Below are 121,326 nucleotides of genomic sequence, written 5' to 3'. Positions count from 1 at the left end.
TGGACCTTCCTAAGGGGTTGCCTGAGGCTCCTCACATCCTCTTAGATCTCAAGTGACTGTAGCAACACTGCACCTGAGAATCCTCACCCCCAATTTAGAGTGCATTGACTACTAAAAAATCAAGGAATGGGGAGGGCCCTGGGGAATGTACACTGCCGGGCACAGCGCTGTCCAGTCTCCAGGGGGCCATTTCCCAGCTGCTGCTGCCCTTCTATTCAGCACCCAGCCTGGGAGCAGAAAGGCACCTGACATTGCAGTGGTTGTCATATAGGAACGCTGGCCCCTCATCCTGGCTCAGAGCCCAGGAATGTTTACTGAGCATATCCTTAAAAGGCCTCTTCCCAGAAGCAGCAGGGCAGGGCCTGGAACGTGCAATGCTTAGCAACTTTGCAGCCCCAACAGGAGGACTTCTGCTCCTTTTCTCTAGCTGAGCACAGACCTTGTGACAGTTGGTGGAGCCTTTCATGAAAGTGTGGATTGCTGGCTTCAGCACTGAGATGGTACTGGGCTCCTCCTGTAACTATAGTGACAGAGTCAGCTGTGACTCCCTTGACCTTTGTGGGAGGCCACTAGGAGCCTGGTGAGATCAGGGCAGGCGAGGCAATGAGTGAGTGGCCCAAGGTGCAGTGAATCCAGCACTTGCCAGCCAGGAAGGCTGATGGTATTTTTTCTAGGAGAGTTTGAGGAATCAGTACTAGGATTGCAGGTGTGAACTTTGCAAGCCACCCACTCAGGTGTGCAAAAGATCACTTTACTTTCCTAAAACTAAAATTAATTGCTAGCCTGAGACCTGACACTTCAAAGTAACCTCAGCCCAGTATGATGATTTCTGAGTTGCCTTGGGTTTGTGACTCAGTCACATTTGGGGTTTTGCCCTCGCCTGTCCTGCCTGAGACTGGCTCTGAGTGCCGAGGATGTTCAATGGCACAGCATCCGTGGGGCAGAGTTGGTCACTCAGTGGCATCCTCTGGGTCATGTATTTGTCCGGCCGTGGTTTTGTCTCTGGCCTCGTGTGTTTACTATGGTACCTCCTGTCCCTGTTGGATCACCTACGACTTGCCTTAGCCAATTGCTGCCTCGTTACTGTGCACACAGGAAGGTGTGGCTGCTGTCTCAAAGCTCTGTCCTCATTAACATCTCCAGTGGCTGCAGCCACCCCCCCACCACCCACCCAGGACTCGGTACTCCTGGTTTACAGAACAGTGACTTCTGGTACACCAGGGAATGAGGGAGGCCCGAGGCAGCGCACTGGGGAACAGGACTCTAGGGCAATGCCCCTGTCCCTTTGTCCTGCACTCAAGTCCAGGTGTAGGAAGGGACCAAACAAAAGAGATGCATCCGATTCTCACGCTGCCCCTGATGTCTGCTCTCCCTGCTCTCCACCCCTTCTGTGGTGTGGCTCTTCTGTAAGCCCACGGTCCCCAGAGTTCCAGATGGGGCCTTTGGCAACCCCACCTTCAGATTCATGAACATATGGGGAGATTCTAGCCTTGCCTCCTGTCTTGACCCAAGGATGGGGGAGGGCACAGGTACCCCCACAGCTGTTCTTTGAACCCTCCTGCCCACCTGTAGTTGGGGGAATTTTCTCAAATTCTGTGGGAGGTGGGTGAGAGGAGAGCCTGGAATGAGTTCTGCCAAACTTGTTTGTCTCACACCTGGATGTAGATGAAGCTTTTGAACCTAAAATCTAAGAATTTGATGGGAGAGAAAATGGATCCCCAATGGCTCCTGTGAGTAGATTCCAGAGATAAGGATATTGCCCTCTGGCCCCTGCTCCTTCATCATCAAAGCCAGAAGCGTCTTCCGCTGGACAATTTGCAAATCCCCACCCAGCCCTTCCTGTTTCATTTCTTCTTTCCTTTCTCTCCTCTTGCCCCTATCTTCTGCTTTGTTTTTCCCCACTGCCAGAGCTTCTCATCTTTTAACACGTGCTATTTTTTTCTTGTTTCTTTTCATTCCTTTCTCCCCTTCCATCAGCCTCCTTTGATCATTTTCCATGGTTTTATTACCTTTGAGGGGTGGGAAGATGGTGGCTCTGTTTCTCTCTAGGTGGGAGGAGCTGTTTCTGTGAGTCCCCAAAACGCACTGGTGGGCCACACCTTAGCTCTCCTGAGCAGATTCACAGGATGTGAGCCTCAGAGCGCTGGTGACTTCCTCTCCTGGATCGAGTCACCAACTGTCCCCGCTCTGGGCACCTGGGACTGCCTCTGTGGCTGGAGAAGGCCATCTGTGTTTTCCCTGTTTACTGTCAGAGACATTGTGAGGACACAAACAGGAAGACTTGTGTTTTAGCAAGGTCATTAAAAATGGATAAACCAGTTTTCTGAGTCCCTGGGATCCATGCAGACAGCTAGGTTAGTGGCCTTTAACACTAAGAGCAGAAAATTTTAAAAGAATGGCAGAGAAACCAATCTGTGGCTTAAATAAAAAGACCACAAGTTCCTTCTGGTGTCTTGGGAGGCAGCGGTGTGAAAACACCACGCAAGGGTCTGGAGGAGGCAGGAGATGGGGAGAGATGAAAAAGGAGAGGCCCGCAGTATGGATCCCTCCGGCTACTCTGCTGATGCTCTGTGGGCGAGGAAAGCCTGTCCTGGCCAGTCCACCCCAGTCTGATTCTGTCCCAGTTTCCAGCATGCCCCTAGTTACTCCCGCTGCAGCAGGCACCCTGCCGCGGCAGTGGCCCACGGGCCAAATCCAGGCCCTATTTTTGTAGGTTCATGAACTAAAAGCTATAATGACCTATTTAATGGTTGAAAACAAAAAGAATAACATTTTGTGACAAGAAAAGTCCAAGAAATTCACGTAGTGTTGACAAAGTGTAATTGGAACACAGCCATGCCCATTGTTGACCTGTTCCCTATGGCGGCTTGCCCCTACGAAGGCAGAGTTGAGTAGTTTCAACAGAGAGTTTTTCCCACAAAGCAGAAAACGTTTACCCTCTGTCCTTTTACAGAAAAAAATTGTGGACGCCTACTGTAACCCACAGATGTGAAACTCAGACTGCCACTATGTTTCAACTTTGAATTAGCTGCAAATTAAAAAGAAATCAGGATATGTCATTCTGAATTTCCCACCAAATAAGGACTGCCCTCTTTGAAGGGCGCACACACACTTAATGGTTCCCCACCAGCCCTCCTAAATTCCTGTCCCCTTCCCATAGCTAAGGTCGAGAGTTGGTGGCTTACACCAGTGGTTTTTCAACGGGAGTGATTTTGACCCCCAGCCTCCAAACCTCAGACATTTAGTGATGCCTGGAGATATTTTTGATTGTCACGACTGGGAAGGTGCTACTGGCATCTAGTGGGTAGAGGCCCGCAATGCTGGAAATTATCTTACAATGTGCAGAAGAGCCCTCACAACAAAGAATTATCTGGCAGAAAATGTCAGCAGTGCTGAGGCTGAGAAGTCGTGGCCTGAAATACCCTCTGCCTTCTAGATCCACACACAGCGTTCACATGGGTGAGACTCACCACCTCTAGGTGTCCCCTCTTTTTTCTAATTTAAAATTTGTTTTAGGCCGGGCGCAGTGGCTCAAGCCTGTAATCCCAGCACTTTGGGAGGCCGAGACGGGCGGATCACGAGGTCAGGAGATCGAGACCATCCTGGCTAACACGGTGAAACCCCGTCTCTACTAAAAATACAAAAAAAATTAGCCGGGCGTGGTGGCGGGCGCCTTTATTCCCAGCTACGCGGGAGGCTGAGGCAGGAGAATGGCATGAACCCGGGAGGCGGAGCTTGCAGTGAGCCGAGATCTCGCTACTGCACTCCAGCCTGGGCGACAGAGCGAGACTCCATCTCAAAAAAAAAAAAAAAAAAAAATTTGTTTTAAATTCAGCTTTACAACAGTAATCCCAAGAGTTTTAAATAGCAATTATTTGTCATGCTTAATTAACTCCTAACGTGATCTGTGTGCACCTGTACACATTTTTCAGCTAATTGCAAATCATACTGAATACATTATGTTCTCCCTTTACTTTCGATTATTTCATATATAAAAATTCATGCATGAGCAAAGCATGAATTGAACATCCATGAAGAACCCCATGGCGTGCCTGCATGGTGTGGTTTGCTAAGGCATCCCTTGGTTGATAGGATTCGTTTAAAGGTCCTCCTAGTATAGAGTGCAATGCAATAAACATTTTTCTTACCTGTCCTGTCTCTTTGGGGCTGTTTTCAAAAGTGGAATTGCTGGGTCAGAATTTTACGGTTGTCACATTTTGCGTGACTGTGTCCCATCAAAGGTTATGCTGATTTACAGTATCACCAGACATGTCTGAGGGATCCTTTGTCCTTTTCCACTGAGAATCAGCTGTCTACCACTGTGAGCTTGATTTTGTCAATTTATCGGGAATAGTTAATGAAACTTTATAGTTATTTGTGTTGGTTTAATCCTTGTGAAGCTAAACTTTTCTTTTTTTATTGTTGCCATGTCCCTGTGTTGACATTATAGAATGTTCTCTGCCTCCATGCTCCTGGGGACATTGAGAGACCAGCTGAGTTGCTAGAAATAAGAGGGACTTAGTAGGCCCTTAGCACAGCAGGTGGACTTTGCCATTTGGTTGACTATTTAAAATACTTGTTTTTGTAGGGCATTTGAAAAAGAAATTTCACACTGGTGTATTTTGTTAATTGTTTTTACGTAAATGTTGATTATTGACAAGCCTACTTATAATCAAAATGTGTAGTGTGGTCAGTGTCTTGCACTCTGGAGGGGGGTTCCTGAAGAGTGGAGTGTGACTAAGGATGACAGCAGTCCTCATTCCCTTTGGACACTGGGGTCAGTGGCGAGAGAGTTTGCTCTGAAGCACAAACAGCTCCAATCCATGCTGGAAGAGTCCCCAGGCCACAATAGCCCTCGACACAGAGCTCTATGCAGGGCTGTCCTGCCCAAGACGCTTGCCGTGTGCTGATGAAAAGGGCTGGGGAGAGGCGAGGGGCAGGGGAGGGGCAGAACTCCACAAGAGGGCAAAACCTGCTGTCAGCAATGCTTTTGTGGCTGTTCAGGGGAAGTGAGATACTTGTACTATGCATTTCATTTTTAGGAATAGAATTCTCTCTTCCTACCCAACTTCAATGTAAGTGTGGACTAAAATTCGAGAAAGGTGTCCTGTGGTCTATGCAAATTAGAAAGGACATGCAGAGTTTTCCGACTAGGAAGACTGAATCTGTGGCCCCAAGAGAACCATCTCTGAAGACTGGGTATGTGGTCTTTTCCACACATGGACCACCTACGGATGCAATCTGTGATGCATGTGCATGAGAAGTCTGTTATTGAGTATGAAAACATGGTTATGGTAATAGGAACAGCTTTTAAAATGCTTTTGTATTTGGGCCTTTCATACAAAAAAGCCATAATACCATTTTCATGTAATGCTATACTTCTGTACTATTTTCATGTAATACTATACTTCTATATTAAAGTTTTACCTACTCAGCCAGGTGCAGTGACTCACGCCTTTAATCCCAGCACTTTGGGAGGCCGAGGTGAGCAGATCACTTGAGGTCAGGAGTTTGAGACCAGCCTGTGCAACATGGTGAAACCCTGTCTCTACAAAAAATACAAAAATTAGCCAGGCATGGTGGTGCGTGCCTGTAATCTCAGCTACTTGGGAGGCTGAGGCAGGAGAATCACTTGAACCCGGGAGGCAGAGATTGCAGTGAGCCAAGATCGTGCCTCTGCACTCCAGCCTGGGCAACAGAGTAAGACCCTGTCTTAAAGTTTTACCTACTCAGGCCAGGTGCGGTGGCTCACGCTTGTAATCCCAGCACTTTGGGAGGCCGAGGCGGGCGGATCACGAGGTCAGGAGATTGAGACCACGGTGAAACCCCGTCTCTACTAAAAATACAAAAAATTAGCTGGGCGTGGTGGCGGGCGCCTGTAGTCCCAGCTACTCGGAAAGGCTGAGGCAGGAGAATGGCGTGAACCCGGGAGGCGGAGCTTGCAGTGAGCCGAGATTGCGCCACTGACCTCCAGCCTGGGTGACAGAGCAAGACTCCTTCTCAAAAAAAAAAAAAAAAAAAAAAAGTTTTACCTACTCAGCTCTCTAAACTGAGGCTCCACAATGTAAATATGTGAGCGATCAGGGGAGCCTGGTGGCTGTGGGAAAGGGCTCCAGTTGACCAGGACTCGGCAGCTCATTACACTCTTTGCTGCAGGAAATGACTCCTGCCTGCATTTCCTGTGGAGGATCCGAGGCCCACGCCCGGGCTCTCATTGTCTTCCTATTCCAGACTGCTTCCCGCTCCTGGAGCTGCCTCCGGGTCTCAGCTCTCTGCTCTGAGGCTACGCCACAGCTACAGCTCCCTGACCTGTTCCTGTTCAGGCTCCCAGGAAATCTCGGAGTGGCAGGTGCCTGCTGTTTCCTCTGTCTCCCGCCCACCCCACCATGGCCTCTCCTGTACTTTCAATTTGTTTTTCTTTAGCCATTCCCTCCCTTCAGCTTCTAAACACACTTGGGTCACTTCCATTAAAGAAAGAAAGAGCCCCCTGGATCTTCCTCTCCCTCTGGCTGCCCACAGACTCTTGTCACAGCGCAGGGCATGGTTTAAAGGGAACGTGGTCTACAGCCCGTCTGGCAGCTTCTCCAGGCAGCTGAACTTGTTTCCGTTTTTGGTAGGGAAAGAATTGCACCGCTAGAACTTTCTAGAGGTGTAGAAAGCAGGGAGTCACTCTGAACCCATTCTGGTTCGGGGGACTGCCAGATTTTAAAAAAAAGGGTGTAGAAAGCAAGCCCTTGAGACCAATTTTGGGACAAGGAATACGGACACCAGAATAGACTGGTAAGTACCTAAGTATATGACAAACATCCACCATGGGTCTAGGAGAAGCCCTGGGGCAGGGCGAGATCCACCCGCAGAGACCCCTGTTCATCACTAAGCTTATGAAGAACCATTTACTGGCATTTAACGCCTGGTGCTGTGCTCAAGGTGTGGCACGCAGTACCCAGTAAGCCTCACAACCGCATTGTGAGTAGGTAGCTCTGGCCAGTGGCAGATGAGGAGGCTGTGCTCAGAGAGGCTAGATGACTTGACGGAGGCTCTCTGAGGCTCTAAGCAGGAAGTGGGGGGGTTGGAGCCCAGCCCTTTGAATTTCCTTGTGCTTTTCTACCTCTGGTGAGTAAGATGACCAAGGGATTGGGGAGATCAAGAGGAGTGGAGATTCCAAGGGGACTTCTTTTTGGTGAGACATGTAGACCATTGCCCTCTCCCCTGGGTGCCTGCAGAGCTCTTGAGACTGGTTTTAGAGCCAGTGAGGTCTAAGAGAGATGCTGACGGCAGGTGCAGGGATGGGGAGGGGCACCATGTCCATGTTCACAGCCCTGGTGACAAGAAGACAGAAGCCCCCAGGGACGCTGAGCTTCAGAAGGGTTTACGATGGCTACAGAAGCAGGAAGTCCCATGACAGTGTAGCATCCTGAGGACCTGGGCAGGGCAAAAGCAGGTCTGCTGGAAGAGTGGATGTCCCATGACTGCTGCAATAAGGTACTACGTGGGTGCCTCCTCCCACCCCTCCTTCTCCCTCCCCCACCCCCACCCGCCCTCAGGGCAAAGCGAGACTCGTATCAAAATAAAAATAAGTTATTGGCTCATGAGTTACACTTTCAAAGAGTCCACAGACTTAGCAAGGATTCGTGTCCTCTTGCCGCTGTAACACATTTCCGTAAGCTCAATGCCTTAAACAACAGGAATTGATGATTTCACAGTTCTGCAGGTTGGAAGTCACACTGGGCTACAGTCCAGGTGCTGGCAGGGCTGTGGTCCTCTCTGGAGGCCATAGGGAAGAGTCTTCCTTGCCTCCTCCAGCTCCTAGGCGGTGCCTTTATTCCTTGGCTTGCGGTTCCTTCCTCCATCTGTGGAGCCAGCGGTGTTGCGTCTCTCAGTTCTGCAGTCACACTCGCTGTGTGCAAGGCCTGGGCTGCACAGCATGAAGGCCCTAACTAAAGCCTCCGTCTCCGTGTGGGGACTTTCTCCTGAGATGCCAGGTTTGTCCTCTTAGGAGTTCCTGGCCCATAGAGGACTGTGGTCATATAGTCTTATGTGAGATCAGAACCCAATGGGAGCTTGATGGAAACTGAGCCCAGAAACCCATCAAAATCTCATCTTATTGTTGTCAAAGCTATAAGGCCAAAGGATCTAGGGCCCAGAAAACCTAGCCCTAGATCCATGGCCCAGAGGGCTCACCAACAGTGCCCCTAGAATTCGACACCCCAGGTCCCTGGCCCAGCTGGATTCCCACAGGCCCTGCTCTGCAGGGACAAGATCCTGAGGGAGCAGGAGGGGCAGGCTCTGGGGGTAGAACCGGGGGCTGTCCTGGCCTCGGCCCATCAGAACCACAAGCGCAGGCCCGTGGAAGGGTGAATAAGGGGAAGTCCGATAATAATAAGGTCCAAGTGAACTTCCATCTGAATTCAGAATTCTTAAGGATTAGCAAGTGCTGGAGTTTGTGCAGGGCTCAGGGGTCCAGGAAGGTACGTACACCCCAGTTAGTGAAAAGCCTAGGGTGCTGGTTTAGTCAAAACCACGACTGCATATATGCACCTCACACATCTCCCAGGGGCTTGATTTCAAACCTTCCTTCATAGGAAACAAGCCACAGGACACAAAACACTTCCAGTTGGCCTTTTGAAAGAAATAATATGTATTTACTTAGAAACAAAATTGCACTTTTCCCTGTAAGTCAACAAATGCTAAGGATTCTGGACGTCAAATACCTCCCAAGACGTTTTATCAGCCAGACTTTGTTGTCCTTCAGGAAAAAATATGAGTTCCAGGAAAAATGACAGGCATGCAGGATGCTGATTTCCTTCCTGATGGTAAGACAGCAGCCTCCTAAACTGACGATTTCATGACTTCTCAGGGGCTGGTTCCAGAGAACACCTTAAACAAAGGGAGAATGCTCTGTCCAAAGGCATCTTCTCTTGAACCCAAAGCAATGTTTTCCCATCATATATCAGAATTTTCACTCTTTTCTAGATCCTTATCCCCTCACTACCCCTTCCCCACCAAAAATATAAAACAAGAAATTTTTTTAAAAATCTTTTTTTCTTAGAAACATGGTCTAACTTTGTTGCCCAGGTCGGAGTGCAGTGGTGGGATCATGGCTCACTGTAGCCTCCATCTCCTGGGCTCAAGGAATCCTCCCACTTCAGCCTCTCACATAGCTGGGATTGTGCCACCATACCCGGCTGATTGTTGTTTTTTTGTAGAGATGGGGGTCTTGCTTTGTTCCTCAGACCAGACTGGTCTTGAACTCCTGGCCTCAAGCAATCCTGCTGCTTCAGCCTCCCCAAGTGCTGAAATTACAGGCATGAGCCACTGTGCCTGGCACAAAATCTTCCAAAAAACAAAACAAAATGAAAACCCCAGGAGTCCTGAATATCATCCTTCGAGTCCTCCTGACCTCCTTGCCTGGGAGAGCCCTGAGTGAAGGAGCTCAGGATGGTACCCCTGAGGCCTGCACTCCAGCCTAGGTGACTGAGCATGGGTGACCCATGCTCACTGTGCTGCTGACAGCAGAGTGGACTGACAGGGCTTCCAGATGGACACCGTCCCTGTAAGAGCATCTTAATGCCTCAGGCTAAGTCCCATGTCAGAGTCAGGGCTTAGCTAATTTAACAGGCGGGAAGTTAACTTAACTCACGGCATGTTTACGAGTGTGATAACATTTATAAATTCTAAAATAATAAAGCTAATTGTATTAGTCTGTTCTCACACTTCTAATAAAGACATACTCGAGACTGGGTAATTAATAAAGGAAAGAGGTTAATGGACTCACAGTTCCATATGGCTGGGGAAGCTTCACAATCATGGTGGAAGGCAAAAGGTATGTCTTACATGGCACAGGCCAGAGAGAAGGAGAAGCAAGTGAAAGGGGAAACCCCTCATAAAACCATCAGATCGGCCAGGTATGGTGGCTCCTGCCTGTAATCCCAGCACTTTGGGAGGCCGAGGCGGGTGAATCACCTGAGGTCGGGAGTTCAAGACCAACCTGATCAACATGGAGAAACCCCGTCTCTACTAAAAATACAAAATTAGCCTGGCGTGGTGGCACATGCCTGTAATCCCACCTACTCAGGAGGCTGAGGCAGGAGAATCACTTGAACCTGGGAGGTGGAGGTTGCGGTGAGCTGAGATCACGCCATTGCATTCCAGCCTGGGCAACAAGAGTGAAACTCCGTCGCGAAAAAACAAACAAAAACAAAAACAAAAAAAACACCATCAGATCTTGTGAGACTTATTCATTACCACGAGAACAGTTTGGGGGAATTGCCCCCATGATTCAATTATCTCCCACTAAGTCCCTCCCACAACACGTGGGAATTATGAGAATATAATTCAAGATGAGGTTTGGGTGGGGACACAGCCAAATCATATCACTAATGAACCCACTTAATTAAATATTCTTCAATTTTGTCATTTTCTTTTCTTGGTTATTTGCCGTCAATTGTTTTCTTCAGGTCAAGCATATTTTTGCAGGTCCCAAAAAACTCACTGGCCTGGGAGCCTGCCTCTCTGTTGCCAGGTGGATAGAATATCTGCCTGAGTGTTGTAATACAAATGCCCCGCTGGCGTCTAATTGGAGACCACTGTGGAGGCCACTCAGGGAACTGCTACTTACTTGGAAGCAGGGTGGACCCAGGTGGAGGGCATGGGGTTGGGGTCAGCTTGGGCTGTGGGTGGAGAGGCAGGAAGTCACCTGCAGGCTGACAGGACCCAGCCATGGTTTCCCCTCCTCCATATTTCCCAGTAGAGCTGGTCCCAGACTGGGTGTTAAATGTGAAGCATTAACAGGTAATCCTGATGGGCCTTTCTGGAGTTTGCTAAACTGAGGTCTGGTGAGTGAGTCTGACGCTTTGGGTGGTTCTGTGTCCAACCATCACCTGGACCCTCCTGTGAACACTGTCACCGCAGATACTGGACCACGCCCAAAGTGTCCCAATTCTTAATGCTGTATTTGTACAGGGATGGGGTTAGGAATGGAATCTTCAGTTAAGTCCCCCCAAAGCAAAGCCTGAGACAAACATCCAGGTGTAACTAATTCATCCAGGGCACATTCCCAAGAGAAACTGGTGAGCGAGTGAGGGAGGCTTGAGAGGAGGGGAAGACGCCAGGGCAGGGTGGGATTTCAGGCAGGACCCTGCAGGGCAGCGCCAGTCGCATCCCCAGATGATGCTGGAGGTAAGTGACTCTGTCCTCAGCGCGTGTCCTCCCCAGGCAAGGGGACTGGGCTGTCACACTCCTAAGCAGATCAGTCTACTAACAGCCGTCCCCACAGGGTATGAAACCTCCAGGCACATTTGACTGTGTGCTTGGAGGCCAGGAGTCAGGCTCCGGTAGCCTGAGGGAAGCTGTGGAAAGATCACTGCAGGTGCCCGCAGTGGAAAGCAAAGCCCAGGGAAGCTGGTGGAGATGGGGGCAGATCCTGTTGCCAGATTTGGCATCACAAAATGCAGAGCACGTATTTACATAACACGCACCAGGTACTGTCCTGTGTGTTTTTCAAAGACTATCTTGTTTAATCCCAGCCTGGCCGGCTCTGGAGTGGGTGCTCCCCTAGTTGTTTTTTTTGTTTGTTTGTTTGTTTTTGAGACAGAGTTTTGCTCTTGTTGCCCAGGCTGGAGTGCAGTGGCACAATCTCAGCTCACCACAACATCCGCCTCCCAGGTTCAAGTGATTCTCCTGCTTCAGCCTCCCGAGTAGCTGGGATTACAGGCATGTGCCACCAGGCCTGGCTCATTTTGTATTTTTAGTAGAGACTGGGTTTTTCCATGTTGGTCAGGCTGGTCTCAAACTCCTGACCTCAGGTGATCTGCCCGCCTCAGCCTCCCAAAGTGCTGGGATTACAGGCATGAGCCACCGCACCCAGCCCAGTGCGCCCCTATTTTGAAGGTAGAATGTAGTCGTTTGAAGCAGGAGCACTGAGGTCAGACCAAATTTTAAACCCCAGCTTTGCTCCCTGCTCCTTTGTTGCCTTCTACGAGTTCCTCAACCTCTCTAAGCCTCAGTTGCTTTATCTGTAAAATGGGTGAAATAGTATCACCACAACAACTGGGGCAGTGAAATGAAGCAATGATTCTACCACTTCGTTCTACCACTGTTTGCTGTGCATAGTGCTTGGCACATAGTTAGTGCGGGGTAACAGCGGGGCTTGTTGTCGTCATTACAGATGAGGTAACTGAGGTGAGAAAAGCCCAGGCTGTTTCTGAAGGGTGGCTTTGCGTGGGTTTTCATTTCTGTGTGGGGCCAGGGGAGGGGTGGACTCTGGGGAGGTATGAACCTGGCTGTGAGTGCATAGGGCAAGAGGCCCCTATTTTCCAGTCCCTTCTCAGGGTCTCCTTCCTGAGACTGTCCACAAACAAGAAGGGGTCTGCCCAGGCTGAAGGACCCCAGAACCTCACGGCAGGGGCCAGGCGGCGATGCTGAAATAAAGGAGGAGGCAAGGTGGAGAAGCCGGGCAGGGGATTGTCTAGAATTGTCCAGAAAGAGGAAACGAGCTATTTCTCAGCTCTTTGCCTTTAGTGCTTGCCTGGAGATGCCACTGTTAGGGTCCCAGGCCAGTCCCACAATCTAGAAACCCTCCCTCCCCACCTTTCATAGACACAGCCACAGTCGTGGCATGGACACTGCGTGAACCCCTGCAAGCAACGCACAGGCCTCCTCCGGAGGGGAGGTGCCACCTGGTTTCTGAAGCCTCAGGCCTCCCTCACCCTCCGCAGGACGCTTCTCCTTGGACATGGTGTTCCCAGGCTTGGAAGCAGCCACCCTTCCTTCACCTCACAGGCTCGGTGCCCCTCTCTTTCCTTGGAGCCTCCAGCTAACCAGTTGCCACGTCTGGCCGCGCTGCTCCCGAGCTGGCTCTGCTGTCCTATTTTCCTCCCGGCCTCAGCCCCCTTCAGACTTCACCTCGATGAGGAAAGTGCCCCTGAGTAGTGTCCTGTCTCAGGCTTACCCTCTCTTGTCCATTCCTCAAGTAGGTGCTACAGTCATCTCAAAGACAAGACATTTCAGAACTAGAATAGTCGCCATCTCATGGGATGAATGGCGGAAAGCCCAGCTCCCCAGCTGGCGACACCATCACCAAGCAGGGCCTGGACTGGGGCGAGTCTAGGGCTCACAACAGAAGGAGGTGCTCACTTTTGGGGTCAGGCAAGGGCACCAAGTGCCTCCCATGACTGTGTGCCCTGGGTACCTCTCTTATCTCACCCACTGTGTTTCTTACTCTTCTCTCTGCTACGGGAGGCCCTTTGACATCACCAGATTGTGACCTTTCGTTTACCATGGAATCAGTAGAAAATCTGACACCTGCAAAATTATCTGCACAAAGAAAGCCTCCTTGTTTGGAAATGGGGCTGGCTTACGTTCACACCTGACTCTTGGAGAAGACAGAAACCTGTTTGATGTTGCCTTAAATGTAGTGAAAATGTTGTGGTTGGACTGGCACAGTGGATCTCAACTGTAATCTCAGCACTTTGGGAGGCCAAGGCAGGAGCATCACTTGAGGCCAGGATGTTGAGGCTAGCCTGGGCAACATAGTGAGACTCCGTCTCTACAAAATTTTTTTAAAAAATTAGCCAGGTCTGGTGGCACACATCTGTAGTCCCAGTTGCTTGGGGGACTGAGGCAGGAGGATTGATTGCTTCAGCCCACGAATTCGAGGTTGCAGTTACCTAAGAGCGCACTCCAGCCTGGGCCACAGCCTGAGACTGTGTCTCAAAAACAAGGTGGTGATTAGACATCTCTTTTGAACCTGCCTGAATTAAGGTCAGAGGTGTATGATTAGGTGCCACCTTGGGCATTCATTTCTGTCCTGGGAGCAGAAAAAGTGTAAGATTACCTCCCCATGAGCACTTGAGCATGGGTTGTAGATAAATCCATCTGTGTCCCTGCTGGGGCTGATGGAGATATGAGGACTGAGGGGTCCTCCTTACTTGAAATCACACCTTTGGCAAAGGGCTGGAAAGAGAGCAGGGAATATCTGGATGTTGCTCAGAGGGGTCAACAAAAATTCTTCTAGCCAGTCCTGAAATATAAGTCTCATTGTAACAATAAGAATTATAGTTTAGTCTGACCCAGAGAACTGAGGTAACATTGATTTGAAAACAGTTTATGCACACTGCTGGCTCTCCTCGTCACCAGCTCATGCCTGCATGACAAAATTCTACAGAAGATGCTTTTCTTCTAGGAAGGCATCCCGATGAGCACAGCTTTTTGCCTGAACAGAAAATGTTTTCTGAAAAATCTTTCCCCAAAAAAGAGGGAGTGCTTTAGTAAAGTACTTACAAAGTTTCTCATATGACAGTTTCTCTCTTCTTATTTATTATTTTTCTGAGACAGATTCTCACTCTGTCACCCAGGCCAGAGTGCAGTGGCATGATCTTGGCTCACTGCAGCCTCCGCCTCCTGGGTTCAAGCGATTCTCCTGCCTCAGGCACCCGAGTAGCTGGGATTACAGGTGCCGCACCACCACGCCAGGCTAATTCTTGTATTTTTAGTAGAGACGGGGTTTCACCGTGTTGGCCAGGCTGGTCTCAAATTCCTGACCTCAAGTGATCTGCCCACCTCGGCCTCCGAAAGTGCTGGGATTACAGGCGTAAGCCTCTGTGCCTGGCCTCTCCTCGTTATTTAAACACAAAAGTTCTGTTTGCGAAGGACCCATTCACCAAAATGACCTCATCCAATGTTAATTTTTAATTTTGAGAGTCACATGGAGATTACAAGAAGGAGACAAGGTCATAGAACAGGGATTTAGTCATTATTCCTGGGATATGATCTCAATATTAACTAGGTTAGAGTTCAGTATAAAGTTTTTTAAAGACCATTTTAAAAAGCAAAATGGTAACAGGTTACATTATTGGGATGGGGGGAAAATATCTTAAGATAAAAGTGGGTACTTAAGGCTTGAATCCTGTTTTCCATGACAGCATTGTCTGCTGTCTCTCACACAACTAGATGGAAATGTTAGGAACCAGCTCCCAAAACCTGTGCCAATGATTCACAGAGGGGATCTGGTAATGACGAGGAAGGACCTCAGTGTCCAGTTGCAGGTGAAGAGTTGCATGGAGCACCAGGCGCGGTGGCTCACGCCTGTAATCCCAGCACTTTGGGAGGCTGAGGCGGGCGGATCACGAGGTCAGGAGATCAAGACCACGATGAAACCCCGTCTCTACTAAAAATACAAAAAATTAACTGGGCGCGGTGGCAGACGCCTGTAGTCCCAGCTACTCGGGAGGCTGAGGCAGGAGAATGGCGTGAACCCGGGAGGCGGAGCTTGCAGTGAGCCGAGATCACGCCACTGCACTCCAGCCTGGGGGACAGGGCGAGACTCTGTCTCAAAAAAAAAAAAAAAAAAAAAAAGAGTTGCATGGAACTATCTTCATAAAGTATGAGTGAAAAAAATCAATTCTCTATTTCTGCATTGTTCCACATCATCTTATTTAAAATATGGATCATAGGCAGACATCTGACTATTTAATCAACATCTGTAAAGCTTACACAGTTAAGTTGTCCAAAAACTTTTCTTAGGATCTTCTCATTGAGGAATTGGGGGATTGTTTTATATTGGGAGCTGCCTGGTGTTTGGCCAGGGGTTAGTCGTAGCCTGGTTTGGATGGCCTGAGCCTACTTGCACTTTCTGATGTGTTCTTAAGGCGGAGCCTGATCCTGGTTCACTCCGTCTTCCTCGCTAGACAGTAACTTCCCAAAGGGCAGGGCTGTCCTTTTATAACCCACAAACCCAGCGTTTTCTCCTGTGCTGTTGGAAAGTTTGCTGGCCCCTCTTCTCTGGACCTCATTTTCCTTGTCCAGGATGAGGAGTTTGGACAAAATGATTAGTAAGGATCCATCCGACTTTAATTTTCTCTAAATTTTTGCTTTTGGATTGAGTATATATTTTGCTTCAAATGAAAGCTCTTGCCGAGGCACGGTGGCTCAGAGCTGTAATCACAGCACTTTGGAAGCCAAGGATGGAAGATGGCTTGAAGCCAGGCATTCAAGACCAGCCTGGGCAACAAAGTGAGCCCCTGTGTCTACAAAAAAGAAAAAAGAAAAATTAGCCGGGCATGGCAGTGCTGCCTGTAGTCTGAGCTACTTGAGAGGCTGAGGTGGGAGGATTGCTTGAGCCTGGGCAACAGAGCAAGACCCTCTCTCTCGGTGGGGGGAAGCTCTTGCCTGTAGCCAGGGTGGGATGGGAATCAGGAAATGATCCCAGGTTTGAGGTGCAAAGGAGGCAGATTCCTGACTGCCCATGGCACTGTGCAACTCTGGATTAGATGAAACCTAAGACACATTTTAAACATTTTTTTTTAAATTAAAAATAACCTGTTTATTCACCCACTTACCTGTTCATATAAGCAAGCTCTGCCAAACACCAAGCACTATGCTGGGCCAGGAGAGGACTGAGCCAGAGGCCCAGCAGTAGGTGCCAGGATATAGAAGGCCCTTAACTCAGGGGGAAGGAGAGAGAAGAATGGAAGATTTCCCTGAAGAGGGTATCTATTTGAGTTGATTTTTGGTGAACCAGTAAGAATTTCCCAGCTTAACAGGGACTGGGGACTGGAGAACATTCTAGGAGAGGAAATCATGGGCATGGGCTAGGTTAGAAGAAACTCAGTATGTTCTGGAAACTATAAAGTGTGGAGGTGGAAGGGGGTTGGAAAGGTCCAGCGAGGCCCCAGAAGGACAGAAAGCAAATGTGGGGAATGAGGTCAGCACAGCGGGGCAGCAGCAGGCGGCCCCTCCGGGAGTGGCAGGAGATGGAGAGGAGCGGCTGGCGGCACCGTGAAGGCGAGGTAGGCTGGAACGGGTGCTCGTGCTAGGCAGCGGGCCCAGGGAAGTCTGTGGACAGAACCACCTGGGGCAGGACCATGGTCTGAGCACCCAGGAAAAGCCCCTGCTGGAGATCCTCCTGTCACTAGTTGCCATGGGCTAGATTCCACCATTAGAGGAGTCTTTCTTTGGCCAAAAGAATGAGACTCTAGGGGTTGTGTGAGGGTGCGTTCTCAGGAAAGTGGGACACATCGACCTCTTTTGTAGGGGTTGCTCTATAGGGTCAGAGCAAATGTATGTGCTAGTAGGGGTGGGGAGCCAGCCTCGGAGTAAACCTTGAGGGCATAAGGAGAAACACTGCTCTGGGCTCGAGGCTCAGTTAGGACACTTCAAGGTAGGCAACGGCAGGGGGCTGCTTGAGGGCATGAGGTGCCCCATATTCACAAACAAGGGTGGTGGGGAGGGAGCCGAGGGGAAGAGAAACTCCTAAGAGTTTGAAGGGCCTGGGAAGCAGGTGTGCATTCTCCTTAAGCTAGCCTGGGCATGACATCATCAAGGATTTTGCTTAAGTGACTGGGTACAATTGGTGTACACATCAAAGAATGCGGACTTTGGATCAGGTTGGAGTTGGAACTCCACTGTTTGTCAACCACATGACCCTGGGCAAGTTATTCAACCTCTTGGGGCTTGCGTTTGTAAATGGTGCTGGTATTTACCTCCTAAGTTTCTAGGATTTCATAACCCACAGTAAACACTTCATAGATGGCATGTATTTGCTCACCTTTGGACACCCTGCTCCGGCATGTGGCCCCCAGCAGGTGATCAGAAAGGTCCGCCGGTTCATTTGAAGAGGAGCGGCCCCTCTCCCCCAGCAGCAATGTCTAGTGTCGATTCTGACCATGGCAGTTAAGAGTTTCTTGGAGGTCCTTTCCTAGGCACTGATGCTGGCTGGGTAGCCCTGGTGTTCGTATGTCTGGATTGAACAACTGGCAAAATCCACACTGACTTTGACCTGAAGAGTGGCTGACTTTTCATTCTCGGAACGCTTATGCAGAATTATGGTTTCTATTGTCAGAATCTCAGTGCCTTTTTATTTAAATATTCCCCTTCATGCCATTCCTTTAAAAGCATTATCCCTCTCATCAAGCTTACAGAGCCTATTTCCGAGAATTTTCTCTAAATTCATTTAAAAGCTATCATTAGTCAACAGGCTGCTTCTGACTACAGGCAAGACTGCAGGGAAAACCCTTTCCTACAGGGACGGGACCCAGATGTATACCTAATAGTTCTGTCTTGGACCTGCTACTAAGTGAAGATTGTTCTAGGAAAGTAGGCCTGGACTGAGGTATTAGGTTTCTAGTCAACAGGCCGGTCTCATTCAGAGTTTGAACCAGCACTCTGGGGGAGAAACCACTTGTGGCTGTTGAATTACTCTGGCTAGCCTGTCACAGCCAGGGCTAATGAAACAGTTGAAGAGAGAGAAATACTTTACCTAAGGGTTTTTTTTTTTTGTTTCCTGGGGCGGGGGGGGGAGAGGCTTTTATTTTTGTGTGTGTGGATTACCACCATATATCTCACCATGTTATCCCAGAAGACTACAATTTCATACAGAATGCACAGATGTTTAAATAAAAAGCCATTTAAGTGAGGGGATAATTCTCACTAAAAAAAACCTCAAAAATAAGAAATGACAATTCTAGATAAACTTTTTTGACATGTAAAATGACATAACCATAGTCACAGGGAATAAAAGAATCAGGTTTGAATGTCCACAGGTTTCTAAAACTAAGCTCTGGCTTCATATCTGTTGAAAATCTTTAGCAGTTGGGGAAAATAGCTATATTTAAAAATAAATATTGAATTTTGAGTTGAAAGGTACATTTTCCTCCCTCGATGGAGACAGAACTTTTCAGCTATGGAGAACCCAAGCAGCCATGATCTTACTAAGTTGTCCAAGAGCCAACCCCAATCAGCAGCAACAGGACTCGAGCTGTTCACCCTGATTCCGAGTTGGCTGAGCTTCCTGCTGCTTTCACACACTCTTGTTTTTCTACCTCAGTTCCTCTTTGCTCGTATTCTGTTCACTCCATTAACTTGCCCAAGCACTGGACTTAAGTATGGAAGAGCCTATACGTAGTTGTAATGTGTTTCATATTTTGAAAGTGTAGAAGTTTGTATTAATTTAAAAAGAAAAAGCTTAAATGGAAAGTTAAGCAATCCTGAACAAGGAAACTGTTCACTGCCTTTGGGCTAGGGAAAGAGAATGCTCTCAAGGAGTTACATAATCTTTTCCAAAGCAGGATGGACTGTATCTATCATACAAATTAGGATAAGATGAGCCACGCCTTAAAGAAATCAGGCTTGAGCCTACACAAGCCATAACCAAATAGATTTTAAACAAAGAAGCACATAGCCCAAAGCTGACATGTTATTTCTATAAACTCTGGTATATATGTGAAGGACTTACTGTTGGCTGGCTTGTGGGTTTTCTGACTCACTACATTTTTTTAGACAAAATCAAAATGTGAAGGCACATTAATAGTTGAGATTTTCTTTTCCTTCCAGGTGGACTTGCTGACTTATTAGTTTCATATACTACTTAGTAACCTCAAGAAGTAGCAGGAGGATGCCATTTATCAATCTCCTTCAAGTCTCACTGCGACAAGGATGGAGACTCCAGCGGAGTGTGGGGTGGGCACAGACAGGCCACAAGATGGCGCAGCACCTCCATACCTGGGCTCTTGACAACCAAGTAGGTTTTGTTTTTTTTTTAAATGTCCACTAGGAAGTAGGATGCTGCGATTTCAGACCTCAGCTATTAAATAGTAAATCTGGAAAACTAGTGGATAAATCTGCCATCTCCATTCTATGTTATTAAGGCCAAGATAGTGTACTGGTTTTCTTTTAAATCACATTCCATTATGTCAAACATTTAAAATGTCACAAAACCCACATGAAGCATCTCATTTACACTAAGATGCTTATTTACCTAACACCACTAATGATAAATGCTGTTACAAATATCCAGTCAGATGATAGTCACCACATACAGAAAAATTTTGAACAAGAATTTATTTCTTAAAATTTACTTAAGGGATTAGAGCTAATATATAATAGAACATTTAATATAACATTTGGAGTTATGTCAACATAAAAATAGCTGTAGTTACAATTAGCACATGCAATTCACTGCAAAGGTAAAAATACATGCTATACTCTAGACAAGCCTTCCAAATGAAGTTAGAGTAGATGGGGTAAAACAGCAAGTGAACATGAAAGGATTGCACTTAGAAGAAAGTGGGACAGAGCTAGGATATAAAAGAGACATACCTAATGCTAGTCACTGCATTGTCCTACTAGCAAATTGCACATTTAGAGTATATTCAATACACATATACATTGAGACTAGAGAATTTTCAAATATCTACCTTTGAAATATCCCTTTGTTTCTAACACATCACATTATGGTATTAATGTAACAGCACTTAAAACCTGTAGTTATCATTCAAAGCTTGTGTTCAAGAGATAAAAGAACATCATTCAGACAAAGCTTGTGTTCAAGAAATAAAAAAACATCCATCACTATCGGCCTTAAATGCATCTCATTACACGATCCATCAACTTTAATGAAATGGGCAATGAAATTAAACTAACCAGTTTGTACAAACTACTGACTGAGGAAAAGCCCTTAAAAATTTAGGAACAAATGAGCAACGGAAGAGCTCACCCTGAGCTGCCTTTTAATTTTTAATGCAACGTACATGAGAATATCATGCTAATGCACATACTAGTAGCATGTATGATGGAAAAAAAATAGGTTAATGCAAAAGATAATACGCTTGGCTTTGTAAAGTTTTGTTTTGACTTACATCTGTCTGAATTCTGTTTATTGAGTCTGAAAAGGAACTGCTGCCAAGGACCAGTGCAAAGAATTAGGCTGTAAGACTGCTAGTTCATACCTTCTTTGAAATTGATGACAATGTCCAGTTTTAGGCTAATCCTAAAACACTTGCCATTTTATGACTCCATATTCTTTTAATTTACAGAAAAGTACAAACTTTTTAAAAAGTAATCTTATCAGCGCAATATAATCTAACAATACCTATAATAGAAAGCTATCCCAGTAAATTTTTTTGAACAGTTGAACTTTTGTCTTATGTAGCTTATAACTTTGTTATTCATCTCAACAAAATAAAACTTTATTGAAACAAAAGTGTATGGTTTAGGAATGTGCTCTTAATAACAACTGAGCAAAATTAGAATGATGTGGACTATAACAGAATGCAGGAAGATCTCTCCTGCTTGATGTACTTGGTCAATATGTTAGTAAACAGAAATATTTTAGGGAATTCTATGCTCATTCTACTTTTACATTTACATGTCATGGTTTTAACTAGTTAAATGGGTAGGAAAAAGACATCTTTAATAATTGATTTCTATTTCTCAAACTAGATGCTCTACTTTAAATATGAGCTTTAATAAATGTTTTGTAACATTTTAAAGTTGTAACATTTCTAAGTATACTCCACTAACTTCACAATAAGAGCTAGGGTCATTGGATGACTTCATGTGGTAAAATCCCTTATTAAGGAATAAGGCTGAAATTTAAATGAACAATTAGGTAGAGAAGAGGTATGAACACAGAACACGTGAATGAAATTTGCTTGTTTTCCTTGCTGCTCTGTTCCCGAGTGCCGACTGATCCATAGTAAAAAAGGACAGGATTAAAATTTTAGGTTTTAATGGTACAAAGTATTCAGTATTATCCCTTTCAGAGATGAGGGTAGGATACCACAGACATCAGTAACTGACAAGTTAGTTATAATATCAACACATGTAACATTTGGGTCCTTTTTTTATAACCCTAAAGGGAGCAACTGCAGGTGCAGAAGCAGTGAGTGAACTAGTTTTGTCCAGACAAGGTTTTCTGATGTGCTATTACTTTAAACACCACTTTTAGACACTAAAGATTTAAAGTGATAAAGCCAGTAACTTTATTAGACTAGTTTTTACATAAATAACCAGATTTGTTTCTTTGCCTAACTAAAATACAATTTACATGCATCAACACGTAGATTATTCTAAGACATGCTCGGGAAAGTAATTTTGAATGTAAAAAGTTTTATAATTTGTTTTCTCCTTAGGGCAGAAGATGTACATTACATATTAGTGCTCAAATATATGTTCATTTCCAGAATGAATTTTTGCACAGTAATCATATATCCATTTAATACGTATAAAGTGTTCTTGGGGATGGGGGTCTATTCACTCACTGTACCATGTTTTATACAGGCTTCAACATGCAAATTTGTTTATATTGTGGCCTTCAATGATCCTCCATTCTCATTCCTGTAGATCAAGAGTTCACATTGTATATCTGACCGTGAAATGTACAAAAACTTCACACTACAACATTCTTCATGACACTATTTGTTATGAGGAAAGTTGCAGCTAAACATTACAGTCATGTGACTTATTTTGAAAAAAATGGAAAATGTATAAATTTCCTGACACATATAGCGAGACAAACCCAGCCCAGCCTTTGATGATCAACTTAAAAGCTGGTGATGTCATTATCTTGTTGTGTAAATTTGGGTCTATCCTACCTTTACTTCTCTGTGCCTGATTTTCCTCATCTACTTTGAATTCGTCATTCTATTAATCTACTTTTGCCTAAAGTGGGAAACTGAATATATCAGAATAAAGCATCTACTTTTTCTCATAAAGATCATATAATATGTGAAAGAACTTTGAAAGGATCAGGCATTATATAAATGCAAGAATATAAAAGATAAACAGGAAGTCTAATGTGAACAATATTGAGAGTAAAAAGTGTAATTATATTTCAATTGTAAATGCATAACAAGTTTTCTTAGCTTTCTATTCTCCAATAACCTCTAGAAACTATTCTAAGCATGCCTGGTTTCTGTAACTTAAATATGGCATGAAAACCTGTTTCCTTTGAATTCACTTGATAGCAGTAGTCAATCACTAATAACGCTTGCTAATTTCCTCTTACTTTCTTAAGAAAGCCCCTATATTTAGCATCTGCCTCCATTATCGCATGTGGTGATTAGGGGACAGCATAAGTACACTAGTGGCTTTAGCACTAAACTCGAGGCCTGGGTCACTTCTCCCTTGAAGAAAAAAGGTTTTAAAAATTCCTAAATCACAATGTAGAACTAAGTTCCACCCTACCTCAGAACTGCAGATATTAAAATGCCATCTCTTTATTAAGTAAGTAAGTGTCTCTGCAATAACGATATTTGCTAAGATCAAGATGTACATTTTTTGGGGTTCTGTTTTGTTTTGGTAAATATTGCCCAAGTCGTCTTAGTTTGCTTCAAACATTTACTAAAAAAAAATTTAAATCTTTGCCTACTTAAAAATTAAAAAAAATACTCGAAACAAATTTAAGCTGAAGATATATACTGTATAAAGTGTTCATCTACCCAATACTCTGAAGTCTTAAGAAAAGTCAATGATACGTGTATATATGTGTGTGTATATATATAAACATTAGCAATTTAAGCCTTTTAAAATGCCAATTTTTTAGATGCTTTATGGTTTTTTTTTTTTCCCCTTTACTACTACTTCCTTTTTCCCCTTTACTACTACAATTTAAGCCTTTAAAAATGGCAATTTTTTAGATGCTTGAGATAGTTTGGGGGATCCCTAGCTCTTATCATGGCACTCTGTTGAGTTTGTGAAATGGATCTTCAAAGAGGTTGTCAATAATATGAAAATTTTTGAAAACTAGTGAGATTACTAATTATTGATGAATAAAAAATGAGTACTTTTAATCTGCCAAGTTAAAGCTCTAGAATTCCTTTTCTCCAGTAATAACTCACAGCATCACTACCAATGGAAGGGACCTAAGGAATACTGTGTACACTGATATACATGAGGCTGCTCATTTTTTTGTCAGATTACAAAAGCTGGGCTCATATAGTTATGGCCTATGGACCTCTTTTTAAGTTATTTTAGCGGAAGTAGATGGTCTACACCTTGCTCCTCTAATCTTTTATATTAACTGTCCCTAAGCCACTTTGATGACTATTCTAATCAAAATCAGTATAGCTGTGCTCACTAACCATATCACTGCTTATTAAATACCTTCTGTTTTCTATGTAGCAAAACAAAAAGTTTTATAAATTTCAGATAAGCTTTCTGTTTTTCTTCAGTGCAAACATCCTGAAACAGCACAAAATCTTTCAGCTAGTCTGAGGATAAAGTCAGTTTATGTAGTGCTTAAAGTAGAATCCCAGATATTCTGGAATGGAAATAGCTCATGTGAAACTTCAGTTCATTTTTGTCCTTAAGGGCAAATGATCATCTTCAGAGAGTGAAGACTTTTTAAAATCTGAATTCACAGATAAAATAATTTTAGCTTTACTTTATAGGTACTGCTGAAGTTGTAGCAGGAACTATAGTCCTTCACTGAGGCATGTAGCCGCCTTGCCGTACAGTCTGTGGTAAGTAACTTTTAGGCATTCCTTCATCAATCGCAGCCTCCATGCCAACTGTTTCAAATCTTTCTACTTGTCCCTCAGTACCTGGACCAAAAGCATTTGCTGCAGAAACTTCCTGAAACATTTTCATTTGCCCAGATCCACAGGATTGTGAAATATGATCTGAAATCTGTTGTTTAAGTCTAACAAAATCTTCCTCATTGACTGATGAAACTTGCTTTGACCTTTCAAAATGTGAAATATCTGGACTGGATTCATGCTGACTGCAGTTCTGTTTGAAGTACTGTTGCCTGGGCAGAATGCCATCACCGCCATCTACATGATCTACTAGTTGTAGATCTTCTGGCCGCTCCTCTGAATCTAACAAGGGCTGGGTAGACTCGGATCTTGAGAAGACTTGGACTGACGGAACTTGGTGTCTGTAGCCACTGTGTACCACGGTAGAATACTGGACAGTGCTCGAAGTGTTTTGTGAAGATTCATTTTCATCACTGCTAGAAATGCTTGGCCTAGAAGATGACATGCATGAAGACCCCCCAATACCACTGCTGTGTCCTTCAGTATTAATTTTTTCCTTTTTGAACAGGTCCAGTGATTTCAGATCTTCTGGAAAAGGCTTTTTGTCATTTGCTTCTATTTCCACAACACTTACATCAGTGAAATTGCCATCTGAATACATTTGATCTTTTGAATTAAAATTGTGCTAAGGAAGAGAGAAAATTGTATATGGCAAGTATTAGTTAAAGCCACAGAGCTAATGCATCTCTGAAACTTCCCAGTAACTCTCAGTGGTACAGAAATAACCTGTATTATGTCACTAAGTCACTGTCAACTACCCAAAATGCAGATACTATAAAATGAGTCTAAGTAGCCTAAATCAATATCGCTGGTGTTACATTTTGATAAGCTAATGGTCTATAAGTAGTATTTAATATTTCATGCCTAGACTAGGCAGCCTAGGATTAACTGGAAAGAAAACTAGAAAACATTAAGGAAAATCAAACCTGAATGATGGAGATTTTGTAGAATATAAAAATACATAATACATTTTAATCTGTTAATATAAAATTTAAGGACTACTGGAGGATAATAAATATAAATGAGTTCCCCTTTGGGGCATATTTAAAATTCAGAGTTTAGGTTCCCAGAGATCATTCCATCAGTGCTAAAATGATGGATAGACTGTTGAACTTGGCTTTAATGCTCAATCCAAAATGCTTGAGGTAGTTACCATCACACAGCAGTTTCAGCACCTCAAGTTTTCAGTTTGCAAGTTCAACCAAACATCTGTAATGTGTACTAAACAATTTAAAATATCGGAACAAATACACTATGATGGTGATAAACCCCTAAAATGTGTCATACATATTAAATTTTGATTAAAATTTTCATTTATGTACTATTTTATTTTCATTTACTTTTTGATTCAGCTTGAATATCTTATCTTTTGGTAAATTTGTAGATACTCAATATACCTACTAACATGTCTGTATATTATAAACAACTCAGCAGCATTTTCTCTTACCCTTGGAGGAGTGTGAGGTGACCACTGGGCAATATGACTCTTTGAAGGATCTGGAACATTAGGCCAGATGTGTTTTTTAATTCTGAAGAGAAAAGAAAAATAGCCTATGTAAAACCACACATAATAAACAATGAATAGTCCCTATTTCTAAACATGTTCAAAGACTCTTACAAACCAAACCAATTACCTAAATGAACAAAAAATACCTACTCTACCCCAAACAAAAATTATTTTTCTTATAACCAATAGAAAAAAATGTTGAAAATGCATAAGGATTATAATGTATTCATAATGAATTGACAAAGCTAAATCTAATCAGTGTTCAAATTTTTTTTAAACTCTCAAAATTCTGCAATTAAAACCATTTAAAATCTTTATCCAGGCCACATGTTGTGGTATTCCAATTAAAAGAATCCAGATAACAAATTAATATTCCCACTGATATCAAAAAAGTTCAAATATAAAAATCAAATTTAAAAAAGTGACTACTGAGAATGGTGCTTCAAAGAGTGAGAGCCTACCAGACTGACTCTCCTGCAGGAAATACCTATAACAAACATTTGGAAGTAATATAAAAAGTAGTAAAGCTGACAACCTAGACAAACCAATGAATGAATCCTTGAAAGACACAAATTACCAAAACAGATTGAAGAAAAAGCTATATTTATAAAGAAATTGAATTTTTAATTAAAAACCTTCCCCCAAAACTCTGGGCAAAAGGAAACAATTGTATTAATACTATACAAACTCTTCCAGAAAAACAGAGGAGGTAACATGTTCCCATTCATTTTATGAGGCCAGTATTATCCCGATTTTAAAACCAGACAGATATGGCACATAAAGACAGACTAACTTCACTCATGAACACAGACGCAAACAGTATTAAACTGAATGCAGCAAAATCCAAGGAACGCAAGGATGATATATGAAAATCAATAAAATGCACCATATATTCATGGAAGGAAGGAGAAAAACCATATGATCATCTCAATAGATTCAGAAAAAGCATTTGACCAAATCGTGACACCCATTCATGATAAAAATTGATAGCAAAGCAAAACAGAAATAAGAACCTCCCCCTGCAAGTAGTAGTAAAGGGGGGAAAAAAACCCACAAAGCGGCCGGGCGCGGTGGCTCACACCTGTAATCCCAGCACTTTGGGAGGCTGAGGTGGGTGGATTACCTGAGGTCAGGAGTTTGAGACCAGCCTGGCCAACACGGTGAAACCCCGTCTCTACTAAAATAAAAATACAAAAGAATTAGCCAGGCATGGTGGTGCATGCCTGTAATCCCAGCTACTCGGGAGGCTGAGGCAGGAGAATTGCTTGAACCCAGAAGGTGGAGGTTGCAGTGAGCCAAGACTGTACACCACTGCACTCCAGCCTGGGCAACAAGAGTAGAACTCAGTCTCAAAACAAAAAAACCCCACAAAGCAAAAACTTCAACCTACAGCTAACATCACATGTGATGGTGAAAGACTAAATACTTTTACCTCTAAAATTAGGAACAATGTAATGCTCTTATATGGTCTAGATGTACTATATGTACTAGAGGTCTTAGCCAGTGCATTAAGACAAGAAAAAGCATAAAGATTAGAACAACTATAATTACTCCCAAGAAGCATGATTGTGTATGTAGAAAATCCTAAGGAATCCAAAAAGCTACTAATAAATGAATTTATCAAAGTCTCAGTATACATGATGAATATATTTTAAAAAATCAATTGCATTTCTATATACTAAGAATTAGAAAATATTTTTAAACATTCCATTTGTAATAACAAAAAATATTTTTGTCATGAATTCAAAAAAAGTTATGCAAGGCCTGTCTACTGAAAACTACAAAACACTGTGAAAGTAAATTAAACAAAACCCAAATAAATAAAGAAATAAACCAGGTTCATGGATTGAAAGACTCAATAAAGATTGCAGTTCTCTCCTATAGATTCAATTAAATCTGACCTATAGATTCAATAAAATCCCAATCAAAACTATAGTTTTTAAAAAAATGACAAGCTGAATTAAAACGTATATGAAAAGGCAAAGAACCTAGCCAAAATAACTTCTTTAAAAAAAGAACATACTGGAAGAATTCTACCTGTTTTCAAAATTTACTATAGGGCTATACTCATTAAGGCAATGTGGTATTGGCATAAGAACGGACATATATACATTTATGAAACAGAAGTGAGAGTATGGAAATAGGTACAGACTTATAAAGACAATTGCTTTTGGCAAAGATACCAAAGCAATTCCAAAGCAATTCAATGGGGAAGTCAGTCTTTTCAAAATAAATGACAATGGAATTAGACATCTGAAGGAACAAAATGAACCTTGACCCTGACCTCACACCATGCACAAAAGTAACCTGAAATGGATCATAGACTAAGAGCTGAAACTATTGAACTTGTGGAAGAAAACATGAGAAAATATTTTGATACTGTGTTTGGCAGGACACAAAACTCAAGAACCACAGAAAAGAGCTGATAAAATGAACTTCATCAAAATAAAAAACTTCTGCTTTTCTTTTTCTTTTTCTTTTTTTTTTTAGATGGAGTCTTGCTCTGTCACCCAGGTTGGAGTGCAGTGACGTGATCTTGGCTCACTGCAACCTATGCCTCCTGGGTTCAAGCAATTCTTCTGCCTTAGCCTCCCGAGCAGCTGGGACTACTGGCGTGTGCCACCATGCCCGGCTAAGTTTTTGTATTTTTAGTAGAGATGGGGTTTCACTGTGTTAGCCAGGATGGCTTCAATCTCCTGACCTTGTGAGCCGCCCGCCTTGACCTCCCAAAGTGGTGGGATTACAGGCATAAAACTTCTGCTTTTCTAAAGCCACAGTTAAGACAAAAAAACAAAGCACAGACTGGGACAAAAGTTTGCAAAATGTATTTAACAATGTTGTAACTGGAACATACAAAGCACTCTTATAGCTCAATTATAAACAAAATAACCCAATTTGAAAATGGGTAAAAGATTTCAATAGACACATCACAAAAGAAAATATATAAGTGACACATAAAAAGATCCATTACTAGTCATCGGAGAAATGAAAATTAAAATGATATAGTACTACACACCCACTAGAATGAAAGAAGTCTGACAGCACTAAGTGTTGGTGATAATATGGAACACTGCTGGCAGCAATCCAAGATGGTGTAGCCACTCTGAAAAAGTTTGGCAGTTTCTTATAAAGTTGAACATATACTTACCATATGACCCAGTACTCTCACTCCTATTATTTGTTTAAGATAAAGGAAAACATATACTCACACAGTTTTGTATGTGAATATTCATAGCAACATTATTTGTAATAGCTAAAAATTAGAAACAACCTAATCTTCCATAACAGATGAGTCTAAGTTTTGATATATCCATACTACAGAATACTATTCAGCAATAAAAAGGAAAAAGGTAGGCCAGGTGTGGTGACTCATGTCTGTAATCCCAGCACTTTTGGGAAGCCAAGGTGGGTGGATCACTTGAGGTCAGGAGTTCGAGACCAGGCTGGCCAACATGGTGAAACTCCATCTCAACTGTAAACAGAAAAATTAGCTGGGCATGGTGGCAAGTGCCTGTAATCCCAGTTACTCAAGAGGCTGAGGCAGGAGAATCACCTGAACTCAGGAGATGGAGGTTGCAGTGAGCCAAGATCATGCCACTGTACTCCAGCATGGGTAACAGAGTGAGACTCCATCTCACAAAAAAAAAGGGAGAAGTATATGCGACAACATGGATGAATCTCAAAAATATTATGTGAAAGACATACGCAAAAGACTACATGCTATTTGATTCTATTTATATAAAATTCTTGGCCGTGGCTCACATCTGTATTCCCAGCACTTTGGGAGGCTGATGAGGGTGGATCACCTGAGGTCAGGAGTTCGAGACCAGCCTGGCCAACATGGTGATACCCCATCTCTACTAAAAATATAAAAAATTAGCTGGGTGTGGTGGTGGGCGCCTGTAATCCCAGCTACTTAGGAGGCTGAGGCAGGAGTCTGAACCAGGGAGGCAGAGGTTGTAGTGAACTGAGATCACACCATTGCACTCCATCCTGGGCAACAAGAGTGAAACTCTGTCTCAAAATAGATAAATAAAAATTCTAGAAAAAGCTGTGGGCGGCATGCCACCCAGGCGCCGAGGCAAGAGACTGAGGACATAAGCTGTTCCAGTATAAATATAAAACATTTACTGTTCCAGTAAAAATACAAAACAGGAATAGTCATACCAGATATAGATCTTAGATATGATTATATATGAATATCATTAATCATTAGTTGGTAGTAATTACTTTTTATCCTAATATCATAATAATCCCTGCTCTATAATCATAACCTAGGAAAAACTAGGCCATAGAGAGATAGGAGCTGAGGGGACATAGTGAGGTGTGACCAGAAGACAGGAGTGAGAGCCTTCTGTTATGCCTGGACAGGGCCACCAGAGGGCTCCTTGGTCTAGCGGTGACACCAGCATCTGGGAAGATGCCCGTTACCAGGTGGACCATGGTCTAGCGGTAGCAAAAGGTGTCAAGCAACAACACCCGCTACTTAGCAGACGGGGAAAGGGAGTCACCCTTTCCCTGGGGGAGTTTAGAGAAGACTCTGCTCCTCCACCTCTTGTGGAGGGCCTGACACCAGTCAGGCTTTCCCGCAGTTATCCGGAGGCCTAACCATCTCCCTGTGATGCTGTGCTTCAGTGGTCACGCTCTTAGTCCACCTTCATGTTCCATCCTGTACACCTGGCTCTGCCTTCTAGATAGCAGTAGTAAATTAGCGAAAGTACTAAAAGTCTCTGATACGTAGAAATAATGGCGTAAGCTGTCTTTCTCTTTGTCTTCTCTCTCTCTGCCTCGGCTGCCAGGCAGGAAAGGGCCCCCTGTCCAGTGGACACGTGACCCACGTGACCTTACCTATCACTGGAGAAGACTCACATTCTTTAACCTGCCCCTTTTGCTTTGTATACAATAAATAACAGCGAAGCCAGACATTCGGGGCCACCACCGGTCTCCGCGCATTGGTGGTAGTGGTCCCCCAGGCCCAGCTGCCTTTTCTTTTATCTCTTTGTCTTGTGTCTTTATTTCTACACTCTCTCGTCGCCGCACACAGGGAGAGACCCACCGACCCTGTGGGGCTGGTCCCTACAAAAGGCAAAACTACAGTTACAGAAAAGCAGATCAATGACGGCCTGGGGTTGGGTTGAGGAGAGGACAGATTACAAAGGAGAACAAAGAAGCTTTATAAAAGTGATGAAAATGTTCTATATTGTGATTGGGGTGGTAGTTATACATCTGTACGTAATTACAAAAATTCATCAAACTGTACACTTAAAATGGATAAATTTTACTGCATGTAAATTACAGCTCAATAAAGCTGGGGGAAAATGCAAAAATATGAATAACGTTACTTACAGGTCTCGCTTATTAAAGCAGAACAGCACTCCCAGAAGAGTTGTCAATAGGAATGCTAAGCAAACAGGCACGACTATGGCTTCAATTTCTCCTTGAGCTTAAAAAAAAAAAAAGAAAGAGGTGTGATGGGAAATAATTGTTGACATATGAACTAAGGAGATATAATACAACTTCCCAACCAGACTTACTGTTGAAAAGATAAAATACAATCCTAATTATTTTTCAAGGTCTCTTCAGACTTGATGTTTTTTTACCCTCTTCTCTCTTTGGTAAATCACATCCCAACCATTTATGTCTTATACATTAACCTGGCCGCATAGCATAAAATGTATGTTGGTTGGGGGATAAAAACGATCGGTGTTTCGGGTAATCTACTGGGTTAGAGCTTTCAAACATAACCATTTGTAACATTTATGATCTGCATTTGGTAGAATCTTAGTAAAAGTTTTTCTCTGAGTTCTAATACTGTATAACAGAGAAATTATGTCAGAACAAATATAAATACTGGGTAAAATGGAAAAGCCATAAAAACATAGTTGAACTACATATTTAACCTTCTAAAAAATAAAAATGCAACTCTCAGAAGTTTTAAGAGTTATTTACCATTTTTCAAAAAGATGATATATCTGATACAGGGCTAAGAACTTTAGGAGCTGCTCAATGGGCATGAGGAGTGGCACAAGTAGGAATAAACTAAAAAGTAAACAAGCCTAAGATCCCTAATTACTACACAAATCCTCATCTGCATTTAAAAGAGGACTTGTTCATCAAATTAATCACTAATTGGGATAATATTGAAGATTTTTTAAATGACTTTCCTGATTAATTTTGAATTTTAGTCTTTTACAGTAAAAATGTATGAAAGTAATATTGCAGCCATATACTATTCACTTAATTTTATCCTTCCACCACACATATCCCTTTGTAAGTAACTACCATCCTATGATGCTCAGCAGAAATCAAGAAATCAGATAAATGCTTGAGAATAAACTATGGGTTGGCAAATATTAACTCTTAAATGCTAAGCATCATATATATATATGGGTGTATGTATATTTATGTGTGTATATATATTGATATATGTGTGTATATATATTGACGTGTATGTATGTATGTATGTGTGTGTATATATATAAAATGCCAAATCTAATTTAGGCAGAAACTTTGCTTTATTAAACATCTGCTTTTATGTTTTCCAGCCTGTGCCTTTGCTCATGCTGCTCTCTAAGATGCCACGTTCTTCCTATTTGTCCACATATTAACTCAAGGCGCAAGTATTTTCTTCTCCATAAAACCTTTGAAGGTAAAATTATCCGCTACTGGTATATTTAAATTCCTACTCTATTTACTGTCTACATAGTCCACGGGTTCTCCTTTTTCTGATTTACTTATGCAAAATTTCTTCAACTAAGCTGTAAGGTCCTCATTGGCAAGACTCATGCCATCTGAAGAAGCCATAATGGATCCATGAGACTATAGATAGAGAATTGAAAAAAAGGTTATAAAATAATACTAAGTATAATTTAATTTTAAGGAAAAAAATATATACAGAGAAGAGACTAAAAGGATATACAAATATGTTATTTTGGGGCAAGGGACTAGGACTAATTTTTCTTCCTCTCTACATTTTACTGTACAGTCTAAATTCCCTATAATGAACACTTATGTAATAAAAAAAATTTTAGGCTGAGCATGGTGGCTCATGCCTGTAATCCGGCACTCTGGGAGGCTAAGGCAGGAGGACTGAGGCCAGGAGTTCAAAACCAGCCGCCAGGCATGGTGGTGCCTACCAGCAGTCTTAGTTACTTGGGAGGCTGAGGCAGGAGGATTGCTTGAGCCCAGGAATTTGAGGTTGCAGTGAGCTATGACTGCACCACTGCACTCCAGCCTGGGAGACAGAGCAAGACTCTGTCTCAAAAACAAACAAATAAAAAATATACACACACACATACATATATACAAAGCTCTGTAGAGATGGCTGATCTCCACGGAAATACATAAAATATACATTTTTATTTTTTAATTTTTCTCAAGATTATGGTATAAAGTTTTATTTTAAATAACATACCTATTAACATGCCACCACATGGGACCAACCTTATCCCAGAAACTATATTCATTACTGACCCTAACAGCAAAGTTCAGGACCTTTTATCATTTATTTTATGTAGTCACTCATTCATTTATTCTTTCATTCAGCAAGCATTCAACCAACAAGGCACATGGAATTTACTACTTATCATTCACTAGGTTGGCACTTGGGGGTGGGGGTTACAATTGTGGTAAAATAAGGTAATTTTCTATAATGATTCAAAATGTAGTGGGAACAAGAAAGAATGCTGGTCAAGTTTGCTTTAGGGAAGATACAGAACAGCCAGATGATGAGGTGAAGACCTCACTGGGGGCAATGCACTTAAGAAAAGAAAAGTTAGCACGAGGAGCTTGCAGTTGAAGAAAATGATGAGGAAAAGGTATGCACAATCAACAGGACTTGACACTCAGCTTATGTGAGAGAAAAATGTATGAATACATTTATCATATCTAAATTTATGGCTTTGGCTAAGAGTTGGATAGTTGTGGCATAGAATGAGGGAGGGGAAATGTATTTGGGAAGGAAAGAGAGGATGGCTAAAGCCATGGACAGTGTTTGAATAGGCAAGTAAGAAAACAGGGTCAAGAGGCTGGGTGCAGTGGCTCATGCCTGTAATCCCAGCACTTTGGGAGGCCGAGGCAGGTGGATCACCTGAGATCAGGAGGTCGAGATCATCCTAGCCAACATGGTGAAACCCCGTCTCTACAAAAATACAAAAAATTAGCCAGGCGCGGTAGTGGGCACCTCTACTCCAGCTACGTGGGAGGCTGAGGTAGGAGAATCACTTGAACCTGGGAGGCGGAGGTTGCAGTGAGCTGGGATCGTGCCACTGCAGTCGAGTCTGGGTGACAAGAGCAAAACTCTGTCTCGAAAAAAAAAAAAGAAAGAAAACAGGGTCAAGAACAGAGCTCTGGGGAATACAAACCGTTTAAAAGTTAAAAGTAGATGCCAGCCACGGTAGCTCACGCCTGCAATCCCAGCACTTTGGGAGGCTGAGGCAGGCACAACACAAGGTCGGGAGATGGAGACCATCCTGGCTAATACGGTGAAACCTCATCTCTACTAAAAAAAATACAAGAAATTAGCCAGGCGTGGTGGCACGTGCTTGTAGTCCCAGCTACTTGGGAGGCTGAGGCAGATGTATCACTTGAACCTGGGAGGTGGAGGTTGCAGTGTGCTGAGATCGCACCACTGCACTCCAGCCTGGGTGACAGAGCGAGACTCTGTCTCAAAATTTAAAAAAAAAAAAAAAAAAAAGCAAAAAAGGAGAAGAAGAAGAAAACACCAGAGAACAAGGAGACTCAGGAGACTGCACTAGCAGAAAAAGTATGGTTAGAAAACCCAAGGGAGGAGGGAGTTTCAAGGATGGAAGGCCAACAGAGTCAAATGCTGAAAAGAATAGAAAAGGCTGGAGGCAGTGGCTTATGTCTATAATCCCAGCACTTTAGGAGGCCAAGGCAGAAGGATCACTTGAGCCCAGGAGTTCAGGACCAGCCATCTCTATAAAAAAAATTAGCTGGATGTGGTGGCGTTGGTCCCAGCTACTTGAGAAACTGAGGTAGGTGGATCACTTGAGCCCAGGAGGTCAAGGCTGCAGTGTGCCATGTTCATGCCGCTGCACTCCACTGTAGCCTGGGCAACAGAATAAGACCCTGCCTCCAAAAAAAAAAAGTAGAAAAAAGATGAAAACTAAAAAGCATCCAGTAGATATGATGATCAAGAGGTCTTCTGAGTGACACCAGAGAGGTTTCAGTGCAGGGGTGGGGTAGGACCCCTAATTTCAGTACGTTAAAGACTGAGTGGGAGGTATGGAAGTGAAAATTGTAAAGTGGACTAGTCCTTCGAGTAATCTCTCTATAAAAGAAAGAAATGAGGATCGAGAAGGAAACAACACACCCAAACCAGTGAAAAAAATGAACCCACATGGAAAGACATACAAATTCTTTCAGGATTTTCAGTATAGCTGAATATAATCAGAAGCAGTTAATAAAATACCAAAAAGGTGAGGAATAACACTTTCTATAAAGAAACAACCAACCAAAGCCAGATAATATAAAAATCATCATGAATCCAAAGATGTACTTTTTAACACAATTTTAGCACATAAACTAAGTTCATTTCTAATCTAAGTTTGAGAAAGAAAAACACCAAACTTCATTATTTCTTACCAAACTTTGGGGTAGTAAAAGTGAATTCTGGGCCATCCTTCCCACCTTCATCTGTGTATGCTGCCATTCGTACCATGTACAGTGTGTCACTAGTCAAAGAGGACAATGTATATTCTGTGTGGGAAGAATCCACATTCACAGCTGGAAGAAATAAAGAACTGTGCTTCATTCAACTATTCAGTGCTTTTGCTTATTTGGCCTATATTTGGCATTGTGAAAGTATTAAAAAAGAAGCAAAGTATTTTTGTCAGAAAACAACTTTTATAATGTTCTGACATAATTTTATGTTCTAAAGCACAACACAGTACTTTTTTAATAAATCCATGAAAGCAACCATAAGGCAAATTCTCAGGTGTCTCCTGAGGCCAATATGCTATAAGATGTATAAGAAGAACAGACTTAAATTAGTACTTAAAAGCTTAAGGAAAAAATAACTGAATTCTTAATAACTGATACAGTTTTATTACCAGTTTCATTTCCAATGATGGTTCTATAAAATATAGTATAATTTCTGATAAATCCATTCTGAACATCAACAGGAAGTTGGTCCCACTCTAAGACAGCTTCGTTTTTCCCTACTTTTTTTGTCCGAACAGTAGGTCCTTTGGAAGGTGCTGTAACAGAGTGAACACATTTGCTAACTGAAAATCATTTAGAATCTAGTAAAATTTCCTTGTCATAAAATTATTTGAACATAATGAGATACGTCTTTATTTAAAAACGATAAAATGTTTTTGTTAATACAAAGCCCTAAATTTTTTTTCAAAGAAGTGAGTTTGGACTTACGAGCTTGTTTAAGGTATGCCTTTATGGATTCAGGGCTTCCTGGTCCGTCAGCATATACTGGAGTAACTGTTATCAAATAGCATTTGCTCTCTGCTAAGTTCCCTAAAGCAAGAATAGTAGATTAAGCATGTTTTTCCATAATGAAAAAGTCAAGTTAATACCATAATTTATTTTTACATTATAATTTCATGACCACTTAATTTTCTTTTAAAACTGAAGTTTTCTAAGTAAGCATTGCCTTTTGTGTACTGGATTCAGGCGTAATCAGGTAAAACTGTCTGTAAGAGTATTGCCAATGCAGTGGATAAAAAATATATTGTTAAGAATAATGATGGTATTTACATTTAGAATTTATAAAACAATGATCTCAAATTACTCTGGATCTTATAGAGTCTGACAATTTTTGTATGTCTTACCTACAAGAGAGAACAGCCTAAGGAGCAAGATGACTAAAGTAGTAAGACCTAGGGGAAAGCACTAATGGCCCTAGTTTGCGAGTTGGAAAAAAGGGTACCTTAAAAAACTTCCTTGGCTGGGCACCGTGGCTCACGTCTGTAATCCCAGCACTTTGGGAGGTTAAGGTGGGAGGATCACTTGAAGTCAGGAGTTTGAGACCAGCGTGGCCAACGTGGTGAAACCTCCCTTTACTGAAAATACAAAAATTAGCTGGGCATGGTGGTGGGTGCCTGTAGTCCAAGCTGCTCGGGAGGCTGTGGCAGGAGAATCACTTGAACCCAGGAGGCAGAGGTTGCAGTGAGCCGACATCGTACCACCGCGCTCCAGCCTGGGTGACAGAGTGAGACTCTGTCTCAAAAAAACAAAAACCAAAACAAACTTCCTTTATTTTTATCTTTTTTAGCAGGCACTACTAAAATTTTTCTTTTTAATACAGTATATTATCTATACATATTAGAAAATGTTTTATTGAAATTTATACCTTCAACAAGAATGTATATTCCTTAACTATTACGAAGTTACATGCTCCTTTACCTTCTTAAAGAGTGATTATACCTTTTCTTGATGATTCAGTATTACCAAAAAATGAACAATTTTTATATTCTACTCTAATGTGATGCTTTCAGGGTTACTGAGCAACATATGACTACCTACCCAAACTTAATGTCTCCACAACCTATGCTAGCTTCTATTTTTTTTTGAGATGGAGTTTCATTCTTGTTGTTCATGCTGGAGTGCAATGGCATGATCTTGGCTCACTGCAACCTCTGCCTCCCAGGTTCAAGAGATTCTCCTGCCTCAGCCTCCCAAATGGCTGGGATTACAGGCATGCACCACCACACCTAGCTGATTTTGTTTTAGTAGAGACGGGGTTTATCCACGTTGGTCAGGGTGGTCTCGAACTCCCAACCTCAGGTGATCTGCCCGCCTCAGCCTCCCAAAGTGCTGGGATTACAGGCGTGAGCCACTGCATCGGCCGCTTCTTTAAAAAGTTTCTATTGGCTCTGAGCAGTGGTTCACGCCTGTAATACCAGCACTTTGGGAGTTTGAGGTGAGAGAATCGCTTGAGGCCAGGTGTTGGAGATCAGCCTTTGCAACACAGTGAGATTCTCTTTCTACAAAAAAATAAAATAATTAGCTGAGTGTGGCAGCATGTGCCTGTAGTCCCAGATGCTCCAGAGGATAAGGCGGAAGGATCACTTCAGCCTGGGAGGTGAAGGCTGCAGTGAGCCATGATCATGCCACCATACTCTAGCCTAGGCAACAGAGTGAGACCTTGTATTTATTTATTTATTTTATTTTATTTTATTATTATTATTTTTTGAGACGGAGTCTTGCTCTGTCGCCCAGGCTGGAGTGCAGTGGCGCAATCTCGGCTCACTGCAAGCTCCGCCTCCCGGGTTCACGCCATTCTCCTGCCTCAGCCTCTCCGAGTAGCTGGGACTACAGGCGCCCGCCACCACGCCCGGCTAATTTTTTGTATTTTTAGTAGAGACGGGGTTTCACCGTGGTCTCGATCTCCTGACCTCGTGATCCGCCCGCCTCGGCCTCCCAAAGTGCTGGGATTACAAGCGTGAGCCACCACGCCCGGCCTATTTTTTTTTTTTTTAAAGTTTCTATAGTTATTTCCAGCCTGTTTCAGGACTTCCTAAGCTCCACCATGTTTTTAATTTGATAAAGTCAGTAAACTAGACAACCAGGCTTATTCAAACTGTACACTAAGATCGAGACCATCCTGGCCAACATGGTGAAACCCCGTCTCTACTAAAAATACAAAAAATTAGCTGGGCGAGGTGGCGGGCGCCTGTGGTCCCAGCTACTCGGGAGGCTGAGGCAGGAGAATGTAGTGAACCTGGGGGGCGGAGCCTGCAGTGAGCGGAGATGGCGCCACTGCACTCCAACCTGGGCTACAGCGAGACTCCATCTCAGAAAAAAAAAAAAAAAAAAGTACACTAATAACAGGTAAGTCCAAACAGCCTGTATTATGACTAAAGCTCAAAAACTTTATGGCAGGAATCTCTCTGCTTAGGGTTTTTCTCTAATTAACCATATTATTTGCAGCTGAATTCTAATTATTAATTATCAACAAAAGAATATAAACTTGAGTTTTTTTTCTCTTCAAAGTTGTTGTATCACTTTATAACCACTTAAGCAGCACCATAACACACAGACTGGAGCGCTATGATTCATTACTTCTGTCCTTTATTATTACTTCCAATTGAAAGACCTATGGAAATCTGAGTTCTAGTTCTGCTTCCTCTATCTGATGGTTCTAAGACATTAAACAAGTCATCCAGATGCTCTAGGAAACTATTTTCTCATCTGAAAGATGAGGGTGTTAGGTACAGAGAACATAAAACTAATCAGCAGCAAAGGTTGGACTCTTATATTTCTCTATACTCTATAGTTTTAGGAGTTTTCCCTTGACGATAAAATCATATTGGGGTACAAAAAGAAGAAAGTATTAACCCCACTCTGTTCATAAAGCGACTGTAATTCAGAAAGGTTAAGTATGACTTGCTGAAAGTCACACATCTAGTAAGTAGTGAGGCTATGATAAACTGGAAGTCTTTTCAACGGACCAAAACACTATAAGCAAAAGAAAAAGCTTCCTAAAGAGTTAGAAAAAGGATATCAATTTAAATGTTTCTAGCCAGGTATACCTCTTAAATGGGTGCGATGCACGGTACCATCTTCTTGTTGCCAGTCTGCGATACAGGGTGCTTTATCTGATAACACACACCACTCAAGTATATATTTCTTTACAGATTCTCTTGGAGTAGTCCATTCTACCCAAAGCATGTTATCTTTGGGGAACGCTTTAAGATCCATTACAGGGTGAGTAGCTTTAAAACAAAGTTTGAATATTGAAATAATAAATATTCACAAATTTGAAATTTCCATATTTTACAGTCATTTCCAAAACATGTGATTTATCCATTTTTGTAGCATATAACATATATTTCCTTGCATAAAAGCACTTTATTATAACTTACAGGTAAAGTAGTCAATTAATTTTTAAACTTAAGATTTTGCTTCCCCGCTGGGCATTGTGGCTCATTCCTGTAATTCCAATACTTTAGGAGGCCGAGGCGGGTGGATCACTTGACATCAGGAGTTCGAAACCAGCCTGGCCAACACAGTGAAACCCTGTCTCTACTAAAAATACAAAATTAGCCAGGCATTGTGGTGTGCACCTTTAATTCCAGCTACTTGGGAGGCTGGTGCACAAGAATCGCTTGAAGCCAGGAGGCAGAGGCCGAGATCGTGCCATTGCATTCCAGCCTAGGCAACAGAGCAAGACTCTGTCTCAAAAAGAAAAAAAAAAAAAAATTTGCTTTCCCTAAATTCTTCAAATGTTTTCTAAGTTTGTAATTGCAATTTTTCTTCTTTGAAAGCTACAAATAAAGCTACAGATAAACATTTCAGTCATATGTATACAAAGTTCTCAAAATCTTGAAATAATATTTTAAAAACCAGGTAAGTAATCAGAATATGCTTAAATGAATGAAGTAGCTTACTGTGAAGTTTAAGTGAGCATGTAGTGATGGAAATGTTTCTTGCATCCTGATGAAATCTGTCTGCTGACTGATTTCTAAAAATGCGATCATTAGCTGGGTTTGGTGGCATATGCCTGTAATCCCAACACTTTGGGAGGCCAGGGGAGATCGCTTGAGCTCAGGAGTTCGAGACCAGCCTGAGCAACCTGGCGAAACCCAGTCTCTAAAAAAAAAAGAAAATCATTATTTATAAAATTAAAAAATAAAAAAGTGATTATCCCTGATACTGAGGAGACAGTCTTAGGTAACCTGTGTTTTTTATGGGAGCCCTGTCTATACCTAACCACCATTTTGCCACCCAAGAGTCAGGCTCCATCTCATAGATACAAACCTTGAAAGTCACAGGCAGGGATAGTTAAAACAGCTGCATCTGATTTGCCAACAAGATTTCTTGCTGTTAGGGTTGCTACATAGCGATCATTTGTGAGATTTACTGTCAGTTTTGTGGCATTAACTGTGTAATTTTGTAAATGTGATTTCCATCTTGTTAAAGTCACTTCATAATCCAAGATTTTTCCATTGGCTTCAAAAGGAGGCAATGTCTGTAATAACATAGTTTATTTTTAAAAATAATTTCATAAATCTCGAATAAAAATCAGTTTTTCTTCATATTCACAAATCATGCCATTATGTCAAATCTCTAAATATTTAACTGGAAAGGATTCACAATCTCCATTTTAAATTCGGTTCTAAAATAAAACTAGTACATACTAAATGAAGAGTAAGAGCATGACCTCAACTAAAAGAGGGTAAGTAGCATCATTCTGTTAGCTTTTGGTTCTGTATGCAATTCTGCACTGTGGCTACGTAGGCCTAAATTATTTATTTTATGCTTGAGTATTTTTCTACCTTCTTTTTTAGTATGATCTACTCATGCACTTATCAGCATACATTTTGATCATCACAAACTTTTATTATTTTCTGAGGTACTCTGGAAAATTCCAGAGTACAAAAACAACATTCCTCTTCTTATAGAACTTATACTTTCACAGAACTGTACTTAAATACCTATAAGGTATTATTTGTAGTTTATGAACCTGACTTCTATATAATATTAATACATATAAAGCATTACCTTTCTATTTAGTAAAAATAGTAATCAAATGCTTTGCTATTAAGATGAATAAAAATTTATCTATTTAAAAGACCGCCATTCATAATACCATACAAAATGTATTTATAAGGGCTGGGCGCAGTGGCTCACGCCTGTAATCCCAGTACTTTGGGAGGCCGAGGCAGGCAGAACATGAGGTCAAGAGACCAAGATCATCCTGGCCATCATGGTGAAACCCCGTCTCTGCTAAAAATACAAAAATTAGCTGGGCATGGTGGTGTGCGCCTGTAGTCCCAGCTACTCAGGAGGCTGAGGCAGGAGAATCACTTGAACCTGGGAGGCAGAGGTTGCAGTGAGCCAAGATCACGCCACTACACTCCCGCCTGGCAACAGAGCGAGACTCGGTTTCAAAAAAAAGAGATTTATAAGAGATAAAATACAAATGTGATTTTTTACCTTCCACACCAGTTGCACAGTTCTGTAGCCTTGAGTATGGGATGGATCTATTTTATACCAGAAACTTGGTGCTTTAGATGGTCCTAAAGAAAAGACATAAACTCCTTAAAATAAAAAGGTTTTAACAGTAAAATAAAATTCTGCAAACTATTCTTTTACTTTGTTCTTAGTACTCTTGCCCTCCAATTACATGGTGTCCCTACCTCTTTATACCAGCATTTTCCCATCCCAGCACAATACACCTGGCACTTCCTTTAGTCAGGGTGATAGCTTGATATTCCAATTATACTGGAACTCTTCTCTAACCTCAAAATTGTAAAGGTAAAAATGTATTCTGAGCAACAACTAAAGAGGCATCACTCTTTCTTATAACTTCATGTTCTTTATTCTGTTTGTGTGCTGGCACTGTATTTATCTACTTGAATCTCCTGTACCAGCAGCCTTTTCCCAACCTTCCTGGTCTGCCTGTCCTCACTTCTGTTTTGTCATCTGTAATTGCCTCTTCATGATCAACACATCACTGCTTAGATTTTATTCAACTCCTCTCTTATTCTATTAAATACCAGGTCTTCTAATTATATTTATAAAAATTTTGAAAAATTAGTTAATATGATTTTTTAAAGAAAAAATGAACTTTTTAAAATAAAGTTAACAGTAAAAAATAAAAATGAAATAAATATAAGTTGATACTACTTATCGCTGAAAATCAAACTGGAAAATCTATTTAAACACATTGCTTACCCCTAAATATTCATAGGAATAATAAAAAAAATTAAGATAAATGTACTAAAATAAGTTTATTACTTTATATAAGGATGACTGAGAGTGACGGGATATAATAAAAACAAATTCACAGTATTGTTGAGATAATCACTAACCATCTGAAAAAGCAATCCATAAAACATAGTGTTTTTTTTTCCAGAGACAGTGTCTCGCTCTGTTGCCCAGGCTGGAGTGCAGTGGATGACTATAGTGCACTACAACCTGCAGGTCCTAGGCTTAGGTGATCCTCCCACCTCAGCATCCCAAGTAGCTGGGGTTTGGCCACTATACCCAGCCAAAACATAAATTGTTAAATACCAGTAATTAAATTTGGTTTTAAAAATACCTGTAGTATTAATTTTTCAAAACTTTTATAATAGTCATTAAATGTAGTATGTTAATTTTTAATTTTTAGCAATATCAACATTTCATTTTTACTTATCATTAAGCTTTTTGTAAAAAGTTTGTCTTTAAAAAAATCAATGGCATTAACTGATTTCTCTAAATTTTTATGAATATAATAACAAGATATGGTAGTCAGTAGAATAAAAAAGGAGTTGAATAAAATCTAAGCAGTGAGGCTGGGTGTGGTGGCTCGTGCTTGCAATCCCAGCACTTTGGGAGGCTGAGGGATGTGGTTCACTTCAGTTCAGTAGTTCAAGACCAGCTTGGGCACCATGGCAAAACCTTGTCTCCACAAAAAAATACAAAACTTTGCTGGGCATGGTGACACGTGCCTGTAGTCCCAGCTATGTTGGGGGCTGAGGCACGAGGATCGCTTCAGCCTTGGAGGTAGAGGCTGCAGTGAGCCGTGTTCATGCCACTGCACTCCAGCCTGGGCAACAGAGTGAGGCACCATTTCCAAAAATAAAAAAATTTAAGTACTGATATGTTAATCATGAAGAGGCAATTACAGACAACAAAACAGAAAGGATAGGACAGGCGAGACCAGGAAGGCTGGGAAAAAGGCTGCTGATACAGAAGTTAAAATAGATAAATTCACATGAGTACAGTGCAGCACTCAAACAGAATAAAGAACATGAAATTATAAAAAAAAATTATGAGCTGGAAATATTTCCTAACATAAAGAGAACCCAGAGACTTCATTCACTCATTGATTTGACAAAGATTATGTACACTTGTCCATTAAAAATGCACACAGGCACTAACCACAATATTTTACCTACATTTTAAAGTATTTCATGAACTCCTCCCCATGTATCTCATTTTAAGAATTCCTGGTCAAGACAAAGCAATCTGGCTGAGGATTCCCAAAGCAGCAATAGCAAAACTGATTTCTTTCTCAGCATTTATGAGAGAAATCTTAGGGGAGAAGGGTACTTTTCTGCCTCTGATGTTCTCAAGTCACATGACCTAAACCTCTAGAAGAGCTGGAAGTAAAGGGATATAGGTGGTAGGGGATTTTTTCAGCCACAGCTACTGCCATTGATAACTAAGAGGTGAGTCTGTGATAGGAAGGTCTCAAAATGAAAAATCTATGCCACAGGATTATTTCTTGAACTTAGTAACATCAGCTGCTTTGCAGTGAGGATCTTAGACTGTACACTCTTTTTGTGCCTTTTTTATTCTATACCATTTATAATATCTATAGCAGAAAAAAGAAAAATAAAAACTAACCAACCAAAATTCCAGGATCAACCACTTCCCAAGGGCTTATCAAGTGCTATTAGAAAAAAAAAATGAATAAAAGGTATAATACAAATATCTTTTTGATAGTGAGGATCTAAGGTATAGTTTGCTGGACAGTGTGATTTTAATGATTCAGGATATGATTCTCTAGTTAGGAGTATCTCTGGAGAAGTCTCCTTGAATAAAATGTTCTAGATTTATCAACAGTTAAGTCAACGGTTTTCTGATAGTATCTAAGTCACCATTCAATGATGAATTTTTTTTTTTTTTTGAGATGGAGTCTCGTTCTGTCACCCAGGCTGAAGTGCAGTGGCGTGATCTTGGCTCACTGCAACCTCCGCCTCCCAGGTTCAAGCGATTCTCCTGCCTCAGCCTCCCGAGTAGCTGGGACTACAGGTGCCCGCCACCACGCCCGGCTAATTTTTGTATTTTTAATAGAGAAGGGGTTTCACCATATTGGCCAGGCTGGTCTCAAACTCCTGACCTTGTGATCCGCCCACCTCTGCCTCCCAAAGTACTGGGATTACAGGTGTAAGCCACTGCACCCGGCCTCCATGATAATTTAATTAGGTATCAAATAGACTTATACTATCAATGATCCATATTCAATTTTACATCTTAATGTCCTTAAAAATGAAAACGTAAAATACTGCAGTTTGAATAAAATGATCACAAACTAAGAAGCAATGAGGCTATATTATTAAAACCAGAACCAATTCACATCCGAAATTCCAATAGCTTTACTTCTTCATATACTTATTTACTTACTATCTTCATAGGTGATCCCACTTGCTTCTTCACTCCAGTCACTCCAGTATCCCTTACCATCTTCCTTCATACAGCGAATCCTAAACACATATTCTGTAAAAGGTTTAAGGTCTTGGACAGTGAATGAAGATCGGGTGGATGCTGTGTCTTCAGGAGGAATCTGAAACAAAGCAAATCAACCAACAGAAAACCTCAATTAGTAAGGTCTTCTAAATTGTGTTAAAATTAAAAAGAAGTATTTCCTTTTTTTTTTTTGAGGCACAGCCTTGCTCTGTTGCCCAGGTTGGAGTGCAGTGGTGCGATCTTGGCTCAACACAACCTCTACCTCCCAGGTTCAAGCGATTCTTCTGCCTCAGCCTCCTGAGTAGCTGGGATTACAGGTGCCCACCACCACTCTCAGTTAATTTTTGTATTTTTTTAGTATCAACAAGGTTTCACCATGTTGGCCAGGCTGGTCTGGAACTCCTGACCTCAAGCAATCCACTTGCTTCAGCCTCCCAAAGTGCCAGGATTACAGATGTGAGCCACTGTGCCCAGCCTAGAAACTATTTTTATTTATTTATTTTTGAGACAGAGTCTCCCTCTGTCACCCAGGCTGGAGTGCAATGGCGTGATCTCAGCTCACTGCAAACTCTGCCTCCCAGGTTCAAGTGATTCTACTGCCTCAGCCTCTTGAAACTATTTTATTGAAACAAGACTAATACATTAAACTCAACCTCTGGAGAGAAATAAGTGTAAGTTAAAAAGCAGTCCAAATCAGTAAAGTTATTCGGTTTTAGAAGTATGGAAACATCTATTATCTTTCCTTTTTTCCCTTTATTTCTTCCACAGGGCCTGTAATATAACTTAGGATTTCTGCAGGAAACAGATGGCACACTCCATTTAGAATAATTCAAGGAGGGCTTCAGAAAGGGACTATATGCAGAGTATATGGAATCCTTAGACAGTGCAGTTAGTACTCTGGGGCTTAGAGCTGTTTCTACCTCTAGGCCCAAAGGGATGAGGGGAAGTACCAGAACCTGAAAGAAGCCGGTCAGCTAGAGAGGGCTGTCTTGACAGGCAGTGACCCTAAGTTGAAAGACAGCTGGCTGGGTGTGGTGGCTCATGCCTGTAATTCCAGCACTTTGGGATACTGAAGTAGGTGGATCACCTGAGGTCAGGAGTTCGAGACCAACCTGGCCAACATGGTGAAACCCCATCCCTACTAAAAATACAAAAATTAGCTGGGCGTGGTGGTGCACACCTGTAATCCCAGCTACTCGGGAGTCTGAGACAGAAGAATCGCTTGAACTAGGGAGGTGGAGGTTGCAGTAAGCCAAGATCATGCCATTAAACTCCAGCCTGGGCAACAAGAGCTAAACTCCATCTCAAAAAAAAAAAAAAAAAAAAAAAGACAGCCAGTTCCTGGGAGGAAGCAGGGAAAATCAACATGCCAATTTCACTTTTATTCTATCTGTCTTCTCTCCTGCCTAGTCCCTTCCTTCCATTAACCACAGTCACAAGGAAGCTAGAAAGAATGGGAACCCCCACGGTGAAACCCCGTCTCTACTAAAAATACAAAAAAATTAGCCGGGCGTGGTGGCGGGCGCCTGTAGTCCCAGCTACTTGGAGAGGCTGAGGCAGGAGAATGGCGTGAACCCGGGAGGTGGAGCTTGCAGTGAGCCGAGATCGCGCCACTGCACTCCAGCCTGGGTGACAGAGCAAGACTCCGTCTCAAAAAAAAAAAAAAAATGGGAACCCACAGATGAAATCTATACAGGTCAGCATGACATAACAAAGAGAAGGGTAGAGCGTAGATGTGGACAGGCAAAAGGAAGATATCCAGCCCAATCAAGAAAAACAAAAGTTTTCCTGGCTTTTAAACTTGGCTTTCAGAAAAAAAGAGGAGATTAAATACAGATAAATAACTGGTCATATTACTCTGATAATTTAATATTGGATACAAAATAAACGTCAGTCTTTTTTGTAGCACTGAATTAAGATTCTATACTTAATACCACATTTTGAGAACTTCAGGTATGTATATTCTCTGTACAACATGAAGCATTAATCCAATTTTGTTTTATTGCTTTTTCTGATTGTATTCTGAGCACTTTAGATAAGTGGGGTAAGGAGAGAAGTAGTAAAGTCATGAGCCCAATTCCCTTACAAGTTCACTGTGACCAGAGCAACAAAAACAAAGACACACTGTTTGTGATAAATGGAATCAAAACAGAGAAGAGTATGGATAGCTGAATGCTATGGTGATAGCCTTTTTAAAAGCTCCAAGTATTTCTTTTGCTGGTAGCATCATCTTTGGGTATACTATCCTTTTCAGTCTTACAAATTCCCTATCAATCCCTTCCTCTACCTCGGTGGTTGGCAAACTTTCTATAAAAAGGTAGATAAAATATTTACTAATATTTTAGGCTTGCGGGCCAGAGACTCTCTTTGCAACTACTCAACTCTTCCACTGTAGAATAAAAAGAGACAATATGTAAAGAAATGAGTGTGGCTGTGTTCCAGTAAAACTTTATTTACAAAAACAAGTCACAGGCTGATTTTGGTGGACTGCAGCACACCAATCCCTACACTAGCTATCTTATCCTTATAATCTCTTTTATTTTTGCTCCCCTACTTAATTTGCTTCTTATTATTTGTATTCTTTGTAACTCCCATCAAAAATGCCATTTCTAGGCTGGTAGTGGTAGCTCACATCTGTAATCCCAGCACTTTGGGAGGCCAAGGTAGGAGAATTGCTTAAGGCCAGGGGTTTGAGACCATCCTGGGCAACATGGCGAGACTCCATCTCCACAAAAAATAATAATAATTTTAAAAAGCCAGGTGTGGTGGTGCACACCTGTAGTGAGACTAAGGCAGGAGGATCACTTAAGCTCGAGTTCGAAATTGCAGTGAGCCAGCGGCCTGGGCAAATGGAGACCCTGTCTCTAGAAGAAAAAAAAAAAAAAAGCCATTTCTTATCACCCTATATCATTTTCATGTTTTACTTAAAGGCTACTGTATTTAGCAAAGCTGTATTTTCTATCTGGATATCTTCCTGACTCCCCTTGTTTGAAATAAAGACCCAGAAGAGGTATCAAGCAAAATATTTCACATAACCAGAAACTTAAAAGACATTTACAACATGACTGAAACTTTTTAAGATTAGAGGGTTGAAAGAAGGACTATTTGAATAAACAGTAACTTTCAATTTACCTGGCTCCAAGTTGAGGCATCTTTGGTCCTATATTGAATGTTATATTTTAGTATTATAACACTCTTAATACTTGGGTTGGTCCATGTCAATTTTAAGATACTAGACAGTTCCTCTGAGTTGATCACTGATAAATTATGTGGCGGATTGGGCTTCACTGAAAAATAAAATAAATCCTAAGGTTTATTATGTTTTTGAATTTCATATACAAACTCAAATATACTCTTTATATTGTCCTTCCTTTATTTTACAATATTCATTTATCCTTACCAAATGAACTAATTTCTCTGAAAATTATGCTATGCTATGTACCTTATAATGGAAAAAAAAAAGATTTCTAAAGAATCTTTAGTTCTCCTTGTTAGTTTACTACATTTGTTAATCTCTTCAGGTTCATATGTCAAAAGACAAATATTTATGATATCAAATTTTTTAAAAAGAGAATAAAACTGGAACATACATACTGTAATTACAATGGTGTAAGATGTTTGAGAACAGAAAACATTCAAGTGAAAACAGCTGTTAAGTGTGGTTGGATTATGGATATTTTTCTTTTTCCAAATTCTATTTGATATTGATAAAATGACTTCATAAAAATCACTAAGATAAATGCTTGTTTCTACATTAATTAAAATCTAAAATCTACATTAATTAAAATCTAAAAAATTAAAATCTAGAAACTACATTAATTAAAATCTAAAAATCTACATTAAAATCTAAAAAAAAATCTAAATATAAAAACTAATTTATGAACTACTACAGTGTCAAATAAACTCTCAAATTCAGGTTTATAACTACCTTTATATACAGGATCAAAATTGATATGATCTGATGTAACCTTCCCAAGGGCATTCTCTGCTTCTACCCAGACTTCAATGTTGACAAAATACACAGTAGAATAATCAACAGTGCATGAGGTGGGGGTGTCACGTTTTGCTTTGCAATCAGCAAACTTGTGTGTTGCCCTAAATACAAAAAATTGAAGAATCAGTCATTAAAAACACATCTGAAAAAATTAGAGTGAAAAAAATAACTTGCAAAGAGTTTGATGAGACCTAGATCGTTGTAGCAAACTTTGCAATAAAACTGCTGGTCACTAACAAAATTTCTTAAAAATTAACCTTTCTTTAAAATTAACTTTGATCTACATATTAAAACATAAAATTATTTTCAAATTTGTTGTCTAAAAATATTGTGCTTTAAAATTTTATGCTCCATCCCCACTGATTCCTCTCTAAAAATTATCTATTTCCTTGTGATCCCAGTGCTGTTTTTTCTTTTTCCTAAAACAGAACCCCTACTGTACCACAAATTTCTTTAAGCACAATATGCTAGACGGTGACAAGAGGTTAGGGATAAGAATTTCTATACCCCTTAGCCTTTAGTCTTAGGGCTAAAATCTCTTAGCCTCTAATAGTCAAACTTAGGCAACTACTTTCTGATTTCTATCACCATGGAAAGTTTCAAGTAATATTACTATATTTATTTATAATTATAGAAATTATGCCTCAATTAAAAATATGTATATACAACACTGTTTTTAAAAATAAAAGGATAAACCAAACCCCAAATTGAACCAAAACAAAAACAGCCTCTAAGGAGAAGAAGGAAATAAAGTAGAGGATTCAGGAACAGAATATAGACTTTTCTGAACATGCCTTAATACTATTAATAGATTTGACTTTTTGGATTGTTTTATATAATTATTAAGAAAAATTCGTAAAAATCAAAAGCAAAATGAAACATATGAACTTGTGTACTAAGTATGTAGTATAACCACATAGAAAAGAACTATTCCAAGTAACATTAAAACACAGTAATCTATTACACATCCTTCATAGAGAAAAACAATCTTAAAATCATTCTTAGTAATCATTTTGTTGGTGCTAATACTGGTGTTATTATTCTGCAACTGCTGTATTAACCGTAGGATAAAGCAAATGAATAATTATGTTAGTGTTGTTGTGAACTATGTTTTTCAGTTCATAAGAAAGAAGATGTAGATGTCAGGTAAGTGTAATTATGTAAAAACTGTAGTCCTAATTTTAAACTAAAAATATCAGTATGAATTTGTATTTTTAAAAGATAGTATTATATCTCAAACCACAAAACATGTCCTAGCTCTTTCGACTGAAAAAATCTAAAAAATCTAAAAACTATGACAAACCAGTAGTGATGAATTCTTATAGCACCCAGATTGTAGTCTGTAAATATTATTTCACACTAAATGAAACCAGAGAGTTTTGGGAAAAGGTTGATTCCAGGTCTGGGTGAGGAAATACATAAGATGACCCTGTAAAAGCATGTTATATCAGAGAGCTATCAAAGGCTAAGGAAGTTGTGTCAAGATGATCAATGAGCCAGGCGTGGTGGTGGGTGCCTATAATCCCAGCCACTCAGGAGGCAGTGAGCCAAGATCATGCCACTTCACTACAGCCTGGTCAAAAGAGCAAAACTCTTGTCTCAAAAAAAAAAAAAAAAAGGAAGAATGAGCCAATTTGAATAATTGCCACTGATCAAAGATGGGACAATCCATAATGAATTAAAACACATCAAATATGTTTAAATATAAATTCATAATGAGAAAGAAAAGCCCTCATTATTCTACCTTTGGAGGATACTAGGGAATCAACTAATTATAAAACTGGTAATTAAGGAAAAATATTAAACCTATCTTGCTTCTCTTATCTGAACTGTACTTCAGGGTAAACCACAGTTGATACAGGCAAGTTTTTCTTTAAGTATTTCAGCTAAAACAAACAAAACACAGAATACCACAGTTTTGTAATTTATATACAAATTATAATCACTGATGACTGCTCAACGCTGCAAGGGAAATACTAGTGGGAAAACAACATGGTTAAATTTCGGAAACATTCTGTTGAGTTATAAAACTTTTCACAAGAGTACATACTATATAATCCCATTTATATGAGACATTCTGTAACAGGAAAAAATAATCTATGGTGAAGAATATCAGACAGGTAGTTGCTCATGGGGTGGGGCAGTTGCTGGGATTGACTGTGAAGGAGCAGGAAGGAACTTTCTAGATGTGTTAGTAATGTTCTATGTCTTGATACTGATTTGAGTTACACAGGTGTCTGTACTTGTCAAAACTCACTGAATGATACACTAAGATTTGTGTTTTCACTATATATAAATTTTATCTAAAAACATAATACTGAACTCTAGTTCACGTAAATACTGAAGTGATTAAGAATGAAGTATATTAATGACTGTAACTCACTATGAAATACTGAAGTGATTAAGGGTGAGGTATATTAATGACTGCAACTCACTATGAAATACATAAAAGAGATAGACTGAGAGATGGAGAGAAGGATGCATAGATAAATAGATAGGTCATAAAGCAAACATAGTAAAATGTTAATTGTAGAATCTAGGTGATGGGTATGCAAGAGTGTTCACTGTAAAATTCTTCCAGCTTTTCTGTTTGGAAAAAACAAATGGGAACCTTAGTAAATAAAGGAATAAGGCTGATAACACCCAAAACCACTGCTCAATCTTAGTATCAGAAAAAAGAAAAACAGTGAAACATTACCTGGTCGTTCCTGATAGAAGTACACATCACTCCTACAAAATATTTTTTTGGGAAAAAAAAACAAACCCAAATCTGATGAAATCTGTAGATCTAACAGCAATTTTTTGGAAAGAAAAAGACAAGGGGGCCAGGCGCGGTGGCCACGTCTATCATCTAAGCACTTTGGGAGGCGAGGCAGGCAGATCACGAGGTCAGGAGTTCGAGACCAGCCTGACCAACATGGTGAAACCCATCTCTATTAAAAATACAAAAAAAATTAGCTGGGCATGGTGGCACACAGCTGTAATCCCAGCTACTCAGGAGGCTGAGGCAGGAGAATCGCTTGAACCTGGGAAGCGGAGGTTGCAGTGAGCAGAGATCATGCCACTGTACTCCAGCCTAGGTGACAAGAGAAAGACTCCATCTCAAAAAAAAAAAAAAAAAAAAAAAAGACAAGGGAATATGTTAAACAATGTACAATGTATAACAGTTTCACAACTGAATTGTAAGAAAAAGAACAAATAGAACCTATAATTTAAGAGACAAGACATAAATTCACAAAGTATGGCGCTTATTCGAATCCTGAATGAAACAAATATAAAAAAAATTATACATATACGCGTATTTATGAGACAATGGGGGAAATCAATACTAACTGAAAATGTAATATTTTATATCTGAGTGTAACAATGGTATGTTGTTATGCTTTTTTTTAAATGTCCTTATCTTTTAGAGACGTGCACTGAAATATCTTTGGATGAAATATGGTGTCTGCGATTCTCTCTTCAAGACAATATAGGCAAAGAGTACCTTTGAAATAAGACTGGTCATGAGCTGACCAGTGTTGAAGCTGAGTGATGGGTATGTATGGGTATTCTACTATTCTTTCTACATTCATTCATTCATTCATTCATTCATTCATTTATTTATTTATTTATTTTGAGATGGAGTCTCACTCTGTTACCCAGGCTGGAGTGTAGTGGCGCGATCCAGGCTCACTGCAACCTCCGCCTCCTGGATTCAAGTGATTCTCCTGCCTCAACCTCCGAGTCACTGGGATTACAGGCACTCGCCACCACGCCTGGCTAATTTTTGTATTTTTGGCAGAGACGGGGTTTTGCCCTGTTGGCCAAGCTGGTCTCGAACCCCTGACCTCAAGTGATCTGCCCGCCTCAGCCTCCCAAAGTGCTGGGATTACAGGCGTGAGCCACTGTGCCTGGGGGATTACAGGGGTGAGCCACCGTGCCTGGCCTCTACTTTTACATATATTTGAAATGTTACAAAATAAAAAATTAAATGTTTTAAAATAGCATTTAATATTATTACTTGATAAAATAAAAATTCCAGCAAAAATGACTAACTTTAATAAATCTAACATGAAACAAATTTAAAATAACATACCATTCAGATTTTAAAGTGAAGTTTGTCTCCAAGTGTGTTTCCCTTCCACGATCCCACTCACACCTCATTTTCTTTCCCTCATTCACAATGCAACTCAAATTTTTAGGTTTTTCTGGAGGCACTAAAAGGGATTAATTAGCATCTTTCAGAAAGCTTTATATCCACAAATATTATGCAATTTATATACTACCCAAGGCATTTACGATCTAAATTAGATGAAAAAAATCAAACCCAAGCAAAAAGTATGGACACAATGAAAGGCTGATGACAATTTCTTTTCTATCCCAACTCTTACATTTCTTTTCAGGAAGTAATATATATATACATCCATCCTAACTGTCATCTACTGGTTTGTTTCACATTCATTTTCTATGTAAAATCAACTTTTGTAACTGGAAAAAATATCAACTGATTTCTCCATTAAGTGTATTTTTAAAAGTAATATATACATATGTTTGTAAGAGGCAATTAAGTAGAAGCCAAAATGATTCATTTATATTTCTCCTTATTGCTTTCCCAAACTCGTTGGAAGAAAAGCAAATGCCAAAACAGTCAAGTCTGGGTGATCCACAAATTAGATAACCCACTTTTGGATCATAGTAAGTTTATTTTGTTTACTTTGTTACTCCAAGGCCAGAACAGTGGCTCACACCTGTAATCCTAGCAGTTTGGGAGCCCGAGGCAGGTGGATCACCTGAGGTCAGGAGTTTGAGACCAGCCTGGCCAACATGGCGAAACCCCATTTCTACTAAAAATATGAAAAATTAGCCGGGCGTGGTGGCTCATGCCTGTAGTCCCAGCTACTTGGGAGGCTGAGGCAGGAGGATTGCTTGAACCTGGGAGGGCAGTGAGCTGAGACCACGCCACTGCACTCCAGCCTGGGTGACAGAGCGAGACTCCATCACCAAAAAAAAAAGGATTTACTCTAGTATTTGCTCGCTTTCTTCAGGTAGCTGCTTTACATGTGGATTTTCTCAGCAATTAAGGGATACTGAGAATTACCATCATTATGTCAATTCAACAACACTTTCTTGTGGTGGGGGGGGTCTCATGTCAAATATTTCTCTAGTAAACTGAAACTGCTTGACTTTCAGGAAAGACAGGAGACTTGTGGTTCCTACTTCTAAGCTTATTTTTTAAAAACCAAACATGTCCAAGTCAGTAAGTCCACAAGTTACTACATTTTAAAGATGAAAGGACAACATTAAAAATGCAGTTCAATAATGACAAAGTCTGAAATAAGACAAAAACAAAACTTACAGCCTGAAATTATTGTGATTCCATAAACATTCTGTTCAAGCTGTCCGAATGTAAGAATGTTGCAAGTGAGCTGAATATTTAATGAAGCTATATCTGTAAAGGTTACACTGGATGCTGTTCTGTTTATGATAGTATATTGCTCCTTAGGAATAGTAAAATGGTTTGTTTTCCAGACAATGTAATTAGCATTTACATGAAAATAATCCATACATTTTTCCTTTAGCACACAAACTGCAGTGAAATTAGAATGAAGTTGTACAACTGGAGATTCGGGACTGATATAACCACATGGATCTAGAAGTTCACCTAAAAAGGAAGAATAGAAAATACATAAATGGACTGAATTTTTCTGGTACAAAATGATATCTAGCTGGTAGCACTCAATGTAGAGTCCCTCAACCTTCACTAAAATATCCCTAAAGACACAGAAAAAGACAATACACAACTGAAAATTAATATGGTTAGAATTTAATGCCTGAATTTGTAAAGAAATATACAAATTATAAGGATAATAGAGTTGAATTAAGAAAAACCCATTCATGCTTTATAGCCCATGGTATAAACTATTTCTTTAAGAAACACAGACTGCCTGCAGCATGATTCATACTTGCCCCACAACCTATTCTGTCCCTCCATTTAGATCCCAGGTCTAAACTAAACTCTCCAGAAAACAGGCAGTGGTGGTCTCCTCTACAGTCCTGAATGCTGTTGTGGAGTACAGTTGGGGTCACAGACAAGACAGTATACATTGTCCACACATCAAAACTCAGACAACAAAGGAAACAGCAAGGGACCAATACAAAACAGGAAGAATAGAACAAGATGGCCAAATAGTTTAGTTTTAAGAATAAATGCATGGCCCTGGGTATGATGGTTTGCGTCTATTATCTCAGCACTTTCGGGAGGCCGAGGCAAGAGGATCGCTTGAGCTCAGGAGTTTGAAACCAGCTTGGGCAACATAGGGAGACGCCATCTGTACTAAAAATTAAAAAAATTAGCCGAGCATGGTGGTGCACGCCTATAGTCCCAGCTATTCAGGAGGCTGAAGTGGGATGATGGCTTGAGCCCAAGGGGTCAAGGTTGTAGTGAGCCACTGCACTCCACCCTGGACAACAGAGTGAAAATAAATGCATGGGATAAGATCCCTTATTTAAAAACAAAGAATCAGCCTGACCAACATGCTAAAACCCCGTCTCTACTAAAAACACAAAAATTAGCTGAGTGTCGTGGTGGGCACCTGTAATCCCAGCTGCTTGGGAGGCTGAGGCATGAGAATCACCTGAACCCGGGAAGTGGAGGTTGCAGTGAGCCGAGATCACGCCACTGCACTCCAGCCTGGGAGACAGAGTGAGACCTAGTCTCAAAAAACAAAACAAAACAAAACAAAACACAAAGAATCAGATTGGGTAAAAAAGTTAAACACAACTATACGCTTTACCTATCACCTACTCCACACTGATGACATCTCAATCCCTATCTCTAGCACTAAACCCCCATGCTTTCAATAGCCCATTAGACATATATCTACCTGAGATTTCCCATAGCTATTTTTAAATGAGCATGTCCAAAACTATATGTATCATAATCTTTTCAAACTTACTATTTTTTATTCTTATTTCTCTGCCTCTGCTAACAGCGCCACTCCCATCCAGACATCCAGGCCAGATACTCTGTAGTCATCTTCCAACATCTCTAATTAGCCTCCTCTAACCTCCAACTTAACAATATTGCACTGTGTTGGTTCTATATGCTTAATAAGCATATCTTCTTTCCAATGCTACTTTGACTGCTGAAGCACAGGGTACTATATCAGTCTGACCTCCTTCCAGTTTATCTTACATACTACTGTCACAGTTACTGTTCTAAAATAATTATGACATTTGTCTACTTTAAATTATTTAGTGGCTACCTATTAACAAGATAAAAATCCCAACTATTTGACATGATTTTATTCTTTTTCTCTAGCTTCAATGTCCACAATTTTAAGGTGGCTTTCCTCAATGAATCCTATTTGCTGTGGGGTTCCTGGGTAGTTACCCATGAAGTTTTTTTGACATTAAAAATTACTAGCCTGGGCAACATGGCAAAACCCCATCTCTACAAAAAAAAAATACAAATATTAGCCAGGCATGGTGGCACACGCCTGTAGTCCCAGCTACTTGGGGGTGAGGGTCGGGTGCTGAGGCAGGAGGATTGCTTGAGCCCAAGAGGTCAAGGCTGCAGTGAGCCCAGGAAAAATTAAAAAACAGTTTTTGCAGTCAAAATTGTATCCCCAAATGGAATCCCAGGACCTCTTATAAAGCCTGTAAAACCCAGAGCTGGAATGTGTATTTCTTTGTTTCAAACTTATAATGTGGACTGTTTATATCATCTTGCTGTTATTTATAAATGCCTACTGTAAATCTTAGTGCATATATTACTCTCAATTTCCAATAGTATGGTCCTTCATCTAGTGGAGAATCTCTACTAAGTTACTCTGTGATACTGGGTCGGACCTTACAACTCCCTAGATATCACTTTATTCTTTGGCAAAATCACTTGTTATACTTTCTCTAAATTATAGGGATGTTAAATATGAAATATACTCTAGAGTACTAAAAACGTAACATATAGAGACTCAATATGAATAATTTTTAATCACATAGAATAAGAGAAATATTAAAAATGGGCAAATGGGCTGGGTGCGGTGGCTCACACCTGTAATCGCAGCACTTTAGGAGGCCGAGGCGGGTGGATCATGAGGTCAGGAGATCAAGGCCATCGTGGCTAACACAGTAAAACCCTGTCTCTACTAAAAATACAAAAAATTAGCCGGGCGTGGTGGCGGGGGCCTGTAGTCCCAGCTACTTGGGAGGCTGAGGCGGGAGAACGGCGTGAACCCAGGAGGCGGAGCTTGCAGTGAGCCAAGATCATGCCACTGCACTCCAGCCTGAGCGACAGAGTGAGACTCAGTCTCAAAAAAAAAAAAAGGGCAAATGTTCCGTTTTTCAAAGTGAGACACAGCTTCACTAATACCATCCCATGTCAAATTAATCCCATTTTACAGGGCTACCAGGCTGAGATTAAATTGTAAAAAGAAAGTATTTTAATTAAGAAAGGTATCTAATAAAGTTATTTTGAATGTTTATAGGGCAAGATGAAGAAATGTGAATTAGAATACACCATAACTGGGTTGGACGCAGTGGCTCACGTCTGTAATCCCAGCACTTTGGGAGGTGGATGGATCACCTGAGATGAGGAGTTCTAGACCAGCCTGACCAACATGGTGAAACCCCGTCTCTACTAAAAATACAAAAATTACCCGGGCGTGGTGACCCACATCTGTATTCCAGCTACTCAGGCGGCTGAGGCAGGAGAATTGCTTGAACCTGGGGGGCAGAGGTTGCAGTGAGCTGAGACTGCGCCACTGCACTCCAGCCTGGGCAACAAAACGAGATTCTATCTCAAAGAAAAAAGAAAAAAAGCAAAAAAAGAAAAAGAATATACTATAATTGATATTACAATGAACATTATGAAATTGCTGATATTTTGCTACTTTTATAGGTTCATACTCAAATTTATATTTGATTACCCGTATATAAAAATACTGACTAAGAAAAAAGTCAATTAGAGGATGGTCTTAAGTAGAATATGCTGAAGTGCATGCCCTCAATCCTGGGAGAAGACTGTATTTTAAGAATGGCCACACCTACATATTTATCCCATCCCACATATTTTTCTTACAATGTCATGCATACTCTTTTCATGAAGAGGTGGGGACTGCATTTCCCCCAACCACATCAGATCTGTATGGGTGCCTTGTGTCCACTCCAGCCAATGGAGTGTGCTATGAGATTTCAGAGGCTAGATCATTAAAATACAGACTCCAATTAGCTTTCTTTCTCTCTCCTGGGATATCTGCCCTTAGAACCCAGCCACACATTGTAAGAAAGCCAGGGCCATAAAAAGAGGCCACGTATGGTGTTTTGGACAATGGCCCCAGCAAAGCCCTCAGCCTGCAGATACCATTAATAACAGACATATAAGCGAAGGAGTCTGCAGATGACTCCAGCCCCCAGTCTGAATATTGCAGCTGAGGCCCCAGACATTGTACAGCAAAGATGAATAAGTCTGATTGTGCCTGCCTATCTATAGTCCTGTCCTATACAAACCATGAGAGATATTATCATTTTAAGCCTTGAAGATTTGGAGTATTTGTGAGGCAGCAACAGGTAACTAATGCAGTCCTGTTATTTTCAACATTTTAATCAACAACTTGGGAAAAGACAGACACACATGCTTATCAAATTAGCAAGAGGACAGGACTACAAACAACTGCCAACACTTCAGATGAAAATGTTGGGATTCAAAATTATGTTGAAAGAGTAGAACAGGCTAAAGCTGATAAAATGAAATTAGCAACAGAGGAAATAGATCCTATTTAGGTAATAAGAAATATACATAGGGTGAGGGAGAACTAGTTTAAGAGTAACTCATGTAAAAACCACCTGAGAATTTTCACTGATCACTAGCTTAACATGAAACAAGGGTATATCTCAGCTACCACATAGTTACGTAACTTTATAAAAATGATGTTCAGATCAAAGTAAGAGAGCCACTGTAGTGACTGGTTTTGGTATATTACATTCATTTTTTTCATAAAGAAACTTTTATTCAAAGACAACAATAACCTTTATAATAAATATGCAGTAACTATCATTTTTATAATGCTTATTGTAGGCCAAGCACTGTCCAAATGTTTCCTCTATATTAACTTATTTTTGGTTGTTTTTTGAGATAGGGTCTCAGTCTGCCACCCAGGCTGGAGTGCAGTGGCACAATCTCCACACACTGCAACCTCTACCTCCTGGGTTCAAGTGACTCTCCCACCTCAGCCTCCCAAGTAACTGAGACTTTCAGGCATGTGCTATCAAGTCCAGATTTTTTTTCTTTTTTTTTTTTTGAAACAGGGTTTCACTTTTCACCCAGATTGGAGTGCAGTGGTGCGATCTTGGCTCACTGCAACCTCCGCCTCCCAGGCTCAAGGGATTCTCCTGCCTCAGCCTCCTGAGTAGCGGGGATTACAGGCGTGCGCCACTACCGCCTGGCTAATTTTTGTATTTTTAGTAGATACAGGGTTTTACCGTGTTCACCAGGCTAGTCTTGAACTCCTAACCTCAAATGATCCACCCATCTCGGCCTCCCAAAGTGCTTGGATTACTGGCATGAGCCACCATGCCTGGCCTCTATATTAACTTCTTTAATCCTCACTAATAACCCTAGGAGGTAGTGGCCTTTATTATCCCCATTTCATAGATCAGGAAATTGAGGTACAGAAAATGACTGACCAGGGTCCTACAGCTAGTTAGGGGGACAGCTGGGATAGTATTAGTCATACACACACACACACACACACACACACACATTTTTTACGAGACAGGGTCTTGCTCTGTTACCCAGGATAGAGTGCAATGGCGTGACCATGGCTCACTATGACCTTGAGGTCTAGGGCTCATGATTCTCCTGGCTCAGCCTCCTGAGTAGTTGGGATTAGAGGCGTGATATGGTTTGAATCTGTGTCCCCACCCAAATCTCATGTTGTATCATAATCCCCAGTGTTGGAGGTGGGGCCTGGTGGAGAGGTGATTAAATCATAGGGGTGGATTTCTCACTTGGTACTGCCTCGAGATGGTGGATGAGAAATGAGTTATTGTGAGCTCTGGTCATTTAAAAGTTTGTAGCACCTTCCCTTTCTCTCTCTCTTCCTCCCGTTCTCGCCATGTGAGATGCCTCACTCCCCCTTTGCCTTCTGCCGTGATTGGAAACTTCCCAAAGCCTCCCCAGAAGCAGATGCCACCATGCTTCTGTACAGCCTACAGAACTGTGAGTCAATTAAACCTTTTCTTTATAAATTACCCAGTCTCAGGTATTTCTTTATAGCAGTGTGAAAATGGACTAATACTTGGCTAACTAAAAAAAAAAAAAAAAATTGTAGAGATGGGGCCTTGCTTTGTTGCCCAGGCTGGTTTTGAATCCCTGGGCTCAAGTTATTTTCCCGCCTATGCCTCCCAAGGTTCTGGGATTACAGGTATGAGCCACCATGCCCAGCCAGTATTCTGTTTTAAATGTAATACAGGCAACTAAGAGAAGAATCAGTAGGGTAATCAGCATGCACAGGGCTAAAAGCCAGATCCTATAGAATGACTAGATATCTGGGTAACTGTAATTTGGGGACGAGGACTTACAGACACAGGAAAGCAGCCCTTCAATACTTGAAGAGCATGTAGTATGAATGACGTAAAATTTAACAAGATTTAATAAATTTTCTCCTATTCATTTACTGAAAAAAAAAAAACCCACACACTTTTTTCCTTCCCCATTTTAAAGTTATTGTTAGTATTGATATACAGCCTTTAAGATTATTGACTGTCACAACTCAAATTATACAAAAACAGATTATCAAGAATATTTTTATTTAAATCAATTTAAGATCTTATTCTCTCGATTATCCTAGAAAGAATATATGAACATAATAATTAAACATAAGCTTAATTATATAATAATATAAAAATATATAAATCTAATTTGTGAAGTTAGAAGATAGGGTATTTCATGAACCTTACCCATAGATTTAGTGGTGAGGAAAATAAACAAGGCTTGCACTAGCCAAGTCTGCAACGTCAACATCTTGCACGGATATTTCTGCAACAGACACATGTAATATTACTTTTAATATTTTTTCTCTTATATACACATAATTTAACAATCTCGTTTCCACGCTGTAGCTGTGTTTCTAAAAGGTGGTAAAATTCTTATGAGAATGTAGAAAACTTAAATCTTCACATTTTTCTTTATTCCCACTGAAGTTATGGCTATGGAAAACACTGCTAGAAAACATAATTTATACTTTAAGGTTCATTAAAAGATCTATCTTGTTTCTTTCTTATGTGAAGTCCTATATTAGTAAACAACTGTGAGATTAAGAACTTCAGAGTGACAAATTTCTACATGGCAAAACTCACCATAATATGTATCCTTAAAAGATACCTGACAAATGGAAAAAAATGTAATTCATAGCACGGCCAAAAATTTTCCCTGATATATAAAGAATGCCTACAAATCACTAAAAAATTCTAACACCTAATAGAACAACAGGCAAAAATATTTGAATAGTTTATAGAAAAGGAAATACAAGTAAATCAAGCATATGAAAAGATACTTTCAACCTCACTCAAAATGAGAGATATAAATTAGAACTACTCAGATAGGAATGCAAAATGATACAGACACTCTGGTAAACAATTTGGTAGTTCGTTACCAAGTTAAAAGCACACCATAAGACTTGGTATTTCCACTCCAAAGAGCGTACTCCCCAAAATAAAAACATATGCCCACATCAAGACTTATACTCAAATGACTCAAATGTTCACAGCAGCCTCATTCATAAGTCCCAAACTGGAAACAATCCAAATGTCCACCAACTGCTGAATGTATAAACATACATCCAAACAATGGTAGAGACATATAATAGAATACTACTCAGCAAACAAACAAACAAAAAAGAGTATGAACTAGTGATACATGCAGTAGTATGAATCTCAAAAGCATTACACTGAATAAACGAAGCCAGACACAACAGGCTATATATTGTATAACTATTTACAGGAAATTCTTTTTTTTTTTTTTTAAGAGATAGGGGTCTCACTATGTTGCTCAGGCTGTCTCAAACTCCTGGGCTCGAGCGATCCTCCTGCCTCAGCCTCCCAAAGCGCTGGGATTACAGGCATGAGCTATTGTGCCACTGTGCCTGGGAAATTTTTCAGACGGCAAAACTAAGGTGACAGAAAGCAGATCCAGGGTTGCCTAGGGCTGAGGTAGAGGAGGCACACGTAAAGGGGCATAAACGAAATCTGGGGTGATAAAAATAATCTATGATTTGATTGTGGTGGTGACTATAAGACTCTATACATTTGGCAGGGCACGGTGGCTCACGCCTGTAATCCCAGCACTTTGGGAGGTCGAGGTGGGCAGATCACCTGAGGTCAGGAGTTCGAGACCAGCTTGGCCAACATGGTGAAACCCCATCTCTATTAAAAATACAAAAATTAGCTGGGTGTGGTGGCGGGTGTCTGTGATGCCAGCTACTCGCAAGGCTGAGACAGGAGAATCGTTTGAACCCGTGAAGCAGAGGTTGCAGTAAGCCCAGATCATGCCACTGGACTCCAGTGTGGGCAACAGAGTGAAACGCTGTCTCTCTCTCTCTCATACACACACACACACACACACACACATATTAGCCGGGTGTGGTGGTGTATGCCTGCAGTCCCAGCTACTCATGAGGCTTGAAGCAGGAGAACTGCTTGAACTCGGAAGGCAGCGGCTGCGGTGAGCTGAGATCGCACCACTGCACTCCAGCCTGGGCAACAAAGCGAAATTCTATTTTAAAAAAATAAAGACTACATTTGTCAAAATTCACTGAATTCTGTGTCAACTATTTCAAAGGCACTGAGATCTTACCTTACTTTCAAGCTAACAAGTCAGCCTACCAGTGTCATGGATACTGGCAAAAGGCATGACATTTTTGAGTCAGAGACAAAGGACTGTATTACTCATAACAGTAGTCAGAGTATCAGCATTTTCTTGTGCCAGCTGCTTCAGTCCCAACTGCCACAGGGCATTGTGAAGTCAGACGACACCTGAACAGGCTGCTTCACAGGAAAGAAAGACAGATCTTAAGTAACCCTAAACTTGAAAAATATGCAGGAAGCATGTCTGCCGTTTACTCTAGAGGCAGACATCATCTGTATCTTTGAAGACTGTAAGTAAACCTGTCCTTTGCTCCACGGCTCTGAGAGCCTACCTTCCAACATTCTTTAAAAGGTAAGTTGGCTGGGCACGGTGGCTCACGCCTATAATCCCAGCACTTCGGGAGGCTGAGGCGGGTGGATCATGAGGTCAGGAGTTCAAGACCAGCCTGACCAACATGGTGAAACCCTGTCCCTAATAAAAATACAAAAATTAGCCAGATGTGGTGGCGGCCGCCTGTAATCCCAGCTACTCAAGAGGCTGAGGCAGAGAACTGCTTGAACCCAGGAGGCGGAGGCTGCAGTGAGCCGAGGTTACAACACTGCGCTCCAGCCTAGGTGACAGAGCGAGACTCCGTCTCAAAACAAAGTTCAGAAAAAAGGCAGCCATCAGGGTTTTTGCTGATAAGAAGTGAAGAAATGTTAGACTTACGGGTTTCCTATCAAGTTGTAACTAAAAAATGGTGAATTTTATTGTTTATAAATTAGACCTTAAAAACAAACAAAATCTGCCCAGGTAAGGTATAGCCAAAAGAAACGAGTGCTTAATACCTCCAAAGACATGTACAAGAATGTTTACGGAAGTTTTATTCAAAATAGATGAAAAATAAAATCAACCAAATATCTATTAACACTAGGATAAATTATGGTATACTCAAGTAATTGAATCACAGCAATGACAAAGAATAACAGATACATGCATCATGGATGAATCTCACATATAATACAGAATGAAAGAAATCAGACAGGCTGGGTGCAGTGGCCCACACCTGTCATATCAGCACTTTGGGAGGCTGAGGGGGAAGGACTGCTTGAGGCCAGGAGTTAAGAGACCAGCCTGGACAAAATAGTGAGACCCTGACTCTACAAAAAAATTTTAAAAGAGAAAAAAGGCAAGAAAGTACGCTCTGCATGATTTATTTTACAGAAGTTCAAAAAGAGGCAAAAGTCTACCGTGTTTGGTGACAGAGGTCAGAGCAGTTGTTTTTTGTGAGGAAGGGTATAAAAGGGGACATTCTGGGTGCTGAGCATGTTCTGTATCTTGATCTCGACAGTGATAAACTCACTGAGCTATACACTTATGAGTTCTGTTTTGCAGGACGTAAAAAAAGGTAAACAAACCAAAAATTATCCCGATACCATTCTTACATATTAGTGTTGGCAAAAATATAAAAACCCAAAAGGTATCAACAGGGTGTTGTGAGACTAAGCAATGAAAGTATTGTTACACACTACGGGTTATAGTGTAAATTGGCATAAGCTTCCCAATACATTGTACACTTTAAAAACAGTCAGTTTTGTTGTCTGTAAATTAGACCTCACTTAAAAACAAAGAAAAAAGCTCTACCCAAACAAGGCAGAGAGCCAGTTTGGCATTATCAATCAAAATTAAAACACACACATTTGATTCTAATGATTCTACTTTATTTTATCCTACAGATATGAATAAAACAACACATGTACAAAGTTATTCACTGCATCGTTTTCAATAGTAAAAGGCTGAAACAACCTAATTATGATGGGACACTAGTTAAATTATGGTATACCAAAACCACGTAAACGTAAATGTTTGTAGCCATTTAAAAAAAATGAGGAAGCTCTATATGTACAGAAACATAAAGTTATCTAAAATACATTGTTACATTGTTAAGGTACAGAACAACGCATTTGCTATTATTTGTGGGCAAAACAATATACAAGAAAACAAAACACACATTCGTTTCTTTATATATGCATACAGTATCTCTAGGAGGATAAAAGTTCAAATACTGGCTGCGACAGGGTATTTGAGAGATCAGGGTGGGAGGGAGATGCTCCACCATATACTCTGCAGCCTTGCAATGTTGACCATGTGAATCTTTAGTACTTATGCAAAAAATACATTTAAATTAAAAAATACTTAATGTTGGCTAGGTGCAGTGCAGTGGCTCACGCCTGTAATCCCAGCACTTGGGGAGGCCGAGGTGGGTGGATCATCTGAGGTCAGGAGTTCCAGACCAGCCTGGCCTACATGGTGAAACCCCGTCTCTACTAAAAATACAAAAAGTAGCTGGGCATGGTGGTGGGCGCCTGTAATCCCAGCTACTCGGGAGGCTGAGGCAGGAGAATCACTTGAACCCGGGAAACAGAGGTTGCAGTGAATGGAGATGGTGCCACTGCACTCCAGGCTGGGCGACAGAGTGAAATTCCGTCTCAAAAAATAAATAAAATAAATAAATACTTAAGGTTCAAACTATTGGGTACTATGCTCACTAACCAGGTGACAGTTCAATCGTACTCCAAACCTCAGCATCACACAATATACCCAAGTAACCTGCACATGTACTCCCTGAACCTAAAATAAAAGCTAAAATTATTAAAGACAAAATACTTAATGTGTAATTTTTTTCTTCTAAATAAAACTATTAACTCTTCTTGATGAGAAATGGCTTCCTAGTTCTACACTTGGAACACAATATTGTTTTATTAAATATATATACTAACTGGACTTTATGCACTCCCTAATCATGTAACAGCTTGCCAGCATGCCCAGCTAATTTTTTAAAAATTTTTCTGTAAAGATGGGGGTCTCACTATGTTGCGCAGGCAGGTCCCAAACTCCTGGCCTGAAGCGATCCTCCTTCTTTGGCCACCCAAAGTGCTGGAATTATAGGTGCAAGCCACTGTGCCAAGCCAAATGTACTATATTCTTGCAGCAAAACTGCTCCAGAACAAGAGGTCCATGAAAGAATTTATGATTACTTCAAAGCAATTAGATTCGTTTGGACAGTACCATGGAACACAAGCAAAGGAACTAGGCAAAGGCAGATTTCATATTTCACATTTAGAAAGTAATCTCTCCTAATTTTTAGAAGATTGTATTGGAGAGGTGATGAAGAAACATCTATTATGGGATTTGATTTCACAGTCCAAATCTAAGAGATGAAGACACAGTAACACTATATAAAATATTATATGCAATACAGTTAACTTCACTTGGGGCTTGTTTAAAAATTGACAGAATTATGGCCGGGTGCGCTGGCTCATGCCTGTAATCCCAGCACTTTGGGAAGCCAAGGCAGGCGGATCACAAGGTCAGGAGTTCAAGACCAGCCTAACCAATATGGTGAAGCCCTGTCTCTAATAAAAATACAAAAATTAGCCGGGCATGGTGGCGCAGGCCTATAGTCCCAGCTACTCAGGAGGCTGCGGTAGGAGAATCACTTGAACCTGGGAGGCGGAGGTTGCAGTGAGCCAAGATCGTGCCATTGCACTCCAGCCTGGGCAACAGAGCGAGACTCTATCTCAAAAACATAAAAAAAAAAATTGACAGAATTGACAGTACTTTGCTTATTTTTTCCCTCCTTTCCTTCTATTGATACTAATATTTAATTTAAAATTATATTAATAGCACTATCACCTCACCTCTTGCAGAGTTTTCTATGCATATATTATAACCATACATTGCACACACTAACCTTCCTTGAAATCTGCAGGTAACCTGAGAAGCTTCTATGAAGCCAAAACCTAACTAGTAACCACAAATACAGGAAAGATTATTTCTGAAAACCAAATGCTGTAATTATTCCTCAACTATGGTGATATAACATGGTAGTGTGCCGAAAGGAGCTAGATGATGTATAACAAGTATTGCTACTTTTAATGTTAAAGAAACAAAGTTTATAAATGATTTACTTAAAATAGAATAAATTCAAGATTATCCCTAGAGTTCATTCTCATTTACTTTCATTTCCATATGTTTTCTCAAGTGAGAGAAAAAGCAGTAGAGTTACAATTGATAAATATTTAATGGTTATGCTCTTTATAAATTATTTTTGTCACCTATGGATTGTGTTTTTTTTTTTTTTTTTTTTTCATTTTCTAACTTAACCTAAGGATGAAATAAAAAGCATGAATATATTTAGATTTACATTGCATGTGAAAAAGAATGTCAATATAAACTTTGTTATTATGGTAACATTACTATTACAATTGTAGAACAGTATATGAACTAAAATTGCCAATAGAAGGCAAAATAATGCTTGTTGAATGAATAAGTTGAGTGGGGATCAAGATGAAGAAAATTTCTATGTATCTTTCACAATACAGTGTTACTGTGAATAAATTGCCAGAAGTTGGTAATACCTACACTAAATTAACTGATTATTAAACAAGTTTTTAAATTATCCACTCTGTTCTCTTCCATTAGTATCAATTATGAGTTCATAACAATTAACACGAGGATACTATTTTACATTACACAAAATGTTTTCACATAAATTATTTCACTTTAGTCTCCTAATATCCTAAAGAATCAGGTGAGTAGGGCAGGGATTATTTATTGGAACTTTGTAAAATAAAAAAACAAAAATTCAGACAAGACCAATTAACTTACCCAAATCACAAAGTTAGTAAGTGAAGGAGTAGGGATTTGAAGCTAAGTCTTCTACTTCTAAATGTCATGCTTTTTCCATTGGGTTTCACTGTAAAGAGAGGAGAGTCTTGTTCAGAAGGCTGGCTTTGATAATTTTATTATATGTGTACTTTTAAAATCCCCGTCTGCTCTTAGGCTTTCAGGTTTGCAGAAAGTATCCCACTTTAGACATGTTTTGAGCTTCAGAATAAAATAAACCCATAAACACTTGTATAAGAGTATTCAAATATCCTAGCACTTTTTTTTTTTTTTTTTTTTTGAGACAGTGTGTCACTCCCATCACCCAGGCTGCAGTGCAGTAGCACAATTACAGCTCACTGCAGCTTCAACTTCCCAGGCTCAGGTAATTGTCCCACCTCAGCCTCCCGAGTAGCTGGGACTACAGATGGCACCATCATGCCTAGCTAATTTTTTAATTTTTAGTAGAGATAGTGTTTTGCCATGTTGCCCAGGCTGAGCTCAAGGGGATCTGCCCACCTCGGCCTCCCAAAGTGTTGGGATTGCAGGTATGAGCCACCGCGCCCAGCCCTAGTGCTATGATTTGATATATACTTGCAAACATTATTGGCTCACGCACACCTAATGCAAACTTCCCTGATGTCTATGTAATGTCACAGAAACATGAAAGGAACATTTATGACAGAAGGAGTTCTTTAACAATCACATATTTTTCCTTCTACTAGCACTAAATTAAGCCTGCTAACAACTCAGATATAAAAATCCATTTTAAGATTTGTTCACTTAAATTCTAGCTTAAGTACTAGTGTTCCTCTTTGAAATACAACAAGTAACTTCAAACTTAGGCAAGGGGTTGAATCTTCCATTATTATTTCATACACATTAAGCCTTTGATGTAACTTAATAACACATAAGGAATTAAATTTATAAAAATATTTTTTAAATGTCTAATGAAAAGAAACTGAAAAAATGCCATGTGAAAGTGCACTATAATCCCACCAAGAGATAACTACTATGAACATTTTGGTGGATATTTTTGCAAAATTTTCTATACATGTATTATATAACTTTATATTGTATAAATATACACTTTGCTATTTTACAAAGATGGGATCATATAAGAGAAATGTTTTATAACTTTTTTCACTTAACACTACATAGTGGACATCTTCATAAGTTAATATATAGAGAGTAATTCCTTGTAGCCTTTGCTCAAATTCACCTCCTCATAGAGATCTTCCCTAACCACTGTGTTGTTTATACCCCTTTCCTGTTTGTTTGTTTGTTTGTTTCTACAACACTTAACACCTTCTAAAATAGGCTAGGAAACATTTTCTGTAAAGGGCCGGATAATAAATATTTTAGACTTCGTGAGCTCTAAGTTCTCTCTTGCAATTAGTCAACTCCATTATTAAAGTGCAAAAGCAGCCATACACAATATGTAAATAAGTGGGCTTAGGTATATTCCCATGCAACTTTATTTACAAAAATGGCTGCAAGCTGGATTTGGCTTATAGGTTATAGTTTGCCAACCCCTGTTCTAAATACAATATAATTAAATTAATTTTCTTTTTGTTTGTTATGGGCTGAATTGTTCCCCCAAAAAGATATGTTGAAGTCTTAACCCCAGTACCACAAAATGTTACTCTATGGGCAGATTTAATTGGATGTTATAGTGGAATATAATAGGCCTTTAGTACAATATGACTGGTGTCTAATTTAAAGAGACAGAGCCAGGAAGAATACCATGTGAATACACAGGCAGAGATTGGAGTTACGCATCTGTAAGCTAAGGAATCTCAAGGACGATGGCTACCACCAGAAGCTAGGAAACGCAAAGGAAGATTCTATCCAAAGTCTCAAAAGGACTTCTAGCCTCCAAAACCTTGAGAGAATAAATTTATTATTTTGAGCCACCCAATTTGTGGTACAGGTTGAACATCCCAAATCTGAAAACTGAAATGCTCTAATTCCAAAATGTTTTGAGCTCTGGCATTTTGGATTTCAGATTTTAGGATCTGGGATAATTAACTGTAAGTATATAATGCAAATACAACACACAAACTGAAAAAAAAAAAATCCAAAATCCAATATACTTCTGTTAATAAGTATTTCAGATAAGGGATACTATAACAAAGGGATGCTCTATTACAGTAGCCCCTAGGAAACTAACACATAGTGTGTGTCCCCAAAATAGAAGGTAAGTGAAGAGTGGAATGGCTAGGCCCTATGGCAGGTGTGTGCTTGGCTATATCTTCTTTGGTGATGTGTCTGTTCAAACATATTGATCAACTGGGTTTCCTGTTTTCTCATTAAGTTTTGAAAGTTCTAAGAAGATATTCTGGCCTTTATTAGAAAATGGATTTACACATTATTTTCTTGTATGCTTGTCTTTTCATTCTTTTAACAGTATCTTTTGAAGAATAGGAGGTTTAATTTTAATAAAGTTCAATTCATCAATTTGTGTTTTTGATGTATCTAAGAAGTCTTTGCTTAATCCAAAATCACAAAGGGCCCGACGCGGTGGCTCACACTTGTAATCCCAGCACTTTGGGAGGCCAAAGTGGGTAGATCACCTGAGTTCAGAAGTTCGAGACCAACCTGGGCATATGGTGAAACCCTGTCTCTACTAAAATATTTAAAAAATTAGCCGGGTGTGGTGGCGCACATCTGTAATCCCAGCTACACCGGAAGCTGAGGCAGGAGAACTGCTTGAACCCAGGAGGCAGAGGAGGCTGCAGTGAGCAGAGATAGCACGACTGCACTCCAGCCTGGATGACAAAGTGAGACAGACTCCTTCTAAAAAAAAATAATAAAATATAAAAAATAAAAATAAAATCAAAAAGGTTTTTTCCTACAAGTTTTATAGTTTTAAGGTCATTTAGGTCCCAGTTATTTCAAGTTAGTATTTATGTATGGTGTCAAGCTGAAATTTGAGTTCATTTTGTATATACGGATAATTGTTTCAAAACTATTTGCTGAAAAAATTATCCTTTCTCAAGTGAATTGCCTTTGCACCTTTGTTAAAAATCAGTTGTTCACACAGGTGTGGGTCTATTTGGGTACTCTCAATTCCAGGGTGGGCAAGCTTTTCATGTATGAGCTAGGAGGTAAATATTCTAGGTTTGTGAGCCGTAAGGTCTCTATTGGAGCTACTAATCTACTGTTATGACACAAAAGCAACCATAGAAAATACATAAACAAACAGGGGTGGCTGTGTTCTAACAGTACTTTATGAAAACAGAAGGTAGGTTGACTCCTACTCTATTTGTTCCACTGATCAATTTGCTTATTTATATGCTACCACCACACTGTCGTGATGACTGCAGCCTTATAAATCTTGAAATCAATATTCTGTGTGCACTTAAAAAGCACTGCCGTTGCTGGTAGAGTGTTACATAAATGACCATCACATGAATTTGGTTGATAGTGTTCAAATCTTCCATATCCTTACTGATTTTCTGACTACTTCTTCTATCATTGTTCAAAGAGGGATATTGAAATCCCTGAATACAACTGTGGATTTACTTCTCCTTGCAGTTTTTACCCTGTGTGTTTTGAAACTATGTTATGTAGATCCTTTTGATAAATTGACCCTTTTATCATTAGGAAATGGCCCTTCTTTACCACTGGTAACATTCTCTGAAATCTACTTTGATATTACTGTAGCCAATTCTGTCTCATTTTGATTAGTGTTATCATGACATATCCTCTCCCATTCTTTTTTGTTTAATCTGTATGCTTCTTCATATTTAAGTGGTATCCGTAGGGGGTAGGCAACATGTGGTTGTATCCAATCTGATAATCTCTGCTTTTCAGTTGGGTGTTCAGACCATTTACATTTAATATAATTTGTGGTATGATTAGGTTTAAAGCTATCAGCTTTGTATTTGTTTTCTTCTTGACTCTTCTTTGTTCCTGTTTACTTTTCTGCATTTATTTTTGTTAATTATTTTTTATTATCTTTTCCTTGTTAGCTAATAAGCTATAATTCTTTGTTTTCTTATTGGTTGCTTTAGGTTTATAGTGTACATCTTTAACTTTTCACAATCTATCTTCAAGTAATATTGTTACCTCAGGCATAGTATACAATAGTATACTTCCATTTCTCCCCCCAGACCTTTGTGCTATTTTAGCATATATTTTACTTTTGCATATATTAAAACTTCACATTGGTAGCTCCCACCTGTAATCCCATCACTCTGGGAGGCCAAGGCAGGAGCCCAGAAGTTTAAGACCAGGTTGGGCAATATAGTAGGACTCCCGCCTCTACAAAAAATAAATAGTTAGACAGCTGTGGTGGTGCATGCCTGTTGTCCCAGCTACTCAGGAGGCTGAGGTGAGAGGACTGCTTGAGCCTTGGAGGTCAAGGCTGCAGTAAGCTGTGGTTGCACTACTGCATTCCAGCCTGGGTGACAGAGTGAGACTGTCACATATTTACTCATGTGGTTACCATTTCTAGAGCTTTTAATTCCTTTGTATAGATCCGTATTTCCATCTGGTATCATCTTCCTTGGGCCTGAAAAATTGCCTTTAACATTTTTTTGTAGTGTAGGTAGAGAAAAGCCTAACAGATTTGAAAACAAAACCAAAGTGTGAATGCTAACAGGTATTTAGCCTAAAATAACAAGCACAGTTCAAAATGAGAAAAGATACTGCTAATTACTATATTAACAGATCAAAGGAAAATGACAGGGTCATTCCAACAGATGTTGGAAAAGCATCTGATAACATTCAACAACTGTTCATCTAAAACTTAAAAATAACAACGAAGTGTCAGAAAACTAAGACTGAAAGAGACCATCCTTACCTTGGTGAAGGATGACAAAGATGATACAGGGACTCTAGAACCAGATTGCTTGTGTTCAAATTTCAGCCCCTATTATTTTAACATCTTAGGCAAGTTTTTAAATAGCCTTCACTTTTACTTCCTTTATCTGTAAAAATGGGGTACCACCACCACCTACCCATCTAGGAATGTTAGGATGCTTAAATAACTCAATATACATAAAGTGCTTAGAATCATTTGGCTCATTGTAACTACTCAATAAAAGGTTAACAGCTGTTATTATTAGTGCAGCTCTTGCTGTTGCTGCCACAGGTACTACTATAAGAAACCTATAAGGCCAGGTGTGGTGGCTCACGCCTGTAATCCCAGCACTTTGGGAGGTCGAGGCGGGTGGATCACAAGGTCAGGAGTTTGAGACCAGCCTGGCCAATATGGTGAAACCCTGTCTCTACTAAAAATACGAAAATTAGCTGGTCGTGGTGGTGGGCACCTACAGTCCCAGCTACTTGGGAGGCTGAGGCAGAAGAATTGCTTGAACCCGGGAGGCAGAGGTTGCAGTGAGCCGAGATTGCACCACTGCACTCCAGCCTGGGCGACAGAGTGGGGCTCTGCCTCCAAAAAAAAAAAGGTAGAAAGAAACCTATAATAAGCATCTATAGGTTTAAAGGTAAAAATTAGAAGCGTTCCTATTAATGTCAGGATTCAGACAAGATGCTTGAAGTCATCAGTTATTCACCACTGCTCTAAAGGGCTTAAGCAAAAATATAATAAATAAGATCTGATCTTCTATCAAGAAAGAGTGAGAATCACATGACTATTAGGACTACTGAGAATCTAACACAGTAGTCAAACAAAACATCATCAAAAAATAATAGGACTATTTAGAGTTTAACTAATAGTCAAACAAAACATCATCAAAAAATAGCTCTCCAGCTGGCGCGGTGGCTCACGCCTATAATCCCAGCACTTTGGGAGGCAGAGACAGGCAGATCACCTGAGGTTGGGAGTTCCAGACCAGCCTGACCAACATGGAGAAACCCCGTCTCTAATAAAAATACAAAATTAGCCGGAAGTGGTGGCGCATGCCTGCAATCTCAGCTACTCGGGAGGCTGAGGCAGGAGAATCACTTGAACCCAGTAGGCAGAGGTTGCAGTGAGCCGAGATGTCGCCATTGCACTCCAGCCCAGGCAACAAGAGCAAAACTCCGTCTCAAAAAAAAAAAAAAAAAAGCTCCCCTACATACCAATAATAACTAATTAGAAAATGTAACAGAAGGCTGGGTGCAGTGGCTCACACCTATAATCCCAGCACTTTGGGAGGCCGAGGTAGGTAGACTGCTTGAGCCCAGGAGTTCAAGACCAGCCTAAGCAACATGGCAAAACCCTATCTCTATAAAAAATTAAGGGAAAAAAAAATTAGCCAGGCATGGTGGAGCATGCCTGTAATCCCAGCTACTCAAGAAGCTGAGGTGGGATGACCACTTGAGCCTGGGCTATAGAGGCTGCAGCAAGCTAAGAAGCCGAGATCATGTCATTGTACTCCAGCCTGGGTGACAGTGCAAGGCTCTGTCTCAAAAAAAAAAAAAAAAAGTCTCGCAAAAAAAAAAAAGGCAGTCTAAAGGTAAACATAGCACTGATTGGCAAATGAATAGACAATTAAATCAATGGTACAAAACAAAATAGACTCAAGTGTATATAAGAATTTAGTATCTTATTTTTCAAAAGGTTGCTCATTTGCTGGGAAAATAAAGGACTATTCAATAAATAGTACTGGGACAACTGGCTCCATAAGCAAAAAAGAAAAAAAAGAACCCCACCATTTCATCAGACAAAAAGACACACACTCATGCATGTGCACATGCATGTATAAGCATACACTCTCTCTCCAGATTAAAGACCTAAATGCAAAAGCAAAATTATAAGCATATTGAAAAACATATAGAATATGCTTATGACCTTAGGGCCTTTTAAAATTAGACTATTTTAGCCAAATGAAAAGGTTTACAGAGCACTTTGATGAACATCCATGTTCTCACCATTGCTTAAGAAATAAAAGCTCAAGCTTTTATTCATTTTTTATTCCGTTACAAATATAATTGAAGCCATATAAATAGTTCTTGCCTTTAAGAAGTCTGAAGTTTAAAGATGTAGAATATGCACAAAGTGCCACAAGAGCACAGATAATACCCAATTCAGACAGGGGCCAGGAGTGCCCAGTCATAAAATAAGGGTAGGGGTTCCTAGACAGAGAAAATAGCACACATATGAACTATACATCATCTTTGACTCTAATTGTCAAGTGAAGATTACCAATGGCAAAATCCCAGAGCATGACAGCCTAACCAGAGCTATGCTATCTGAAACATAGCTCTGATTAACTCACTTTGCACTAGGGGGTGGGGTTGGGGGTAATACATAAAACAGAACATTCAAACAAAAAAAGATTGTGCAGATCAATCAACCTTAGAGCAAAGGGTGAAGCTGATTACTAAAAAGAAAATGAAAATTTGGAGGCAGAACATTCCAAATGTAACAGGGCAACAGATTTACAGTGCGGAAAGGAATGAATCTCCTACTCTGGATATGTATACACACAGCTTTAAAACAATCATCTATATACCATAGCCGTTTTTCAACCAATGTAGCTCTTATTCACGATCAATCAGCTAACTAATTTCTTATTAAATCTTACTAAGATATACTAGATAGCCGCAGAGTTATAAAAAAAAAGAAGAGACTGTAGCCATTTTGACTATATATATCACAAGTGTTTCTGAAGCCTTTCACACTGTTGACCATCCCTGGTTCTTGAACTTCTCCTATATCCTGCTTTCTATGTAACCAGATAATGTAGTTGAATTCTTTCCTTTATCCTCTTTCTTGTCTCCTTTACTGAATTCTCTGCTAGCTTTTATCTCCAGGCTATGAAGGTACCCAAAGATAAAGTATTGGGCATCGACTTTTCTTTTTAAATACCAACTTCTTTGAAGACATGACTTCAACTATCACCTTCAAACAAAATAATTTCAAGAATTTTGGCTTGGATCTTTCTTTTAATTCCAGTTACATTTCATCTTCTTAGATATTCTGTCTCTGAGTCTTATCAATTTAAGAGGTCTAAAAACAATACACCATAGGTACATGCTCATGAACACATATACACATAAATGCCCAGCCACTTTAAGTTCTAGGGTACATGTGCACAACGTGCAGGTTACATATGTATACATGTGCCATGTTGGTGTGCTGCACCCGTTAACTAGTCATTTACATTAGGTATTATCTCCTAATGCTATCCCTCCCCCTCCCCCCACCCCACGACAGGCCCTGGTGTGTGATGTTCTCCATCCTGTGTCCAAGTGTTCTCATTGTTCAATTCCCACCTATGAGTGAGAACATGTGGTGTTTGGTTTTCTGTCCTTGCGGATAGTTTGCTCAGAATGATGGTTTCTAGCTTCATCCATGTCCCTATAAACGACATGAACTCATCCTTTTTTATGGCTGCATAGTATTCCACAGTGTATATGTGCCACATTTTCTTAATCCAGTCTATCACTGACGGACATTTGGGTGGGTTCCAAGTCTTTGCTCTTGTGAATTGGTGCCGCAATAAACATACGTGTGCATGTGTCTTTATAGCAGCATGATTTATAATCCTTTGGGTATATGCCCAGTAATGGGATGAATGCCCACACCCTTTTTAAAAAGTCACAAGGACTTACCATTTTTCCCTGTCTACGAACAACTCATCCTCTTCAATTGCCTAAGTCAATGGAGTCCATCGTTTCTCTCATCTATGCAGTACATTTTAGCTTTTCTCAGTTACAAATCTTATCCTGTCTTCTCTCCCATAATATCTTTTCCACCCGTCTCTTCTTTTTACTCTCTACCACAAACTAACCTAATTTGGACATTGATCACCTCAATAATTTCAACTGTGTTCTTGCTTCCAGTCTCTTTCCTCCCCACCAAGCATTCTGAACATTGTTGGTGGATCACTCTCTCTAAAACACAACTTTAAACCTGTCATTCTTTTCCTCAACAGCTTTTTAAAGCGTGAATAATAATGCCAAATATTTTAACTATTTAAGAACCTAAAATTTTGGCTTTGGTGTGCTTATCCAATCTATCTTTTCCGATATTCAAGTTTCTCTATTCTAAAAAAAAAAAAAAAAAAATCCTTTCCTCAGACTTCTCCCTCGAGCTACCTTACTACTATACTTCGAGAACTGCTTGCAATTGCAAGCAATCTGGCTTTTACTCCAATAATGCTGAAATTATTCTTGTAGTTTCCGAATTGCAAAGCAAATACTTAAGCTCCTCATTTTGCTTGACCACACCATGCCATTTATAATTCCGTCTTATCTTTCATCACTCCCTACTAACCATCCCTGTAGACTCAGCAAACCACTAGACTTCCTCTAACATACCTTGTTCTTTCAGTCTGTGCTTCTGCATATATTATTCCTTGCCTCTACAATGTCTTTCCTGACTCTGCTGCGCACTACAAACTGCTTTGGAAGCATCATCTCTTCTATGGAATTTCCCCCCACTTCACAAACATCTTTGCTCTCAGTGTACTCTTACATCATTCCCTAATAGGATTCAGAACACTGCACAGTAATTGTTTCACATATCTTGATATCCTCAGAATCTAACATAGTCTGAGGCACCTGGTGGACAATTAAGGGTGGGTTTTTATAGACTTTCTGGTATGATCTTATTATTCTATCTACTAACTGTCACTCAAGTATACTGTATGGAGAGGCAGGATGTATCATGGTTAAGAGGTCAGATTCTGAAGTCAGGCTGTCTATGTATGACCTTTAGATCTACCACTTAGCTGGGCAAATTAATTAACCTTCTTGTGTCTGGGTTTCCCTATGTGTAAAAAGAGGATTATTATCCTATTATTATTAGACCTACTTCATAATATTATGAAGATTAAATGCCATAATATGGGCAAAGTGCTCAAAACAGTGATTGGCACAACATAAGCACTAAATACATATTGCCTGTTTAAATTAATAGAACTTAGTTACTGCTGATCCTTTCCACAAGCTAGTCCTATATTATGTTCTATATTCTCCAGTCTATGTCTTGCCCTCCATTCGCTATTATTAAGGGGCTGTCTTCATTTTTCCCTTTATCCAAATCCTGCCCAGGTTTCAAGGCCAACTTCTGGTAAATCCTTTGCTCATTCCAATCCTTAAATGCTCATTCCAATCCTTAAATGATCATTCTCTAACTTTAATATCTACAGGATTTTCTGCATTACTCTGCATTTAATTAAAACTGCTTTGCATCCTTGTAGTTTTTCTCGTATAAGTTTGTCAATCCAATTGTTATAAACTCTTTGAAGGTCCTGATTACATCTCCTGCACCTTTGTGAGTTCCTACAGCAGGTAGTAATTGCTATTTGCTGTGTAAAATAAAGCACAATAGGAACCTCAACTCTATCATTCCGCCTTTGCAATCAAAGAAAGGGAGAAGCTGTGAGAACATTCCATGCTTCTCTAGGAGCCAAGCTGCAAATGTATTAGGGCCAGAGAATTCTGACTCCCATTAAAATGAGCAGCTCTGAAAGGAGGGAGCGGGGGAAACCCTCCCTGCCACTGTAGAGGATTTATGGGTTGCCCTTAAGTTCCCAAACCAAATTGTGGCACTGGGTTTTTTACGAGAAACGTTTGTCAACATGACAAAATGATTCAGAGCACAGGATTTGGAGTCACACAGATCTAGGTTTCAGAGAGACTCCTGTTTCCTTCTCTATAAAGGCGACATTTTAACACCTACTTCACAGGTATTTAACTTTCACCCTAACACTGAAGTGCAAAGCCTTGGAAACAAATTTAAATAAATTGAAAATACTGCAATTCACAAATAAAAGTGAGAACAACATTTTTAATTACATAAGACTATATTATATTAAATTAGGTGGCAGCAGTATTTATAATAATCTAAATTGCCTGTGAGAAAATTAAACTGGTATTGTCAATACATCCTTAAAATGAGAAAAAAAATCCCACTACAAAGTTTGTCCATTTTGACACTTTCTTCTTTCCGTAATCTTTTGCTTTCACTCAAGATTAAAAACAAATGTTCAAGATTATCCCCAAAGAGAGATAATTGGAAAGCACAATAGCAAGTTGGTTCTATAAATGTAGTATTTCAGTTCACAGTTCAAAAATACTTCCAAATAGGAATTAACATGAATTTAAGAAATTAACATAATGGCAAACAGCTAAACTGATGATCTGAGTTCGTAATTTCAAATTAAGAGTTGTTTCAACTTGGAAGCTGGCAGTCATACACAGTTTAAAGGGTTTGTTTACAACACTGACAAAAGCAAATACCACAATCTTTCAGAAAATTCACCCTGGCATTCTAATAACTAGTTATTTTAAGGCAGTATAATTGTTGAAAAGCTCCACGAACTAAGCCAAAATGCGTTTCCTTCTGAAGGCAAAAAAAAAAAAAAAAAAAAAAAAAAAAGGATGACAAGTCTTATTTTTAACCTGTGATTTTTTTTTTTTTTTCAGTTTCGGATTATGAAATAAAATGCTGTTCATCCACTGAAGGACAGACTCTTGCTTCCTGGACTATCTTCAAAAGCTTAGGTCGGAGGAGGTAAAATTTTAAAAACTGATTTGTTCTCCTTGGGATACAGTGAGATGTGGAATTCGTTAAGAATGATAATTATTAATAGAAGAGATCAAAAGAAGGAAAGAAACGTTAATAATGTTTATAAGCATTATGAACTTTCAACAACGTTGAAACGTTGCGATTTCAAGATGAAAAAACGGCTTTGGGGAAGGGAAATCCACCTCGGGAATGAAGACAAGTGCGGAGCGAATAGAATTTCAGGGGAGATGGAAAGGGGATTGGGGGAGTTGTTCTTGAAGGGCGTTCTGCGGGGCGGGCGTAAGAGGGGTGCGTGCGTGCGCCTGGGTGAAGTTTGTACTCAGGGCTGAGATAATCGAGGTGACAAAGTTGTGGAAGCAGAATTCGGAGGTGCGGGAGCAGGAAGGGGAAGGAATGTGGGGATTTCCAGGCTGGGCTGACAAGTTCCGGGCGCTGCTCTCAGGGGGAAGGGAGGTCTCCTCGAGTGCCAGATAACCCGTCTGAAACCACCGACACTCTCCCTCCAGCTACGCGGCCCAGCACCCGGCCCCTCCTCACCTCAGGCCGCGCCGCCTCGACCCTCTGCGTCTCCACAGCGTACGAACCCCTTGGCGCCAGGCTGGGCCAGACCCGTTGGCCTGGCAGGCGCGGCCCCCGGTACAGCTGCGCCGGGGCGGCCCAGCGCGGCTCCGCGGGCCTTTTGGCTGCTCGCCCCGGCTCCCGAACGCTCGCGGATCCTTCTCCGCAGAGGTAGCGCGCCACCCCAGTCCCGCGGCGGGGCGGGGCGCTCCCCAATCCCGCCCAGCTGCGCCCCCGGCCGGCCACGGCTGCGCCCCGCCCCCTACCGGGACCTAGGCGCTGATTGGCCCCTGAGAGACCCTTTGCGCCCAGGCATTGGTCCAGCGGCCGCCCGTCGACGAGGGGGCGGGATTCCGAGAGGTAGTGATTCCCGTAACGCGGCTCCCCGCGTCCCGGATTCCGGTGGCTGCGCCCGCGTCGCCTCTCCCAGACTAGATCGAAGGGTTCCCCCCACCTCCCCTCTGTGGGCGGAAAGAGCGGAATGTTCCATTTTTCTGTGGAATAACGGGGTCATGAACTGAAGCCCGGGTGCTGCCCGCCGCCCGCTGCCCCCGCCCTTCCTTCTCGCCAGGGCGCCTGCGGCCTCTCTTCGCGGCCTTCCCAGAGGGACTCAGAGCCGCGAGGGACCGCCTAGCTCCCTTGAGGACGGGGGAGGCGTGGGAGCCTCTTGGGGAAAGTGAAGAGCTCGGTGGCCGTGACTCCGCACGAGACTGCGGCAGATTGTGGCGGCGGCTTCGCTCCAAGGCTTATGTAAAGGAACCTTGCCACAGTACTTTTTTAAGTTAGTAAATGAGTTTGGGTGCGATTGATCAGTGAGCCCCAGAGCTGGTGGCCCACCCAGCGACTGGTGTTTCTTTGCGGTTTGTACCTCCCCGTTTATGATAAAAAGTACCGGGTAAAAACCTATTCATCCCCCCTCCCCGCCTCCGCCCCTCCTTTCCCTCAGAAAATGGACCTAAAGCCTCATGATGTTTGTTTCTCCCCAAAGGAAGATGAGAATCTTGAGTTAAAAGATAAGGCATGAGCGTGCGTGCGTGTGGGGTGTGTGCGTGGGTGTCTGTAAAAGTAAACACCCAAAGGTAGAGGCTTTTGTGGAAGAATGAGAGGATATAGGAAGGAAATAATGGTTTAATGAACTTAAATTATATCTATAAATTAACAATTGTAAAGTTCTTCATTATATTGAGGATTCAGATAGAGTAAAACATAGATCGAATTATAATCTCTTAGTTGTTGATCAGATAATTTATAAAAGGGCAAAGTGGGCCTGCTAACGGAGTCGCGAGCAAAGTTGGCCTGCTAACGGAGTCGCAGGCAAAGTAGATGGTGCTGCAGCTGATGTGTTCAGCTTTGCTCCTCTCTTTCATCCTATATCTAACCTATAAATTGTGACCAGATTCTATTCTAGCTTTGCCATTTAGAGGGGTGTTTATTTTAAAACAAATTTTTATAAAAATTTGTTAAATTGAAAATTTTGTGTAGATCCAGGAAACTTGATTTTTTTGTTGTTCAGAGTCTCACTCTGTCACCCAGGCTGGAGTGCAGTGGCTGGATCATGGCTCACCGCACGTTCAAATTCCTGGGCTCCAGCGATCCTCCCACCTCAACCTCCCAAGTATCACAGACTACAGGTGCCCCTACAATACCTGGCCAATTTTTAAAATTTTTGGAGAGACAAGATTTTGGTATGCCGCCCCAGCTGGTCTTGAACTCCTGGCAACAAACGATCCTCCAGCCTTAGTGGCCTCCCAAAGTGCTGAGATAACAGGTGTGATGCAAAGATGTATTTAGGGGAGATGTATAGTGGTTAAGTGTACCCTCTGGTTCTAGATTGCCTAGGTTTAAATGCTGATGCCTCTATTTCCCATCTCTGTGACCTTGGGCAAGTCTTTTTAAGTTTCTTCATCTGCAAAATGAGAATAACAATACCAACCTAATGGGATTGTTGCAAGGATTAAATGAGTTAAAATACATACAGTGTTTGGCACATAGTAGGTGCTCTGTAAGTATCAGCTATAATCATTATTGAATGTCTACTCGGTCAACGCTTCTGAAATCTTTTAGTATCACAACATATACTAAAAATGATGATATTTTGCTGGACGGCGAAGGGCAGGTACACAGAAGTGGATTGATATGTCACAACACACCAGCCTGCCTTGGCACCATTAGGAAAACAAATGACTGAGTTAGTGCTTTTATGGGTGTCTTTTTATTGGCTCAGCTCAGGTCCTCCTCCCAAGAAACTCTCATTTTATGGGAGTGGTTAAAATCTGAGGCCAAAAGGATGAATCAATATTGGAGAAATACTTTTCAGAACAACAGGACAGGAGACCTCTGCTGTGCTGGAATTACATGACTTTGCAGACACCTCTGTAGAGTATTGGCCTTGAAATTACCAATTTCAGATTAAGGATTTGTTACTAGAAACCCTTGTCAAAATGCAAAGGTAAGTAGGGGAAAGTGGTATGTTAATGGAAAACTCTCCATTTGTGTCCTGTGACCATTTGAGATTTTAGATATGTTAAGAGCAGGCTGGGTGCAGTGGCTCACACCTGTAATCCCAGCACTTTGGGAGGCTGAGGCAGGCGGATCACTTGAGGCCAGGAATTCAAGACCAGCCTGGCCAGCATGGTGAAACCCCGACTCTATTAAAAATACAAAAATTAGCCAGGCATGGTGGTGGGTGCCTGTAATCCCAGTTACTTGGGAAGCTGAGGCACGAGAATCACTTGAACCCAGGAGGCACAGGTTGCAGTGAGCTGAGATCGTGCCACTGCACTCCAGCCTGGGTGACAGAGCAAGATTCCTAAAAAAAAAAAAAAAAGAGATTGAGGAACCTGTACAGTGAGAAAGTAACATGAAGGCACCACAATTACAATTACTTGGGAGTAAGTGAGCAAAGCTTAGGAAATTGTGCCGTGGAACAAAGGTGATAAATGTCAAAGACAAACTTTGCCTACATTTCTAATTCCCTAAATCTGGCGCTAGCTAGGATATCCCTTTACTTCCTTGTCTGTGCCCAGTTATGTTTCTGAAACTCTGTGTCAGCCCTGGAATTATCCTCATGTTCTGCATCAACTTAATTATTTCAGCATCCATGTTCATGACTCATTAGCACTCTGACCTCACAATTTCTCATCCTTTTCTTTTCCAATCATCTTCAACTTCACTCTGTATCAGCAACCCACAGATGGAGCCACACCTTCAACCTAGTCATCAATGAAATTACTTCCCCTCCAAAATGTTGGATTGTGAGTTTCCCTCTCTGTACCTACAGCCACCTGCCCCCATCTACCTCTATTTTGTGGTCACTCCCATTGAATCTGTAATTTGTCCTCAATGTGACAGCCTGACAGCCAGTCTTTCTTCTCATAGTTTATCAGCTGTTTCCTATCATCTGTTATCATACGTATCAGTAAGAACCCTTTTTTTTTTTTTTTTTTTTTTTTTTGAGACGGAGTTTTGCTGTTGTTGTCCAGGCTGGGGTGCAATGGCGCGATCTTGGCTCACCGCAACCTCCGCCTCCCTGGTTCAAGCGATTCTCCTGCCTCAGCCTCCCGAGTAGCTGGGATTACAGGTGCTCACCACCATGCCTGGCTAATTTTTGTACTTTTAGTGGAGACAGGGTTTCACCAAGTTGGCCAGGCTGATCTCAACTCCTTAAAGTGATGGGATTACAGGCGTGAGCCACCGCCCCCCAAGAACCCTTTTATCCACCATTTTAACTGCACTCTATTATCTTCAGTTCCCTTGACCTTCAGCTATGTTTACCTTATCAGGCTGTTTCCTAACTATTTCCTTTTTCCTTGAGCTATCAGCCCCACCCTAACATTTATTCTTAGTACAGAACCTTGTTTTACTCCCTTAAAATCAAGACCATCATTTGCGAGCATCCTTAACTTTTCTCCAACTTAGAAAGCAAATAGATATTTATCCTCTTTCTCTTTTCCCCACTCAGAGGAAGAAAGGCCCCTTTACTTTTAAAAGGTTAATTCCTCCTCCTCTGTTCTTGGTACTACTTTAAGTCTAGTCCCCTAGTTTTATATTTTTCATTATTAACACTAAATGTCTTTGAAATGTTTAAAAATTAAATATTAACTCAGTGGTGAGTTGGGGACAGCCTCTGCATGTGTTAAAACCTTTGTAACCTGACAGCACCTAATTCACCAAAATTAAAAATAATTAAATGTCTAAAAATGAAGAATGTTAAGCTACATTGTAATTCACTTAACAAAATGAGGCGAGAATGAAAAATGAACTTAAATTTCCAAACTAGAAGACAAGAGAAATTCATTTCATAGCAACAAAACTCAAAACCATTATGACTGCTATTTCAAAAAATGTTTTGAAGAATGTATATACAGAAAAATCAACGTACCATAAGAGTACAGCCTGAAATTTTTTGACAAAATGAACACATTCATGTTTATCATCTATATCGAGAAACAGAAGGCCTGGCACGATAGCTCACACCGGTAATCCCAGCACTTCCGGAGGTCAAGGCAGGCAGATCACGAGGTCAGGAGTTCGAGACCAGCCTGGCTGACGTGGTGAAACCTCATCTCTACTAAAAATACAAAAATTAGCTGGGCTTGGTGGTGCATGCCTGTAATCCCAGCTACTGGGGAGGCTGAGGCAGGAGAATGGCTTGAACCCAGGAGGCGGAGGTTGTAGTGAGCCAAGATCGTGCCACTACACTCCAGCCTGGGTGACAGAGCAAGACTCGGTCTCAAAAAGAAAAAAAAAAAGAAAGAAATAGAAAATAGGCTGGGTGTGGTGGCTCATGCCTGTAATCCCAGCACTTTGGGAGGCCAGAGGCTAAGGCGGGTAGATCACAAGGTCAAGAGTTTGAGACTATCCCGGCCAATGTGGTGAAACCCAGTCTCTACTAAAAATACAAAAATTAGCCAGGTGTGGTGGCACATGCCTGTCGTCCCAGCCACTTGGGAGGTTGAGATAGAATCGCTTGAAGCCAGGAGGCGGAGGTTGCAGTGAGCTGAGATCACGCCACTGCACTCCAGCCTGGTGACAAAGCGACACTGTGTCTCAAAAAAAAAAAAAAAGGAAACAGAAAATGACCAGTATCCCAAAAGGGCCCTCCTCCCATCCAGTTATTGGAAGGTCATAACTGACCACTATTCTAATGTCATAGTTTTATGCTGTCTTTTTAAACTTGAAAAGTGTACAGAAAAATTTTTTCACATCAGATGGGTAATGTGCCAACGTCGTAACAAGGTTTGAGGGAGGCACATCTCACACATGCACGTGAAAACCCAATCATCAGGCTTATAAACTACAAAAGAATCTGAAACTTCTTAGTCTTAATATTAGGTTGGTGCAAAAGTAATTTCTGCCATTACTTTTAATGGTGAAAACCACAATTTTACACCAACCTAATATATTTACTTATTTTATTTTAATGAGTATACTAAGCCAAGAGAGTTTAAAATGAAATAAGTACTGCTCTGTGGCCAGGCATAGTGGCTCACGCCTGTAATCCCAGCACTTTGGGAGATCGAGACGAGCAGATCACAAGGTCAGGAGATCGAGACCATCCTGGCTAACACGGTGAAACCCCATCTCTACTAAAAAATACAAAAAATTAGCTGGGCGTGGTGGCAGGCGCCTGTAGTCCCAGCTACTTGGGAGGCTGAGGCAGGAGAATGGTGTGAACTCGGGAGGTGGAGCTTGCAGTGAGCCACGATTGCGCCACTGCACTCCAGCCTGGGCAAAAGAGCAAGACTGTCTCAAAAAAAAAAAAAAAGAAATAAGCACTGCTCTGTAAAGGTTAAACACAGAGGAAGGGATCTAGCTCAGAGATATCCATACTGTGGACTTCTAGGGAAAACCCTGGTCAAATAGCCATGGGCTGGTCAATGATCTTGAGTTACTCTTTCAGAGGGAAGCTTGGCTCCAGAGAAGGAAAGGCCAGTGCCAGACATGTGAGCAGTAGTTAGGTGCATCCTATTCCTAGACACATACATAGGATAAGGAAGTCAGGTATTGGGACTGTAGCTTTGGAATGGATTATACTTGCTTCAGAATATTATCATGGGGAGTTGGAGAAGCAAGGGCTTTCCTTTGTTGATTCTCCTTTCACCAGTCTTCCTGGAAAGAATATTCTGCAGTTACAAAATAGGTTCCTTGGCTGCAAGTCTGATACTTGTGCTAAAACCAAATAGATGAAAAAGTATCAACATGAATTTTAAAAAATATATTGTGTGAGCTTGGATAACTAAGAATTCCCAGCCCCCTACATAGGATCTGAAGAAAGATCTAGTACTAATTGTATTAAATAATGGTTTAGGCAAATGTGTATCTGTCTCCTAAAGAGAGGAAGGCAGACCCTACTGTAAAGTAAAAAATGAAATGGATATACTTCCCGAGAGGGCTGGAATTTTCTGAAAATTGTCCTCTCTGATTTTTCACAGGATTTAGGGAATGGCCATCTTCCATAATTAACAAATAAATAAATGAAATTTAATGTCAGGGTCAAATGAAACTGGAAACAAAGCTTATCTGGTGATATGTCAAATTATGAGAGTCATTATTTGAATGTAAGGATATATGACGGACTCTTAGGGGAAATGCTATGACCTCCTGCTTCTTGGTATTCCTTGTGTGATTTCCTCCTCTTGAGTGTGAAGGGATGTATGTCATCGGGTTATATAAGATAGTGCCCATCTTGCTAGTGTCTCTCACTCTCTTGTGGCTCTGAAAAATCAAGCTGCCTGCCATGTGTGAGCTTTGATATGGAAAGACCCACATGTTAAGGAACTGAGGGCAGACTCTGCCAACAGCTAGCTTTGAAACTGAATCTCTTGGCCGGGTGCAGTGGCTCACGCCTTTAATCCCAGCACTTTGGGAGGCCAAGGTGGGTGGATCACAAGGTCAGGAGTTCAAGACCAGCCTGGCCAAGATGGTGAAACCCCATATCTACTAAAAATACAAAAATTAGCTGGGTGTGGTGGCAGGCACCTGTAATCCCAGCTACCCAGGAGGCTGAAGCAGAGAATTTCTTGAACCCAGGAGGCAGAGTTTGCAGTGAGCCGAGATCGCGCCACTGCACTCCAGCCTGGGTGGCAGAGCAAGACTCCATCTCAAAAAAAAAAAAAAAGAAACCAAATCTCTCAGTCCTACAGCCTCAAGGAACCGAATTTTGCCAACAAAAGCAGATCCTTCCCCAGTCAAGCCTCAGATGAGACAGCATCCTCAGCTAACAACTTGTTTGCAGCCTTGTGAGAACTGAAGCAGAGAACCCAGCTAAATTGTGCCTAGACTCCTGACCACAGAAACTGAGATAATAAATGTGTGTTGTTTTAAGCTGCCAAGTATGTGATAATTTGTTATGTAGTGGGGAACTAATACAACAGGGAAAAGTTAAAAGCTATTCACATAAATATTTTTAATGGATATTATTTCTACATATTTAAATCAAGCTTTTCTTAAGTTCATAAGAAGATATGAATCTGGAGAAGGAAATTATATCAAGCAGAAGGCTGCTCTGGTGTTGTGAAGACAGGATCCAACCATTCTAATGTATTCAATTTATTTATTCAATAAGTATTGAGCATCAACTATGTTCCAGGCACTGAGACATTAATCTAAGGAAGACATACTGGCCGGGCGCGGTGGCTCACGCTTGTAATCCTAGCACTTTGGGAGGCCGAGGCGGGCGGATCACGAGGTCAGGAGATCAAGACCACGGTGAAACCCCGTCTCTACTAAAAATACAAAAAATTAGCCGGGCATGGTGGCGGGCACCTGTAGTCCCAGCTACTCAGAGAGGCTGAGGCAGGAGAATGGCGTGAACCCGGGAGGCGGAGCTTGCAGTGAGCCGAGATTGCGCCACTGCACTCCAGCCTGGGCGACAGAGCGAGGCTCTGTCTCAAAAAAAAAAAAAAAAAAAAAAAGGAAGACATACGTGTTGTCCTCATTGAGGACCTCAAAAGTCTAATACATAAACCAACAATCACACAAAAATCATAGCCATCTTACAGTGCTATAAGGAAGATGTTAAGAGAATATTCTGGAAGTACTCATACATGAATACTTCAGAAACTGGGCATTATAAGAACTCAGTTGCCTCTCTCTACTTTCAGTTCTACATCTTTGTACCTTGTAGTGGATTTAAAATGGCCACAAATTCTTCAATACTCTTCTATGGAGAGATTTGAGGGCTATTTCCCTTCATCTTGAATTTAAGCATGCTTGTTCAGGGTCTAGCTTTTAAGAGGAGCTTTTGCCTTGGTCTGTGGAAGTCCTGAGTCACTGTGTACAAAGTCCATCTACCTTGTTACACCAACTGGAGAGAGCTGAGACTACAGGGAGAGGGAGAGTGGCCTGGCTGATCCCAGTCTTCCTAGTGACCCTGCCCAGGAACTTGGCATGTGAGTAAAGCCATTTTGGAACTTCCATACCAGACCAGCCACGAGATGAATAATACTAACTGATCCCAGTCAATGCCACATAAAGCAGAAGAACTGCCTAACTGAATTCTTTCCAAACTGCTGACTCAAAAATTTGTATGGTATAATAAAATGTTTGTTTTAAGTCACTGTTTTGTTAGGAGTAATAAGCAACCAGAATAAAATTCTAATCTTTATCATGTACCGTGCTGAAAATCTGACCATCTCACTCTCCTTAAAACTCCGTCAATGCCTTCCCATTACCCAAATCCCTCTTGTATGTCATAGAAGTCCCTCATTATGTGACCTCTACCTACTTCTCTGGTCTTATCTTCTAACATGGCCGCCAACTCCAGGCTCTCATATTACCTATTTGCTAATGGTTCCTGGGCCAACATCCAACATACTGTTCCCTCCTTCCATGCCAAGAAGAGACAGCTTATTCTGTTTCCTTGGCAGGTCCTTGCCTTCTTCATTTGCTTTGCCTAACTTGCTCACCATGTAAAAATATTCATCTAAGTAGTTATTTCCTCTCAGAAGTCTGCTCTAGGCCATGAGAAACTCACAGCCAAAAATGCAAATGATTCCAGATGATCATTCACTGTAGAAAAGGAATTGATGGGCCGGGCGTGGTGGCTCATGCCTGTAATCCCAGCACTTTGGGAGGCTGAGGCATTAGGATCACAAGGTCAGGAGATTGAGACCATCCTGGCCAACATGGTGAAGTCCGGTCTCTACTAAAAATACAAAAAATTTGCTGGGTGTGGTGGCGCACACCTGTAGTCCCAGCTACTCAGGAGGCTGAGGCAGGAGAATCGCTTGAACCCAGGAGGTAGAGGTTGCAGTGAGCTGAGATTGCGCCACTGCACGCCAGCCTGGTGACAGAATGAGACTCCATCTCAAAAAAAAAAAGGAAAGAAAAGGAATTGAGGAAGAGATTTCTAGACCACAGAGTAAAAAGGGAATGGGGGAACCCAGATAAAATGGCAGACTGAAAAGATTCTTTGCTCTTTAAGTTAGTCTCTCCCAACATATACAATGTCATGGATGCTGTATTAGTCATTTGAACAAAGTGCTATGTTAATTCAGAAAAGAGACAATTAATTTTCCCTGGAGAGACTGGAGATGATTTCTAGAGGAAGTGTGACATTGAAGCAGGTTCATGAAAGATGAGTAGGAACTCACTAAGGGAGATAATGGAGGGAAGCAGTTCTTGGCAGAGGGAACAGCAAGAGGAAGCAGTGGGAATGTGAAAGGACAAGGTATTACCAAGAGGTCTGGTGAGAATAGATCAGGGAGTGCGGGGTGAGAAATAAAATGAGACAAGAAAGTGGAGGCCTTCCTTAAAAGCCATGCTACACAGGGGATTTGCACTTTATTTTGTAGGGAGATATTAGAGTTTTTAAAGCAGGATACTGTTGCGAACAGATTTGTGATTCAGAAAGCAAATTCTGTGAAGGATGAATTGGGGGAACAAGAAACTGGAAGAGAGCTGAATGAGAATAGCTCCTTATTTTGGAAGAGAAGGAAGAGGGTGTTCTGAATAATGCCAGGGAGATAGAATGGCAAGACTTGACAGTGGGATATGGTAAGAAATGTATGGACAGATCTGTGATCAAAGCCTGGGTTAATCATTGCTGATGAGCTGTATATTCTTAAGTAATTTCTTCCCCCTCCCCTCCCCTTCCCTCTTCTGTCCTCCCCTCCCCTGTCCTCCCCTCTCCTTTTTTTTTTTTTTTTTTTTTGAGACAGGGTCTGGCTTTAACACCCAGGCTGGAGTGCAGTGATGTGATCATAGCTCACTGCAGCCTCAAACTCCTGGGCTCAAGCAACTTTTCCACCTCAGCCTCCTAAGGAGCTGGGACTATAGGCACACACCACCACGTGTGGCTAATTTTTTTGAATTTTTGTAGATACAGGGTCTCACTTTATTGCCCAGACTGATCTCAAACTCCTGGGATCTCACTCTAGTTGTGTCCTTTGTGGTTCTTGGATGTCATCACCCCCACATTAGGCACCTGCAGGTATGTCCTTGTCCCCACCTGGGCTCTGGATGTACATTCCATGCTACTTTCCACTTTTGTGTCTCATGGTCATGACTATAAATCCCCTTGGACCCTTTGTCAGCTAAATTATGTGTCTTTCTTGGGCACCCTTTAGCTTTTCTGTGCCACTCTCGGGGCTGCAAAAGATTCAGAGGGACTGCCTCAGACTTCCCTACCTAGGGCACTATATGTGGCCATCTTTACCTTACTTCTGTGACAACATTGTGGTCTGGGAAACATCTGCTAGGCTGCTGCCTCCCAGGATTCCAGATGTTAATAGATTCCCAACATTGTCATGAGCCTCCACCATGTCTCTCCAACTTGGAGCTAACCCCAAGTAAGGGGCATGGTGGAGGACCTTTTCTTAGATCTTCACTACCTAAAGTTATTTTGCTTAACACTCATTTCTCTACTTTTGCCCTCCCCAACTTGGAAAGTCTTTATCTAGCCTAGGGGTGGGGGTGGGGTAGGGGGGGTTGATATTAGTGGGAGGGGCAATTAAGATGGGTCAGCAAGTATCTCCCCAAATCTTTCTGTCTTACTACTAAGGCTTTTGAATTTGAGAGTCCAAGAGATTGGCACCTTCATTCTCTGCTAGTCAGTGGGTTTTTGTTGTTTGTTTTTCTAATGCAATCAGGGAGAGTTGTTAAGTGAAGAGTGTAGAGAGAAAAAAAAATTCTGGAACAAATACTTTACTTAAATATCTTGATATACTGAAATAAAGTTTTTGTCTCTTCCAAATATATGCATCGTCTTCTCACATCTGCCAAGACAGTCATAGGTAAGAAACCTCAAATTAGAATAAAGAGTATCCGCTTCCTTAATCTGATTTCTGTGTGCAGATAATGAGAAGAGGCGAAGGATCAACCAGATTCTGAAAACTTGCTTTCAGGTACCAGGGGCCAGAGCATAAAACTAGATATTTTCCCAGGATTGATTGATTTAGGTACTGAGCCTCAGGGGTCACATAGAAAATTTCCCGGTGACATTCAAGGAAGCCCATACTCTATTGTGTAAGAAAAGAGAAAAACAAAAGCTGCCAGGTGTCGAATTTCTGCTTGTGTCCAGTTCTGGTTCTGCCTTGCGGAGCTGTAGGAAAGGGTCACCAATGCCCAGACATGCCGCTACAACTTCCCTTCTTTTGCCCACCTTCTTACCTCTTAACATCATTCTCATGAATTTTTTTCATATACTCTCTACCTTTTTCTAACTTTATAAAGACAGAAAAATAAATGAAGAATGAATCATCTGTCTTGTGTGTTAGATGTCACGGCAGAAGGTAGGAAGGAAACTGAATATGTCTTTAAACCCCTGGAGCATCTACCTACAGATGGACTAAATGGTCCAACCCAAATGCAGAAAACCAGTGTAAACCACTTAGACTGTGATTCTGATTTCAATAAAAAGTGAATTTTTTTCCAAGTAGGAATATGTTGAGCTGTTTAATCAGAGACAAATTTACAATGCCTGGATAACAAGTATTATTCTAAGTGCTACCCTTTTTTGTGTGCCAGCTATGTGACAGGAACTCACTATACCAGACACTTTATATCCCAATTAATCTTTGCAACAAACAGGGCAGGAAATAGCAGTTGTTCACTGTCCTCACACTCATGACCTAGAAGTGTTAATTTATATATATATATGTAAATTGTACATCTTCCTTATATATTATAAATATATAATTTAATTATATAATTATAATTTATATAATTATATATTCCTTATATGTTATGAATGTATATATTATATATTTATTATATATAAATATTACATATATGAAGAAACACAGTCTCTCTGTCATGCAGTGACTCTATCATAGCTCACTGCAGCCTCAAACTTAGGCTCAAGTGATCCTCCTGCCTCAGCCTCCTAAGTAGCTGGGACTACAGGTGTGTGCCATTACACCCAGCTAATTAAAAAAATTTTTGTAGAGATGAGGTCTCCCTATGTTGCCCAAGCTGGTGTCAAACTGCTGGCCTCAAGCAATCCTCTTGCCTTGGCCTCCTAAATTGCTGGAACTACAAGCATGAGCCACTACACACAGCTATTTTGGTGTATTTCTAATATCTTTTAGATGCATATAATTTTTGCTTTGTTTTGTCAGTTACCACGATGACCTAAACAGTTTCCTATGTTGTTAAAAGCTTATTTTACTGACTACACTCATGACGTTTTTAATAGCTCATTGAAATTTTCCAATACATTTCACAGATATATTGGGAGTAGACATAGCAGAGGGTATGGTAGCCTCAGATTAGCCTGGGTATAATCTCGGAAGGAGGCAACTGCCTTGCTGCTCCCTCTACTTTTGCCTCTCCTGTAGCCAAGCCTCAGGAGAGGCTTTTCTGCATGGCTTCCAGGGTTTGGTTTGTGAGGGAAGAAGATGAGGATAAAGTCAACTCAAACTTCATGGCAGCATTGTGCCCACTTTGCCCTATCACTGCCATTCTCCTCTAGCAGAAACACTTTGGACACCGACATATGCTCTCTCTTGGAGAAACTTTCTAGTTTGGGTAAAAAGGCCAAAAAGTGGGAAAAAATTAATTAGAAATATGGAGATCATGGGTGGAAGGAGCTACCATGGCATGACCCTGAAAGCCCTCAGCATACTCTGGCATGGATCTCTGAGGAAATACAAGATGACCTCTGTGCGAGGTGTTTTTCATGTTGGTTGGAATTTTCACTGGTAAGAACACAAGTACCTTTAAGCTTTGGCCAGAAGGTTTCAGATCTTGAATAGGTCCAAACTCATTTGTGCTTTTTCTAAGAAGAATAGTCAGGTTGAACCTGTGGATCAACACTTGACATTATGTCAACCAAAATATTTCTCTTTTTGGAAGCAACTAATGAGTTTCAATAATTCTTCTTGAGTCTTTCTCACATAAGGAAACAGGGCACATTATTAAAACTGCCCTGGAGGAAATTATATGATAGTCATTGTAAAACTAACATTCCAGAAGGGAGGGGACTTTACCAATGCAGGGGATTATTAATAGCTATTTTGTGCCTTCAGATGGCATGATGCTTTATGTGTTAGTGAATTTCACAGGATCACATATGTGCAAGGGGGCCAGGCTCGGATCAAGGGGGTATGTGGCTGCTGGCTCTGATTTTTGTTCTGCTGGGCCTTGGTGGAAGCAACGAGTTATGCAAATAGAGCCAGGCACACTATCCTTAATGTATTAGACAATTGGTAATTCTTTGTTGTTTATGATGTTGGGTTTGATAGGAATCTCTGGACGTGGAGATAGAAAACCAGTTGGCTCTACTATTTCTTAGTTCTATAACTATAGACAGATTACTTGTCTCACCTGAACCTCCATTTCCTTATCTGTAAAATGGAAATACAATCTCTTTCAATAAGTTGTTATGAAATCTAAATAAGATAATATATGTAAAAGTGCTAAACATGGAAAAGTATTTTATAATTTTTAAGGTATATTATTATTGTTGTTATGATTATCATTACTAGTAAGTTTAATCATGGAAGACTTATGGACTGACTAGTAAACTAGGATAACTTAGTGGGGATCTGTGGTTTGGGGTCTCAAAATAACAATGAAAGCCTTAATGTCAGACCTTTTTTTTTCCCCGAGACGGAGTTTTGCTCTTGTTGCTCAGGCTGGAGTGCAATGGCGCAATCTCAGCTCACCGCAATCTCTGCCTCCCGGGTTCAAGCAATTATCCTGCCTCAGCCTCCTGAGTAGCTGGGATTACAGGCGCCCGCTACCACACCTGGCTAATTTTGTATTTTTAGTCGGGACAGGGTTTCTCCATGTTGGTCAGGCTGGTCTTGAACTCCCAACCCCAGGTAATCTGCCTGCCTTGGCCTCCCAAAGTGCTGGGATTACAGGCGTGAGCCACTGCACCTGGCCCAGACCTTTATTTAACATGCACGCGCACACACACACACACACACACACACACCCTGCAGTTTGTTTCACTGAAGACATTGGGACTTGGTTTCAATTAGTTTCTGGTTCAAACAATTAGTTAATGGCAGGATCAAGATGATAAACCACTGTTTTGGCCAGGCACGGTGGCTCATGCCTGTAATCCCAGCACTTTGGGAGGCCGAAGCGGGTGGATTACTTGAGGTCAGCCTGGCCAGCATGGTGAAACCCTATCTTTACTAAAAATACAAAAATTAGCTGGACATGGTGGCAGGCACCTATAATCCCAGCTACTTGGGAGGCTGAGGCAGGAGAATCACTTGCGCCCAGAAGGCGGAGGTTGCAGTGAGCCAAGATCACACCACTGTATTCCAGCCTGGGCGACAGAGCGAGACTCTGTCTCAAAAAGAAAAAAACAGCAAAAAAATGATAAACCACTATTTCAAGTAAACGCGAAATAGGACTGAGTGTTGAAGGAGCCTGGATCTGACATTAAATCCTATGGTGACCTATCACATGGAGACACAGAGGCTTGCGGGCAAATAACTGAAGTTCTTGATAACTAAGCTTGATGGAGGACACAGATTGTTCAGGCTAAGAATCACCAGTGGATTTTTGTCATTTTAATATTATTAATCTGTAAAGGTATTGTTTAGAAAACATTGCCATCATGTAATTCTTGTTAATTGCTTAGGATAATAAATAATACCTGCCATCTATTATTAATCACGCATTACATGCCAGGCATTCTACTTAAATCATGTCACTTAATCCCTTCGACCATCTGGAAAGTGGCACTACTGTCCCATTTTACAGATGAAATCAAAGCTCAGAGACACTAGGGAACTTGCTCAAGGTCACACAGTGGGTAAATGTCAGAGCCAGGATTCTAATTCACGTTTGTATGATGCTGAAGCTCAGGCCCTTTCCATCACTTACAGTTAATGAGTGTGGATGACCCAGAGACTAAGATTGTCTCCTTCATGGCCACATCTTTAATTTCTGCCAATCTGAAAACAAAATTTCTGCACAAGGATTAGTGTCCTTAACCGGAGCTGCTTGCCCAACACAGTCCACACTGTTAAGATTCTCTACTGCAAACAGGGCTTTCGATCCTTACCTTTTACAGTGAATTCACACTCATTTTGACCCCAGCTCTCCAAAGCTTTCTATTTGATCTTGTTTTCTGTTTTCAATTTTCATAAGCATGTCAGATTCCTTTCTTGAATGTGAAGGGGAGGAAAAGAATCATTATATAGGTCGGGCACGGTGGCTCACGCCTGTAATCCCAGCACTTTGGGAGGCCGAGGCGGGCAGATCACCTGAGGTCAGGAGTTCGAGACCAGCCTTGCCAACATGGTGAAACCCAGTCTCTACTAAAAATACAAAAAAAATAGCTGGGCGTGGTGGTGGGCACCTATAGTCTCAGCTACTTGGGAGGCTGAGGCAAGAGAATCACTTGAACCTGAGAGGCGTAGGTTGCAGTGAGCCGTGATCACGCTGTTGCACTCTAGCCTGAGCAACAAGAGCAAAACTCCGTCTCAAAAAAAAAAATCATTATATAGAGTTAAATGTGGATACCTTTTGTTTGAATAAACATGAGAGGTAGAGATCAGGGCAAACACTCAGGTTAAATAGGAAAAGGCTACTGCTTAGGGTTAAAGCATGAGAATAAATACTTTTTAGACAACGAACTGAAAGACAGGTCTGTCCTCTCATTTTCCTGAAAACCATGTACATACTTGAACATTAAGCAACTGGTCCTGGAGAGGCAGGTAAGAAATTTTTCACATTTCTACAATTTTGCTGAAATAATCTTACATGTAGAACATACACACCATGCTTTTATTTGGAAAACCTCAGTCCACATGGAGGGCATTTGGGCTGTGATGGGGTGGGCAGATGACTAAGTCGGAGGCAGAACATCTCTATTTGAGCTCTGTAACTTCCTGACTATGCAGCCTTTGGCAAATCACATAATCACTCTGAATTTCACTTTCCTAATCAGTAAAATATGACTGACAACAGCTGTCCCTGACTACTGCAGAAGGGTAGTATGAGGGCCAAATGGGAGAAGAGATGGGAAAGCGCTTTCTAAACTATAAAGTGCTGAGCAGATGTTAAGAGTTAATGTTAACTCTTGGAGAACATCCTAGCTTTGTGTATTACTATGCGTGAGAAGGTGGCAGGCTGCGGAGGTGGTGGTGTTGTGCTAAGGAGGATACTGGCAGTTTTTATATTCAGATGCTAAATCGCAGCTGTTGGGCAGGCAGAAACCCCAGTTTCCTCTACACTATTCACTAACTGCCCTGCCTATGAGCAGGGAAGTGTAAGGCCCTTCACCTCCCACAATCACAAGCAGGAGGGAAGAAGCCAGCACTGAGCCACAGAAAGGCTGAGTCACTAATAAAAACTACCATTTATCAAATGCTTACTATGTGTCAGGCAAGATGCTAAGCATTTTACACATACGATCTTGTCTATTTCTCATATCAGAAAATAAGGCTGGTCTGATTATTATCCCCATTTTACAGATGAGGAAAGTGAAGATCAGAGAAGTCAAATGACTTGCCCAGGATTATAATTAGACAGGAGTCTCTACCAAGAGTCAAATCCAAGAGATCTGATTGTAAAACCCACATCCTCAAACACTAAGCTATACTGCAACTTCTGGTTGCAACCTCACATGCTCAGCTTCCTGCCAACAAACACAACTCCATTGGTGGTATCCAGTTTCCAAAGAGAGCAAATACAGAAAAGGAGTTTGGGTGCTGATGCTGGCTGGGCAATTCCATTTCCTACTCACCACACAGACCTCCCTTGGTACAACAATGTCCTAACTTGAGGAGTGACCAGGCATTTACCTGGTAACCTGTATCTTCTCAATGGGGAAAGACAAGGAGAGCAGAAAATGTTTGTGCCTTGAGTGTCTGGCTAATAGTTGTCGTAAAGTTGTTTAACTCTAGTTAGGCCACAGCAGAATTAGAGTTATAATTTTTTTTTTTTTTTTTTTTTGAGACAGAGTCTTGCTCTGTCTCCCAGGCTGGAGTACAGTGGCTCAGTCTCGGCTCACTGCAAGCTCTGCCACCCGGGTTCACACCATTCTCCTGCCTCAGCCTCCCGAGTAGCTGGGACTACAGGTGCCCACCACCATGCCCAGCTAATTGTTTGTATTTTTAGTAGAGACGGGGTTTCACCGTGTTAGTCAGGATGGTCTCAATCTCCTGACCTTGTGATCCACCCGCCTCGGCCTCCCAAAGTGCTGGGATTACAGGAGTGAGCCACTGCGCCTGGCCAGAATTAGAGTTATAATTAAGGCAGGACGAGGTAAGGTGATCACAGCCAAAGGTCCCACTGTGACCTGGGAATGTGGTTGTTGCTAGCAGCGGCAGCAACTGGTACTTCACCCAATCCCTCATCTCCATAGATCAACAGAATCTCCATCTATAGCAAACATTTACTTAGCATCTGTGAAGTGCCATGCTCAACGTCAGGTGCCAGGAACATACACATGATAAGGCACTTCGACATGAGAAAAAGCAGTAGAAGGAAGTATATAATAATAACAGATTGGTGCTTCAGAAAGCACGTGAAATTGAATTCTGAAGAGGAGGTGATATGGTTTGGCTGTGTCCCCACCCAAATCTTATCTTGATTTGTAGCTCCCATAATTCCCATGTGCTGTGGGAAGGATCTGGTGGGAGGTAATTGAATCATGGGGGCAGGTCTTTCCCACGCTGTTCTCACCATAGTGAATAAGTCTCACACCATCTAATGGTTTTATAAAGGGGAATTCCCCTACACAAGCTCTCTTGCCTGCTGCCATGTAAGATGTGACTTTGCTCCTCCTTTATGTGAGGCCTCCCCAGCCTTGTGGAACTGTGAGTGAATTAAACCTCTTTCCTTTATAAATTACCCAGTCTCAGGTATGTTTTTATTAGCAGCATGAGAACAGACTAACACAGGAGGTGGTGACAATTTGGGATGGAGTAGTCAGTGTAACTTTTATGAAGGAGGGAGTGAATAAGACTTTGAAGGATGGGTGAGACTTGACTAAATGAGAAGGGATGGGATTGAAAGGAGAAATGTCAGAAGAGATGACGTTGTGGGAGAAGGTCTAGTGCAAAGATAGGTTCAAAACAAGCGAGAATGAGCACTGCTGTGTTAGGATGCTTTCAGCTATTTGAGATAGAAATGGCTTAAACCAATTAATTTTTTCATATAGTCCAGAGGTAAAATTGGCTTCTGAATTGCTTGATTCAGCAATCAAAGTGTTCCATGAAAGAACCAAGTCCTTTTCATGTCTCTGCTCTGCAGTTCACAGAGTCATCGCAGAGTCAGGCAATATGCTCCCTTGTTCATGTCCAACAAGAGAGAGATTGATTTATCTTTCCCAGAAATCACAAACTAGCCCCTCTCTGTATGTCATTGGCTCAGGCCTGTTTGGGACCTGCTTATTCCTAAACCAATCATTGATAAAGGAAATGAAATATTTTAATTGGCTTAGACTGGTGGACTAAAACTTTAGCCTCTATTGGAAAGCTTGTAAAAACATATTGCTGCCTGCCCTACTCTGGAGTTTCTGACTCAGTGGGCCTGGGGTTGGAATTTGCATTTATGATGCATTACCATGTGATGCTGGTGCTGCAGCTCTGGGGCCACAAGTTTACTTTTTTTTTTTTTTTTTTTTTTTTTTTTTTTTTGAGATGGAGTCTCGCTCTGTCACCCAGGCTGGAGTGCAGTGGCATGATCTCGGCTCACTGCAACCTCCACCTTCCAGGTTCACCCCATTCTCCTGCCTCAGCCTCCCGAGTAGCTGGGACTACAGGCACCCACCACCATGCCTGGCTAATTTTTTTTATTTTTAGTAGAGATGGGGTTTCACCATGTTAGCCAAGATGGTCTCAATCTCTTGACCTTGTGATCCGCCAACCTTGGCCTCCCAAAGTGCTGGAATTACAGGTGTGAGCCACCGCGCCTGGCCCTTTTTTTTTGAGACAGAGTCTTGCTCTGTCACCCAGGCTAGAGTGCAGTGGCGTGATCTCAGCTCACTGCAACCTCCGCTTCCCAGGTTCAGACGATTCTTCTGCCTCAGACTCCTGAGTAGCTGGGATTATAGGCGTGTGCCACCACGCCTGGCTAATTTTTTTAATTTTCAGTAGAGATTGGGTTTCACCATGTTGGCCAGGCTGGTCTTAAACTCCTGACCTTGTGATCCGCCTGCCTTGGCCTCCCAAACTGCTGTGATTACAGGCGTGAGCCATTGCTCCCGGACCTCAACTTTCAAGACCGCTATTGTAGGATAATTAATTGAGGTGGAATAGATGTTGGGGTATCAATCCATAGTCTCCTATAAATGTCCTGGTTTGCCTGGCTGAGCTGGTGTAATTATGTCCCCCTTTACTGTCAAAAGTGTTCTGGTTCTTTTCTTTTCTTTTTTTTTTTTTGGAGATGGAGTCTCACTCTGTTGCCAGGCTGGAGTGCATTGGCACGATCTCGGCTCACTGCAACCTCTGCCTCCTGGGTTCAAGCGATTTTCCTGCCTCTGCCTTCCGAGTAGCTGGAACTACAGGCATGTGCCACCAAGCCCAGTTAATTTTTGTATTTTTAGTAGAAACGGGGTTTCATCATGTTGGCCAGGATGGTCTCGATCTCTTGGCCTCGTGATCCGCCTGCTTTGGCCTCCCAAAGTGTTGGGATTACAGGTGTGAGCCATCGCGCCCGGCCGGTCATTTTCATATATAAATTATGTGATCACCTTTCCACACAGGGCTTTGAGTTCAAGTCAAGTTTCTTTCACTACGAGTGAACACAGGAGAGTGAACCAGTATTTGTCAGTAAAATGTGTGATTCCAATTGGGAGATCTCTTCTTTGTTCCGTGTCCAAGGATCTATAAGAGACAGAGAAAAAAAAAAAAAGCCATCAGTATCAATCATATTTCACATTAAGTATCCTGACTGATGTGTTTTAAGGGCATTGCTTTTAATTTATACGGAAACTATTCTTATAAATATAGCTTTTGCTATCCTTTTTGCTTAACATTCTTAATAGCATGAGTTGATTTATTTTAAAAAAAGGCATTGATTGCAACTAATTCATTTTATGTCTTAACTTCATTGACTTACAGTTTTACAAAAATGTGAAACATCGTGTATTTTTTTTTTTTTTTTTTTTTTTTTTTTGAGACGGAGTCTCGCTCTGTCGCCCAGGCTGGAGTGCAGTGGCGCAATCTCGGCTCACTGCAAGCTCCGCCTCCCGGGTTCACGCCATTCTCCTGCCTCAGCCTCTCCGAGTAGCTGGGACTACAGGCGCCCGCCACCACGCCCGGCTAATTTTTTGTATTTTTAGTAGAGACGGGGTTTCACCGTGGTCTCGATCTCCTGACCTCGTGATCCGCCTGCCTCAGCCTCCCAAAGTGCTGGGATTACAAGCGTGAGCCACCGCGCCCGGCCGTGTATTAAGCTAAACTATCATATTTTTAAAACATTGGTCATGGCTGAAAGTAGTGGCTCACACCTGCAATCTCAGTACTTTGGGAAGCCAGGGTGAGAGGATTGCTTGAGGCCAGGAGTTCAAGGCCAGCCTGAGCAACATAGCAAGACCCTGTCTCTACCAAAAAAAAAAAAAAAAAAAAAATAGCAGGTGCCTGTATTCCCAGCTATCTGGGAGGCTGAGGCAGGAAGATCACTTAAGCCCAGGAGTTTCAGGCTGCAGTGAGGTTTGATCATGCTACTGCACTCCAGCCTGAGTGACAGAGTGAGACATTGGCCACAAAAAAAAACAAAACGAAAACACACTTTGGTTATAATGCAGGTCACAGTTAAACAGAGCTCGGAAATAGTGTTTGTTGCCAAGTATTTCTGGTTCATCCAGAACTAAGAGTTTTTTATTGAAAATTAACTATATCTGGCAATCTTAGTAGAGGCCATGTAATTTCTGAAAGCAAATAGTAAATAAATATTTTTGTTTTTCTTTCTTAATCTAGTTTCTTTTTCTTGGCTTTTTCTACCTAAAGGTTACCAAAGACTAAGTTTGAAATTATCTTATATATTAGATACCTCCAATCTTGTCATGGAATTCTATGTAATCTCTTTAAGGTCTTTCTTCAGAAATTGATTCCAAACAGTTTGGGATGCCACTTAAGAATTTGCTTAAACCACTTCCTCCCAACCCCACAAAAAATCACAAACCCAAGCACAATCCAGATGAGAATCATAAACATCTCATTGCTCTTTGCAACAGCATGAATTGTGAAATTTTAGTTAATCCCAGAATTTTTTAATGTTGTTGTTTTAAACCTTTTATTAGATTTTCTTCTTATGCCAAAATAACCACATATGGTTCCAATCCTTCAGGATAAGGACAATTTTGGGTGAGTCTAACAGAACAGCAACATTTAAAAAGTTCAAATATGGTAGAATTGTTTTGTTTTGTTTATATGGTAGAGATAAATTTTTGAGTTAGAGAGATCTAGCAGTCTTCTGTTCTAAACTTACATTCATTGTAGGAACTTCCTCAACATCCCTGAGAGAGATGGTTCTTTAAACTGAATTATTAATTCCAGTAATAGAGAGGCTGCAGCCTGACGGGGAGGGGTGGCATTTGTTTTATTGTTGAACCGCTTTAGCTAGTTTTCTTACAGTGAGTTACACAGTGTCTCCCAGTACAGTTTGTGTTAGAGGACTATAGACTATGCTATAGACTGTACCGTACCCTCCTCAAATTGATTTGTTGAAGCCCTAACTCCCAATGTGACTGTATTTGGAGATAGGCCTTTTAGGAGGTAATTAAGGTTAAATGAGTTCATAAGAATGGGATCTTGGCCAGGCACAGTGGCTCACACTTGTAATCACAGCACTTTGGGAGGCCAAGGTGGGCAGATCATGAGGTCAGGAGTTCGAGACCAGCCTGACCAACATGGTGAAACTCCATCTCTACTAAAAATACAAAAATTAGCCAGTCGTGGTGATGCACACCTGTAATCCCAGCTAATCAGGAGGCTGAGGCAGGAGAATTGCTTGAACCTGGGAAGTGGAGGTTGCAGTGAGCCCAGATTGCACCACTGCACTCCAGCCTGGGTGACAGAGCGAGACTCTGTCTCAAAAAAAAAAAAAAGAACGAGATCTCTCCACAGAATGGCCATGGGAGGACACAGTGAGAAACTGTGGCTATCTGCAAACCATGAAGAGAGCCCTCATCAGAAACCAAATTGGCCGGAACCTTGATGTTGGACTTCCCAGCCTCTAGAACTGTGAGAAATAAACCTCTGCTATTTAAGCCACCACTGTGGTATTTTGTTATGGCAATATGAGTAGACTAAGATAGGCTATATGTACTGCCTTTTCTTATTTATTTATTTGTTTTTGAGACAGCGTCTCACTGTGTCACCCAGGCTGGAGTGCAGTGGCACAATTTTGGCTCACTGCAAGCTCTGCCTCCCAGGTTCACGCCATTCTCCTGCCTCAGCCTCCTAAGTAGCTGAGACTACAGGCACCCACCACCATGCCTGGCTAATTTTTTTGTATTTTTAGTAGAGACAGGGTTTCACCATGTTAGCCAGGATGGTCTCCATCTCCTGACCTCGTGATCCGCCCACCTCGGCCTCCCAAAGTGCTGGGATTACAGGCGTGAGCCACCGTACCCAGCCTGTACTGCCTTTTCTATATCATATTTCTCAGCTATCAAGCCCATCCTAACACATCTATTCTTTAAAATTAAACTTCACAGGCCAGGCACAGTGGCTCATGCCTGTAATCCTACCACTTTGGGAGGCCAAGGTGGGTGGATCACCTGAGGTTAGGAGTTCAACACCAGCCTGGCCAACATGGTGAAACCCCGTCACTACTAAAAATACAAAAATTAGCCTGGCGTGGTGGTGGGCACCTGTAATCCCAGCTACTCGGGAGGCTGAGGCAGGAGAATCACTCGAACCCGGGAGGCAGAGGATGCAGTGAGCCACGACCACACCATTGCACTCCAGCCTGGGCGACATGAGTGAAACTCTATGTCAAAAAAAAAAAAAAAAAATTAAACTTCATGGTGAGTTCCATTTTTCTTTATTTGATACGATTTCCAGATTGTTGTTCCAACTTGCTGCCCACTTTGAGATCACATCAGTTTGTATCTACCTCATCAAAATGATGGTGTCTAGAACTGAACATAGTATTTTAAGTGAACTCTGATTAATGCAGAATATATTAAAACATTACTTTCTATGAGCTGAATTCCACATCTTCTTGTGGGCCACACATAATATAGGGTTGGTTTTGCTTTTTCAGAAAACATATTATATGCAGGTTAAACTTGTTGTCACATAAAATATGCATATTTTTAGGATAAGCTTTTTTTCTGGGACTTGCAATCCAGTAGGCTTTTGGATTACCAAGTATGAAACATACGAAAAAGTGTGAATGTTTAGAGGAACCAATATTTCACCATGCAGATGTGAACTCCAAAAAAAGAAAGAAGCAACAACAAAAAACAAAAAAAAAAAGAGAGAGATAAGATGTTAACTCCAAGAGCTAGTTGGTTTAATGGTAAAATGAATTCTGTATTTGAAACCTGGCCTAGTACACATAACTTCCTACTCAAAAATTGATGCTATATAAAAAACGTTAGACTGAGTGTTAGAAGAGATGAATTTAAATCCCAGCTTTATAAGTGATGAGCTAAGTGGTTCTTGGGAAGTCACCTACTCTTTCTAAGCCTGAGTCTCCTTACCTCTTTACCTGTAAGGAGTTGTAGCATACCTCTCCTAACATACAGGAAAACACACACACACAAACACATGCCACCAGTTACCATCTACTCTCATGACTATTTTACCAAATAAAAACGTTTTAACACCAAAAAAAGGAAGAACAACAGAATTTCAGGTTGACAATTGGCAATATACATGCACATTTCCTTTAAGTCCTGGTGAAAACTGTCACTTACTAAAGGACCTTTTGGAAACTACTGAACTAGATCATCTCTAAGGTCTTGTCTAGACCCTCAAGTTGGGTGTGGGGCTTCTGAACACTGGAGAGTAGTGAGATGATACATTTGGGGGTGTAAAGTTATTCATTAATCCATTCATGTGTTAAATCAACAAATATTTATTGAATACCCACTGTGTGCCATATATTTAAAAGCTGGGATATATCAATGAACAAAATAGACAAAAATGCCTGTCCTCGTGGTACTTATATACTGGGGGGAAGAGACAGAAAACAAGTAGTAAACATAAAACAGAAGGCAATTATAGGCTGGGCGCGGTGGCTCATGCCTGTAATCCCAACACTTTGGGAGGCTGAGGTGGGTGGATCATGAGGTTAAGAGATCGAGACCATCCTGGGCAACATGGTGAAATCTCGTCTCTACTAAAAATACAAAAATTAGCTTGGCATGGTGGCGCCTGCCTGTAGTCCCAGCTACATGGGAGGCTGAGGCAGGAGAATCGCTTGAACCTGGGAGGCGGAGGTTGCAGTGAGCTGAGATTGTGCCACTGCACTCCAGCCTGGTGACAGAGCAAGACTCCATCTCAAAAAAAAAAAAAAAAAAAAAAAGGCAGTTATCTACAGTGTACTACTTTGGAGGATGCTGACTGCCATGGGAAACGAGAGAAAGCAGAGCAGGCAGGGTAGGCAGGAAGTTTGGGGACATTTTTCTGGTCACAGCACAGCAAGGAGCACTGGATCTCATTAACATGATAGTCACATTTTTTGGCTTCTACTTATTGGCTCAAACCTAGCCATGAGTAAATTGATTAATTTAGAAATTTATTACTTATTTCATATAATATCTCTAATGCAGGGTTTTTGTAGATCATAGTAATTAATTCAGCTTGGGAAATTGTCACTGAGTTATTTATTTAGAATAACAGCTTGTGATTTTATTTATTAGGGGTGTATCTGATTTTGAAAATGCCTTAATTCAATGAATTGATTAATCATTTATCATTTAGTCAATAAATATTTATGGATTGCTTGTTATGCAGAAGGCTGAATTATATGTGCATGTATTAAAGTTATAGCTATAGAATTATTAACTCTAGAATTCCTGAGTGTTTATAAAGGTGGAATTAGGTGGTGTGAAGTATTACAGAGTTAAAAACGGCAATATTTTTAACCCAGAGAATATAGCTGTATTTGTTTCTTAATTTGCTTTACAATTATCTAAGAACAGGTTAGTTGATCTCACAATACTTCTCTGGTAGATAGGGTAGCATTTTTCCTTATTGCATATGTAGGGAGACTTGAGATTCCAGGAAGTTAGATGCCTTATCTTTAGTCACTTAGGGAGTGTAGTGTCAATATTGCAATGAGGACCTTAGGTTTCAGGGGTCATTGTTTAGCCACATCTGATCTTGAGCCAGTTGGGATAAGAGGACACATACCTTTGGTTCCTGATCTCTCTGGGAGATGGGGGTCCTTTAATGTGCCCACTCAGAGCTCCCCTTCCACAGCACCCACCTTTCTGGGTTCTACATCTTTGGTGCCAAAAGGCCTCGGATTTCAAAAATTATTTGGTGCTTCAGGTCTTCTGTCTCAACCAATGGGGTTCAGGCCTCCTCTGGTCTAGGTGTCAGCAAGTACAAGAAAGAAGGTGGAGGGGTAAGAAAGGGGGCAGAGGAAAAGACCAAAAGAGGGAATCTACCATGTTCATTTCAGCTCTTTCATCTTCCTGCAGCTTGCAGCTTACTAATTATTCTTCTCCTTCCCAATTACAGAAAAAAGAGAAAGGATCATCATAAAGGGATTCTAGAAATGTGACCTTGACCATTTAGCTTTTGGGAATGACATGTCTAGCCTTAACTTTTGGACATTTTTAGCTGGTGATTTTCAACCTGGTTACAAAATGAGCAGAAGAAGTATTACCCTATGAAGGAGTTTTTTTTTTTTTTTTTTTTTTAAGTCAAAATCTCGCTCTGTCTCCCACGCTGGAGTGCAGTGGCGTGATCTTGGCTCACTGCAACATCTACCTCCCAGGTTCAAGCAATTTGAAGGAGATGTATTAAAAATACCTGAAGGGAGCCAGGCATGGTGGCTCACGCCTATAATCCCAGCACTTTGGGAGGCCAAGGTGGGCAAGTCACTTGAGGTCAGGAGTTCAAGACCAGTCTCTCCAACCTAGTGAAACCCTATCTCTACTAAAAATGCAAAATTAGCCAGGCGTGGTGGCGCATGCCTGTAATCCCAGCTACTTGGGAGGCTGAGGCAGGTGAATCACTTGAACCCGGAGGCAGAGGTTTTAGTGAGCTGAGATCATGCCACTGCAATCCGGCCTGGGTGACAGAGCGAGACAAGACTCCGTCTCAAAAAAATTTTAAAAATAAAAACAAAATAAAAATAACTGAAGGGAGGTTGTCAAAATATGAATCTCCCCCCCTCTCCCAGGATCTCATTCTAGCAAAAGTTCTCGGCCTTGGCTACACATTAAAATCACCTGGGGAACATTCACAAAATGCCCAGGTATACAGCCTACCTCTAAGAGGCATTCTGAGTTCATTGTTCTGGGATATAATCCTGCTGATGTTGTATTAAAGCTCTAGGTACTTTTAAGGTGCAGCCAGGATCACTGCCCTGGCGATCCTGAATTACTGACAGGAGTGTGTCCTAATCCTGGTGTGCTGCCCCCAGGTGTGTTGGAGTGTGGAGAAAAAAACTCGAGAACCATTAATCCAGTGTTTCTCAAAGGGTGGTCTGCAGAACAGCAGCATCGGCACCGCCTGGGAACTTACTAGAAATGCAAATTCTTGGGCCTAACTCCAGACCTACTAACTCTGAAACTCTCAGGGTGTGACCCGGCAATCGAGGGTTTCGGGAGCCCTCAGGTGATTCTGATGCATGTTGAATTTGAGAACCACTGTCCTAATCTAACCTGTAGTATTCTGAACTGATAATCTGAATATAATTGAGTTAGATACCTTCTTTTCTGATAAAAAGAACATTATGTCTATAAGTAGGTGCAGGGAGCTTTGTTTAGCTAAAGAAATTAAAGTGCTATGATAGGAATGTTAGACATTAACTAGAAAGGAATCTGGGAATAGGAGCAGAGGTTGTTTATGATTTTCTTCTTGAGGTACAGGATTCTTCCCAGAAAAATCACACCATGTGGTCAGCCATCTTCTCTCCTTGAGCTGAAGCTCTTTTTGTGTTGACTATGAGTTTATATTTTAACCTGCTCCAGGCAAACTCTTCCCCATAATCAAATAAAGTTTTCAAAGACAGTGAAGATTAGCAAACAAGGCCTTGCATTAGACAGAAGGGCTGGGAAACACTAAAAGCAACCTTGAGCCAAGATGTCTCCCGGGTAATCCAGCGGGTCCACCACTAGGATAGTAAATAACTCTGATGACATCATGGCATGATGTCTGGTGACTCTCGGTCACCACAGTAGGGGCAGAAGAGTGAGGTTTTCTGATCCACTGATCCATTTGGTCCTTCAGTGACCCCTTTGGCTCGGCTCTGATAGAATCTTTTTTTTTTTTTTTTTTGAGAGAGGGTCTGGCTCTGTCACCCAGACTGGAATGCAGTGGTGCAATCTCGGCTTACTGCAACCTCTGCCTCCTGGGCTCAAGTGAGCCTCCTGAGTAGCTGGGTCGACAAGTATGTGCCACTACGACCCGATATTTTTTTTTTTTTTTGGTAGAGATGGGGCTTCACCATATATTGCTGAGGCTGGTCTTGAACTCCTGGGCTTAAGTGATCTGCCTGTTTTGACCTCCCAATGTATTAAGATTACAGATATGAGCCACTGTACCTGGCTCATAGAAATTTTTTTTTTTTTTTTTTTGAGACGGAGTCTGTCTCTGTTGCCCAGCCTGGAGTGCAGTGGTGTGATCTCGTCCCACTGCAAGCTCCGCCTCCCAGGTTCACGCCATTCTCCTGCCTCAGCCTCCCGAGTAGCTGGGACTACAGGCGCCTGCCACCACGCCTGGCTAATTTTTTTTTTTTTTTTTTTTGTATTTTTAGTAGAGACGGGGTTTCACCGTGTTAGCCAGCATGGTCTCAATCTCCTGACCTCGTGATCCGCCGGCTTTGGCCTCCCAAAGTGTTGGGATTACAGGCGTGAGCCACCATGCCCCGTCAGCTCATAGAATCTTTAGAGAAGAATCTTTGTAGATGGGATGATACGTGCTTCTGGACATCATATGAATCATCATATTTCCAGCTTTTAAGCATATTAATGAGGATTTGAACAATGTCTTAAAGCAGGAGTACTGTTATATTATGAAAGAAGCTTCCTAGTTGACAAACTTTTCATACAGAGTCAAACTTCATTCTAATGGCAATAATTATTATATTATAAGAAACTGGGGGGCCGGGTGTGGTGGCTCACGCCTGTAATCCCAGCACTTTGGGAGGCGAGGCGGGTGGATCACGAGGTCAGGAGATCGAGACCATCCTGACTAACACCGTGAAACCCTGTCTCTACTAAAAATACAAAAAATTAGCTGGGCGTGGTGGCAGGCGCCTGTAGTCCCAGCTACTCGGGAGGCTGAGGCAGGAGAATGGCGTGAACCGGAAGGCGGAGCTTGCAGTGAGCCCAGACTGAGCCACTGTACTCCAGCCTGGGCGACAGAGAGAGACTCCATCTCAAAAAAATAAAAAAAAAAAAGAATGAAAAAAAAAAAAAAGAAACTGGGATCATGTTGAATTTGCCTGAAACAAATCCAAGGAGTTAGATTGCTTCAGAGGTCACCTGATAGAAATAGCTCATAAATTCCCTAGGAGTAAATCACTCTTACTAGGCCTGAAGACATGCTTCAAGTCAGAATGTGATAGTAATGATTCACTCCGGGATTTCATTTCAAGCCACAGGAACTAAAAATGCAAGTACAGTTCCCAATGCGAAACGCAACCTGTAATCTTAATCCATTTAACTTCCTCAAATTGCTGTATTACTCAAAACAGCTGATTTATTCATTGAGCCTATTAGATGAATTTCCTCTGTGGCAAATGTCACCGTCTGACCCAAGGATATGTCTAGGCCCTCCTTACCACCTGTGAGCTCTCCTTCAAGGAAGGCCATTGAGCAAGCCCAATTGGTCTAGTTAAGAGCCTGTGCTTTGGCATCAGATTACCTGTGTTGGAATCTATCAATATGGCTTGGTAGGAGCGTATTTTTGGATGTATCTCTTAACCTTCCTAAACTACAATTCCCTCAACAGGAAAATGGAGAAACAATAATACTGATGTCATAGTATCAGCAGTTGCACAGGATCTGGTATAAAGTTGGTCAGGTATAAAAGTGGTCAATAAATATTAGTTCTTATTTAAGGAGGTAATAGTATAATGGTTAAGAGGAGGATTTTAAGGCCAAATTGTCTAGTTTGAATCCCAATTCTGCCACTTACTTTGTAAAAGTTACCTAATCACTTGGGGCCAAGGTTGAAGACAGATGCCTGGGAAACACTGGGAAGTGCTCCAGAGAATCAATGAGAGGCTCCAATTTTTATTTTTATTTATTTATTTATTAAGACGGAGTTTCACTCTTTTGCCCAGGCTGGAGTGCAATGGTGCAGTCTCAGCTCACTGCAATCTCTGCCTCCTGGGTTCAAGTGATTCTCCTGCCTCAGCCTCCCGAGTAGCTGGGATTTTAGGCACCTGACACCATGCCCAGCTAATTTTTGTATTTTTAGTAGAGATGGGTGTTTCACCATTGGCCAGGCTGGTCTCGAACTCCTGACCTCAGGTGATCCACCCGCCTTGGCCTCTCAAAGTGCTGGGATTACAGGCGTGAGCCACCGCACCTGGCTGAGGCTCCAGTTTTTTTTTGTTTTTTGTTTTTTTTTGAGACGGAGTCTTGCTCTGTTGCCCAGGCTGGAGTGCAGTGGCATGATATCTGCTCACTGCAAGCTCCGCCTCCCGGGTTCACGCCATTCTCCTGCCTCAGCCTCCCGAGTAGCTGGGACTACAGGCGCCCACCACTATGCCCGGCAAATTTTTTGTATTTTTAGTAGAGACGGGGTTTCACCGCGTTAGCCAGGATGGTCTCGATCTCCTGACCTTGTGATCAGCCCGCCTCGGCCTCCCAAAGTGCTGGGATTACAGGCGTGAGCCACCACGCCCGGCGAGGCTCCAGTTTTTAAAGAAAAAAGGACAACTCCGGAAAAGGGATTGAATGCAAATTTGTTCATCAGGAATTCTCATTAGTTTACAGGAATAACACTGAATAGTGATTGGCTATACATTGCTGAACTGTAGGCTATGAGTTATGGTGTCCAGGATATGGCATTTTTTGGCTCCTTTGTGTCAGTCTAGAGCTCATATAGCAAGTGGCTTCAAGAAGTGATTCTTGGGCCAGGCACAGTGGCTCACACCTGTAATCCCAGCACTTTGGGAGGCCGAGGCGGGTGGATCACGAGGTCAGGAGATCGAGACCACGGTGAAACCTTGTCTCTACTAAAAATACAAAATATTAGCCGGACATGGTGGCGGGCGCCTGTAGTCCCAGCTAGTCGGGAGGCTGAGGCAGGAGAATGGCGTGAACCCGGGAGGCGGAGCTTGCAGTGAGCTGAGATCGTGCCACTGCACTCCAGCCTGGGCGACAGAGTGAGACTCCGTCTCAAAAAAAAAGAAGTGATTCTTTAGCTTACGGGAAGAGTGATACTCCTGTCACACTTCAAATGCCTCTCTGGGCATGATAATTTAAAGGGGCTTGCATGCCTCAGATGCAAATTTCTTTTTTTTCTCATAGGACACTAGGAGAGAGTACAAATGAGGCCCACCTATTGTATTTTAAATACTTAGAAGTTGTACATCAAGCTAAATAACTCTTAATAAAATGTTTTCTGTTCTCCTATCTTGACAAATATACCTTCATAGCAAACTAGGTTCAGGTTCAAATGTAGAATTTTTAAGAGTTCCACACCAGAGGTTGGAGGAACAGAGGGAGCCAGCCCCCAGACACTGGGTCCTGGCCTCCAGCTACTTCTTTTACTCAGCTTCTTCCTGCACCCAGCCCTAATATCCAGGGCTCTCCAGCCCCCGTCCCATACACATACCTGTGGTAACAGTGTGCTACCTGGAAATCTCCAGGGAAGTGCCAGGTATCTACCCGGAAGTATCTATCTGGAAGTTGGTGTGGGCTCTTTGGGCAAAAGAAATTCCAGAGTCAGCCGGGCACGGTGGCTCATGTCTATAATCCTGGCACTTTGGGAGGCCCAGGGGGGCAGATCATGAGGTCAAGAGATCGAGACCATCCTGGCCAACAAGGAGAAACCCTGTCTCTACTAAAAATACAAAAATTAGCTGAGTGTGGTGGCACACGCTTGTAGTCCTAGCTACTCAGGAGGCTGAGGCAGGAGAATCGCTTGAACCAGACGGCAGAGGTTGCAGTGAGCTGAGATTATGCCACTGCACTCCAGCCTGGTGACAGAGTGAGACTCCATCTAAAATAAATACATAAATAAATAAACAAAAAATTCCAGAGTCCAGGAATGCATTCTGAAGTGGAGTATTATGGACTAAATGTGTCCCCCAAAATTCCTGTGTTGAAACCCTAACCCCCAGTGTGGCTGTATTTGGAGATGGGGCCTCTAAGAAAGTAATTAAGATTAAATGAGATTATAAGGGTGAGGTTCTGATCTGATAGGCTTAGTGTCCTTATAGGAAGCGACATCAGAGAGCAGCCTATGCACAGGCACTGAAGAAAGGCATGTGAGGACAGTGAGAAGGGGTCACCTGCAAGCCAGGAGGAGGGTCCTCACCAGAAACGGACTATGCTGTCACCCTGCTCTTGGACTTCCCAGCCTCCAGAACTGTGAGAAATACACTTCTGTTGTTTCAGCCACCCAGGCTGTGGTACTTTGTTACGGCAGCCTGAGCTGACAGTGAGTGTGGGGCTGGCTCCTGGGGGACACACCCCTGCAGACTCCTTGGTCTGTGAGGAGGAAAGGCAACCAGAGAAAAGCTAGAGTCTCCTCTAAAGAGCAGGCCTTGGTGTAGGGACCCCCTTGAGCTGCAAGGACGGAACTGCTCTTCAAAGGTGCTCAGGGAGAAGTGGAAAAATGTTGAATTTCATGTATACTTGGTCTAGGGAGAGAGACTCAATGTGGAAATTTAAGCCAAGAACTAAGTGGACCTGACAGTTATGGTCACAGGCTGTTTGGCTAGAAATTATCTTAAAGATCATCTAGCCCTCATACAGTTAGAGAACTGAGCTCCAGGGACTTTCCAAAGGTTGAACAGAAACTTGTTGAGATCATGACTCTCTAAAATCTCAGGCATATACCTTTACATGTGTTAGGTTATAAAAGTTTCCCAATTTGTGGATTAACTTTCAGAGGCCTGCTGAATTTGCTAGGAGGAGAACTTTGAAGAATGCATTAAGAATTCTTGCCTCACTGCAGGCCAGAGCTACTTGTGTTTGCCTAACCTGGAGCTGATGAAACAAAGCATCTGGTTAAAAAATTATACATAAGGCCGAGCGCAGTGGCTCACGCCTGTAATCACAGCACCTTGGGAGGCCGAGGCAGGTGGATCACAAGGTCAGGAGTTTGAGACCAGCCTGGCCAACATGGTGAAACCCCATTTCTGGCTGGGCGCAGTGGCTTACGCCTGTAATCCCAGCACTTTGGGAGGCTGAGGCAGGCAGATCACGAGGTCAGGAGATCAAGACCATCCTGGCTAACACAGTAAAACCCTGTCTCTACTAAAAATACAAAAAATTAGCCGGGAATGGTGGTGGGTGCCTGTAGTCCCAGCTACTCGGGAGGCTGAGGCAGGAGAATGGCACGAACCCGGGAAGCGGATGCAGTGAGCCGAGATCGCGCCACTGCACTCCAGCCTGAGCGACAGAGCGAGACTCCATCTCAAAAAAAAAAAGAAAGAAAAGAAAAAAAAGAAAAAATGCTCAACACCACTCACTGATTATCAGGAAAATGCAAATAAAAACCACACTGATATTATCTTCCCCCAGTTAGAATGGGCATTATTAAAAAGACAAAAGAAAAACAAAAACAAAAACAAAACACAGATGCTGGCAAGGATGGGGAGAAAAGAAAACTCATCTCCACTGCTGGTGAGAACATAAATTAGTACAACCACTATGGAAAACAATGCAGAGATTTCTCAAAGAACTGGAAGTAGAACTACCATAGCATCCAGCAATGCCACTACTGGGTATTTATTCAAAGGAAAAGAAATCAGTATATTAAAAAGATACCTGTACTTCTTTATCAAAACACTATTCATAATAGCAAAGATATGGCATCAACCTAAGTGTCCATCAGTAAATGAATGGATAAAGAAAATGTAGTATATATTTATATACATATATATATTCACAATGGAATACTATTTGGCCATAAAAAGAATGAAATAATGTCATTTGCAGCAACATGGGTGGAACTGGAAGTCATTATGTGAAGTGAAATAAACCAGCACAGAAAGATAAATATTGCATTTTCTCACTCATATATGGGAGTTAAAAAAGTTGATCTCATGGAAGTAGAGTAGAATGATAGGTACCAGAGGCTGGGAAGAGTGTGTGGGTGGGTGGCGAGGATTAAGAGAGGTTGGTTAATGGTGAAAACATACAGTTAGATAGAAGGGATAAGTTCTAATGTTCAAGAGCGAAGTAGTGTAACTATAGTTAGCAACCACGTATTGCATATTTCAAAATAGCCAGAAGAAAGGACTTGAAATGTTCCCAACACATAGAAATGATAAAGACTCGAAGTGATGAATACCTTAAATATCCTGACCTGATCCTTACACATTTTATGCATGTAACAAAATATCACATATACCCCATAATTATGTATCAGAAAATGATCAGAAAGTATGAACATGTCTTACTCAGACTTTGCCTATGCTTATCCAATGAAATTATTTTTAAGACAGAAAGCAGGCCAGGCACAGTGCCTCACACCTGTAACCCTAGCACTTTGGAAGGCGGAGGAGGGTGGATCACCTGAGGTCAGAAGTTCGAGATCAGCCTGGTCAAGATGGTGAAACCTCATCTCTACTAAAAATACAAATAATTAGCTGGGCATGGTGGCGGACGCCTGTAATCTCAGCTACTTGGGAGGCTGAGGCAGAAGAACTGCTTGAATCCGGGAGGTGGAGGTTGCAGTGAGCCAAGATCACACCATTGCACTCCAGCCCGGGTGACAGAGTGAGACTCTGTCTTAAAAAAAAAGACAGAAAGCAGATATATTTTATCTTTTGCCGGTAGAGCTCCAAGTCTGTAGATGTTTTCTGCTTACAGCTTGGGCAGTCCAGTTTCCAAACCTCTCTCTTCTATTTCCAAGACAGAGCTATGGCCCTTTTCCGTGAACTCGGGAGACGGAGCTTGCAGTGAGCTGAGATCACACCACAGCACTCTAGCCTGGGCAACAGAGCAGGACTCCGTCTGAAAAAAAAAAAAAAGAAAAAGTCAAAGAAAACATTATCATATTTGATTTCACTTTTCACTACATAGAAATTTAAGCATTTATATAACCCCCAAAATCATATAGAAGCAAATTAAATACTGTGAAAACTATTTGTGTATATGACATGCATGAGATTAATATCAATATATAAAGAGCTCCAACAAATCTATAACAAGAAAACACCAGCCACAATTAGGAGAAGTCAATGGAAATGAATAGTCAACTTACTGATGGTATATGGAACATTTATAGATTTCTGGATATTTTGTATTTGATGACACTGAAGAACTTTCTTAGGAATTCTGAAAGGCTTGTGGTTGAGTCACGCTGGGTTTTCTAAGTGCATAATCCAGTCATCTGGAAATAACATTAGTCTTTTCCAAATCATTATGTCTCTTATTTCTGTTTCATGAATATTTTCAGTTGCTGAAAATGTGTGAAAAGTGCACTGTCTAAAGCAATCTCTCTTTTCTGCTCTCTTCACTCCTACAACAAATACAGTGAACTGAGGATGAGGTTGGGGGAGGGGAAGAAGGAAAGGAGCAGGGCTGGCACTTATCTGGGAAGGGCAGAAAATGCCTTCGGGCTGCAGGCAGCAGTTTCTGTAGATCTAAGTGCTGGCCAGGGGCTTCCCAAGGCAGCTGTGGTCTGAGCTACTGATTTGCTGTATCAGCGATCTGCCACCTTCCTTCCCCGTGTTTTCTTGCCCTCTGCCTCAGCCTTGCTCCTCTCTCCCCAACCTCCCTCCTCAGCTCTGCTCCTGTCTGTCTCCTTCCTCAGTAGGGATATGGCAGTGGCCACAGCCTCTGCACTGAGGAGAGAACTTGCCAACATGCTTTTTGCTCCAGTAGGAGCTCGTTCATCTGTGGCCAAGATCAGACCTTGGCTCGGTGGCATGGGCTGCTTAGTGCACCTACCCTGATGTAATTCCTCCCTCTCTCCATCTTCCCTGCTCCCACCTTCCTTTGAGCCATCATCAACTATCACCTTGACTCCTGCAATAGCTTTCTAAATGGCTCTCCTCCAATACATTCTTTTCACAGGGCAATAGTTTAAAAACATAAATCAGAATACACTCCCTTATTAAAAACCTTTCAGGCCGGGCGCGGTGGCTCATGTCTGTAATCCCAGCACTTTGGGAGGCCAAGGCAGGCAGATCACGAGGTCAGAAGATCGAGACCATCCCGGCTAACACGGTGAAATCCCGTCTCTACTAAAAATACAAAAAATTAGCCGGGCGAGGTGGCGGGCGCCTGTAGTCCCAGCTACTCGGGAGGCTGAGGCAAGAGAATGGCGTGAACCCCAGGGGGCGGAGCCTGCAGAGAGCCGAGATCGCGCCACTGCACTCCAGCCTGGGTGACAGCGAGACTCCGTCTAAAAAAAAAAAAAAAAAAAACCTTTCAGTGACTTCCCATAGCACTTAGAATAAACACAAACTCCTTAACGTGGCCCTGTGTGATTGGTCTCTTCCAATCTCTCGTAGCATCTTGTACCACCTCTCCTCTTGTTCTCTGGAACACCACTCTGTCTTCTCTTCTGTCCCTGGAACACACCAAGAGTGTATTCACCCTAGAGCCTTTGACTTGCTACTCCCGTCTGGAACATCTTCTCCTAGCCCTTGGTGTGTGTTTGCCTCCTCATTATTCAGGCCTCATATGCAATATCCATATTCCCACCCTTTCTGCTCTCAGAGCACCCTGTTTGTGTTCTTCACGGCATTTACCATAATCTGTAATGATCTTGTTTATTTGTTCACTTATTTGTGTCTTTGCCACCTGGAATGTAAACTCTGTGACACCAGATAATTTTGTCTTAACTTCTGATTTCCTGGAATCGAGAACTGTGGCACATAGAAAACACTAGAAAAATACCGTTTTTGCCTGGGTTCCCTCTATAAAATAGTCTGTTATCAGGGGCTGCATGCATTTTGGGAAGTGAATCATGCAGGAAGAATGAGGTTGGGGAAGTAAAACAGCGAAGGAGGGAAGGCCAATACAGATATCTGTTGTAAATGGTCACTGCAGTGGACCACTCAAGACTGGATTGTGATGATGGGCATCTTCTGTGAAGCCATGTGTCTAAGAACTGTGCATTCCAGGGACAGTGGAAGGTGTATCTACCCACCAGATTCTGTTTCAGCTTTGGGTCAAGGGCTTACATTTCTGTGGATGCATGTAGGACCAGCGACATGATTTGCAAGGCCCAGTGCAAAATAAAATTACAGTTCATTGTTCAAAAAGTATTCATAATTTCAAGATAGAGATAGTAGAGCCCTAAACCAAGAATGAGGCCCATCTGAGCACAGGGTCCTGTGCCACTACACAGGCCTCGTGCCCTTGCCCTCATGCCCTAGGCCAGGCAGGTTCCTGCAGCATCCCACTGACGTCAGAGTGTCAGAGAAGCCCCAGAGCACAAGAGCTGGAGTGATGAGGCATGGCTGAAGTCAGGTGCTGTCACGTTACACCTGTAGGAAGCAGGTTGCACAGCAGTGGTTGGAGCAAAAGGCGGACTGAGAGGATGTCACGCCGTGTCACTTGAGATATCAAGACATCCAAAACAATAAATGAGTTTAGAGTTTCTACGGCTTACTGTCATTTGTCTAAAATTCCAGAAGACTTAAATGGTAATTTTGAGAGTAATCATTCTTGTAGTTTTGATGATGCTAATGGATGGAACTCTTGTGCTTTCCCATTGAATAAGATCATGGCATTGATTTAAATGACTATATTTCCTATGTGAGAAGCCCTATTCCTTATTATTATTATTATTTTTAATTGAGACAGGATCTTACTCTGTCACCCAGGCTGGAGTGCAGTGGCACAATCTTGACTCACTGCAGCCTGTGCCTCCTGGGCTTAAGCAATCCTCCCACTTCAGCCTTCCAAGTAGCTGGGACCACAGGTGCACACCACTAATCCTGGCTAATTTTTTTTTTGGTGGAGACAGGGTCTCACCATGTTGCCCAGGCTGGTCTTGAACTCCCGAGCTCAAGCGATCAGCCTGCTGTGGCCTCCCAAAGTGCTGGGATTATAGGAGTGAGATATTGTGCCCAGTTCACAATTTTCTAAGGCATCTTAGAGAGAAACTCTGTCCAATAGAATGTTCTGTGATGATGAAAAAGGTCTTGTCTACACAGTTTAATATGGTAGCCAATAGGCACATATGGCTATTGAGCACTTGACCTGTGAGGAACTATTGGTTAAATTTTATTTAATTTTAATTCATTTAGGCCAGGCATGGTGGCTCACGCCTATAATCCCAGCACTTTAGGAGGCCGAGGCAGGCAGATCATGAGGTCAGGAGTTTGAGACCAGCCTGGCCAATGTGCTGAAACCCCGTCTGTACTAAAAATAAAAAATTATCTGGGCGTGGTGGCTGGCACCTGTAATCGCAGCTACTTGGGAGGCTGAGGCAGGAGAATCCCTTGAACCTGGGAGGCAGAGGTTGCAGTAAGCCGAGATTGCGCCACTGCACTTCAGCCTGGGTGACAGAGCAAGACTCCATCTCAAAAAAAAAAAAGTTAAATTAAATTAAAAAAATTAATTCATTTAAATTTAAAGCACCATGTGGCTAGTGGCTACTGTATTGCAGAGTGCAGCTGTTGATAGTAAACGACACTTGTACATTCTACCAATGGTAAAATTCAAGTCTTTACTTCTGTTCAGTCTCTCTGTGCTCCACTAACTCAGTAAGTTATCTCAAGCCTGCTTTATTTTAAAGCAATGGATTCTAGATCCAGGAAAAAAAGTTCCATTTCCCTATCTTGTGTCCAAGGCAGACATAGCTAATTGACCATGGCATTTTTATTTTCTCTGAGTTTAGAAGTAGCTTTGTCATCTTTCTCACAGTGAGGATCTGGAAAGCCACTACTCATTGAGAGAGGGTGACAATAAACTCATATTTATTGAGGGCTAACTGCGTGCCAAGTACTTTAAGTTACATTAGAAGGAAATCCCAGTCCCTCCAACCACACAGATCTGCATTGTCTTCTTTGTGTTGGGAACCAAGATACTCTTCCCTGGGTTGGATGTCAACCTGCTCAGCCACCTCCACGGGACAGACCAATCAATCATTCAAAGGACAAAGGAGTTTATTTCTCCCCTCACAATATTTGACAAAACTTAAAACATTGATCTTTCCATCTTCATTCCACTACAGTAATTGTATGTTCATAATGGAGACTGGACATGGGGAAAGCGAAGTAAAAGAACATTTACCACGTGTCAATGTCAGCGCTGTGCAGGATGCTTTAGACATTTTTGTCATTTAGCAGCTATAGGAACCACATGGACAGGATATATAAAGCATCTTTAGTTTGTCCTTTTCTGCTGTGCCTCACAAGAAGTGAGTAATTAATTTTGTCAGAGGGTGTTTAATTCAGTTTACTTATTAATTCATTTACTATGTCAATGATATTATTTAAGTGACCAGTAAGTGCAAAAAGCAATGCTAGGTTCTGGGAAGCCACATAGACATCAAGGTCCTGGCCTCAAGACATTCAGCTTTGTGGACTATAAACACAGTATAATGAGCCATGGCAATACAGGGAAGAGAGAGTTTGAGGAGACAAGGAAGGCTGCAAAGAGAAGGTGGCCTTTGAACTAAGTGTCGATGAATAAAAAGAATTCACCAGGTGAGAAAGGAGATTCTAGACTGAGGTAAAATTATGTGTAATAGCATAAACACAACAAAACCACGTGGAATATTTCAGAAATGGCAAGTGTTTTAATGTAATTTACCAACACTAGAAATTCTGCTCTTAGAGTGACATGTATCTACTTATAATGGTACATTGTAAATTACTTTGCAATTGCATGATGAACTCAAAGCGTATATAAGTTAAGCTGTCAAGAAAATATCAGCATATTATATTATTGAAGTAAAATCAGAGAGAAAGTGATCTACTGCTAACTAGCTATCTGACTTCGGGCAAGTAAGCTTGGTTACTTTAGGTTTTAGTTGCCTTATTTATAAAATGAAGAGGTTGATGTAGAATGTATTATTTATCCTCTCCACTATTCTAAGAAGCAACAATAATACCAAGGGCTTATTCTCAGAATGAAGGAAAGAAGAAAATCAACAGGTACTTATTGAATCTGCCCCTAGTAAGTTGACAAAGGAAAGGAGATAAGTATATATTCATTGTCAATTTGCACAAAACAATTAAAAACTGCTAAGAAGATATTAAGGTGTTAGTTTGAACTTCTGAATTATTATTATTATTATTTTTTTTGAGACAGAGTCTCGCTCTGTCGCCCAGGCTGGAGTGCAGTGACGCGATCTCTGCTCACGGCAAGCTCCACCTCCCGGGTTCACGCCATCCTCATGCCTCAGCCTCCTGAGTAGCTGGGCCTACAGGAGCCCGCCACCAGGCCTAGCTAATTGAAATTCTGAATTCTAATGGCTGGGAGAGGGTGGGACATGGTAAGGAAAAGTGCAAATATGAATCTAAGAGGCTCGTTTTGAGGAAGGACTGCCAGATTTGTACAAAGCAATCAGAAAAAGGATACTACTATGCTCTTTCAATATCTTGTTCTTAAAAAACAAAAGTGATCATTCCTGGAACTCTGATAAGAAAGATTCCAGTAGGCAGGTCAGCGGAGGTTCAGCCAAGAAGGCTATTTATTTACTTAACATCGCCATTGCCTGGACTGAAGAGAGATAATCACTTTTAGTTTCAAACTCGATCTAGTCTATAACACATGGAAGGGGATTTCATGTGTTTTCTAGGAAGAAACAGATGTTACCCATAAAAAACAAAGCAAAAAATCCCAAAAATGTATATTGCTATTGCAAAATTTGAGTATGAGAACTCATGTCGTATTCATACACAATAAATGGCATATGTTATTTTGTATAAAGAAAGGTAATAATGCATTTTCAAAAATTAGTTAATTTTGGTTGGTCAAAACTGTATTAGAAGATGAATTCTCTGAGGCCAACTGGTGACTGTCTGAGGTTCCCACATTTACAGATTTTATGTTATTTCAACAAATATCCATGCAGTGTGGGAGAGGCACTGTGCTAGGTGCCAGATATACACTGGAGGATGAAACAGACACAGCCCTTGTCCTCATGGAGCTTAGAGTCTGGTGGGAACAACATACCTACAAAATAAACACCATAATAGGTATTTCATTCATGCCTTAAAGGAAAACAACAAAGATCGGGGGTGGGGGGGGACTAATTCAGGGCAGGGCAGCCAGGAAAGCAGAGACCCTGGCTACTCTCTTCACTGACAGTTAAACAGATCCATTCAGCTGTCCACCAGGAATTTCTCAGTGTAACTTTCAGAGTAAGAGTAAAATAATTCCTTTTTTGAGAGAAACAGGGTATCACTCTGTCTCCCAGGCTGGAGTGTAGTGGCATGATCATAGCTTACTGTAACCTCAAACTCCTGGGCTCAAGTGATCCTCCCACCTCAGCCTCCCAAGAAGCTAAGACACCAGGCACATGCTACCACACCCGGCTAGTTTTTAAGATTTTTTTTTATAGAGACAGGGTCTTGCTGGTCTTGAACTCCTGGCCTCAAGTGACCCTCCCACCTTGGCCTCCCAAAGTGCTGGGATTACAGGAGTGAGCCACCTCACCTGGCCATAGAACAATTCTTTAAGCATCTAAGGGATTTAAGTATCATTTCAGGGTTTTGTGGTCAGAAGAGTTTTAAAAGGCCGGGCGCGGTGGCTCACGCTTGTAATCCCAGCACTTTGGGAGGCTGAGGCGGGTGGATCACGAGGTCAGGAGATCGAGACCACGGTGAAACCCCGTCTCTACTGAAAATACAAAAAATTAGCCGGGCGTGGTGGCGGGCACCTGTAGTCCCAGCTACTCGGAGAGGCTGAGGCAGGAGAATGGCGTGAACCCGGGAGGCGGAGCTTGCAGGGAGCAATCTTGGCCCCCCGCCACCCCCGCCGGGGGGAAAAAACGAAACCCCACCTCAAAAAAAAAAAAAAAAAAAAAAAAAAAGAGTTTTAAAATCTCCATCCTTCACAGGTGAGTCAAAAACTACTCTCACTCATGGCACCCTGAACCACAGAAAAATAACGATGTAAACCATACATCATTTGGGGATTGCTGGTTCCCTCAGATTTAGATGAGGTTTCCTGAAACCTCCCTCATCCCATGCTCAGTAGAAGTCAAGGCCCAT

At 41.5% G+C, this 121,326-nt stretch overlaps 1 protein-coding gene and 1 non-coding gene across 4 annotated transcripts; both read right to left on the bottom strand.

Annotated features, from left to right (window-relative positions):
• Positions 1 to 19,821: 19,821 nt before the first annotated feature.
• On the bottom strand, positions 19,822 to 79,663 carry IL6ST (interleukin 6 cytokine family signal transducer). 3 transcript variants are annotated; one of them, XM_032147196.2, is made up of 17 exons: positions 79,441 to 79,663; positions 67,473 to 67,560; positions 60,917 to 60,995; positions 54,315 to 54,620; positions 53,055 to 53,175; positions 48,911 to 49,077; positions 48,115 to 48,269; positions 44,920 to 45,079; positions 41,740 to 41,822; positions 40,561 to 40,771; positions 39,333 to 39,515; positions 36,214 to 36,315; positions 35,895 to 36,041; positions 35,428 to 35,568; positions 31,168 to 31,264; positions 25,762 to 25,843; positions 19,822 to 24,939 (listed from the first exon to the last, which is right to left on the bottom strand). In XM_032147196.2, the coding sequence occupies exons 3-17, from the start codon at positions 60,978 to 60,980 to the stop codon at positions 24,202 to 24,204; spliced, it is 2,757 nt and encodes a 918-aa protein (XP_032003087.1). In that variant the 5' UTR covers positions 60,981 to 60,995; positions 67,473 to 67,560; positions 79,441 to 79,663; the 3' UTR covers positions 19,822 to 24,201. The 3 variants fall into 3 exon arrangements, with proteins under 3 accessions (XP_032003087.1, XP_032003088.1, XP_032003090.1); XM_032147197.2 differs by having other exon boundaries at positions 54,525 to 54,620; XM_032147199.2 differs by lacking the exons at positions 48,115 to 48,269; positions 48,911 to 49,077; positions 53,055 to 53,175; ... (2 more) ...; positions 67,473 to 67,560; positions 79,441 to 79,663 and adding an exon at positions 44,140 to 44,185 and having other exon boundaries at positions 19,869 to 24,939; positions 44,920 to 44,979.
• Positions 79,664 to 84,665: 5,002 nt separating this feature from the next.
• Positions 84,666 to 84,769, bottom strand: LOC116463894 (small nucleolar RNA U13). The gene has a single exon (XR_004246808.1). It is a non-coding gene; the product is annotated as a small nucleolar RNA U13 (small nucleolar RNA).
• Between the last annotated feature and the right edge of the window lie 36,557 nt (positions 84,770 to 121,326).

The sequence above is a fragment of the Hylobates moloch genome, unplaced genomic scaffold (assembly GCF_009828535.3).
Source record: "Hylobates moloch isolate HMO894 unplaced genomic scaffold, HMol_V3 SCAFFOLD_77, whole genome shotgun sequence".
NCBI classification, from domain to species: Eukaryota; Metazoa; Chordata; class Mammalia; order Primates; family Hylobatidae; genus Hylobates; species Hylobates moloch.
The sequence above is the reverse complement of the archived record's forward strand: the minus strand, read 5'-3'. Positions and strand labels throughout refer to the sequence as shown.

Coding starts and splice junctions, on each gene's coding strand:
- IL6ST (XM_032147196.2), bottom strand. CDS start 60,980: ATGTTGACGTTGCAGACTTGGCTAGTGCAAGCCTTGTTTATTTTCCTC. Junction 35,569..35,894: donor CATCATTGGAAATGAAACTG/GTAATAAAACTG, acceptor TATTTCTTCCAG/CTGTGAATGTGGATTCTTCC. Junction 24,940..25,761: donor CACCTCACACTCCTCCAAGG/GTAAGAGAAAAT, acceptor TCTCTTCCTTAG/CACAATTTTAATTCAAAAGA.